At 37.0% G+C, this 128,178-nt stretch overlaps 3 protein-coding genes and 1 pseudogene across 5 annotated transcripts; 2 read left to right on the top strand and 2 right to left on the bottom strand.

The window, feature by feature from the left end:
- Positions 1–4,929: 4,929 nt before the first annotated feature.
- LOC132555891 (uncharacterized) lies at positions 4,930–18,907 on the bottom strand. Its single transcript, XM_060220272.1, has 9 exons — positions 18,843–18,907; positions 17,214–17,392; positions 16,664–16,800; positions 15,899–16,008; positions 15,340–15,461; positions 14,560–14,714; positions 9,507–9,649; positions 9,147–9,268; positions 4,930–7,434 (listed from the first exon to the last, which is right to left on the bottom strand). The coding sequence occupies exons 2-9, from the start codon at positions 17,344–17,346 to the stop codon at positions 6,923–6,925; spliced, it is 1,434 nt and encodes a 477-aa protein (XP_060076255.1). The 5' UTR covers positions 17,347–17,392; positions 18,843–18,907; the 3' UTR covers positions 4,930–6,922.
- A 34,320-nt stretch (positions 18,908–53,227) lies between these two features.
- On the top strand, positions 53,228–85,505 carry LOC132555886 (dual specificity protein phosphatase 14-like). Of its 3 annotated transcripts, none has more exons than XM_060220266.1 (2): positions 53,228–53,332; positions 81,834–85,505. In XM_060220266.1, the coding sequence occupies exon 2, from the start codon at positions 81,862–81,864 to the stop codon at positions 82,405–82,407; it is 546 nt and encodes a 181-aa protein (XP_060076249.1). In that variant the 5' UTR covers positions 53,228–53,332; positions 81,834–81,861; the 3' UTR covers positions 82,408–85,505. The 3 variants fall into 3 exon arrangements, with proteins under 3 accessions (XP_060076249.1, XP_060076248.1, XP_060076250.1); XM_060220265.1 differs by lacking the exon at positions 53,228–53,332 and adding an exon at positions 65,017–65,345; XM_060220267.1 differs by lacking the exon at positions 53,228–53,332 and adding an exon at positions 67,383–67,624.
- A 14,126-nt stretch (positions 85,506–99,631) lies between these two features.
- On the bottom strand, positions 99,632–105,704 carry LOC132555890 (serine protease inhibitor dipetalogastin-like). Its single transcript, XM_060220271.1, has 9 exons — positions 105,700–105,704; positions 105,352–105,425; positions 104,993–105,093; positions 104,592–104,700; positions 104,042–104,129; positions 100,930–101,043; positions 100,319–100,447; positions 99,891–100,010; positions 99,632–99,722 (listed from the first exon to the last, which is right to left on the bottom strand). Exons 1-9 carry the CDS (start codon positions 105,702–105,704, stop codon positions 99,632–99,634), a joined length of 831 nt encoding a protein of 276 aa, XP_060076254.1.
- A 10,370-nt stretch (positions 105,705–116,074) lies between these two features.
- On the top strand, positions 116,075–127,903 carry LOC132555889 (uncharacterized; annotated as a pseudogene).
- The last annotated feature ends 275 nt before the right edge of the window (positions 127,904–128,178 follow it).

The following is a 128,178-nucleotide window of genomic DNA, read 5'->3' as shown; positions in this document are numbered from 1 at the left end:
ACATTGAGAGGAACTCTCAACTTTCATATGATTGAAAGGAGTGAAGAGAAAAAGCGTAAAAGATAAAACTTGTAAGAACAAATGAGGATCAAAGCATGGTAAGCTTCAAGATACCTCTGGGACCTCTTGTTAAGTTCACCTGGTCCAAAGGCCCAGTAAGCTTATGCCATACTGCTGCGTCTATCATCCATCATTCATCAACTGTCCTAAGTAGTGCTACCTGTCTTAAACAACTAAGCAAATTTCTTACCAAATTTGGTCAGAAGCATCTTTGAGGGAAGGGGAATCAATATTTTACAAGGGGTCTGAGGGGCAAGACATGAAAGGGGTAATTAAGCTAATTTTTTTAATTCCTTGTGGTGGGATGAAGTTATCAGAGTTAAAAACATCATTGTTGGAAGGGAAACCAATAGTGTATAAATGATGAATCACAGCAACTGTGGGCAGGGCCAAAAGGCATATGTTTAGCCAACGTTAAAAATTCCTTATTCATCTACAAGAATGACCCAATTCAAACTTGATTTAAAGAATCCTTTAATGAGGAGAATTCAATTTTGTATGAAAAGTAGCTTTTGCTCTCCAGATGGCTAAGGTGCATGACCCAATACACCAAATAAATGAAGTCTTCCTTTGTTGCAGTGAAAGTATTTTGACCAAATTGGTTTCAAAAGTCCTTGGGCAAAAGGGACTGCAGAGGGCCAGGAACTGTAAATGCTGGTGGCTACCTCATTGAACATGCAAAAGGCCAATTGAATGCTATTCATTGTATCAAAGGCAATCAGGATATTGTGTTTCATCCTTGGACTCAAACATGACCACAAAAGGTGATCCATGAAAGCTTCCTGGGAAACAAACTGCCTCAAGTTAGGATCATAAGGCCATACATCTTGGATTTTAACATTAAGTTGTGAAGTTTGCTGCTCTACAGACCAAGTTAAAATGACCCATGGACCGCCAATAAAACATACACAAGAGAAAATTCTCAGAAAAAATCAAAACTTTCATGGGCCATTAAAGGTTATATTATAGTGGGATCTCTCTGGAACAACCTGTATATCAGTTTGTTCAAAGGCATAAACTTAACTCTCTTTCAGACTTAGTCATTTTTGAGGATCGCATGTTAAGTCTGGAGGTTTAAGACTATAACAATCAAAGTATTGGACCATTAAAAGTATGTAAGATTAAACCAGTCTTAAAGATTACATGTCTATATGACAAATGTGATAAACATGGATACCACTACTTATTGGTACAAGGAACATATCTACAAGATTTAAATATAAACAATGATGGAAAACACTTGCTCTTACAAAAAGACAAACTACAAAGTCAGAATTAATGTTTATTTTTTCCTTGAGTAGCATTTAAGTCGACAACAACTTTAAATCAAATGATATAAGCCTCTGGCAAATAAGGAATAATCAAGGCACAAAATAAACTTTAGAAACAGTATGTATTGAAATCAGGAAAACAATATCACAATAATATCTTGTAATGATGGATAACAAGAAACACTGTAAGTGCATGTCACCACTTTGACAGAGGGTCAAGTTTTCCAGCTTACTGTTTATTAAATCATTTGTCATTGGATAAAAACATTCATAATGATATTCTGATAAATATATCAATTAGGTTATAATTAAACTGACATCTGTGTGATATAATAATGATCCTATACTTGGAATGTTTTCTGGAATAAACTTGTTGCAACTTGAGAGACAGCAAAGCAAATGAGAAAAATCTGTTAACATTTATAGATATTTCATGTATATATATATATATATATATAAATATTTTAAGCGTTATATTTAAATTTATAAATATAGTGGCTACTTGAATACATGTGACATGTGTTAAAATGTATTAAAAAAACTAATATCACATAAAATACTACCTATATAGAATGTTGAGAAGAATATAAATATACAGGTATGTGTAGATAGACAAAGCATGTACCTAATTTAAATCCATCTACTGATATTGTAGTTTCAGAAAAAAGCCAACACCTGCAATTTCATTGCCCAGTTATAAGCCCACTATCTCACTTTTAGATCACATGCTGGCCTCCTAGTCTTATTGCGGGATGATACACAATATACAGCTCTGAGAGAACTTCTTTTTAGCTTAATTTGTTAAACTTCAGACTGGTAAGAAAGAAATCCCAGGTTTTAATTCTAATGGAAACTATGAAATATATAATGACCTCTGTTACAATAGTTACTATTGTTCAGTAAAACCACAAAGTCTATTATTGCCTCCTGGGCTTACTGCATGATAATATGCCATTATATTCATCACTGTTCAATAATACTTCAAACATTTATTTATCAATCTGACAATAAACAGAACCCGACTTGGAGAAATTCAAGTGTTGGCCTTCTGTGCCAATTCCTGGCTGTTCATGTTATATCATGTTATATGCTATATTCATGTAAGTATATATACTCTATATAAGAAAAAAAATGAACTTTTATGGTAAAAAATCAGTTAATGAAAATGTTTGGTAGGCTAATTTAGTGATAATCTATACATCTAAAATATCCTTGTTTAATTACACCCTCTATGATAAAGATAAAGAAGTTTGATCTCATGTGATGATAGAGGAGATTTACACCCTATGATGAAGATGTAGAATTTATACTTCCTGTGATGAAGACAGAGAAGTTATAGCTCTGGTGATGAAGATAGTGAAGTTATACTTCTGGTGGTGAAGTGATACCTCTGGTGATGAAGATAGAGAAGTTATACATGTGGTGATGAAGATAGAGAATTTATACCTCTGGTGATGAAAACAGAGAAGTTATACTTCTGGTGATGAAGATAGTGAAGTTATACCATCCTGTGATGAAGACAGAGAAGTTATACATCTGGTGATGAAGATAGTGAAGTTATACCTCTGGTGATGAAGATAGTGAAGTTATACCTCCTGTGATGAAGATAGTGAAGTTATACTTCCTGTGATGAAGACAGAGAAGTTATACCTCCTGTGATGAAGATATAGATTGTAGTCTGCTGTCTGTAGACATAAACTTTGTCTGAGGACTTCAATAGTAATTTTTTTATCTTTGATATTCATCAAACTTAACTGATGGAGTGACTTGACTATGCATCATTAAGTGGTCATTTTCTCCTGTTTTACTAACACAATTGTAACATACCAGCACATAAATATGATATAACATTTATGAGAGGTTATTTTTGTCTCCATTATTGGGGAAAATAACAAACCAACATGCCAAGTTCTTGTATTGTGATAAAACTTGAAAAAATAATTTTAACTTTCTTATTGACACCATTTTGGAAGACATATGTAGTTATTGTTGTAAAAACCTGTTTGACAATCTTGCACCACTAAATACTTTGTTTATCAAAGACATTGTGACAATTTTTTCAGCAGTCAAAGAGAAATGATTTAGCTTTTCAATTTCATTTAATGTGTGTTTGGTTGTGAGGACGAGGGTATTGATAAATCAAATTGACATGAATAAGATGGTTCTGTGTTAAGAGTAACAGATTAACTGTGACTGTAGTACATTTTGACTGTATAATTTGTCTTTAATTTTTGTCGATAACACACTATCAGTACTTTGATTTATAACCACAAAACACTTCATTCTAGGTCATACAATTAACATCTTTTGTCTTGAAATGCTTTCTTACATATAGCAGGAAAGCACAAATAGAAGCACATCTAATTAGCATGTTACAACATCCAAAAATGAAATGGTTTCACAACTCCTGTTAAGCCAGGCAGGAAAGGAAAGAAAAAAGAATTAGAATATTGTTATGAGTTGTCTTTTCTGTAGATTTGAAAAAGAAAACCTTTATCGATGTCTATGGATTAATGAGGTACTTCCTTTTTCGTGATTCACAACATCCTTCATATTATCATCTTAATGAAGTTCATCACACACATAATCAATAATTTTACACTTAATCAATTCAAGATTCTCTTTCCCTTCCACATTTTAACATCAATAGTGCTTTACTGGCTTCAGCTAGAGAAATAAGAAAAATATCTACCAGGTATGGACAATATTTCAAGTTTGATATTGCAATTGGAATTTGTGATATGGCATATATTGGATATATGTATAAACAAGTTATTTGGATTAAAAAAATACATTCAACATCATGCAAAAATGTGCTTCTGCAGCTGTAGATATCTGGAGGATTAATTACATGAAATTCCAGATAATAACAAACAAAATATGTAATAAAGATGTTTCAATAATACAATTTTGCCTGCTACAGATTCTTCCAAACCTCACAACAAGTTTTCATAGCAAAAATATGAATACAAGCTGCTTGGAAAAACACTTTCTGCCAAAATATATTTTGTTACTTGAGTTCCACATCTAAACAACTCTAATACACAAGGAATTAGCATTCAAATCTGAACGCGGCAGACATCTAGGTTTAACAAGGATCTAGGAAGTGTTTTTAAGGCTGTATCCTACAGCGATATGCATCTTCTTTTTCTACAGCAAATCTACAGTAAATTAGATGTAATAAAAGTAGTTTTTTGTCTTGAGAATTTCAAAGGAATGCAAACAATGATTTAGTAAATGAGATACAGTAATGCTATTTACAAAACTCATAATGTACATCTGAGGAAGAACATTGAATTTGAAAGTTAACTGTTAAAAAAATTTATAAATTTAGATGTTGTAACCAGGTACAACAAATAATAGAAGAGATAAACACTCATACACCTCTTAATTAGAAAGAGGAACAAGAAATCGCTTAATCATTCTTTGTTGTAAACATAATATAAGGAACTTTCATTTTAAGATTTTTATATGATTGTAAACATTCAATAAAATAGCATTATAGAATATGACAAGAAGAACTCTGGTAAAGAAAGCATACACAAATATAATGTAATATATGTTATAGAACATGAGTTTAAAAAGATACTGGAGCATATTTATATATATCTACAACATTGAGGAAAATATACACGGAGAGAGTATAATAATTCAAAGAACACATGTATACAAAGTTATCACTACAATATATATATATATCTCTGCAGAAAATACAAATATGGCAAATCATATATAGCAAAAGGTCCAAGTGGCATGTATTGTTATGCTAATTCCTTCACAATATTCTACCTAATTTGTGACAACATTTTCACAATATATAAATGGTGATACATAAAAAGGTCAATTTTTACCAGCTATTAAAATATTTTACTAGCTTTGCCCTTAATGATAAAAGCAATGATTACTCACGAAAAAAAATTCTGCATGAAATTATCAAAAATAATTTATATTTACAACACAACTTCTAACAGATATAACTGCAAGCTCCTTTCTTACTGAATGTTCTGCATTTGAGCAAATTTTGTTAAGCCCATACTTTGTATGGTAAAACAAACAAAAAGTTCCCTGGAATCTTTAAAAACATGTAATCTATATATAAAACAATAGGTTTTGATTGAAAACCACAGAGCCCTTCTCTTTATCTAAGATGTACACTGTAGTATATTCAGTATACATATTTGGTTGTCTGGTTGGTTGGTTATAGGTTTTCTGTCTCGGTGACTCTTCATATCATTGGCAATGTCTCCCCAACAAACGTCAGTGTTATGGTGATGTTTATACACACTACATATAGACACAGTGATATACTTCTACACAGGGTACACACTACAGTGACTATCATACATCTGAAACCATAGAGCTTTACTATTCCGATTACCTAGGTTTTTGATTTGCACATGACATGTTCTAATATGTTCTTCTTTGGTTATAAGTTTCCTGGAGTTAAATCCCTATTTTTCCAGATAATACAAGTTAAGATTATAAAGCAACATAAAAATTATATAGTGAACAATAAGTGGAAGTTTTCTTTATAGAAACAACCTGCTATATCAACTAATCTAACCTACTATAAATGTGGTATTGAAATCTGACTGATAACACAGGTGATGAAACATTTTGAAAACACCATCAGAATAAAAATTGATAAAAACTGACCACTAAATCATCATGATATTGGTTTAGCAGCTAACAATTCTCACAACCAATGAATATTTACAATGTTATAACTAAAACAAATGAAGACCTTGTATCCTGTGACATTAAAACAAACAATAGCTAGATCTCAAGTGTAACAATATTGATATGTATAGCACCAGCTTGAAATAAACAATATGGTGCACTGCTGATATAATAAATCTATCTTCTTCACCTCTGGACAAGAAATCCATACATACAATGGTGATTTATCACCTTCTGTATAACTTTTACAATTTCACCTGTGTAAAGAAATGTATTAAATATAACTGCATTTCAATGACATCTATTTACATACCTATGCTTGATGCACGGTGTGTCAATCTAATTCTTTTGAAAAAAAACACCCATTCAATTCCTATTCTACATCTATATTCATTTCTATTGCATTGCGACTACAGATAGAATTTTTTGAAAGCGCTGGTACAATTTTGGTTTCACTATTACCTGTAAATACATTACAAGAATTTTAATATGTCTTGGAGTGTACAACATTATATGTAGAGTGATCGTCTCGGGCATTTTTGCAAAGAGTGTATTAGCCTGACTAAAAGTTTCAAAGTTAACATTGAACGTTTTAATAAACCCTGAAAAAAATTACTTGCAGGCATCAGAATTAAGGAGTTGTACCGTCCTGAGTAATTTACAAAGTAAGACCAGTCAATGATTGATTCTGTACAACAGAAAGCTGGTATTTCCTTACACATCAAAAGCAGCTGGTGTGTGTATTTGTGATCAGCTTCTTTGGCACTGAACATACAATACAATGAAATTAAGATAAAAACTGATTGTCTCCCAACAAGCTCTTATCACATACCAGGTGCAAGACTGGTACATGCCAAACAGATCAGAGACTTTGATCAATATGGACATTTCAAACATATCAGAGACAAAGATCACCAGTATTCCAAATCAGAGTCACCTTCATCTTGGCTCTCTGAATTACTGTCATTTGAGTTGTCAGTGTCATCACCTCCAAAGATTGTCTCTGGCTGTAACACTTTGTAAGTGGAGAACTTACTTGCCATTCTGTGTAAAAGCAGTTCAATTTTGAAATTCAATTCAGAGTCTTGTGGTAAGTTTAGACGTATAACCAAAGCCCGCAGAACAGCTTGGTTAAGACCCAGAGTCACATACTCATCATAAACATCCCAGTGCTTCAGATCTGCATTAGAATACCTGTTCTTCAGAGTCTCTGCTGGCATCAGTTTTCCAAGGGAAGACGACCCCTCCAGGAAACAGCTGTGAAATATCTTGCGTGCAGCTAATTGTTGTAGAGTTGCTGTTGTCCTCCCAAACATCGAGTTGACAAGTTTATGACTAACTGATTTTAGGTCAGAAAACTCTGGGAATTCATTCTCAATATACAATGTCATTTCCTCCACAATTTCCTTTGTGTTGAAGTAACCTAAAAATGAAGAGAAAACACAACTTCACAACCATGGTACTACATGTAAAACATTCAAACTTTACAACCATGGTACTACATGTAAAACATTCAAACTTTACAACCATGGTACTAAATGTAAAACATTCAAACTTCACAACCATGGTACTAAATGTAAAATATATTCAAACTTCACAACCATGGTACTAAATGTAAAATATATTCAAACTTCACAACCATGGTACTTAAGTAAAATATTCAAACTTCACAACCATGGTACTTAAGTAAAATATTCAAACTTCAAAACTGAAATAGCAGAGAAAAATAATGAAGAAAATACACATTTAACAATTACTTCTGTTACGTAAAAAGAGATTTTGTGGAAACCCCAGAACATTGACCTTCCCCTCCATTAAACTTCACGCCAGATTATATCTATCAGGAAAAGTCAGTCTCTGTTCAGTAATAAGCCCATCTCCTACTTTTTGAACTCCTGTACATTGGGGGATGCTTGGTAGTAGGCAAAAGCCAACATGGACCTGACTTTAGATCCTGGCCCCTGAACTTATTACCAAATAAATACAGTACTGCCGTGAAACTCCTATCTTGAAAATTCATTTTAACAGATAAAAATGAATCCCGGATTACATTTGTATTTAATTAATGAATACTGTTTCATGGCACCTGGTAACAGGAAACATTCCTGTTGTTTTTACATTATGTACAAATTCATAAAGAGGCTCTAGAATGAGAGATTATTATCTATATCACTCAGGTGAGTTAAGTCTCCATTTTTAAGATTTTAAGATATATTAACTAGAAATAAACCAATGGAAACTATGGTATGATACACAATGGTCTTCTTGAGTTACAGAACTCAGACATTAGCAAATGATTGATAGAGTATCTATCTATGGATACCACATGTTAAATGTTTGACTAATAGGTCTGTAAGTCTATTTGTAACACAATGTGACATCTATATAATGGTATAAGGTTTACACAAAGTCCACTTTTAAGTATAATGATGCTGACAAATTCTAAATGATGTCTGTCCCAGTGAAGAGCCAAGAATATCTAAATGATGTCTGTCCCAGTGTACAGCCAAGAAGATCTAAATGATGTCTGTCTCAGTGTACAGCCAAGAAGATCTAAATGATGTCTGTCTCAGTGTACAGCCAAGAAGATCTAAATGATGTCTGTCCCAGTGTACAGCCAAGAAGACCTAAATGATGTCTGTCCCAGTGTACAGCCAAGAAGATCTAAATGATGTCTGTCCCAGTGTACAGCCAAGAAGATCTAAATGATGTCTGTCCCAGTGTACAGCCAAGAAGATCTAAATGATGTCTGTCACAGGGTACAGCCAAGAAGATCTAAATGATGTCTGTCTCAGTGTACAGCCAAGAAGATCTAAATGATGTCTGTCCCAGTGTACAGCCAAGAAGATCTAAATGATGTCTGTCTCAGTGTACAGCCAAGAAGATCTAAATGATGTCTGTCCCAGTGTAGAGCCAAGATCTAAATGATGTCTGTCTCAGGGTACAGCCAAGAAGATCTAAATGATGTCTGTCCCAGTGAAGACACGTAAACTTTAGATTAGCTGACAGTTCAAAAGTGTCTTTATTGTGCTTTTATCCTTCTAAGATTTTAAAAATCAACACTACCATTAAAAAAGTGATGAAACCTTAACCAGGTCCAAGTGATTTTTGTCTGTTAATATGTCAACTACTCACCAAGATCTACCAGATGTCCAAACTGATGAGGGGCTGTAGCCAGCTTGTGATGCATGTTTTGCCAGCTCAACGTCCGCTGTATAGGAATTGACAGGAATGACGCAAATATGGGCGACAACTTCCTATCAGGGAAAAAATGTTTAGTATATAAAGATTTTGCAACTTAAATTGACTTTGAAGAAAAAAGTAAACCAAAGATTTCAAACCATCTTATTTGTTATAGCATCTTAAACAAGATATACATCTATTCTAATTCTCTATCACGAATCTAACAGACTATCCTATGTAGGATTTTCTACAGGATTCCAATCTAATGGAGCTTTATAAAAGATCATCATAGTAAACATTAAGTTTTCTCACCTTTTCTTTTTTCTGGTTTCCCACACTACACCTCTGATGGAAGGACTAGCTCCAGCCTTCAATAGTTTGTAGGAGGCATCAACATCACCCCGTATCACACAATGAAACAACGCTGTCTGACCACGCCGATTAGCTATGTTAAGCTGGAATATGTGGAATGTTATTAGATGTAACATAAAACTTTGATATTCATGCCATGTTTATTTCATTAAAATTAAAGAAAAAACAAGAGGCCCATAGGCCTTAATGGTCATCTAAAAAACAAAAACTTTCATCTGGGAGAAGGGCTATTTTTTCTACTTTGAATGAAATCTAACTAAGAAGCCGTTTTCAATGATACAGATGGTAGTTTTGGTGAGGAGTAGGTAACTGTAACAAGTGTTACCTATTTTTTGGCAGTAATGTTGGAGCTCAATCCAGCTAGTGAAACTTGAAAAGAAGTTTGAAATAGGTGTTGCACAGGAAGACCATGATTGGGCAATCGTGTTACAAAATGGCCTCCCTAGCTGATGTATTGGAGTGTTGACAAAGTAAAAAAGCACATCACTTTGTTGGCTACCTTTCCATAACATTTCCACTAATTTTTTTGGGCTCAATGACACAAGTGAAACTTGAGAAGTTTAAAATATGTTTGTCAAGATGACAGTTGGCCATCTTGGACTTCAGACAAACCAAGAATAACAGGACTTGGTCAAGACCATCTCAGGATCATTTCAGGCAAGATTGAGCTCAATGCCACTGGTGAAACTTCAAATGGTCAGGTGGTGCCATCCAGCCACCCCATCCTTATTCATACCCAATGTACCATCTGACAACCCCATCCTTAACAATACCCAATGTACCATCTAACCACCCCATCCTTATTCATACCCAATGTACCATCTGACCACCCCATCCTTATTCATACCCAATGTACCATCTAACCACCCCATCCTTATTCATACCCAATGTACCATCTAACCACCCCATCCTTATTAATACCCAATGTAAATGTACCCAATGTACTGACCACCCCATCCTTACCCATCCTTATTCATACCCAATGTACCATCTGACCACCCCATCCTTATTAATACTAAACGTACCATCTGACCACCCCATCCTTATCAATACCCAATGTACCATCTAACCACCCCATCCTTATCCATACCCAATGTACCATCTGACCACCCCATCCTTATTCATACCCAATGTACCATCTGACCACCCCATCCTTATTCATACCCAATGTACCATCTAACCACCCCATCCTTATTAATACTAAACGTACCAACTGACCAACCCATCCTTATTCATACCCAATGTACCATCTGACCACCCCATCCTTATTAATACAATACCCAATGTACCATCTAACCACCCCATCCTTATTAATAGTGAATGTACCATCTGACCACCCCATCCTTATTCATACCCAATGTACCATCTGACCACCCCATCCTTATCAATACCCAATGTACCATCTAACCACCCCATCCTTATTCATACCCAATGTACCATCTGACCACCCCATCTTTATTCATACCCAACGTACCAAATGACCACCCCATCCTTATTCATACCCAATGTACCATCTGACCACCCCATCCTTATTCATACCCAATGTACCATCTGACCACCCCATCCTTATCAATACCCAATGTACCATCTGACCAACCCATCCTTATTAATACAAAAAGTACCATCTGACCAACCCATCCTTATTCATACCCAATGTACCATCTAACCACCCCATCCTTATTAATACCCAATGTACCATCTGACCACCCCATCCTTATCAATACCCAATGTACCATCTGACCACCCCATCCTTATCAATACCCAATGTACCATCTGACCACCCCATCCTTATTCATACCCAATGTACCATCTTACCACCCCATCCTTATTCATACCCAATGTACCATCTGACCACCCCATCCTTATTCATACCCAATGTACCATCTGACCACCCCATCCTTATAAATACCCAATGTACCATCTGACCACCCCATCCTTATAAATACCCAATGTACCATCTAACCACCCCATCCTTATTAATACCCAATGTACCATCTAACCACCCCATCCTTATTAATACTAATGTACCATCTGACCACCCCATCCTTATCAATACCCAATGTACCATCTAACCACCCCATCCTTATCCATACCCAATGTACCATCTGACCACCCCATCCTTATTAATACTAAACGTACCAACTGACCAACCCATCCTTATTCATACCCAATGTACCATCTGACCACCCCATCCTTATCAATACCATCTAACCACCCCATCCTTATTCATACCCAATGTACCATCTAACCACCCCATCCTTATCAATACCCAATGTACCATCTAACCACCCCATCCTTATTAATATCTAACCACCCCATCCTTATTAATACTAAACGTACCAACTGACCAACCCATCCTTATTCATACAAAACACACCATCTGACCACCCCATCCTTATCAATACTAAATGTACCAACTGACCAACCCATCCTTATTCATACCCAATGTACCATCTGACCACCCCATCCTTATCAATACCCAATGTACCATCTGACCACCCCATCCTTATTCATACCCAATGTACCATCTAACCACCCCATCCTTATTCATACCCAATGTACCATCTAACCACCCCATCCTTATTCATACCCAATGTACCATCTAACCACCCCATCCTTATCAATACCCAATGTACCATCTAACCACCCCATCCTTATCCTTATTCATACCCAATGTACCAACTGACCACCCCATCCTTATCCTTATTCATACCCAATGTACCATCTGACCACCCCATCCTTATCAATACCCAATGTACCATCTAACCACCCCATCCTTATCAATACCCAATGTACCATCTGACCACCCCATCCTTATCAATACCCAATGTACCATCTAACCACCCCATCCTTATTCATACCCAATGTACCATCTGACCACCCCATCCTTATCAATACCGAATGTACCATCTGACCACCCCATCCTTATTCATACCCAATGTACCATCTGACCACCCCATCCTTATCAATACCCAATGTACCATCTGACCACCCCATCCTTATCAATACCCAATGTACCATCTGATCACCCCATCCTTATTAATAGTGAATGTACCATCTGACCACCCCATCTTTATCAATACCCAATGTACCATCTAACCACCCCATCCTTATTAATACCGAATGTACCATCTGACCACCCCATCCTTATTCATACCCAATGTACCATCTGACCACCCCATCCTTATTCATACCCAATGTACCAACTAACCACCCCATCCTTATCCATACCCAATGTACCATCTAAACCCCATCCTTATTCATACAAAACACACCAACTGACCAACCCATCCTTATTCATACCCAATGTACCATCTGACCACCCCATCCTTATCAATACTAAATGTACCAACTGACCAACCCATCCTTATTCATACCCAATGTACCATTCCTTATTCATACCCAATGTACAACCCCATCCTTATTCATACCCAATGTACCATCTGACCACCACCCCATCCTTATTCAATACCCAATGTACCATCTAACCACCCCATCCTTATTAATACCCAATGTACCAATGTACCAATTCATACCCAATGTACCACCCCATCCTTATCCTTATTCATACCCAATGTACCATCTGACCACCCCATCCTTATTCATACCCAATGTACCATCTAACCACCCCATCCTTATTCATACCCAATGTACCATCTAACCACCCCATCCTTATTCATACCCAATGTACCATCTAACCACCCCATCCTTATCAATACCCAATGTACCATCTGACCACCCCATCCTTATTCATACCCAATGTACCATCTGACCACCCCATCCTTATTCATACCCAATGTACCATCTGACCACCCCATCCTTATCAATACCCAATGTACCATCTAACCACCCCATCCTTATTCATACCCAATGTACCATCTAACCACCCCATCCTTATTCATACCCAATGTACCATCTAACCACCCCATCCTTATCAATACCCAATGTACCATCTAACCACCCCATCCTTATTAATACTAAACGTACCAACTGACCAACCCATCCTTATTCATATCCAATGTACTATCTAACCACCCCATCCTTATTAATACTAAACGTACCAACTGACCAACCCATCCTTATTCATACCCAATGTACCATCTGACCACCCCATCCTTATCAATACCCAATGTACCATCTAACCACCCCATCCTTATTAATACCCAATGTACCATCTGACCACCCCATCCTTATTAATACTAAACGTACCAACTGACCAACCCATCCTTATTCATACCCAATGTACCATCTGACCACCCCATCCTTATTCATACCCAATGTACCATCTGACCAACATACTTAATAAAACACAATGTACCATCTAACCACCCCATCCTTATTCATACCCAATGTACCATCTGACCACCCCATCTTTATTCATACCCAACGTACCAAATGACCACCCCATCCTTATTCATACCCAATGTACCATCTGACCACCCCATCCTTATCAATACCCAATGTACCATCTGACCACCCCATCCTTATCAATACCCAATGTACCATCTAACCACCCCATCCTTATTCATACCCAATGTACCATCTGACCACCCCATCCTTATCAATACCCAATGTACCATCTGACCACCCCATCCTTATTCATACCCAATGTACCATCTAACCACCCCATCCTTATCAATACCCAATGTACCATCTGACCACCCCATCCTTATTCACCATCTGACCACCCCATCCTTATACCCAATGTACCATCTACCCCATCCTTATCACCCAATGTATCCTTATCAATACCCAAAAACCATCTGACCACCCCATCTCCTTATTAAACCCAATGTTTACCCAATACCAACTGACCAACCCATCCTTATTCATACCCAATGTACCATCTGACCACCCCATCCTTATTAATACTAAACGTACCATCTGACCACCCCATCCTTATCAATACCCAATGTACCATCTAGTCGTCGCTGGTCGGTGACAGGTCCTCCAGGTAGTCATACATATCAGACACGGAGATGTCACACATGACCAGGAGAGGAGAACTGCCCTCTGTATCCAGGGCATTCAGGTTACCCCCATTTTCTACCAGGAGTTTCAGCAGGCGATTGTCATAGCTAAATATTGATGTTTTGTGTAGAGGTGTTAACTTGGAAAGATCAGCAACGTTTGCATCTCCACCGTGGGCTGTAAAGACAGAAAGGACAAAACATTGCAGATAAATTTGTAAAATTTAAGAACTGAAGTATTTCAATATATACATGTATTTTACTTCATACTAAAGAACTGCAGCCTTTATATCAATGTCCTTATATACTTAACTGGTGAGTCCTCTAGTTCTCTAAGTTACCCATTGAAACATTTAAATTCAAAACTATAATGTTATAAGATCTTGTCAAAATACAGAATTGAAGACATTTAGAATAATTACAATGGTCCAGATCTGTTTAGATTAAGAAATATATTCTTATATTTTTATATCAAAAGGAATGAGTGTACATGTTATAAAATTATCATATTCTATATCCACAATATTGATTTAAACATTTTTTATGAAAACATTCTGTCATAAATATGAAATTAAATATCTGATCCATCACATATTTTTACTGAAGGTAAATTTTAAATTATCTTATACAGCTTCAAATTTAAGTGTCATTTGGAGAGTGTCATTTTTATCATGCTGTCTTTATACAATATACAGATATGATAACTTATTCTTGTACAGCTTGGTCTCCTGACCTATACAGTATTTGTACCTACAAGCATTGATCTGTAGCCCACTAGCTGTACTGTGTTGAGTCATACTTACTGAGGATTACAAACATGATATCCTCCACATGTTCTATGACCTCCTCCAGTGTGGTAAGGTACTGTTTGTTAAGGCCTACCACCACATCAATGTGAGGATCCCAGCCACAATGATAGGTCGTCCTACATAGCAAGGTCACGATTAGAGGAAATCACAGTGAAATCATCGTCATACTGACTCAAAATCAGATTTAGTTTGTATCACAAATCAAAACATAAATTGAATGGATTGGATGGATAAAAGTTTCTCTTTAATCACAAGTAATGTTGACAGTAGAACTTTGAACATCACGATTAGGTTTCCTAGACACAAAGATTGTTAGAAGATGTATTGGTTACTATTAACTCATCTATTACAACTCCATCATACATTCTATCTAAATATCCTGTAACCATACCATAGTGATTTTTTATACAATGTATAAATGTATATAAACCTAGTATTTATCTATGACTTGGTTTTAAATAGTCCTATTAGTTACCCTAGACAACCAGACCAGTGGAGACTAGGATTAAATGGATTAATGTAAGATAATCTGTATATGTTACTCTCAACTTACCATGGTTCATTTCCATAGTGGTGTCTGTGTTTTGTGAGGTCGTTGTAGAAATCTGTGAGCAGTTCTAATGGACTGAGACCAGGACTTTCAAATTCAGAACCAAAATAAGTCTGAAAAAATAAATTGAATTCCTGTAATATTGTGACCATGAATATTTGTTAAAAGTGTAAGTGCCATCCATTTATACTAAAATTCATTACTAATAATTCATAATGTGACCAGTCATTAGAAATGAAAATAAATGAAGTCATTTATTCTCATTAGAAGCACTGGAGCTATAACAACATTTTTGCACATTGGCATTCAGAATGAATAATAAGATTTTGATCTGACCTTACACCTTAAGAGATTTGACCTCTGTTACTAGTTTTCTTTCAGCCTTAGGGAGTTCACTTTGATAAATTCTAACATGTCTGAAATATTTTGTTTCTGATCATATTCACAAGGTTTTCTAAGATAAAAAGATTGAGAGATTGACGATCCATTCTTTCATTCACTCAATTCATTCATTCAGACAGACAGAAAAGCCATTCTACAACCTGTCAATGAGAGACATACTCGTGATGTTGGGTATGGTAACAAAATACTGCAATAAGTAACAGGATTTACTGACTTAAATTTCAAAATCCTAAACCAAAATTTCATCAAAACAGATGCTACAGTGAAAAATCTTACCCTGAATACTGAAATTATAAATCTTAACATGCCCTTTTGAGATTGGAAAGATTATCAATTCATTCCATTCCTACAACAGTGTGAACTTACAGTGGGAACTCTAAAATTGACATTTGCTCCATGCTCTATCATTAGTTTTGCCAGGTAAAGGTTTCTTGGTCGCACTCTCTTCTCTTCTTCATCCATACCACACAGACAGATAAACAAGGGCGTCCTCTGGTAACAACCTGAAAGATATTAACGTTACTTAAAAGTTGTGATATACAACAGGATATTAACCTTTCTTTATCATCTGGAAAACTTTATGAAACATTCAGTAATTTAAGACAGAAAATAATTGGCCTATCCAAGAGAAAAAGATTGTTTACAATATTTATTGAAGTAAATGAGACTGTCAACTTTAAATGTGGTTATGAAAATATAGTATATATGGGACTAAAAATTCTAAATGGAAAAAGAAAAACTTTTCTTCCAGCATTCAAATAGGTTAATATTACACAATCCACATTTCAAAGAACTATTTTTTCATTTTTCAAAAGCAATCAAATGTTTTAAATCTTGATAAGAATGCAACTATAATTTTGAGACACTCTAGTACTAGAACACTGGTAGCCAGATCCATGTTTATATATAATTTTACCTTCATCTAAAAAAGATGGGTTATTAGTATCTCTGATGAGTTTTTCTGCAGTCACAAAGTTTCCCTGTTCTAATGCTCGTGTCAAGTTGGTCTCATTGATTCCAAACTCCACGTGGAACACTCCTCCCGCCATTGTGTCACTTCACCACTTATATGTTACTCTTTTAGGCCTAGGCACTCTGTAACATAATCATTTTGTATGTCAACATTGGAAATAGAAAGGACCTTTATTGGGCAGGATATAATTCAATGTCTATAAAGTTTACATTGTGAGTGCACAACTGAATGGTAGTCTGGATAAGTGGATTGTAATAACCTTTCCACTTTATTGAGAGAGGTATATATGTAGATCAACTTGCCGGGTAAAAACAATCTGCTTTGTTTTAGTTTCCTTTTGTGGCATGATCTTTTTGTAAGGAAACCTGGCTTACATTTAATTATAAAATGCCTAAAAAATACATGTGTTCCAAACAAATCTGCCAGAAGAAAAAGGGCTGGTCAGAAGGAAGTTCTTTTTATTGTGTAAATAGTTTTTATTAAGGATAGTTAGAAAGATTCTTGACTTTGATAGCCCTTCCTTGAAAATTGTCAAATAACTTATGGGTAGGCCATAATATAACGTCAGTTGTACATGTGTTATTGGAAACCTGAGATATGGTCCAGAAATAGATTGCATTTTACGTCCCTTAGGAAAAATCATTTTAGGCCTAACATTTAATTTGGTTTCAAATGTCAGACAAGAGACAAGGTTCTACACATCTCTGATAAAAACAATTACATATCTACCAAAACTGTGATATCACGAGATAAACTGGACATTAACTGGCACTATCAAATTATCTCCCTTGTTTGCCATATGTATAATGGCCTATGCAGAATATTTGTACTGTTTTTACAAATCCAGCAATAGTGAATAAGTGTGCTTATGATATCATGGTAATCTTTCCTAAAAGTAAGGGAGTTTACCAGAGGACCTTGCTTTGCTGTATACCATTTCTGAAATGAATTTCTGAACAGCTGGCACTTGTTCAATAGATCTGAATCTCATGATGTGAATGATGCACTAAACATGAAATCAAGAAACTGAACTTTTTGACTTCAATATATCCTAGGATATTTAGAGTGCTAATTATTCTGATACACCAAAGAGGTTGGAAAGCAGTGTGGAAGACAAAATTTTTTTGTATTTTCTTAATCTTTTTAGATCTACCTGTACATTAGTAAGAACAAATTTTATTAGTCTTCTTCATTCAGTTATTAATAGTTGGAAGTTTAAGCTAATCAGAAATGTTAATCAAAGACACGAATTTTAGACCCTGTGAAGAAATGTAAAATATATGTTGGTAATTCATAGATAATATAATATACTGAATACGTTCAGATAATAAACGTTAGACCTATGCAAAATAACTAGTTTTAATATGATTAAATCAAAACAAAACAATACCAACGCCAAGCGCAAACATCTACAATGCTTCGCAAATTAGGAATTTTCGTCCTACCGCAGTGTTGTGATAGATCAACAGGCAGTTTGACGAAACCCATCAAAATATCCTAATGATGTGGTATCGATAACCAAATAGTAGATAATATTTTCATGATCAACTTGACCTCATCATAAATACAAACCTCTTTGTGTATGAGACAGATCATCAATAATTCATAGACTGCCCGACCGTTAAAACAGCATGCTATAATGCTCCCACGGTACCTCTACCTGTCATAAACAAAGCTACTGCTTTTCTTGACATGCGCATACCAGATGAAAACAAAAAGTTCGCATTTCCGCTACTTTCGTTTTGCGAGGTTTGTCTCCCTTTGAACACTTGCTCGAATAGTGTAATATTTTTATTCTTTTGGATATTGCGTCTAAAAAAATCTGAAAACTAATCCTGATACCTTTTATATGTTTGAAGATATATAAATAATGCCATTTACCAAAGAAGTTTTACATTATGTCAATTAATAATTTATAAATAAAATTCATTTCCCTTGACAACATGATGACGCCGGAAAGTGCGATGTGTTTTCTATTCGTGATAACCCACAGCATTATTTAGATAATATACTTTACTAAAGCGTTTAATCTCAATCAATTAAGAAAAATATTGAAAGCAGATTTTATAGAGTTTACTAAGTATTTTCACATCTTTTATTTAAAATTGATTTCAAAATCAATTAATATAGTGTTTTACTGTACAATTGGACTCTAGTTTATCAGTATAGCAGTAGACCTGCTGGCTAAACGAAAACAATACATCTAAACCTAAGAGATCACCGGCCATACCGGCACGATGGTAAGTTTTTCACCTTTTCTCTCACTTGACACCTTGGCCAGCTTGTGCTATTAAGATAACTGTGTGGAAATGTCAGTGTAAATGTCATCTCGTTGACAGGAGTAAACGAGAAGATTTCATCCGGTTGTGAACATCCCCCTTTCCCAAGATTATGATTTATTAATAAGGATTCACGTATCATTTTTGCTAGTTGTAACACTGTTAAGTAGTTAATTAAACTATATTTTCAGTAAATTAACCATATAAACATATACATATATGCACAGTATATTTGGGATGGGGGGAAATTAGATAAAACAAATAGATCACCACATTTGGTTAATAGGCTTCAAGTCAAGGGACCACGATAGCTCATTCGTTTAGAGCTAGATGGCATGTAATGGGCCTCCTATATGTTGTTCAGTTAGGTTGTCATCAGCTTCTACAAGGGTTTAAACCATTAGCATATCGTCTATAATGGTCATTATTTGTTGAGTTGCAGTTTCCTGAGTCCTTTTTAACCAGATCATATACTAGGTTTACAACATACAGTAAAACCTTGCTTGGAAACAAATATTGATTTTCATCATAGAAGTAAACTACTAAGCATCAGAGAGATGTTACATCTCTAACTCTTAAGAACTCAATCTTTTCTTCGTCAACACTTGGGATAATGCTTCAAAGTCTTGGAAGATTATCTCATCATGATTAACGAAGCACACAAAAAGTAGTAAATTAATCAATTTCAGTGGGTACTGATTGAAATGTATTATTAATCACCAGGTGAGAAATCACATTTCCAAATCTCATCTTGGCATATTCAACAAATTGGTGTCTTAAAGTTAAAAAGTGACATCACATTGGCTTACTTAGCAAATGAGTATCCAAACCAGGATTTTAAATGTATATTTTGTCTTTCGTTGTCTGTAAGGAAAAGTTTGACTGCAGGAATTGAGTCATATGTATAAAACAGTAATTGCTAGGCAAACCTATTTTACGTATGTATAGCATCCTCCAAATCATTGGTGATTCATATGCTTGTGTGCTACTTGTTTCTTGGGAGTTATATCCCCTCTGATGTTAATTCTGATACTATTGCATCAACATCTCTCACACTGAGATGAATTCAAATTTATTTAGTTTAAATAGTAAAACATGAAGATTTATTATTTTGCTGATAGAAAATGGAAGGAAATATATGTACAAGTGGTTTATGGCTGTGAGTCCCCATTGTCAGCTGTTAACCTAGCAGGCAGAACAGTCCTGATGTGGTTTAAGCTCTTCCCTCCCTTCTATAGCACCTCTCAATGGGTAACCTCTAAAACCACAAAATGATTTCTATTATGTTCATGGAATTTTGTTCCAGTTTCACCAATATAATGGTCCCTAGGTGATTCAAGATCTTCATGGCTTCAGATCTTGTCAGCTTTGCCCAATTCTATAATTTTTGACACTTCAGTCTCTTGATAGTTTGAGATGTTCAGGGTTTCAGATCTCAGCTTTGTCCATGCAATATAAGCCTCATTGACACAAAAGTAATTTGTTGGTTCCAGTCATTCCTTAGATGGTTCTAATTATCTTCAGTATATTTAAGGACTGCATAGTGAATTATACAAGAACATTTTATAACCCTAGTGATTGGAACAACATAAGTGCTCCATTATTCCTTTGCCTGAAAAGGAGAACTGTAGTGATCATTTTGTCAGCAATGTCTAACACTGATCTGTATCATCATCCAACAAGTATGACATTACTTCCTACAGATCCCTTAAACTTTTGATGTTGCTTCCTGATATGCTTATTTATGATTACTTTTACAAGTTAGAAGATCAAGGGTCAAGGTGACCATTGGTCTAGATTAAGAAAAAAAAATGCATGTTAAGGTGGAAATTTGTATTTTTCTTTACCAAATGTCATTGCTCTTCAGGTTTGAAGATGTGAAACCATAACATTATTAATAGAAGATGTTTTCTAAGACGGTCTCGTTATCATGCCTCAGCTTTTGTCAACACAGACAACATGTCTGCTTCTTTGGAATGCTAGGTTTTGATGCTGTGCTGTCTGTAAAGGAATCAAAAGAATCAGACAATGACCCTTGGATAAGGTACTTCTGCCATTTTATATCAAATGGTATCAAATTGTCATAATCATTTAGATTGAAATGTATATGTGATATTTTTCTGAGACCAATAAGGGAGATAATTGATTACTTTAAAGAGATTTTGGCCTCCAGTAAAGGAGATTTGCCCCATCAATGTTCATTTGTGATCAGTATGGGTAAACACTGATGATCAACACCAACAAGAAAATAAGATACAGTGAGACAACAGGCAAGGAACACAAGACTGTCATTCATGCTAGACAAAATATGTTGGTCTGAATTATAATAAAAATTACTGATAAATAGACCAGATATACTCATCATTGCTGAAACTCATGACGTAAATGGTTGGTCTTCTATATCATTGCCTATTGCTATGGTAGTATAAAGAAATTTTTCATTGAGTTAAAATGCCAGTATGATTGCCAGATTTCAGGATTTACACAAGATGTAAACTTCCGGAAATCCACAAAACATTAAGGAATGATGTTCATGATTTCTCTTTAAATAGTGTATATCTCAGACAACGCTTGTTAGTAGTATTGTCATTGATTTTTATTCAAGATATATGGACAACACCACAACAAATTGATAACATTGTTCATTTTCTGTTGTACTAAGTTATCTGTAGACTAAAATTGTATTATAGAGATTATCATTGCAGTGTTGTTTTGAATATTTGAGCCTAATTGCATGGAAGATTTAAAATTGAGTGTGAGATACATTGTAACAGGAGATAATGTTTGGGACCTGTGTAGGAGGACAATGTATTGAAGAAGGATTGATGGGGTTCACTTGAGTTTGTTGATGAATTTGGTTAAGATCAATTGAATCTTAAACGGATTGGTCTGTGGACAGAGATATCACAACCTCAAGCAGAAGAACTAAGAGTTGGTTGGTCAGTACGAGACCAGCCATTAACACTTATCTTGAGATATTCCAATCCACAGAACAACCCATGTTAGTACAAAAAGTACTGAATTGTAAGTTGAGAACTTATTCATCACTGCATCATTAACATTCCATGAAATGTGGATCAAACTATTGATGATGCTATTTATTTGTATGGTTACATGATCTAAAATAATGATGCTACCCCATTGTGTATAGCATTATAGCATTTGCCACCTGTTTTTTCCCTACCTAGGGAAAAGACAATACCTGCAAAAAGTTGGGATGCACCTATGCAGTTTGGGAGGATAGTGGAATATTTTCTATTTTAAATTGAAGAGAAGTGAAAAAAAGGATAACAGAATGAAAATTATTCTTAACAATAATTCCAAAATGAAAAGTTGAAGATCCAGTTTGGTAATGACCCATGTATATACATGTATTCATGTCCCATAGGAAATGACAGTTTGTATAATATGAAGAAAATGAGGTCCAATGTCTGGTGGAAATTTTTCAAAAAGTGTTCTGTCTCCTGGAGATGGATTCCTAATGGAATAAAGTGTTTGTATGATGTTTTTATTTAATGTTAGTAGATCATTTATGTGGATTTCTTCCTAGGTTATTTCTGGATCTGTAGTTTTTCTGTTCAAAGGATCAATAACTGCTGTGCAATCTTCTCCTTAATCTTCTCTATCAGTCTTTGATATAAATACAGCATAGTACAAAGTTGGATGAGTACCTTGTATAGGAGTTCAATGTTTTTTTGTTTTTGTTTTAGTTTTGACACAAAGGTAGAGATTTTACAGTAGAATCCTTTTAGTTTTGACACAAAGGTAGAGATTTTACAGTAGAATCCTTTTAGTTTTGACACTTTGATATAAAGGTAGATATTTCACAGTAGAATCCCTTCAGTTTTGACACTTTGACACAAAGGTAGAGATTTTACAGTAGAATCCCTTCAGTTTTGACACTTTGACACAAAGGTAGAGATTTTACAGTAGAATCCCTTCAGTTTTGACACTTTGACACAAAGGTAGAGATTTTACAGTAGAATCCTTTTAGTTTTGACACTTTGACACAAAGGTAGAGATTTTACAGTAGAATCCCTTCAGTTTTGACACTTTGACACAAAGGTAGAGATTTTACAGTAGAATCCCTTCAGTTTTGACACTTTGACACAAAGGTAGAGATTTTACAGTAGAATCCTTTTAGTTTTGACACAAAGGTAGAGATTTTACAGTAGAATCCTTTTAGTTTTGACACTAAGGTAGAGATTTTACAGTAGAATCCTTTTAGTTTTGACACTTTGACACAAAGGTTGAGATTACACAGTAGAATCCCTGTAGTTTCCACACTTTGATATAAAGGTAAAGTTTTCACAGTAGAATCTAATTAATCTGTTGATATCTGTTCAGTGATGAAGCCTCGAGATTGTGATATAGAACAACAGATTTATGTGTGAGGTTTAGTCAGTCAATGTTGTTATCTTCCTTACTTCACTTTTAATCAAAATCTGTCAATTTTATTTATGCATCCAGAAAGTTAACCTTTCTAGTTATTCCTAAAAAGCCGACACCATCAACATTCATCTGATGGAACGATGAGTTCTAGAAAACTATTTATAACATGAAAGTAAATAAGATACAAGTCTGTGTAGTGAATACATTTTATTAACATTTTCTGCTTTGTATAGCTTAGCTCTGTTAGAATTGAAGTTATTCTGTGAAAGGTTTAACACAATCGATCACCAGTGTTAATGATTATTTTGGTTTTTGCCTCATCAGCAGTTTCTCTCTTGCCCTATATTGTATAACTAAAATGGCTGTTGCACTTCAAGTTAAATCCATTTAACCCACCGTCACGGTGGTAGAATGTCCTAAACCAGAGCCTGCATCATTATAATCCCTGTCTGATTCTACCAAGATCAATCTATAATGAGAACTCCTGTAGCTATCAACAACATTAACATTGTCTTAAAAGAAACCATTAAATATCGTAAATTTTGGTAACTCAGCTGTAAATCTAGATTCTATTCCAGATTTAATGGCCTGAAATTCTGATAGTCTGTAGTTCAGTATTTACATTCAGATGTGGTTTTGATTGTGTTTAGATGTGATTGTGTTATATTCAGATGTGGTTATGTTTAAATGTGGTTATATTCAGATGTGGTTATGTTTAAATGTGGTTATATTCAGATGTGGTTATGTTTAAATGTGGTTATATTCAGATGTGGTTATGTTTAAATGTGGTTATATTCAGATGTGGTTATGTTTAAATGTGGTTATATTCAGATGTGGTTATATTCGGATGTGGTTATGTTTAAATGTGGTTATATTCAGGGTGGTTATGTTTAAATGTGGTTATAATCAGATGTGGTTATGTTTAAATGTGGTTATATTCAGGGTGGTTATGTTTAAATGTGGTTATAATCAGATGTGGTTATGTTTAAATGTGGTTATATTCGGATGTGGGTATGTTTAAATGTGGTTATATTCAGGGTGGTTATGTTTAAATGTGGTTATATTCAGATGTGGTTATGTTCAGACTAAGTTATGTTTAGATGTGTTTATGTTTAGAAATGGTTATATTCAGATGTTCACATGTGGTTCATGATGATATGTGCCTACTGTAGGTCATGTTCAAATGTCCAGATTAGGAAAATCATGTATTGATTTATTTATTTGACAGTTGTACTAGGTATTGAACATGTGTCTGATGTTGTTTCCATTCATCCACTAGAATGACCCTAATTAACTTTCTGTGTTCTGTGTTCTGGTCATAAATTAATTGGTTTTTCTAATTCTACCCCAACACCATTTAATGTCATGTGGTTTTTCATGACCTTGACCTTCTGCTAATTTGCCAATGTATCATGACTAAATGCATACATAAAAAGACTTAAACATCTATGACACATAGAATATGGCGCATGCATTTCTGGGTTAGCCTGGAATCAGACACTCTTAGACTTACATAATCACCACTGCCCTCTTAGACATTATACGTAAATCAAACAACTGAGATGTTTTCCTCCTGGAAATATAATGTAAATAACAGATCAGTAATGTAAAAGTACTGAGAGCTAAAAGTATTTATCTTACAGAATATTATGCACAATAGTTTGTAGTCCATTTTCATGCTTTATGCCAAAACTTTAGACTTTCCTATACAAATTAATGTTCTTGTATATGTTTTAGAGCCAGTTTTGTCTTGGTTTAGTGTTAACCAACATTCTTCAAGATATGCTTTGACAAGACATTGCCTTGATACAAAGTATGTTTTCATATGTCAATGAATGCCAGTTTGGTAAAGGGAATGCTGAAGTTACATAAAACTGTCTGTCATCCTCCGACAAATGATGGAGGATGGCGACAGCAGTGCATGAGCACTGTTGATTGATAAACCTCTGGGGCAAAATAACCTTTATAGGGCTACAAAATCTGTCTTCAAGATAAATTTGTCCTTTGCTTGTATGGATCTCTGTCAGTCTGCATAGTCTTAACCTGAATTGATCCCTACGGCATCAGCTTGAGATATTTTAAGTCTTTTCAGTTTTGCAGTTTTGCCATTGTTTGGGGAAAAAAAATAGATTTTTTTTGCTCTCATGATAGTCCTGAAATGCTGATACTTAAGAAATTTACAGATCAGAAATGATAACTAAAGAATTCTGGAACATATAAGGATAACATTACTTAGAAAAAATTATCTTCAGCATGTTATGAAGCTGACAATTGAGAATTGTCCAGGTAAAACCACCAATAATTGGGGAGAAGTGGTGCAGTTTTTGACTGAACTTTTCATCATTTCTGACTTTTCAGTGCTTTCTATTAAGGGACACATTTATCAATGTGTCACCATACACATTAAAGACTATACCAGAACACTTTGATAATGTTGAAGTCTTCATTTACAAAAACGAGACTTTGTTGTAAGTTGACCATTGTATGTATGCCAAGTATGATTTGATATTGGTGGTAGGATATTTAAAAAAACCTAAATTGAGTGAATAAGAAAGCAACCAAAAAGGTGTCCATTTTGTATTTTGATGCTAAAATTGTACCAGACATTCTCAGATAGTTTGGAAATTAATTGGAAGAATGAAATAGCTAACGTTGATCTGCCACTGATGTGGACAACAACAGATTTTTTGTTGCTTTTTCTTTATATGTTGATGAGACTTTCCTAAAATTCCATTTCTGGGATTCCCTAGGTTGATCAATCTTGCATATTTGATCTCTGAATTTTAATGATCTGAAAAAAGAATGGCTGCCACACAACTTACAGTGAAAAAAAATCAGAAGTGAAAAATATGGGAAGCAAATCCAAGAGTTCTCCTTTTTTATCTGGCATTGTGTTTGATAGATTGGTTGACAATCTTGTTTTGAAAGGACAGTTTCAAACACAGCTATATTTGTATTAACAAAATTGCCCATGTAGACGATATGAGAAGAGTGTTAAGTGTAGTTGCGAACAGTACACACATCAGATTCTCTGTAACATTATTTTGTGTTTTCATCCCATCAATAACTGATGCTGTCGTAATGTCTGTTTTTCTGTGATGTCACTGTTGAGATAACATTGACAGACATGAATAAAGAATTGTTATATAGAAGATGTGAGTTTGTCCTCTTCTTTATGATAATGGTGTTATGAATAATGGAAGCAAAGATAGAAAGAGGGCAAGTGGAGTTAACCTTTTTACATTAGACATCAAAACCAAAGATTAAATTTTTTTTCCTTGATTAAATTTGTTTTCCTTTTATTTACCTTTGTCTCGCCTTCTTGGGTCATATCTTCATTACAAATCAGTCCACTGAGATTTAACACACCTTTCCTCAATTTTGCAGAAACACTCGGCAGGCCAGATAGCAGAAATCACTGACCATTTGTGTTTAAGTGGCCGTGGTGCCATCACATCCGAGCGTCTTGCATTGTTTGGAATCACACATATTTTAAATGTTGCCGAGGAAATACATAATATGAGCTACCCCTCTGACTCCCCCATTGTCTGTCACCTTGTTGCCATGAAAGACAACTCAGATGAAAATATTCTCAATTTTGTGGAGAAGTGCTTTGATTTTATTTGTGATGCAAAAAAGGAGAATGGGAAAATTTTGGTTCACTGTGTTGCAGGTGTGAGTAGATCTGCCAGTATCTGTATCATGTATCTGATGAAATATAACAATCTATCGCTAATGGACGCCTACCACCATGTGCTGAGCCGTCGGGATTATATCTATCCAAATACAGGCTTCTGGCGCTCAATGATTGAGTTTGAAATCAATCTTAGGGGAGAAAACTCTGTGGAGATGCGACCCTATATTTTTGGTTGGCGCCCCAATGTTTTTCCGTCAGATTTACCATTTTTGTTACGAGGATGGATGGATTACATTACTGCTTTTTATACAAGACACTTATTGATTCTCCTCCTACAGATAATATGGCTGTGTTTTACATGAAACTGTTGAATCTTCCTCAGCAAGATGTTTTGTTGGCATGTGATCGCTTTGATATATGATCAATTCCAATATTTAGGATTTCATTTCAAAAACTCAGGGAAACTCTTTACTTCTACCAATATATAATGGTACCAATATGATTTCTGTTAGAGGTTGACTGTATACACTAAGTATAGCATGATACAGGGACATGGTATGTGCACAGTTTACACTGAGTTTTCCTGTAATAGATAGAGGTGATATGTAGACAGGTTCATGGATATATTAACAAATCTTAGCTTTGACAAAAGAAACTATGATAACTAATGTAGAATTGGGAATGAAAGCAACACAAATGATTGTAAATACAAAATATACTGTAAATAGTCATCACTGTGCCCAGGAGGTGTGAGGTTGGTCTTGGAGGGGCTAGATGCTGTAAATAGTCTTCACTGTGCCCAGGAGGTGTGAGGTTGGTCTGTGAGGGGCTAGATGCTGTAAATAGTCTTCACTGTGCCCAGGAGGTGTGAGGTTGGTCTTGGAGGGGCTAGATGTTGTAAATAGTCTTCACTGTGCCCAGGAGGTGTGAGGTTGGTCTTGGAGGGGCTAGATGCTGTAAATAGTCTTCACTGTGCCCAGGAGGTGTGAGGTTGGTCTTGGAGGGGCTAGATGCTGTAAATAGTCTTCACTCTGCCCAGGAGGTGTGAGGTTGGTCTGGGAGGGGCTAGATGTTGTAAATAGTCTTCACTGTGTCCAGGAGGTGAAAGGTTGGTCTGTGAGGGGTTAGATGTTGTAAATAGTCTTCACTGTGCCCAGGAGGTGAGAGGTTGGTCTGGGAGGGGCTAGATGTTGTAAATAGTCTTCACTGTGCCCAGGAGGTGTGAGGTTGGTCTGGGAGGGGCTAGATGTTGTAAATAGTCTTCACTGTGCCCAGGAAGTGAGAGGTTGGTCTGTGAGAGGTGAGAGGCTAGATGTTGTAAATAGTCTTCACTGTGCCCAGCAGAAAAAGTCTTCACTGTGCCCAGGAGGTGAGAGGTTGGTCTGGGAGAGGCTAGATGTTGTAAAAAGTCTTCACTGTGCCCAGGAAGTGAGAGGTTGGTCTGTGAGGGGTTGATGCTGTAAATAGTCTTCACTGTGCCCAGGAGGTGAGAGGTTGGTCTGGGAGGGGCTAAATATTGTAAATAGTCTTCACTGTGCCAAGGAGGTGAGAGGTTGGTCTGGGAGAGGCTAGATGTTGTAAATAGTCTTCACTGTGCCCAGGAGGTGAGAGGTTGGTCTGTGAGGGGTTGATGCTGTGAATAGTCTTCACTGTGCCCAGGAAGTGAGAGGTTGGTCTGGGAGGGGCATATGTTGTAAATAGTCTTCACTGTATCCAGGAAGTGAAAGGTTGGTCTGTGAGGGGCTAGATGTTGTAAATAGTCCTCACTGTGCCCAGGAGGTGAGAAGTTGGTCTGTGAGGGGCTAGATGTTGTAAATAGTCTTCACTGTGCCCAGGAAATGAGAGGTTGGTCTGGGAGGGGCTAGATGTTGTAAATAGTCTTCACTGTGCCCAGGAGGTGAGAGGTTGGTCTGTGAGAGGCTAGATGTTGTAAATAGTCTTCACTGTGCCCAGGAGAGAAAGTCTTCACTGTGCCAAGGAGGTGAGAGGTTGGCCTGGGAGAGGCTAGATGTTGTAAAAAGTTTCACTGTGCCCAGGAAGTGAGAGGTTGGTCTGTGAGGGGTTGATGCTGTAAATAGTCTTCACTGTGCCCAGGAGGTGAGAGGTTGGTCTGGGGGGATAGATGTTGTAAATAGTCTTCACTGTGCCCAGGAGGCGAGAGGTTGGTCTGGGAGAGTGGGGGTGCTGTAAATAGTCTTCACTGTGCCCAGGAGGTGAGAGGTTGGTCTGGGAGGGGCTAGATGCTGTAAATAGTCTTAACTGTGCCCAGGTGGTGAGAGGTTGGTCTGGTGAGATAGATGTTGTAAATAGTCTTCACTGTGACCAGGAGGTGAGAGGTTGGTCTGGGAGAGGCTAGACGTTGTAAATAGTCTTCACTGTGCCCAGGAGGTGAGAGGTTGGTCTGGGAGGGGCTAGATGTTGTAAATAGTCTTCACTGTTCCCATGACTCCTTACACTGAATTCTCACACAAAAGTGTATTTGGTTATTCAAGTCTCTGTTTGTTCACTTTGATACAATAATTCAGAGAATAGGAAAATCTTTAACTATTGTCCCAATCAGTCTGGAAAGTGAAATTGGCTTATTTTTTTTCTCAAACATTGATACAAATGTCTTCACACAAATTAATATCCCAAGATTCGGATTCCAAAAATATCACTAAAGGTGAAGCTAGTAATTAGTTCAATTCTCAGTTTTATTGAAAGATGGTTGTTCTGTTCATTAGAACAGGAACGCTGGTATAAACATTATGGGATAGACACAGAGCTAATTTCACTACAGTGTGGCAATCCTATCATTATGCAATATAAGATGGCTCAATGACTGTGAAAGAGATTTATATTGAATAATTATTGACTTTTCGTGAGTAAATTACCATGCATTTGAAAATTCTAGCAGTTCTTGTGCGCAGATTATTATGTGGTATAAAAGATTTATTTTTCTGCTGAATCCAATTATACAAACCCATCAGTGTCTGAAATTCTTAATTGTTATCATCTGTCAAGGAACCATGCAAATGTAAAACAGTGTTTTTTTAAAGTATGGGTCATGATTTTGTTGATTTAAACATAATAAAACCCATTTCATGTCTTAATTAATTATTAAGCACCTATTCCTTCTTAGGGCTCTTTTTCTTGAGCTCCATTGGGCCAAGACCCACCATTTATGTTAATCTGATTTTCCATGACCCAAGGTTACACCTAACTACATTTTGACAAAAACATAACCTTAGGTACAGAGGAAGGCATTAAAGAATTTTGTTTATTCTCTCCCATTGGGCCCTGCCAGTTCTGGCTCCATGAAATCCAGAGGCAATATTTCTATATGATAGCTTTCATTTCACCTAAACTTTCTCATGACCAAAAAGAATTTAATTTTAACAGGTTTAATGTCTATTTCTCATTTTGGGCCCCACCCCTCTGCCCCATGTTGATGGAGTCTTGGTTTATACATAACTAGATGTTTATATGGAAAAATATTATTATCTTAACAGAAGAACGATTTTAAAACTTGACCTCCAGGATGACCATACTATTGTTTTATACAAAACTGAGTTCCTTCACCCAAAGATGCCGAGTCTTGACCAAAACATGGTCAAAAACGCTTTTATATCCAAACAGAGGATTACTCTCAATGTCCTAAGGAATGCAAGTTCGTTGTTTTATTTTTTTCTCTACGTACCACTTTTGTGTCAGTGACATGCAATATACATTGTAAATATTGATCATTTAAATACTATTTTACTTAATAAAATACAAAAAAAAAACTTATTTCTTTGATTCGATCGTTATTTACCGATCTACCATCTGTTGCACCCATTCCATAAACTACTTCCGGTTTTTCCTTTTTGTCGATCGGACGAATTCGCGAAGTAATCACTTTGGCATCCATATGAGCGCGTGCCTATGGCGTCTATAAAATTTTCATACTTGTGTAATGTAATTTTATTTGTCCGACAGACTCCATGTAACACTCTATACGACGTCTGGGCGAAACTTTACAGGGCTTTCCTCTATATCTACTCGTCTAATTGTCTGTCAGAACGTATTGCTGGTATTTCTCTTCACATCAAGTATACTTTTTCTATCAATAACGAAAACATGTTCATTCCTATTTGTAATGTATTTCTCATCACTAAAGATACCGTTTGATATATCTTTTATGATTTTTAATTGCTTAGAAAGTTTGGATGTTATCCAAGAAGGTATAAAATCTAGTACTATCCTATTTTAAGTCATGATTTGGATCGTCTATTGATGCATTCGTACATCTGCAGCTTCTAATAAGTCAGTCAACTTCTTCAAGGGCTTTCTCACCCGATTATCAGTTGTCATGACATCACGAGTCGTCTAAGGTCTCATTAGTACTTTTAATTGTCTTGAGAAATATTTGGATGTAGATGTGTAAATATTACATTTTTGAGTTGATTTAAATGTGACTTTGAAAAGTGGTGCCGTCATCGTCATGACAAGTCCATCGATGGAATAATTTGTTTTAATAGCAAATACGTTTAATAGGCTAGACAATTGCCTGTACATGTTAGCAACTGACCAAATTACGTTACTTACACATTGAAGTTTTGTTTCATATAAACTTAAGCGTTTAATAATATAACAGGCTTCGTCAATGTCACGAGAAGAAGTTAACAAAATACAAAATATCGATATTTGGGAAGTTTATTGAAACTGGTATCGTCTTCCTTTAGATTGATAATGCATCACTATCGGCGATAATACCAGTCAATATCTATAACGGCTTTAGAAACTTCTCTTCCAACCAAACTGAAATTCTGAACTCGAGGGAATATTTTCATTTAGGACGCTTCAAATAGAGAACGATGTTTCCAGAAAACGATGTTCGACTCGGATAGTCTACCACAATTTTTCTATTATGATGGATTCTAGAGTTTACTTTGGGGTTATCTTTGTAATGTTATTTGTTAGGGATATCAACCTATTGATTACTTTATATCAACGGATGTTAAATACATTGCTAGTATGTAAGTTGTTACAAATAAAAGCTTTGGACATGATACAGCTGGCGTCATTCTCTGGGGTCTCCGGTGCGGGGATAATCAACGACACGACACGTCCATTATAAGTAGCTCTACATCGTATGTCTACTTTTACAAGTGTAAAATCTAATATACCATCGATTTTGAATGTAATATGACACGGTACGATGTATACCATTTAGCCGAACATTCAGCATGTGTTATGTTCTACTTCTATACCAATTCTCCCAACACAGAAGCACGTGCAGACTCGAACACGCTGCATGTTTTACGGAAGACAAAGACGACAGATAATTTACTTAATAAGGCGTTGATTATTTCTTGTTTATTGAACAAACTTAACTTTTCTTTAAAAGATATGGTTTTTATCATTCCTGATGACAGATTCCATTACAATGTGTTGATGTTCGCACTCGTTGAATTATTCAGTAGTAAGTCGTTCTCGGGAGGGTACTGTTGTACAGGCTGGTAATTCCATTTTACTTAAGCATCTTTGAAAATAGGTTACTCCCTGGGCAAATTAACCTAGATGATCATATTATTTACTACTAATATGTAAAAATAGCCATTATATTCTGTTGTTCATGTGATGGTGAATTGCTTAACTGTTTTTTAAATAAGGTAATGGCTATTGAGATGTATCCAAAACAGATATGCATTTCGTTGACGTCATTTCCGTAATCTTCTAACACCATACAACACAGTTAGCTTAAACTATAATTCAACTTAAGGTATAGTAATAGGGGAGCTCACTAAACGTTTTCAGACCTGTCGAGGATTTTGACTCATTGTTTTGACCCCGATGGTGGAATACCTTTACTTTTATTTAAAAAAAAACAGGCCTTAAGTCACCGCTGGGGTCAGAAAGACCCCACTTTCTCAATAATAACCTTTCCTGTTTGTATTGAATTTAAAAATCACAACAAAATTTGATTCTCCACGCACAAAGTAAGCAAACAGTTTGCCGCTCAAGAAAAATGGTAAAAAGATGTTCTATATATTGAGAACGAAATAAACCCGTTTATCTTATAAGTCCCAACGCTGATATATATAGAGAATATATATAGATGTTACAGTATGTAATTTCTAATATGTTTTCAACCTATGCCTATGTGTTTATCGGTAACGTGTTATAAATTCATTGATTTTTTATGGTTCAGAGTCGACCTTCATGTATGTATGGAACTTATCACTGCTCCTTGACTGGTTTATAAATGTAAAACTACGTAAACCCTGACATGACGTAACGTCTGTGGCATACAACCGATAGGCTGTAGTTATTTAACATTTCCTATTCGAACGTCGCACTCTCCTGGGATTTGGGATCTGACCATGAATACTGACATCAGTAAGAACAGAATACAGGCCTGGCAGCTATTGAAGGAGTCTTTCCGGGGGCTTTATAAAAAAAACGATGCATTACACTGGGATGTAGAAAGTATAATTTCCATATGAACGGTCCTGGGACATGAACGCATATTGTAACATCTTAAATAATTCCGCCAGCTTGTTGATATAGGAGATTTGATGAGATTTACAACACCTGCACGATGGTTTCCCTCGCATTTGATTGATCTTTTATAGGGAAATAGTATACATCATATTTTATTTACTTACAAAGGCCATAGTATTACCATGATGTGCTTTAATTGAAACGATAGCGAATATCAAGGAAACTGATCATGTTGACTCTACGTTATACAGGCTTATATCCGTAGTCTTTCAATGTAGGGTTTGATTTTTTTTCATATCTAGCCAGTATAGAATGAAACGTCTAATATAAGACTTTCTGTAGAGCATACTGATTAAAACTTTCTTCCTTAGATACACGAGAAAATCTAGTTCCATCGCGAAAATTTCGTTTGAGTCTAGCTCGTTATCAAAACTATATGACCGAAATGACCGGAACGGTGAGGTGTACAGGTCTGCATTTCAATTTTCAAAGACACTTCACAGATCCGTCATCTGTTAACATACTTCATGTGAAATCAATTAAGGTTATTTTGACACAATTTGCAAACATCTTGCCTCCTGTAGTTTTATCTACTCTCTCAAATTGCTTGCAGACATACAAAGGACACATCTTTATTCGGACGAGTCACCAGATGTCAACGATATGACTGGCCACAGACACGTTAGTCGTTCATCAACGAAAAGTTGCGTGATACAAGTATACTTGTACGAACCATTTCAAATAGCCAACCTCTACATGGGAATCTTTAAAAGATACCCATCAAATCGAAGAAATAATTGATGTGAATTTACATAAAGTAATTTTCCTTTATGAATTATTCATATCGTGTGTGTGGATTGTAAGTTACGGAGAAAACTCATTACTGATCCACGAACATGAAATTATTCCATCAAATTATTGTAAAGCTTAACAAAGCCGTTAATTGTATGGATATTCTCACAGAATATATAACTGAAACGTCGTAATTTGGAATTAATGTCATTAACCTACCGACAAAGACACATCCCAAAGAGAAATACATCTACTGAATATGTATGGGGAATTTTCAGTGTAGGACAAAGTAAATATATAATAAAATATTTTATACTTTTTAAGCAAATTTGGTAATGCAAATGAGGCTCCTGAAGCATTGAATCAGCATGAATCCCAAACTGTCATGAGGAGACGTTGATTTGTTGCCGGATTGCTTCCTTTACTTCTGCTGGAATACCTCATATTATCAGGGGGTTTCCCTTGTTGAAGGGAACAGCTTGTGTAAAATCTGTGTTCTCAGCAGTGTGTTTTCCGTTCGAATGACAAATTTGATCATTAAGAAAAGTGCTATGTTAACGTGTTCACCGAACACAAAATTACCACCCATATTCTAGAACGTTCCGGCACCGAACACAAAACCACCACCCATATTCTAGAACGTTCCAGCACCGAACACAAAACCTCCACCCATATTCTAGAACGTTCCAGCACCGAACACAAAACCTCCACCCATATTCTAGAACGTTCCAGCACCGAACACAAAACCTCCACCCATATTCTAGAACGTTCCAGCACCGAACACAAAACCTCCACCCATATTCTAGAACGTTCCAGCACCGATCACTAAACCACTACCCTTATCCTAGAACGTTTCATCGCCGAAAAAAAAACCCACCAATATCTTAGAACTTTTCTGCACCGAACACAAACTACTATTTATGTGAGACTTGTGAAAGATTCTCGCATTTGGAAATAAAGCCCCATAACATGTTTTATTACATTTTTCATTTTAATCTGCATATTTATTTGTTGAAACACGGTCACGTGTTCTAAGAGTTTTACTGATATTGCACTGTAAACCGGACAATTTATCATATTGCACCGCTTCGTTCAATTTTTAAATAAAAGATAATTTCTATTCACGTAACGCATCATTTTTTTAACAAAAAGAAAGTATTCCTTCAGCGCCCATCAATTTGTGATTGTAAACATGGAGACAGAAGGCCGATTGTCTGTAATGCTTGTTAAAGAAGAGATGGATGATTAAAACAATTCAAATGAAATGTAATAAAACAATTACTTCACTATGATTGGTTCAATATGAGAATTTAAGGAGTACAAAAAGAATCAATTGAACCAATGATAGTACAATTATTGTAAAAAAAAATCACGTTTTCTACTTAATGTATACCACTATGATATCACAAATGATCGAATAAACACACTTTCAGTATACGGTATCAGAAATCTTAAAAATAAGGCTACGTAAACATTAGTATGGGCGTTTAAGCAGCTATCTCTGACAGTGCTGTAAAATGGTAAACGTTTGGATAGGGTTGGTGTCTGAAGCAGCTATCTCTGACAGTGCTGTAAAATGGTAAACGTTTGGATAGTGTAAGGTATGTTGGTTTATGTTTTAAGCAGCTATCTCTGACAGTGCTGTAAAATGGTAAACGTTTGGATAGTGTAATGTATGTTGGTTTATGTTTTAAGCAGCTATCTCTGACAGTGCTGTAAAATGGTAAACGTTTGGATAGTGTAAGGTATGTAGGGTTTTTGTTTTAAGCAGCTATCTCTGACAGTGCTGTATAAATTATACAGTATAATGGTAAACGTTTGGATAGTGTAAGGTATGTAGAGTTTATGTTTTAAGCAGCTATCTCTGACAGTGCTGTAAAATGGTAAACGTTTGGATAGTGTAATGTATGTTGGTTTATGTTTTAAGCAGCTATCTCTGACAGTGCTGTAAAAAGTAAACGTTTGAATAGTGTAAGGTATGTTGGTTTATGTTTTAAGCAGCTATCTCTGACAGTGCTGTAAAATGGTAAACGTTTGGATAGTGTAATGTATGTTGGTTTATGTTTTAAGCAGCTATCTCTGACAGTGCTGTAAAATGGTAAACGTTTGGATAGTGTAAGGTATGTAGGTTTATGTTTTAACACGGAAAGGAAATGTAAGAAAAGAGAACAAACACCGATTTTTCAAAGCTCTCAGTTTTTTTTCTCCAAATACATGAATCGTAGATCAAAACTCAGCATCATATGTGTATATCATTAAAGGGGATAACGTACATGATAGGCCCTATTTTTTAGATGGAAAGTGAGATCTAATCTACCGGAAGTACGATAATAACGTTCAATTTTACTTATCCGGGTTGCAGATAGCACTCGCTCTATTGGCATTTTGATTGAACAGAGCGATATTTTTCTCTCTTTAATTGTATTTTAGACAAATCAAAACATTGAAATTGTGTTTTTTTACAAATGTCATCGGTTGGGTGTCTAAACGGGTTACATTCAAATTGATAGAAAATTTAAATGAAAAGCGAGTTAAATTAGATATCATTTTAAAATAGAATGATATCACCTGATATTAGAATTGAAAGCGCATGCGTCTGCACTCGTCAAAATTGACTTTTATCTGTTTCATTTATTAGAAACTAATACGGCATCAAATATTGAAATAATCATTTCGTCTAAACGATCAGTATTATATTTGTGAATTTCAACAGTTGTGTGTCCTTTTTTTTCATCAGCCCCGAACAACGAGTGATGAAATATTCTGTATTGATTTTGGAACCTGGCTTTCCGGAATGAAGATAGTGTGATACAGATACTGTATTTGTTAACTTTGTTATCGATAAAGCTTTAATGTTTTATATCACGGAGATCCATTAAAACTAATATGCCACCTTATGTGTAAAAATCGTAGAAATATTATCGAATGCTATAATTTTTTGTGTGTGTTACTACCCCGTCAAATATTTCATATAAATATAAATATCATATACGTATCTTATCTGCAGTAGACCCTACTTTTCATCCTAACCAGCTATTTTGTATACCTGTCTGGTGTAGCAGAAAGTCATACGTACATGATTTAATATGATATATGTATCCCAGTGTAATTATTGACATTTGTGAACAACATCATTTCAGTCCTACAAGGCCCTCTGTGGAACAACTGTTGAACACTACTATAACCAGCCGGCTGCTGGTTTCAATTAGTTTTATTGATTTCGATTTGTACAATAAAAACAAAAGTAAACGTGCTCAAAATAATAAAAATTCTCTAAGGACCTTCTCTTGTCCAATAGATCCGTGATCAAAACAAACAAACAAACCACAAATTACACCAGTGGTCGGAACGGTACATCCTCTGTAAAAAACTATCAAAGAATCAAAGATAACTAACAGTCAGCAGGGTGACTTATCTTCCCACTTTGTCTCCATCGCTTTCCCAGAAAATCTTATTTCGTAATGGGGACTACTTACCGTGTCGTTTTAATTAAATCCTCTTTTGGATTTTTTTTATGCCTCTGGTTGGAAAGGTCGAGGTGATATTGTTGTAGTGCTGTATGATTGTTTGTCTGTTGTCAACTTTAACCTTGCTCATTACTATTTCACCGTAAGAGGTAGGGCTTTCATATTTGGCAAGTGTGATCCGTGTGACAAGACCTTTCCAGTGGTACCAAGTTTTACCATGAGGTTTTGACCGTGACTTTTGACCTACATTTGGAAAGCTTTAACATTTGCCTGAACTATTGCACAATGAAGATATTCTAAGTGTTTCACAAAGTGTGCATGCCATTAGCACATGCCTAACACAGTACGGTTTTAATGTCCCACTTCAGATTTGTGTTGCAACTGTGGCATGGTGTTTCATTAACACATCTTGCTTTGACTTGGGTTTTTTTGTCTTGGTTCAGACGTACATAAAGACGAACGAAAAAAGAATGAGTAATATCGATAAGAAGTTTGTTTTTAGTTGCATGTAAATTCCAACTGGTTCATATAAAAATGGACGTAAAATCATCAGCCTGCGTCGTCTGTAGGGACGTAGTAACAGCCACTAGGTCGACCACTTTTATGCGGAATACGTTCGATTCGTACTTTTATGAAATCTTTATCATAACTTACTTGTAGATCTGTACTGAACTCCATCAATTACGGTTAGACCTGCTTCCGATTGGTGGTCAGGTCACGTCTGGGTGTTTTGAGAATTCCATTTGCACACAGAATAACGACATAAAATTGGATGGAGTCATCATTTGTCGCGACAAAACTGCTGCGTGTGATCAAACAAAAGTGTATATGATCGAGTAGATTGACGATAAAAAGGTTGACCAATATTTACGGGAACTGTTCGATGAAGTTAAAGTCTATTCTTGTACTTTTATAATGAGTCTGACTTTTATCTCGTTAATTTTGAGCTGGAAGTACGGTTTGTTTTGCACGTTGTTTCTTTCTTTTTGTTTACGAAAAAATATTTCCCAACTTGTTTTTAGTTTTATCTGAAGAAACAAGAGAAAACCAAAGTGTGAATAAAACCAAGCTCTGTTGTGATATGTATCGTTTCAGCAACATATATCAGTAATATATTATCATAGTTGTTTTGAGTTGAAGCTTAATTCAAAAGACGCTACGCTGAATTCTTTATCTACCAGTTGCCCATTGCGTTGGTAGATGTGAAGAGGAAGAAAGATACGTCCGCGATCTCTTCATGTGATACAATGGGTTAGTACCGAAAGTTAAATGAAAAAAGATTGTTTCATTACTCGTGACGTGAGGAATTTCAGAAGTAGAACAGTCATAAAACACCGTTTATGTCGAGATGGCCGCCATGATGGTGATTACGTTGGACCTTCATTTACTGTACGTTTTGCAGACCTAGTATCGAAACTACAGCTACAAAATGTTACGCCATAATTGCCATTGGTACATTATCTGCTACTTCTCTTGGTGATTAAATATGTTTAAAAGATAAACTCGAAAAATATATATTGACGACGCCTGTACAGAATAAACAGTAACAAGGATGTCTCAGAGCTTTCGAATAAGTTGTTACTGATAAGTAAACTCCCTGTAACATTAATTATCGGAGACTTTTTGTCTACTTTATCTCCTGGGTCTGTGGTGGCTACGTGGTAAATTCCGATTCTGCAGCTCCACTCATACAAAATAAGCCGGTGTCCCGGAACCTTTAGTGTATTACATATACGTACAAGCTTTACTTCGCGTCATAGATAGATAGCACACGACTTCTGTGCAAATCTAAAATTCATATGGGATCATAGGTTCCTGCGTTTATTACTGAAAAGATTACTGATGGTTTATGTTTGGTCGGATCTGAAGCCTGTATCGCATTGTATAACGTCAATATTTCTGTATTGCTTTATTAGTGGAAAGGAAATGAGGATGGGATTCGTTGCAGCCTGCTGATATTCAGAACTCTGTTATTCGTGGATTTAGCAAAATTGAAAAAAAAAAAACAAAAATAAAACAAAAAAACAAACCAACAACCTCTATAGTACCAACATTTCACGTTAATTGCTGTTCACAACGGTGACAAATTGAGCATCGATTCGTTAGAATAGATCCGGAAGTAGCCATGTTCTTGTTTGTTGACACGCGATAACTTTTATCAACAACCAGTGCGTACTCGAGAATTCTCTTCAGGCAGATCTAAAATGGAATTATCAGACAGATTCGTGCTCTCGGAATAGTCGAGTGTGGTGGTGCCTTTATTGCAACACCGTTCTTTCCATAAGGATTCACATATATCCACTATCGTATAAATTATGCTCTTAAATCTAATGAATTGTCAAAGTAGTAAACGATGGCGTTTTAAAAACCATATATAATTAAATACATTATTCACATGCGTTTTTGATTTTTTAGTTTTTTTTTTCCGGGAAAGAAATGCTATTTGTATCAGGGCGGACGAAGGAACTAATAAATACAGTCGCTTAGAGGCAGACATACTACAATAGAGTTTGGAAAAAAACAATAATTAGGCTTACTGTACCAATGCTCTTTTCTTGGTGACTTATGTAACAGTAGGGTTGATAAATAAGATATGTCGACAGCAGGTAATGAGGTTTAGTAAATTACACAAAAAAAAACTTAAATCACTCTGGCAGACTTCAGATGTATACTACACATGTACTATTTTTACCGTTGACGATACATTACCCTTGCCTCCAATACGTGGACGGTCACTTGTACGTATTGCCTTTAATGTCAACGATTACGAGTTCGCGATTTTGTCAATATGTACAAAATAGTATTTCCTGGCTGATGAACAGTTGAATGATTTGCTTTCACATGGATTGTCTTGATAGGTTGCAAGTCATCACGATTACCATGGAATGGGATTATCAACATTCTCTCTGAGCCAGGATAGGATATTAATGTCATATTGTCATGGATATGTTACACTGACATTAAATGGGTATTTTTATCGTCATAGTGTTTTTGTTTATTTTCTTACCTTAGTCCATATTTTTATTATTCCTCGCTGCAAATGTCGAGGAGGTGATATATAGGTTTTACGTCCTTACATACGTAACGTAACACTTGTACTTGTCTGCACTCTAGTGACGTCATTCCTTAAGGGTTCTTAAACTTTACACACCAATAAAGGTTCATTATATCTCGGACGATTTCGAATTCTGGGTTCAAGGGTCACGCTCAAACTCACCACTTTTAGAGAAATCCGCACCAGTGGCTTTATTTCTTAAAGATTTTCATGAAACTTCACACAATAAGTTACCACAATAAACCAAATATCACTAATAAGTTCGGAGAGAATGATTGTAAAGTCAAAGTCAAGGTCATTGCTACTATTTCAGAATATCATTGTCAGGGCCCTCGCAACTTCATTCCTTTGGGGATTTTGATAACAAAAATTCATTCATATCAAGGACCATAATATCACAGACATGTACATGTACGAGTTTCAAAGTTGTAGGATTACAGGCAAGGCCACCGTGACTATTTTTAGAAAATCTTTGTCAACACTCTTGTGACTTCATCCCTAGAGTGTTTTTGTTCAAACTACATAGATATGGCCATATTAATTTGAGCTTCAGTCGAGATAGAACCTCAAGGGAGTTTATACTTTATTCATTTTGTTGTGATTTGAGACTTTTATCTGATGCTGTGAAAGCCCTGCGCGATTTCATAAAGTGAGAGAAAAGCTGTCCCTTGACGCACAATCAGCCGACGATGCGATACATCAGGAATTCGTAATACTAGTATTTCTTTACAGATAGCTTTAGCTGGAGAAAGACAGGACGGATAGATGTGATTACTACAATGCCTTGATACATGTCGGGCTTTCATGTTTTATCTATATACCGACTGACATTGCTGCACCAGTCCTATCGATTGTTGGCTAGGATAGACGGTAGGATTTTATATGGTGGTAAGACACAGACATTAAAACAAAGCATGGTCATTATGTCATGTTTATTTATTATTTACATATGTGAATTGGTGAAATGATTACACTACAGATAATACCAATGTGTAACTTCCATTAGGAACAACTATTACAAAGGCCCTTACTGGATCATTTTAGAACTTCTATATGTTAAGGTATTCTGTCAATACATATGTCCATTACGGTTATACTGGGGCCTTCCTAAATCTGGGTTGAGGTCACAATGAATGTATAGGGGGCTTAATTACATTTATAACTTGGTTGGTTGGTTTTTTAATTTATTTTTAGATTTCTTGTGTGTGTTAGCGTTCAAGCCATCGTAACGAAAACATTTATACAGGTTAAACATATATCATAGAAAATTTCCCAAACGGATTTTTTCTATAGACACTGTCACACGTACAATGTATTACTTTTTGTGTGGTTAGAAATTTCAACTAGGCAACAGCGAAACATCACCCAAGCGTTTCTGTGAACTCATGCGATTCCGCGAGTTTGATCAATACAAAAGATGGCGGCGTAGAAGTATACATATATATTGTTTAGAGATGTCTCATTCATTCCTCGTTTGTGACATACATTGGCTTACTTGGGATTGTACCGTGACACTCTGCTTTAGTTCATTCTGGCCACAGGCACATCGGCATGAGTCCAAGCGAGGTAGGGTATTAATTACTTTGCGGATTCAACAAGTAGTTACGACTGCTTGCTATAATATTAGAATGTCGCTATGAAGCGCCGTAGGTTTGTCAGGATACAGACCTTGTAGTCATTTTCTTGAAGTTTTGTTATCTCAACTCTTTGGGTCGTTTGAGTTTTTATATGTTAAATTCGCTGTAAGGAATGAAGTAATGCGTGTTTTCCGCTATACAATATGTATATGAAATATAGATGTTTCCCTGAAATGAGACGCGGTTTATAAATCGCATGGCAGACCTAGTCGCGCACTCCCATGATTAATTATTTTTAATATAAAGTGCTGAAGTAGGCAATTCAATGCATGATTTCGTTTAATACATTTCTGTGAATCAATTTCTTATTTCTTAGCTTCGAAGCTAAATCCCGTGTGGGCTTTACTAAGCCATCAGATGTGTGTACGCCTGTCAGCAACAGCAATTTTGTATCAAGAAGAAATATTGACTTGAATGTCGTTAACATTTAAACTAAGTATCCACAATTCTCTCTTTTCCCAGCACACGATTGTAAAACGTTCTAAATTTCAGCTGAACCCATCAAAATCATAACCTTGTCTTATTTCAAATAAATTTGTGGACAGTTTTCCTTCCTACCTGTCTGTAAATAAATGCATTATATAAATACTTTGCTGTATAATTCATTCGATCAACATAGAAGGTTAAGGTGGTATTCCATGAGTGATGCTCGATTGAGGCGTTTGATGGGTTTGACATTAGAAATGTTTGATGGGTTTGACATTAGAAATGTTTGATGGGTTTGACAATAGAAATGTTTGATGGGTTTGACATTAGTAATGTTTGATAGGTTTGACATTAGAAATGTTTGATGGGTTTGACATAAGCAATGTTTGATGGGTTTGACATAAGTAATGTTTGATGGGTTTGACATAAGTAATGTTTGATGGGTTTGACATTAGAAATGTTTGACGGGTTTGACATTGGTATTGACATTGGTAATGTTTGATGGGTTTGACATAAGTAATGTTTGATGGGTTTGACATAAGTAATGTTTGATGGGTTTGACATTAGAAATGTTTGATGGGTTTGACAATAGAAATGTTTGATGGGTTTGACATTAGTAATGTTTGATAGGTTTGACATTAGAAATGTTTGATGGGTTTGACATAAGCAATGTTTGATGGGTTTGACATAAGTAATGTTTGATGGGTTTGACATAAGTAATGTTTGATGGGTTTGACATAAGCAATGTTTGATGGGTTTGACATAAGTAATGTTTGATGGGTTTGACATAAGTAATGTTTGATGGGTTTGACATTAGAAATGTTTGATGGGTTTGACATTAGAAATGTTTGATGGGTTTGACAATAGAAATGTTTGATGGGTTTGACATTAGTAATGTTTGATAGGTTTGACATTAGAAATGTTTGATGGGTTTGACATAAGCAATGTTTGATGGGTTTGACATAAGTAATGTTTGATGGGTTTGACATAAGTAATGTTTGATGGGTTTGACATTAGAAATGTTTGACGGGTTTGACATTGGTATTGACATTGGTAATGTTTGATGGGTTTGACATAAGTAATGTTTGATGGGTTTGACATAAGTAATGTTTGATGGGTTTGACATTAGAAATGTTTGATGGGTTTGACAATAGAAATGTTTGATGGGTTTGACATTAGTAATGTTTGATAGGTTTGACATTAGAAATGTTTGATGGGTTTGACATAAGCAATGTTTGATGGGTTTGACATAAGTAATGTTTGATGGGTTTGACATAAGTAATGTTTGATGGGTTTGACATAAGCAATGTTTGATGGGTTTGACATAAGTAACGTTTGATGGGTTTGACATAAGTAATGTTTGATGGGTTTGACATTAGAAATGTTTGACGGGTTTGACATTGGTATTGACATTGGTAATGTTTAATGGATTTGACAATGATGAAGGTTGTTGGATTTGTTGTTTATGATATTTGATGGGTTTGACTTTTGCGATAGTTGTTTTGTTTGACATTCGTGGTGTTTGATAGCTTGGCAATGGTGATGGTTGTTTTGTTTGACATTCGTGGTGTTTGATGGCTTGAAAATGGTGATGGTTGATGGGTTAGACATTGGTGATGTTTGATGTCTTGACATTGGTGGTGTTTGATGGGTTAGACATTGGTGGTGGTTGATGGGTTAGACATTGGTGGTGTTTGATCGCTTGGCAATAGTGATGGTTGATGACTTGACATTGGTGATGGTTGATGAAATATGACAATGCTGATAGTTGATAGTTGTTTTGTTTGACATTCGTGGTGTTTGATAGCTTGGCAATGGTGATGGTTGTTTTGTTGGCATTCGTGGTGTTTGATGGCTTGACAATGGGGATGGTTGATGGGTTAGACATTGGTGATGTTTGATGGCTTGACAATGGGGATGGTTGATGGGTTAGACATTGGTGATGGTTGATGAAATATGACAATGCTGATGGTTGATGGGTTTGACAATGCTGATGGTTGATGGGTAAGACATTGGTGGTGTTTGATCGCTTGGCAATAGTGATGTTTGATGGCTTGACAATGTGGATGGTTGATGGGTTAGACATTGGTGGTGTTTGATGGCTTGACAATGGGGATGGTTGATGGGTTAGACATTAGTGATGTTTGATGAAATATGACAATGGGGATGGTTGATGGGTAAGACATTGGTGGTGTTTGATGGCTTGACAATGCTGATAGTTGATGGATATTTTGTTGATGGTATTAACCTTAACCACATCTTTGTATCATGATCAGACGGTCATTCATCACCTGTTCTATATTTTATCAATCTGAATCGACTGTGTCGTGCTTCGGAACTCATTTAGGCAAATAACAGGTAATAAGGATTACGTCAAGGCGCTGGCCATTTACAGTATGGTTTGTTTTTTTACCCTAATTACTTTTACATCCAGCGGATTAGATTCGTACCAGAAAACGCGAACAGGTAAAATTAGAAGGCTTTATACGTAAAGCATATCAGTTGATGATAGAGATTTATTCTGAAGTTACTGCTCTTGTGGCTTACTAACCGAACCGGAAGTAACACGGTCGCGGAGAATTGATTAAGTGCGTCTAAAAATCGATAGATGTACTAAGCAGGCAATTCTTTTCTTCAACTTTTGCTTTGTTGCAAACTTTCTTAAAAGAATGTCATTTGTATGATATCCATGTGAATGGTTTCCTACTAGTAATGATTGAACTTGTTTGACGTAGCTGGGGTCTCTTTTAGCGAAAAATGTTCAATAAAAATATGTTGAAGGCCTGTAATAACATGTTTATAGACATGATTGGGTCATAATGCTTTTTTACGGTTGCCTGTCATTGAAAGTTATTATAACAAAACTGTATAAAGAGATAAGTAATTGTATACTATTCTCTGCTCTCAATGATGAAGGGAGCTGAACGCAGCTTCGCCGTCGTTAAGTCTAAACACTATTTAGGGCATTGTGACAGGGCGTGATATATCAGAGCGTGCAGGTGACACTGATGATTGAGCTCGCTAATCCGCCTAAAGAATCTTGGATGCTGTACTTACGTATGAGACTCGGTCTGGTTACTCCCACATATCCAGTAATCTGTTCAGCTTCGTGATCAGGTGTTTTGGACATACAACGGTCTGTATGGTAGTCGTTATATGACCTTTGTTAATGAGGGAAGCAGAATACGCGTTTTATATTGAAATCTGAATCGAGGAGCTAAACATCCACATTAAGGTGAAACAGAAAGAAGTAGGTTTTTTCGCTTTTTGCTGTTTACAGTTGCTAATTTTGTTTTTTAAATCTACGTTATTTTGATAGTACAATGTATAAATATCCTGGTAGTTTTGCTATCCATTAACCTATTAGCTTTGCTTAGAACGATTGACCACTTTTAGTGACGTCATATGTCTGCAGTTGGCTCGGCATTTGCATCCGTTCCAGGCTATTAAACCCTGTTAGGATGTGCCCCAATATACACTTAATATCTTTACCTTAATGGAAATCAATAGAGAGAACAGATAAAACGTTTTGTGACAGGGACAGGTGAAACAATCGGACCCGGACACGTAACAATCCATACCTTAAAGACATCGCTCATCAGCCAAAGTAAAGTGGTTGTTTGTAAGTGGAACTGCAATTACCGATTAAAACGTTTTGCCGATATTGTTGGCGACTTGTTTGTATCAGTGTGCTGATGGTTGATCTTCTGTCAATGGAAGATATATTGGGTTATTATTGCGACATCTGTAGTTAGGGCAATGTCCGCTGGTGGGGACAACCAGTGTTTTAAGGACAGTAGCCTCCAATAATGGCTAGACATGTTGATGAGAGAGTCAGTTTGATAAGTGCAGAAGAGGACAATAGCAATTTGTGGATAGTGATAGGTTCCGACTCTCGGTATTCTCGCCAACATTGGAATATATAACAAACTCAAAGGCTTCTTATATAAATATTATACGTAGATATTTTTCTGGTTAAGACCAATCACAAGTACATTTAATGAATAAATGAACACTACCAAATAGAACACTACAGAAACTTTGTGCTTTAATTCAACTCGTAACAATATTTGTCCTCGTAAACACTGATCACTTTGGATTTCCACAGTCGGTTCTTAGGCTTCAAAATTTAGGTCCTTGGCATCTTAGTCTTAGAAGGACGAAACAGGTGTATGATACAGTTTAATTTATTGTTTGGCACTACATTAACAAACTCTAAATTATTAAAAGGTGCTATTCACGTGTGTGTCCTGTGTACAATCTTCTAATGTATTAATTTTGTATTTCTGGCTTTGAACTCTCTATAATCAATTTGTAAATATCTACCTCTGTACACTGACAGAGAAATAAATTGAATTGCACAAGCCACATAACGTATGACGTCATGTGATGTCTTGACAACATAACAGCAAAACGACTGCATTTCATGCCACTGTAGCAGTTGGAGGAAAGGCATACTCATAAGCCACACCTTTGGTCACTTCTTTGTTTGGTCTGGAACATTTATCATTATTGCATTTTGGTCTTGACTTCTTCTAAGGTCTCTGTCGAGGTAAGAACCTTAATGCATAAGCACTTATTTTCACTTTTTTTAGCCCTGATTCACTCGAAAAAAAGACTTTTATTCGATATGCTTTTATCTTCGGTTGGTTGGTTTGTTGTTAGGGTTAGGGTCTCCGCGACTCCTCCCGTGTTCGGGTATCGTCTCACCGACGGACGCCAGTGTTCTTGTGCCGTGCGGTTTGATATTGCCATTGGTATGTATTGTATAAAAGACGTTCGCGCCGGGGCACAAAGATTTCACAGTCCGCTGGTCGGAACTTGTCTATGGATCGCTCAGATGAGGCCGATTTTCTGTAGTTATTTTCAGTATATTTTAAAATAATTTAGTATTTTCGGACACAAAACAAGTTCGTTTTGCAGAATTGAGAGGGTAACGGGAAACTCTTCACTATAATAAAGAGGTTATCATCTCGTACATCGCCATTTCCTTCGGTTTCAAGAGGTGATCGGTTTTGAGAAGGATCGGTTTGGGGAAGTTGCACCGTAGTAGAATATAAAGGTATTAGTCTGAAACCAAGTTTATATTTACTAAAAGGAAGCAAATGATTCGGTCTCATTTCTCGTGAAGTAATAAAAGAAAGAAATTGTAAAATGTTTATCGACTACAATTGCAACTTTCAAAATGCCCAGATGAAACCAGTAGATCAAGCAAAGTATCATGCAGAAAGACACATTGCCTGTTGATTTGTGACTTAATTGTTAGATTCACTTGTACAACTTTTATCCTTAGTATGGGGATATGAAAATTTGAATATTTTGAAAGGCATTTACTTTTGTAACAAGTTTTGATTTCAATAACTGGTGCAGTCAATTTGAAGGACTAATTCTGAATTTAAGAACTAGTACTGTCAATTTGATGGTATATTGTGTGTCTGGGGAGTTGGGTAGAATCCGTCTCGTCATGGAATCAAAAGTTGAGGTTTCAAGGTTACATTCAAAGTTAAACTTGCATAACACAAGGTCACATTCATATATATGACGTGTTATGATGAGTACAAAAGTACATTTTCTGCTAATGGTAATAATATTGCATTAAAACATAGAGAGGGAGCACAAATTTGTACAGAAATTAATTCAGTAGTTTTATAAATCTACTCTTTTTTGACATAAGATATGTTGGATTTTTTTTTTTTTTTTTTTTTTACGTTTCTCTCTTTCAAATTTTACTGATTCATTTTGGCGTTTGAATGAATAGTGAAATTCATCTCCAAAGTCGGAGTTACATTATGAACAGATTCTGTTTTGTGGAGTAATACATAACCACATTCCAGTTTCTACAGATAAATTCATATTTGTAAGTAGGAAACTTGCTATCAATTTTCCTATTTTTAGTATTAAACTTAATTGAATATCAATACAATGTTTGTCTATTATTCAAGACAAGCTACATTTTTCTCATCACGGACTAAGTTTCTAAATTATTTTTAACAGATATTGGTTAAAATTATTTATGGAATTTTCAGAACACTTGAAAATTGAAAAATACTGTGAAACAAGTATCAATGGACCCTTTTATACAAAAATTGTTTAAAAATTCTCTGATGTATGAATATAACGAAATTCATTTAATTATGATGCCGTTGCGCCTCCCCGTCTGTATTTTTACGTTTCTTTCAATCACTTTGGATTTTCCTCTGGAGCCTCCAAGACTTTGGGGCCCTTAATTTCACTGACGAGAAGGAAGAAACAGCTGCAAAAATATGCAAAAAATGCAGTTGAATTCATTGCTGGACTCTACTGTGTTTGACTTTTAATTTGTATTATAAGGTGCTATTCACTTGTATGCCTTGTGCACAAATGTCAATGATATTGATCAAGAGTCCAAGCTTATTCAATTATTAAAATGAAGTTTCAGATGGAAGAATACCTTTCAAAATCGAATTTAAAAGAAAGAAAATCCATTGCCAGATTGAATTTTCTAGATTTTTACAGGTAACTTCAATGTACCCATAGAAACTGGACGATGGATTGTTGTTCTTCGTCATGATAATGTTTGTATTTGATGTTAAGAAAGTATTGTTGATGAATATCACTATTTTTAACGATAAACATGAATCAGTGAGACAAATTTAGAAATACCCCATTATTACTGTATATAACAAGATCTGTATGCACTTGACACTGCTATATCTCATGTTAACAAGTTTTCTGAAAATAAAATTGAAAAATATGTATGTGTATTATTGTAGCCCGACATGGCTATTGTATGAACATATATGACCTCTTGTTCCACACTTAGGTGTGACTGAGCGTAGTAAAGAATGTTTCATCTTGATTTGATGGTTAATAAGTATAAACCCGCCCATGGAAAGAATCAGTGTTAGACATCATGATATAAAGCAATTCATTCTATCTTTATAAGGCGATTTAATACTTCCCGTCCTCACATTAGTTGTCCGTTTAGGACAATAAAGATGACAGAGATCAGGTAAATACTGGAAACGACTAGCCCACCTACACATGAACGTCTACCGCAGCTGAAGACGATACAAGGTATCTTTCTCAAAACAGGAATTTCGGTTTTATTGATACTGCACATCATAACGCTATCCTGTTGACTCGTCAGTGTCATAATTAGGTCAAAGGTCGTGTAAACTTGTTGTCATTATTACGTTTAAATTGAACTTCTGAAGTCTGAAGTCTTATTGCATCATATCAATAGTTACATTTTAGAATGTACAATGGAATATGATAAAAAATATAAAACGATGTTATCGTATTATAGAATGAAACAAGTTGACACTAGACGTTTTACATAGGAACATCACTTTAGTATCTTTTCAGCTATAAATCATACTAATTCACTACGAGAATATTTTATCAACATCTAATACTACCTAATGACAGATTTCATGTTTGTACATGATTTAGGTTTGACAATATTAAATGTTAGCCGTTTAAAATAAAACCTTCTTGTCCATGTATATCGGTAAGATGTCAATGTATACGCTTTACGTTACATTTCACTGCAATTGTATATGTTTAATTTAATGACAATTATGGGAAAATTGCAGTACATTTTCTTCCTCATAAGGTCGATGGCATACGCGCCTCTCCGTAGCTCTGCCATTTCTGCCTATCTTTCTAAACGCTGTGGGAAATGCTTGTTTGTTTTGTCTGTCAGGTATAGTGTCAGGGGATCTGGTAATCAAGGTTTGTCCCATATCTCTAGTTAATTAAATTACTGTATAATGTACACACGAGATCGTTCTCTCTCGAGTCTCCTAGCGAAGAGCAGTTTGGTAAGCTACGTGAGTAGATCCTAACACGGACTTCTGAATATTTTTCCGCGTTCCTTCTAACGACGTTATTGATTGAAGTACGTTCCCTGTAAGTACAGTTTATTACGTGTCCTTGTAAGTATTCCTTATATCGTGTCCACTAGTCGAGCTATTAAGTTTGGTAATAACACTATTTTGGTAGATATTTATATCTAAACTAAATGATGCTCTGGAAGGAACTAATGAATCAGAAGACTCTAACCTTTCTTGAACACATAGACTTGCCAATATTGTCATTTCTTTTACTTTTTCAATGGTAACCATTAAAGTCGTTCTTCCCTTTGTTTTGCTTTCGTTTTGTCGACTTTGAATAAAGGATCTGTTGACATGTTGTTTTCTCTTGATAGGCCGCCCCAAGAAAATGCTGTCCTTCAAAACAACACCACTCTTAATTTAAAACAACTTTTCATCTAAAATTGAAATATATGTGAAACTCTCCCAGAGGATTGCGACAGTTGACTATAAAATACTTCAAGTCAGGCAAATTCCTGTTTGAGATTAAATGGATTTGAAATTTATGACAGGTTTATTTAAAATGGTTTCCTTCACTGTATTTGTCGAGGAGAAAGTATAAAAATGTGATTCTGACTCCTAATGTTTAGTGAATAAGTGCATCGTTTGTCATTGTAAAAAAGAATTCATTTGACGCACTGAGTTCAATTTCGACGCATTCGATTTATAATTTATATGACATGTTATGGCGTACCCAGGGAAATCGACTCAAAGCGTGCTTTCAGGCGAGAAATACTCGCTCCATGGTGTCACTGCCCTCTTTCAGACTTTCATCACGCCTTGTGTTAATGCTAAAGGAGTCTCCTTTTCATTCATTTTGGCGATAATAAAGGTACATGATATCAAAACCAGGCCATGTTTAAATCTTATAATGAGATAAGAAACCGGCTTGATTTGCTCCGTGGCTCTATCATTTTGCTGTTCACAATAGTTTCTTGTACACTATGAATTTTCATACACACCTGTTATTAAATACTTAGTCTACCTCTTATGAAACTCTACAATGGAATGTAATATAAGTATTCAGTGATGTGTTGCTGTTTTATTTATGGAACCCATTCTGGTAGCGAATGTCTAAAACATTTGTCTGAAATGTCAAGCCTTAACTCAGTAATACATGGTTATTCTAAGTACCGAGGATGTTTATCAAACTAATTTAATTTTTGTCGTTTCGGTACAAGTTTCTTGCCATCGAAATTATTATATGCTTGCTTATCAATCAAGTTATTTAATAAACACTGTGACATGTAATTCTGCCACAAGTATCATCACTATTATTATCATAGTGTGAAATATGACAGTAGAATGACCAAGTTTTAGATTTCCCTTTGACAAACGAGAATCCAACAATATGGTATGACAGAAATAATTGCTTTTCCAATCTCAGCTAAGGAGTGAGAATTACACACCTCCCAGTAAAACTCTCACTATAACAGACAGAACTATATGGATTTGACAACAAAACCGGAGACGGAATTTCTTTTTAATGGATAGTGCTGGTAATGACGGCTTGTCTGGGGGAGGTGTTGGGCTGTTCTGGCATCTGCCTTAGAACGATCGGGGAAAACATCACGTGATTTTTCCCGAATTGTTTTACACCAGTAAAATGAATACATATTTCAAGGCTCAGCCCAGTATTGAACGAAAAAACGTGTTTGCTCGGGAATTCATCACATTTCCTGAAAATCCAGAAGTTGGGAAGGTTTAACATCAGATACTATAGATGACGTGATATGAAATAATAATTATCACATTGGCAAGCAATTTCCGAGACATATTAAGCCATTAGAGATATTTGATAAGCGATTATGGTTAAGCATTCCTGAGGTACGCTGACGACATGATCATACTGTACACTTGCACAGAAATAAACAGTGATGTTAACACCCTGTAACGGATGTATACAACAGCATACACACGTGTTTTTAATCTCTATTGGGATGTGACGTAGGTTCCTGTATAACATTCCAAGCCGGCGTACTCTTAGTGTAGTCATCCCGTGCCTGCTTAAATATAAGAGAATCCTGTAAGACGTGACCACCTCGCTGCAATAATGGTAAGCACGCTCATTGCATTCTTTCCCATGGTGCACTTAGTGATATCTATGATGATCGCCTATGACTTCCTTCCACCGCGCACTGTCGCCTGTCTCTAAGTAGAAACAGGTGGTATCAAGATTGCTACGAAACTCCTACCATTAATCACACAACGATAGGAATTATCTCCCTTGATAAAGAACGTATTGTACGTAAAACAAACGTTTGGCTGTCAGTACTTGAAATTCGAAACATGAATAAATTATGAGTGCGTTGTACTGTGGTCGAATTTAGATCGACATCAATCAAACTCTTCTCAACCCACTTCATTCAGTGTAATATCATGGCAAGAATCAAGCATTGAGATGACGCCGTTCTGTTCCAGATCTCTTAGCACTGATGCGTATTGCATGATTTTTTGTGAACCTGGATCGAAAGAACAGGGGCATCTTATTTGTGCTGCCTGTTTTTAGGTCGCCTGAGCCGAAGGCTCATGATGACCTATTGCCATCATGATTTGTCTGTCGTCGTGCGTCGTGCATCGTTAACTTTTCACATATTCGACTTCTTCTCAAGAACCACTGAATGGATTTTGACCAAACTTGGCACAAAGCATCCCCATGGGAAGCCGCTTCAAGTTTGCGAAGAAAAAAGGCATGACCCCAATAGGGGCCCCAGGAGGGGGAAAAGGGGGGGGGGGTAAAATTAGGTAAATCTTTAAAAATCTTCTTCTCATGAACCAACAGTCAGATTAAATTCATATTTGATATTTAGGGTCCTTATGGCAAGGTCTACAAAGTTTGTGAATGAAAAAAAAAATCGGGTCAAAAACGGCCCCACTAGGGGGCGCTCAAAAGGGTCAAAAATTCAACTTTGACCGATTTCAACCAAATTTGGTAGACAGCATCCCTTAGTGAAGGACATATGAAATTATGTTGAAAAAAAGTTATTATGTCCCCTTTGGGGCCCATAAGGGATGTAAAAGGGGCCATATGTAAAAACCTTCATTAAATGACTGCTTCTCAAGAATTATTGGATGGATTTTGACCAAACTTGGCACAAAGCATCCCCATGGGAAGCCGCTTCAAGTTTGCGAAGAAAAAGAGCGTGGCCCCAATAGGGGCCCCAGGAGGAGGGAAAAGGGGGAAACTTGATACGAATGTTCTACACAAGGTCCTGGCAAGTGTTTTAATTTTTTGGGGCGATTTAAAATCCAAGATGGCCACCCTGGCCTCTGTTTGGCTAAGACATTATGGATTTCCTCTCAAGAACCATTGGATGGGTCATGTTCAAACTTGGTACATATGTTTTACACTTGGTCCTGCACAAGTGTTGTTACATTTTTTCAACATTTTGAAATCCCCAGATTATTTACATATATTCCTCAGGTGACCGTTAAGGCCCCTTGGGCCTCTTGTTCTGTATGTTCCTAGTGACAAGCAAGACCTTTCCGGTGGTGCCATTTTTTTCCTTTTACATTTACCATGACCTTTGACCTTTAAATTATTGCTTTCATTTTTAGCATGTGTGTTCCTTGTGACAAGATCGTTCTGGTGGTACCAAATATTTTTACCATATGACATTGACCGTGACCCTTAACCTACATTTGAAAGTAAAATATATAACACAACGAAGACATAAGTGTTTCACAATTTATGCATGCAATCAGCATATGCCTTACACAGTGCAGTATTAATGCCCCACTTCAGAATTTTGTTGCATCTTCGGACATAGTGTTAAATTAACACATCTTGCTTTGACTTTGAAAGTCTTTTTATTACTTGAAATTCGCTTTAGATAATAATGTTTCAAGTATTTGAATTAATGTGTATACTACCTCAACGGAAGATTAATTTACGCCTAAATTTAATATAACATATAGTCTTAGAAGATATTGTGTCCAGTCAGATCATCATTCTCACGGACTGGACGCTGATGTCCGTGCTTAGGCATTTCTGACCTCAGATTATGTACAAAGAATATTGTTTTCTGAACAAATAAGACTATTAACTTATGTTGTTTCTAACACCGGAATACGCCGCCAATTTGTGGCGAAGTAATTTACCGTTCACATCGATTTGCTGGAGCACTAGGGGGAAATCGCGATGTTTAGTCTCATCTCGTGTCTGTCTGTTTGAGAGGTTGTAGTACCTGTAAGTGTTTTTGGTGATATTTGTAGGCGTGGTGCCTAATGACCGATGGTCAATGGGTCAGTGCAATGTCTGCCAGAAAAAGATACCTTACGAATACGTGATGTTGTCCATCTGTATTGTAGATTGCATAATATTTTTGCATGAGTAGTCTGGCATTACGTGACGGGATGTTTTCTTATATACAAACGTCCACAACATTTCCCTGTGGCGTTTTTATCACGTGATAAATGAAAGGCTTGTAATGTATATGTTGTATTCTTATCTTGACTTTCCATTTCCTCCCCAAACAATTTTGTATCAACTCGTGCAAATTAAACGCATGAAGGTATTATTATCCTTTGAGATCAAGGCAAAAACTGTTGACATAGCCTTAAGTCAACATCGTTTTAGTAGGCCTACTGATCTCAGCTACTGCTGTTTAGCATTGTTAGAAACTGTACAAACCGCTTTATAATGTTGATCTACTGTCACTTTCTAATTTCATCTTTTGTTGTCGTCTCACGGCTTCATAGTCTAGTTACTGGCCTTAGTTTCGATATTGTCCACCAGGGCAGCGAATGATACGTGAAGAAATAGTGAGTGCTGTAAACAATCATTGGACAATGGTCAGGACAGTAATGTTTCTTGCTAACAGAATTTGCATAGTATAACATATTCCTGGTTTGAGAAAAGAGAAACGAAGTCCAATTACTGTTAGGCCAGTGGCCGGTTATGTGTTTTTGCCCGGGTGGAGTCCTGTTAATAGCCTATTTCAATGATGCTATCTAGCGGTTCCTCCGTGTTTGACATTGATGACTGCCCAAATCCGAGGGCTTGGTCCCAATGTCAAATCTCTGATTGTCTATCGTCTGACCATGCAACACATCAACCCCACCTCTGTTTGATGTGTCCATCGCTACGACGTTTATTCCCGTTTTGTACTCTATCTTATACATCTGTAGTTAGATACTATGAAAGTGTCATGGTTAAGATTACACGGCACAGTACACAGAGATTCCATGTTTGTCCAATACGAAATGTGTCACCTAAATCTTATTAACTATAGCAACAGACGATGAAAGAACCGAACAAAACGACGATGAAGTGTGGATTTGTGGGTAAAATTTGCAGTGATCGTTAGCTGGGAACTGGTGACAATAATCTTCACTTCTAAAACTGTTGAGTGAATCATGGGGTATGTTTTTTTTTCAAAAATTACTATGACTTTGAGTATTGTCTCAAATTTAGATTCTGTGTTTCATCAACATTCATTTACAGATTCCAGCTGTGAGTAAAATAGGTAAGGTGTTATACATAGCGGATGGAGAATTTTAATATAGTGATATACATAGCAGTTGGGAAACAATGATACAGTGTTAAACATAGCAGTTGGGAAACGATGATATAGTGCTAAACATAGCCGTTGGGAAACTGTGATATATCGATATGCATTGCGGATGGAGATATATGATATATAAATGGCGGATGGGGAACTGTTCATCATCTTTGTCAGTATTTCAATTCTGTTCCGCTCATTTGACAGTCCGCGTTAATAAACTTTATCAAAAATAATGAGATCAATAAAGAAAAACAACAACGGAATTTGTTTCCTGGGGTTGTTGTTCCATTAAAATGTAACAGTTACGTCACACTACTTCTGTCGGGATGTACAGTATTGATCCCCACGTCTAAACACGGTGGACTAAAAACAGCTTGCTTGTACCACTCAATTCGTTAACCCTAAACTTTATCTTACAACGATTGCGAAACAAGTTATGCCAGCTTAATCATTCCTGTTGTTCTGGAAGACACGCCCGCGGACTAAATTAGTCATTTATTATATCAGTCCTGGTCAGTACAACGTTTTTAAAATATGTGACTTACTTCATAGGAATTTACTTAAAGTCGAATTTTCCGGATATAGGACGAAAATATGGGGGTTCATTGGGTGACATCTTGGCTTTTGATTTAAGGAACGTGGATTCTGGGTGAGAGCGACATATATTGAATATTGGTTGCCGCAAGCGACAAACTGTAAGATTGCCGTCAGGGCAAACCACAAGTGATCCCTGCCTTTTATACCATGTATTTCTATGTGATAATCATTTCTCCGTAGCTTCTCTTCTCGTTCCAAATCACTTTTCCGTTCCACCTGTACAGTCCCAGGATTTCCATAGCTCGATGTTCCTTACGCCGTTCTATAGATAATGTAAATACTCATGGAACAACTTATCGCCGAAACCCAAACCAGTATTTTGAGATTTTGATAAATTGATACTACGCACCGAAAAGTTTTTTCGTGACATCAATCACGTTTTCATGAAATTTTGAAGCATAACTAATACGATGACATTGCATTGATTATACTTGAACAAGAAACTCCCTACGTAACTTTTACGTAACGTTATTGGTGCTTGATATCATATCTGCCGAGTTGTCCAAATACCGATAATCTGTACATAAAAAGCCGACTAGATTTAAATATGTATCTTGAAGAAAGAGAAATACAAAAATGTAGATTTCTCAGAGATTGAATGTAAGATAACAATTTGAAATTTTCTGACGTCTCTCAAAGGAAACAAATTTTGAAGTATGCGTGAAGGTGGCCATTCTTTAAGAAAAACTGGTAATCTAGATACTTGAAAATGGTAACACCAAGTGTTTGCCTGGTGATGTGAACACAAAAAGTTTCCGCCACGGATGTCTGGTGATGCGAACACGAAAAGTTTCGCCATGATTGACTGGTGATGTAAACACAAAACGTTTCCGCCACGATTGACTGGTGATGTAACCACGAACAGTGGTCGCCACGATTGACTGGTGATGTAAACACGAACAGTTTCCGCCACGGGCGTCTGGTGATGTAATAACGAACAGTTGTCGCCACGATTGACTGGCAATGTAAACACGAACAGTTTCCGCCACGGGTGTCTGGTGGTGTAAACACGAACAGTTGTCGCCACGATTGACTGGTGATGTAGACACGAACAGCTGTAAACACGATTGACTGGTGATGTAACCACGAACAGTTGTCGCCACGATTGACTGGTGATGTAACCACGAACAGTTTCCGCCACGGGTGTCTGGTGATGTAACCACGAACAGTTGTCGCCACGATTGACTGGTGATGTAACCACGAACAGTTTCCGCCACGGGTGTCTGGTGATGTAACCACGAACAGTTGTCGCTACGATTGACTGGTGATGTAACCACGAACAGTTTCCGCCACGATTGACTGGTGATGTAGACACGAACAGTTCCCGCCACGGATGTCTTGTGGAATCCAGGTTGATAGTGTCACCCTATACTTACCTATTATTGTCGACATTTAAGTGTCAGGTCATAATGCTTCATTCTTTACGCTTTATACAATGTCAATACAGCGGCCTTATTTTCACTGACCTTTCAGGTACCCACCATTTTCTTGAGACACTCCTCTGGGGACACATTTCTTAAGTTAAGGAAAGACGAGTGTATGGGTTCCTTTCATCACTGTCATTGTCAGGGAGACACTCCAATAACATCGGCTTGTAGGCACATTGCCCTATAATATTCACAAAAACGAAGGAAAGCAATCCTGTTTACGTTTCGAACAGGTCCTCAGAAATATATAGGAACTTTGGATATTATAGGGCGATGTGCATAAATAATAATATATCGCTTAAAAGCGGATGTCATTGAAGTGTCTCCTTGACAATGAAATAAACCTTAGACTGCTTAAATACTTCGATCTGAGCAAAACAGCAATGCCCGCCCTGATGCCGAAGTCAACAGTTTGCTCGACTTTGCAAATGGCTCACAATTATTTATGACCATAACAGCCCCACACAAATAGTGTAATGCAAATCTCGAGTATTTCTGAGTTTCGCGTGGTACTTGTCTACGTCTGGCATCTTGAAAAGACCATTCCTTAACGGGTACACGACAGTGTTCATGCTTTTGCTTATTTGGGATCAACTATCACAGGAAAGCAGTTATCTTAGCCCCTGTGGAAAACAGCATATTTCGTTGCGCCGTAGTTTAACAACTCTCCGAATGTCTGTTGTCTGTATCCCCCTTCTTCTGGTATCCCCCTCCCCCGAGTAAAAGTCTAATACCATATGACAGTGTTCTGGTCGCAATATCAATTAACATTTATCACAATACACCTAATAAAAATTTTAGTTTTAAAGATATATTATTAAAATGTATCGAATGGAGTTTTGTCCATTCAGGCATTTTGGCACCCCATATGTAAAACAATAGTTATAACACTATTAAGTAATTAGCTATTATGGTCAAGTTTCAGTACAGCGTTCCTATACTTGCTATTTGTAAACACACAACACTCCGCCATGAAAAGTGGAGCATCGACAAATTTAAAGTTTCCCGTCTGCAGTTGGAGTGGTTCGCTTCAATTTCATACAATTTGTTGGATAGAAAATTTAGGCTATGTATATTTGATTCATGGAGACTATACTAATTGTTCCCGGTAGGGAGTAGTGTGTCTCTGGACTCGATCTAATTTCTCAATACCACAGTCATTATATAACCTCTCTCCGCTTGATGACAAATGGGCTGCTTGTCTTGCCATATCCGATATCGATGTTCTGTGCCAAGTCTGCAGTATTGTGTTGCGTGAATCAGCGATTTAGAAAATTGCTGAGTGACTACCTGATCATTCTCTTATTTTTCCCTATCAGATCGTTTTCATTTACATTGTTTTAAAAAGATAGTTTTCAATCTCCTGAACTGGTACGTGTTAATAAATTCTAACATTATTATACCAGCTAATCGGTACATAATTTTACATAGTGATCAGCGTTAGAACATTTGATTATATTAATATATTATCTTTATAAAAAAAAACATAATGGCACTTGGTAGTTCATTGCATAGCAATCACTATTCCGGAACATTCATGGGCATGTCGTAAACTCTTCCAGTCCTCTCATTGCTATTACATGCATAGAAACGAAGGGAAGTAATTCTGATTGATCAGCAGCTTATGGGAATCACTCGTATGTCATTAGAAGCACGTGTAAAACATAGGTGTCATTTGCAGTTACTCGTAGATGTTGAAAGACTACAAGAAAAGCAGGTGTATTACAAGTTTAATCTCGTTCTGTATACTAACTGAATTTGTGAAGTTTGAGATAACGGCAACTAGTCGTGTCCATGTCAGTAGTTGTAATTCTATCGATAGACTAGTTCATACGGTAAGCACAAAGAATGAATACATGACATAAGGAAATGAATATAAACGGGCTTTGTACCTGTTGTTTAGATTATAGATTTCTAAGAGTTAAGTTCTAACTGTATAAAATAAACATCATAATGTAGCACAGTGTATATGGTACAAAAATTCTTTCTTTAAATGGATTGAAAAAAATAGCAATACTTTACATGAAATCTGATCAAAAAAACTCCTTTCGTAATGTTAAAACGATTGTTACTATTTTTAGAGTCTCGGGCGTTACAGGAACTCTTTAATATGAAAACAAAGAAATGTCAATTAGATTAGATTTAGTGATATTTACGAATTCTGTAGAAAAAAAACAACAAAAAACAAAAGTATATTTTCGTGAAAGTTCAACTGTAAAATGAACAAATTGTGCATAGGGAAAATGCCTGTGAAATAAAAGTCTGGCACATTGTGTTTGATTAGGACTCTGTTTGATTATCAACATATTTTTGCTAGATTTATTACGTTTCCTATAAATACTCAAATAGCGATCGTACATACTTATTTGTCCGGCAAGTTGTTATCCGCCATAGACGCCAAGCATTACTGGGACTTCTACTTTCGTGTCTCGACTTTATAGTATCGATGATTTTTTCCGACATTTTTGTTAGCCTGTATTATCTTTGAGGCTTAACTCGAAAGCGTCCACTCGCTATAAAAATGTGCGACCTGATTGTTAATGGTCAACTTAAGCCTCTTTCTCCTTTTCCAAAACGATGTCGGATGTTTACTTGATGCCTACATTACCCTATTTTTTCCTGATCTATCCATTCTAGTCATCCTTAGTGTTACACACAGTGATCATCTGCTTACGGACAGTATGCCAACAAAGCTTGTCGTTGTCAGACTTTCGCCGGTAACTGCTATCTCTTTCTCTGCATCTCACACGTTTCAGATAACCTGTCCTGTCATTGCACTTTCCATTCCGCAAATTTGTTCGGCTTAGACTTCTGGAAGCTCTAGTGGAGTGGGATATAAATAACCTTTCCTCTGTTTTCTCTGCTGAATTTTGAAACTGATGGTTGGAATATGTGGTCAACAGGCATTCGTGATTGATTTTGACATATGAGGATTGTCATTGCTTTTTATCTGGAAGTTCGAGATGGCTTCTTTTCCAATGTTATATATAGGTTTCTCTATGATGGTGCTGAATATTTATTAAGCTGTCAATGCAACAAATAGTTACAGTCTAAAAGCAAAGAATAGACAAACAGAAGAAAAGAGAAAACATATGAACCTTGTATAAAACCATGAAAGATCACACGATGGTGGGTGCTTAGATCTCACTGGGATCTCTTATTTGGGCTGACAGTGAGAGTTGCACCTTTCGTTCATCCTTCTCGAAGTTGCAGTTAAAATATCAACCATTTCTACATTCATATACTGATGGTTTTAAAGATAATGATGAGGTTGCCGCGGCCATGGTTTCACAAGATGAAGCCTATAGATGCCGGCTATCGAACGACGCCTCAATATTCTCGGCGGAAGCGCGAGATATCTACCTCGCCCTTGAATATATTCAAACAAAGTAATGAGAACTGTTATCTATTCAGATTCTCTTTCTATACTACAAAGTCTTGGCGATAGAAAATCGAAAACATTGTTATTCGTTATACATTAATACTATATCATGAACTTGCCTTTAACTTTCGTATTGCTTTTTGCTGGGTTCCTAGGCACATGGGAATACCAGGCAAGGAAAAAGCAGATCGTGCCGCAAAGGAAGCTTTATCGCTACCACCTGTTGTTTTTAAACTTCATTTCACTGATTTTAAACCATTTATCAAACAATCTATAACAGTTCAGTGGCAGGGGGGATGGAATCAATATACCAATAATAAATTACACTCCGTTAAACTTATCATTGGTGAATGGTCTCCATGCTATAGAGACAACCACCGAGATGAAGTTGTCTTTGCCGTCTTCGGATGGGCCCTACATACCTTACGCATTCAAATATGTTGAAAGGCGAAGATAACCCTCGGTGCATAGGATGTGATGAGCCGTTCACCGTAAAAACATTTTTATTGGACTGCATTGACGTTCTGTCTACTCGAGAATCTTTTTATCGTAACGTTACAAGTATAAATACCCTTTTTAAAACTGTTGAGATTGATAAAATTTTAGGTTATCTGATGTTGGTCTATATTATAGACTATGACTTACCATTTTTATCTTTTGTGATAATATAACCATTTATAATTTCTAGCTTTTGTCTTTTTAACTTTTAGTTTGTTTGATGTTATTTCTTTATTTGATCGCTGTGTGTTTCACCGGTCGATGGCCCTAATGACCTTTTATGGGTTGAAGGGTCGTTAAGACTGAAATAATAATTAGAAATTATTATTGTTATGATTTAGGTAACATTCAGCATACCTATCAACACCAGACCAGTTGTTTTCGTAAAACATTTAAAACTAAAACAATACGTCTGTAATGCAGACGACGTCACTTATTAGCCGAGCTGCATAATAAAATGGCTGAAATATGAAATTAAACGATTTAACAAAGATTCGTCTTTGGTCATGCTAGTGAATTTACATTTGTAATGACACATCGTTGTTGTCAAAACCAACTTTGTGACGCAGGTTAAGTGAATATACATGCCCACTGCCTGTGGTAGACGAGTTTGTTAACTTTAATCCACGGCATGCCACGCACTTGGAATAAGATGAGAGTCCCTTTATGAGTAATGAAAAGTGCCTTGATCATCTGGGACAGTGGAAAGACTGGCCAACAGTTTGTAATGAATTGTTCCTAAGTCAAACCTTAACAGCATAAACATACTTATTTTTCTTATCCACTTTATTACGTTCAATTGGTGTTTTAAGTAAAACCGACATTTGTTTTAACTTGAGTAAAAAGCAATTCTACCGAGTTACGGTCCCTACCAACCGCAGACATCAGATTAGTGTGTTCATTTGTCTACGGCTGTAGGGGAAGTTAGTCTTCACTTACTATATGACTAAGGTCACCTTGTGACAGGATAAATTGTACTCAAATATCGTCGGATCTCTATTAAAGGTATACCAAAGTGTCCAGCAGTATAGTTACACAGTGGAGACTGACGTAAAAATTGTAGAGATCTCTACTAATTGTAGGTGGTACTGTAAACAGCCATATTGTGTAACACTGTGAAACTTATTTATGCTGACGAGATCGTTTTCAGTTCAAACGTTTCTCGTGTTAAATATCGTAACAACACAAACATTGTTTGATTTCATCTGGTCACAGGAAAAGTGACACTTGTCCGTGTTTATCTCGCTGATCCAGTAAGCAGCCCCTCCGCAACTGTTGGCCTTGATCTTACATGTTATTTATATAATACTAGTGAATGTCACAGTCAATATATACGGGAACGCCAGTTTAAGTGCATCAGAAAGTGAATCTACTGTGGTCCTGAATTAGATTCCATTTGTTGTATTCTGATCAAATGTTAATTACCATACATTATTTTTTACTAATACAGTTACACCTATCATTAATATAGTTAAATTTATCATTGATGCAGTTACATTTATCACCAATACAGTTAATTTTAACACTAATATAGTTACGTTTATCGCGCATAGTTAACTTTTTCACCGACACTTACATTTATCACCGATACAATCACATCTATCACTAATAATGTTACATTTATCAATACTACAGTTACATTTAACACTAATAAGTTAAATTTATGACTGATACAATTATATGTATCACTTATACATTTACATTTGTCCAACTGTTAATTTACGTTAAATATCGCCGTCTGGAAATGTCTGTTACAACAGTGTTCCAGTTATCACTTCCGCCTGGTATTAGATGGAAAACAATCTCCAATAATATGGTCTACTAAGTCTTTGATATGTCTATAACACGACATTTTGTAAATGAAGTTAAAGAGACGGGAGTTTCGTTCTAACTTTGTGTATCGCTGTGAGTTTGCAACCCTGGGCAGTATTCACTAAGGTCATCAATTTGTCTCCACAATCCTTCCCCGCACTCATGTGAAGCTTTTGTCCAGGTCGTTCTGCTTGGATCGTCCAGTTTAAAGGCCCTTCCCTCTGTGTATGTCACAGACTCTGACACTGTCAATGATGACACGGTATGAATAATTTCAAGGATCACCTGTAATTTTTCATCATGCTAGTATGGGCTTTGAAAACTATCAACAGATCCTGAAGCAATGAAAGTTTGGGGCTGCCCAGGAATGCTGCTCATTCAAACTATATGGACCAAAGACCTAGAATACATGTGTGTGAGGGAAGCGTCTAAATATACCTCCCTGTCCGCCTTTAGTAACCCTCCAGGTTGAGTGGGCTGTACCGCTGAATTTTTACCCTTTCCGTCTGCTGTGTGTTGTACGGAAGAAAATCTATTGACTATTGTATATAAAGACTGGACTGAACCATTGGCTATCGGCAGTGCTGGGTACCCGCGGCAGGAATACACACATACCCATGCGGTTTCATATACGGAATACCTTAGCCAACTGGCTAACTAGAGATCGAGAATTATATACCTACCTATGTTTACAAATAGTTTAAAGCAGGGAACTGTACTTCGGACCTTCATAAGTTATGTAATATCACACTTGGACTACGGAATATTACAAGTTTATATATTATAGTGTTGTCGTGCTTCATAAGTCACTCTCACTCGGATTTCTTATCCTAATATTTTCACAAGGTAAGTATTATTGCTTTAGTTGGCTCGAGATTTTCTGATTACCTGTCTTAGTTTTAATGATATCGGTGAGGTCTAGATTCATGTGTGTCTTTACTAGTTACTGGTGTAACGATAATATGTGCTACAATATAATGTCTAGTGTTTGTCGTACTTGTATTGTTTTTAACATAACAGATAATTAAATGTAATCGACGTGCTATTGGGATTATTATGTATTATATTGTATTAAACCTGCTGTGTCGTGCAGAAGGTATTCTATAATTATACCTGTGTGTACCATACCTATTCAACAACTATATACGTCAGTTAGCAATAATAGAAATATAGGGCAATCGGCCAACTTTAACTTCACGATGTAAAATGCTTAACTTTTAACCTGGGATTAAAGGACATTGACTTGGCATTACAAACCCCTAAGTAATAGGCACTGTTTATATAACAAACATGGACTTATGTACCAGTACTGAAAATAAACTTTAAATCATACTAATCACTTAAAAGTTAATTAATATGGGATGTAACTATAACGAGTGTACCGATAATGATGGCCATATCAAGCCTGCCTATCTTGGTATTAATTATTACACTGTTTAAAACTCATTTAACTTGTCGTTAAAGTGATCTTTGTGTTGATGCCCTGAAAAGTCCCGAGTAAGCCCTATCTTTCTGTACATCACTTCCTCGGTAATCCACGCCGGATAATACCGCTCTGAGGTCGTGCCAATGTTTCTACGTCATGCGGCGATGTATGTCAAATTCAGTGTGTGTATTCCGTCGGTAGATTCTCACTTATCAGTGAAAGCGATATGTGCTGAAATAGACGTACATGTAGCTGTTTACGTTTTATTTGCTGAGTGAGTTGGCATACCTGTTAAAATCATCAAGTAATTACTCATTTTAAGGTGAAGGGTTGCTATGAATATTTATTGACTTAAAATCAGTGTTGTTTTATCAAACATAAGAATGTTGTTTATATACATGTATAGGTTTACATAAGATAAGGTGTTTGTATGTACGGAGTTCATGGATTGACATCCTATAAACATATGAAGTTATGAGATTGGTTGGAAAGAAAGAGTGTTCAGCGAAAAGTAAAGGTGCGGATTGTTTAGCAGAGGGGAGGGATGAATGTTACCAGTGTCAACGGGAAACTTAGCAGAATATAATCATTTTTTCAGGGCCCGCACCTTAGTCGCCTCATACATAGTAGATTCATATTAGTTATAAACGGATAAAAAATGTAGCAGTATCGGGTTTCTTTATGATAAGTCGGGAAAAACGAGAGTTAAAGGGAAATAAATTCTGCATAGGAAAAATATCGTCTTATGATGCAGCCGATTCGTTTCCCCAAAATTACGTGTTATAGAAAATGATTAACAGATTATATCAGAAAAACAAACTTTACTATTACGTGTATAGCTATATGGAACGAGTTGATCGGGTGCACGTGCCTGCACTGTGGTTAGGTAGACAACGTCCCGGGAAGTACAATAGTTAATCCAGCTATTGTACGAGATTCCGAGTAAAAATTCGTTTATCGACAATTTCGTATCTATACCTGAAATTTCTACACTAGATTGATTACAAAGAACCACATTCTTAACAAACAATACCTAGGGAATATAATAAATGATGTTTATACATGTAACACAGTTGTGTACTTCTCATCGGACACGCCTTGGCAGCCGTTCTACTCCGCCTGAGGGTTGATAACCTGGGACGGTGTACTATGGTTATCGCGTGTATATCTACAAAAACGATAAATGCTTGAGACTAAACAAGCGTAATGCACGTGTAATACAGGTGCTGATGATGACAGGAAGAGCTGTCAGTTCCCAATTCGTAGTGATATCCTGGTTACATACCGGAGGAAAATGCCGACGGAATTAATTACATAAGTATGTCTTGTATACCTAACGAAAGACAGTAACGTATCTTAGAATGATTATCTGTTATCCATAATTAATTTTTCTGTTGGAAATATTCTTCCAAAAACCGACAACTTTATGTATTGCTGAACTAATTGTAGAATATCACAGACAGGTAGATAAAATACTCGACTAGAGGACAGTAGGATAGCATTGTTAAACATCCGTCAGATGAAATGACCTTTTGACAGAAGGCTTTTCTGGCGGACCGGAAGTCACCGAGGAAACAGGAAGCTGCTTGAAAAGAAAGTTATGAAGTCTCGTAATGTTGCCATGGTGATAGGAAAGCCTCCTGATGGGCGCATTAAACCCATGATGTATCAACACAAGATACTTCTACGCCAGTCTAAAGTAATGTATTGTAGAATTCAGTTCTGAGATTTTACCCATTGACCTCGATAACTCCAGTTTCCGTAGACACCAGATGGTTCCATTACATGGTAATCAACACCAAATAACAATACTTTAGAAATCAAATATAACTCCATGTCCTTGCATGGTTTCTCTATCCCACTATCGTCTCTATTAGACATTATACACGGAATACCTCCAGTGGGATATAAATAAATTTTATTGGAATTTCTTTAATTTGAAAACGGTCTTTCCCGCTAGCTTCATTTCGTGTGTGTCAGATTCTGCGTTTTCTAATGTCGCGAATAAAATAGAATTTGAGATGTTATGTGAGTCTGAATAATTTAGCGGGGATGGGCAGGCCAATCTTATACCGATCATTAGGTACTATTGTCTCCCTCGATAAAACAATGAGTCAGACGATTGCTACCTCAATTACAACAATCAGCAACATCAATTAAAATAAATAAGTAACGACAATGTAAAGTTTATGTGAGTTTAGAATTACATTTAACCATCGGCTGTACTACAACGATCGATTAACGCCGAGAAAAACCTTCTTAAAGAGGAGAGTCTCATGGCGTCATGTTGTAAAAAAAGAAAAAAAAAAGAAAACAAAAAATGCGATGATTCTGTATCTGCTTCCATTGATTGATTGATGAGAAAATATTCAAAAGTTTCATTTCCTAGTAGTATTACTTTTCTAAAAGGTATGTTAATATTCCCTCCCCTACATTATTGTTGATAGAGGCTATGCTTGAATTACCATGTTTGACTATCTGTCAATTGAAAAGAAAATGTCCGGACAACTCTTAGACTTGTGACCCGATTTCAATTCATTACACAGTTACGGATGAAGTGTAGATGTGTATTTAGTTTAATTCAGCAGAAAGTTTGGCTGCCATGGTAACCAGGTTGCTACACACGTGTACTTCGATTTAAATGAAAATTGGCCAAATGGTGTAACTTCCTAATGCCACTATAATTTGACGCATAAGTTGTTTCCAGAACCGTTACTATAGAAACATAATGAAGGTTTCTGATTGGTCGAAATTTAGATATTCTCCGATTATGCTGAAAATTGATATATAATGGCATCCTATTTCCTTATGCAATATAAAGTTGTACATGTTTGATTGTTGACAGAGTGCTTGTTGATTCCGTCGTTCTCTACCGCCCTACTTTATCTGATAGGTGTCGTTGAAGTCGATGAAGAGGAAAATGCTTATACTTCCGGAAATTGTCTCTTTTCCTTTTCAGTTGTCTTTCTTTTGTTCATAGTTAACCCCCCGTTTTATCGAATATGAGTTTGAATAATGTCGATATTTTATTTGTTGTTTTGCCTGATGATTAACATTTGGCTGAAAACGTCTCTGTTCTGTTGGCCATTTGTCTATTCGCTGAGATTTTGCCGAACTTCACTGTTCCATGTCGCTTTTTTCTATCATTGAAATTTTGATCGGAACGTAAGTAGATCTGTTCCATTTGTCTATTCGTTAACATTCTGTTGAGAACGTCGCTGTTCTGTGAGCCTATATCTATTCGTTAACATTTTGTGAGCATTTGTCTATTCGTTAACATTTTGTGAGCATTTGTCTATTCGTTAACATTTTGTGAGCATTTATCTATTCGTTAACATTTTGTGAGCCTATGTCTATTCGTTAACATTTTGTGAGCATTTGTCTATTCGTTAACATTCTGTTGAGAACGTCGCTGTTCTGTGAGCCTTTGTCTATTCGTTAACATTTTGCTGAGAACGTCGCTGTTCAGTGAACCTTCTTGTCTGTGAAGTCGTTCCCTTTTTTTTAACTTTACTGTTCTTTACATCGACATTTGTCTGTTTGTGGTTTCATTTGAAAACTTCACATGTATATCAACTGTCCTTTTTTATTGATCTATGATAGAAACTATTGCTGTGTGTACAGTTTATTATGACGTGCTTCTGACCACCTTCATACTTGATTGCTGTCTGTATCACTTGTTGCTGCAGCTGTCGGTGAACATTACGTTTGACGCCTGCTTCCTCCAATGCATGTGTTTATTACCTTTATCTAAGTGGAAAATCAGAAATTACCAACTTGAAAAATCTATCACTTTTACAATATATATCGTACCAATTCGTGTATCGATTTTATATGTATCAGTGAAAACAGCATTTGGTTGACTGCTGTCGTTTATTTCCCTTCTGCTGCAGATAACGCGGCAGTAGAAGTTGTTTTTATCTTACTGAACTGCAAAATATTGACAGGATGCTGGTAATATTTCAATCTTTGCATTTGAAAATGAAAGAACATCAGTTTTCACATTGCAGTAGTATGGAGTAGTATCCTACTGATAATTTACAATTATGTTAGCATATAAAACCGATATTTTCGCTCCTGATTCACTTGCAACATTTAGCAGAGCAGCCCACTGAATGTAAAGTATTATGTAATACTAATATCACATCTTATCATACCTCTATCACTATCATGCTGTTTCACACGTGTAAAAATAAAACACAAATATTTCTGTATGAACATGCATTTAAGATGATTCTGTAGGAAGTAATTTCCCATCATGTGGCTTCAGTTGTCTATAGGGAATATGTATTACCTTTTAAACTTCACAAAATTCTATATAGAGAGTTCCATACTCCGGAAAGACAATATATAATTATATTACTTGTATCAGAACACACCTGTTGTTTTTGGCCCTTGGAACCTAAACTGAGTTAGCGGGATGATTCCATGGGAAATATCGTAATATGTTGGAGATATTGACGTATTCTGGTCATTGATATGGAGGCAATAAAAGCACACACAACATTTAAACTAGCGAGAACCCGGCCGTTCTGCTGGATGATATAATCGGTTTTGTCGACTACCAGTCAGACAAGTAACATGTAATTTATCATTTTAGACTGCAGGACTTGTGCAGCAGTGATGATCTTAGTAGTTTACGCTTGTTGTATGGATCACGGGGAAAGTGTGTCGGTCCGATTGATCATGTCTGTTTTACTTCTCGTTTATCACTAACGGTGAGTGATGGGCGTATATAATGAGATTATACGTTGAACTTGACCAGCAGGCTGTTGGCAGAAACATTACCGACATGAGTTCGAATACTGACTTGTTACATTCATAGGTCAGATGTAATATGACAGCATACCTAAGAATTTCAATCAAGGCAGGCATTGATATTGACACACCGTTAATTGTCTAGACATGTGAGCTAGCTTATATATCATAGCAACGCCCTTCTAGATCAGCCTCACCAGGAAGTATAGGTTGTATATTATTGTTATATTGACATTAATGGTGTTGTGTTATATTGACAATGTGTGATATTGACATTAATGGTGTTGTGTTATATTGACAATGTGTTATATTGACATTAACAGTGTTGTGTTATATTGACAATGTGTTATATTGACATTAATGGTGTTGTGTTGTATTGACAATGTGTGATATTGACATTAATGGTGTTGTGTTATATAGACAATGTGTGATATTGACATTAATGGTGTTGTGTTATATTGACAATGTGTGATAGTGACATTAATGGTGTTGTGTTATATAGACAATGTGTGATATTGACATTGATGGTGTTGTGTTATATTGACAATGTGTGATAGTGACATTAATGGTGTTGTGTTTTATTGACAATGTGTGATAGTGACATTAATGGTGTTGTGTTTTATTGACAATTGTGGTATTGACATTAATGGTGTTGTGTTTTATTGACAATGTGTGACATTGACCTTAATGGTGTTGTGTTTTATTGACAATGTGTGATATTGACATTAATGGTGTTGTGTTTTATTGACAATTGTGACATTGACATTAATGGTGTTGTGTTTTATTGACAATGTGTGATATTGACATTAATGGTGTTGTGTTTTATTGACAATGTGTAATATTGACATTAATGGTGTTGTGTTATATTGACAATGTTCTATATTGACATTATTTGTGTTGTGTTATATTTAACTTAATGGTGTAATGGTGACATGTTTTAATGGTAGATTATGAAGTGTTAAGGCCTGTTTTAGCATGTTCGTATTGATTACGTATTAGTATTTGGGTACCGTCAGAATCCTTGGTCAGTTAAACTTTCACCCAAAACCACCTTCAGTCCATCCTGATAACTGCAGCCTGATCGAAACACCTCACAGCTTTTAAGACCTGTACAGGAGCTTTCCGACATATTACGGGGTAACATGCGGAACGAATTGTGGAAAGAACTAACTTGAAAATTTCAATATGTAACCATAGTAACAAGTATCGGTATGTTTTGCCACGAAGCGTCACGAGTCTGTTCATTTGATCGGAGACAATCACGCGAAACTACTCCGTTTCATAAAATGTTCTATTAATGCACTCGAGAATATTAATGCAATTTCATTCCATATACCTTATTCGAATGTCACCTATATGATACCAGGAAGTATGGCCAATGTTTTATTTCTTAAATCTTTAGCATAAACATCTTTCATTAACGGCAGGTATTTATGTTTTTATAGACAATGAAATAGACAATGAAATAGCGTTCCACCAAATCGATCAAATCCATATGAATTTATTATTCAAGCCTGTTATAGACATTACAAATGGGTTGTTGACCTCGGATTGTGTGGAGTCTTCTAAAATTGAATGTATGAAATATAAAAGATGGCGTATTATCATTGAAAGTGACTCTTACGATTATTTGAAAATATTCATTTCGAATCGGTTGTATTTCGTGTACAACAATAGAGAAATGAAAGTTATACCATGAAAGAGAAGAAGGATGACATGGGTTAAAGTTATCGATATCCATAAATCTTTCTGTTCTCTTACTGGAGTATGTTTATCATATAAAATCAATCACAAACACAGCCGCTATTATCACCGACCAATAACAGCCGACATTAAGGTGAGACGTTTTAGTGCAATACATTAAAAAGTCATGCCAATCGTCACCTTTCAAACAACACACAGCAGAACTGGCCCGGAGCCCGAGTTTCTCCCGGATGGTTGGAAGGGCGTTTTGATCAAACTATCTAGGTTGCAAAATCAGCATTTTGTTGTATGTATATCTAGATAACCCGGTCTGATAGCGATCACCTCTCCCATCAAACGTATATTGATGCTAAATAATGCATGACATACATGGTTCACACCTTTTGTTCACGGGAGACAAGGTGAATGGTCACAATTGCCTGCCAACTTTTGTCGCCAGTGAGTAACATTTGCCATTCACGTGTACTGAGAGAAGAATTGTCAGCTTACAGATAATTAGAATAGAGTGGGGATGGAATAAGAATCAAATGGAGGATCCTTTAGTCAGTATACAAAATTGTACAACTACTGATGTAAGAAAAGAACATTCTAAAACATTTAAACATGCAGTTTGAAAAACGTATAATCAACATGACATGAAGATTTTTTTTAAATAATATTATGATAAAAAAACACGTTTACAGACGGAACAAAACTTTATATACTGTTTTGCTTCTATGATTTATCCATTTTGAAGTTAAAAGCACGAATTATTTGTGGAAAGTTAGATGTTGAAAGTCGTATTAGGTTGACAATGGTGACAAGGTGATCGGGTATAATGGGCGGTGATGACAACCAGACATGTATATAATCTATATAATTTTTATCGACGTAAAAACACCAATGGTTAGTGACGGAGTGCTTTGTCTACACAGTATATAAACAATCTATAATACAACGATACCCATAACGTCAATCACTCGTGTTAACGATGGGCCTTAAAATACAAAGCACTCCCATAATCAGGGTGCAATGGTGACTATCGCAAAAGACTGTTTAACCAAAACGAGTCTTAGTTGGCCTTTATGGGGGGAGGGAGGGGGTAACTATTTCATCAACCTGATTGAAATTATATAAAAAGTTTCGGCCGTGCTTCTTTGATGCTTGATATAGATATTAGTGGCCCAAACTATGACAATCAGGATATTTTTAATTTGTTCTTAATAAATCTTATTTGTCCACCTTTTCGTTCATTGTTTTCCAACAAATTCACGTTCATCAATACATTATCCGAAAGGAAATTCATCTGTCCTCGATCACATACTCTTTGATTAGAAATACACTGGATGATTACCTGTGTTTTGTTACCTGTGATTTTGTTACCTGAAGCTTTAGTAGTTTTAGGTAATATTTAGATGGTACCTCGTATAACTTACATCTTATTTAATACGCACAGGACATTACTGATTTACATGAATAACGATAGAGCTAAGTACAGGAATCTGAGCTTCAGATGACGAGAGCCGCTACAAAGAAAACGAAAGTACTTCACCGATAATAACATTGTGGTGTACAAGTTAGGATTTTGAAAACTTCACTTTTGACTTTGTTTTTTGACACCAATGAAATGGAATATACATATTAAAATAAATAAAATGGAGAATGATATATCTGGTGTTTGTCAGAGAATATAAAGCAATAATTGTTTGAAACAATTTTGAAATATTGTATCATTCACGTGTGAACACTGAGTTCCCAGATTGAATACTGTTGAAATAAAGATTAGTACCTAAAATACGGGTTTTTACATCAGCCGGTACAGAATCAATTCCCCGCGTATATGGTTGATTAAGACCATGGTAAGATCAGAGAGAAGTATAAAGTACCAAATATACACGACGTAAGGCACTAGTTCCGTCCATCGCGTATGTCGACGTCGAGATCGAAATGCTTATTAATTGTCAGTGTCCACTTCATTCAAGTCTGTAATCAATAAGCAATGTTGCCTTGACTGAAAATTAGACTAGTGGTATGTCAGTACTCAGACTTGTATGTCCACTTTCAGATCCGATTGATATGGCTTTGATGATGTTTTGGATTCTTCTCATGACATGTCTTAAGTCTTACATCTCCTTATGGCTGGTAGCTGGGTTGTCCTCACTGTCAATGCTGAGTTCATCCTTGCGTGTAGTTTGTATTTCTGATACCATTTGAGCTCGATTTTGGGTCAAGACCTTTGTGACGTCTAGAGGAAATGGGTTACAAGAGATTGTAATCAAACTAAGCTCAATGTGTGAATGTTAGATATCATAAAGCAAACTAAGCTCGATATGTGAAGGTAGGGTTTATATGGTCCATAAAACAAGCTAAGCTCGATATGTGAAGGTAGGGTTCATAAAGCAAGCTAAGCTTAATATGTGAAGGTAGGGTTCATAAAGCAAGCTAAGCTCGATATGTGAAGGTAGGGTTCATAAAGCAAGCTAAGCTCGATATGTGAAGGTAGGGTTCATAAAGCAAGCTAAGCTCGATATGTGAAGGTAGGGTTCATAAAGCAAGCTAAGCTCGATATGTGAAGGTAGGGTTCATAAAGCAAGCTAAGCTAAATATGTGAAGGTAGGGTTCATAAAGCAAGCTAAGCTAAATATGTGAAGGTAGGGTTTATATGGTCCATAAAACAAGCTAAGCTCGATATGTGAAGGTAGGGTTCATAAAGCAAGCTAAGCTCGATATGTGAAGGTAGGGTTCATAGGGTCCATAAAGCAAGCTAAGCTCGATATGTGAAGATAGGGTTCATAAAGCAAGCTAAGCTAGGTATGTGAAGGTAGGGTTCATAAAGCAAGCTAAGCTAAATATGTGAAGGTAGGGTTCATAAAGCAAACTAAGCTCGATATGTGAAGGTAGGGTTTATAAAGCAAGCTAAGCTCGATATGAGAAGGTAGGGTTCATAGGGTTCATAAAGCAAGCTAAGCTCGATATGAGAAGGTAGGGTTCATAAAGCAAGCTAAGCTCGATATGAGAAGGTAGGGTTCATAAAGCAAGCTAAGCTCGGTATGTGAAGGTAGGGTTTATATGGTCCATAAAACAAGCTTAACTCGATATGTGAAGGTAGGGTTCATAGGGTTCATAAAGCAAACTAAACTCGATATGAGAAGGTAGGGTTCATAAAGCAAGCTAAACTCGATATGAGAAGGTAGGGTTCATAGGGTTCATAAAGCAAGCTAAGCTCGATATGAGAAGGTAGGGTTCATAAAGCAAGCTAAGCTCGATATGTGAAGGTAGGGTTCATAAAGCAAGCTAAGCTCGGTATGTGAAGGTAGGGTTTATATTGTCCATAAAACAAGCTTAACTCGATATATGAAGGTAGGGTTCATAGGGTTCATAAAGCCAACTAAACTCGATATGAGAAGGTAGGATTCATAAAGCAAGCTAAGCTCAATATGAGAAGGTAGGGTTCATAGGGTTCATAAAGCAAGCTAAGCTCGATATGAGAAGGTAGGGTTCATAAAGCAAGCTAAGCTCGATATGAGAAGGTAGGGTTCATAAAGCAAGCTAAGCTCGGTATGTAAAGGTAGGGTTTATAGGGTTCATAAAGCAAACTAAGCTCGATATGTGAAGGTAGGGTTCATAGGGTTCATAAAGCAAGCTAAGCTCGATATGTGAAGGTAGGGTTTATAGGGTTCATAAAGCAAACTAAGCTCGATATGAGAAGGTAGGGTTCATAAGCAAGCTAAGCTCGGTATGTGAAGGTAGGGTTCATAGGGTCCGTAAAGCAAGCTAAGCTCGATATGTGAAGGTAGGGTTCATAAAGCAAGCTTAGCTCGATATGTGAAGGTAGGGTTCATAGGGTTCATAAAGGAAACTAAGCTAGATATGTGAAGGTAGGGTCCATAAAGCAAACTAAGCTCGATATGTGAAAGTGTGTTATCAAGAACTATCACATTCATTTTTCATACTGCCTTTCTTTGCCATTCGATTCATATCTCCCTAAAGTACACGTCAGCGAAGTCAGGGGATACTAGCGATCACCAACACGTGCTTGCTAGACGATACAGAATTCATACATACAAATGTCGATGGTTATTCAGTTAAAGCATTCCACATTCCATGCAAGAATGAATCAGTTTGGGAATTCTTTTCCGGGTGTTACAATCACCAAATATTCTACGTTAACAGTGCATTGTGCACGGAACGGCGACGCTGATGTGCGGACCACAAATTCCGTACATTAATGTGTGGCTGAGCTGTTTGGGATCTGACTTTGCATTTCGCTTAACATTTTAATTGCACGTGCTATGTGAAGAGTCTAAAAAATCTCGATCAAATAGAGTTTATATTCCCACAGCGAAGGGAGACAACTCTTACCTTTTTATGATACTTGTAATTATACAAATAAGACAAGAAGTTGATCAATACTTCTGATGTCTCAGACTTTTTTCTCTGTTATATATAACTCTCTGTCCTTGAAGCTATTTGTTTAAACTATCAGTGACGGTGTGCTAGAATTTGATGTATCCCGCTGTATGATGCAAGCCACGTGGCCTAGCGTGTCTCTGGAATACAATGCAGTCAATCCTTACATTCCGATCTCATCCAGACGAATCAGACTTGTTAAAATATCCCCATCTTCGGTATAGAATTTATAAAAAAAGTCCTTCGAACATTGAACTGTTTCAAGAAGGAAAATTAATTAAAGCCGTATCGCCGACGAATCGCGAATTGATTTATCGTATTTTCAGACGTTTTAACATCACGATGCTTCCTTATTTGGCAGTGGTTTCGAGGCCGATTTAACATCTGTTTGAATATTTCCATCTCCTGCAAGAAGCTTGTTATGTAATGAATGATTGATGATCTAGAAAATTTTATGAGATTAGTTCTTTGATTTTTTCCAGTGGTAGCTCCTTTGATTTTTCTGGTGGGAGTTTCCTTCATGAGCTTTAGACAATACGCCAAATGGGCCAGCATAGTTAAACCAGACCAATATAACAAATATCCTCAAAACAAATCATAGTGTTGTCATCAGCAGGAAGTGATTTTGTTACACAGTAAATATCGTGTAGGTTGAATGTCTGTTTCATCAAATATTGGAGGATTTTGTAGACAAGTTGTAATGAACATTCAAAGTATCGTATGGAAAGAAATCAGTGTTTGTTGAACACTTTTGTCAAGTTTGCGAATTTTTGCCATGTACAGTGTACATCATCATCTCCAGAATATTTTGTATTTTGGCATCATTAAATCTGGATGAAAGCCCATATCGTAGATTGAAGCATCTCGGGTGAGTACTTCTGGCTACGTTCCAGTGACGACATAGTTTATCAGCTTAATTGGCAAAAACATTTTGTGACCTCTGTGGCCATATTTGTGTTGATATACTAGTGGCACTGTCCATATCATGGAACACCTCAGGATTACCATTCATTATTGAAATCTTAGACAAATTGAAATCTGTTTTAGGACAGGGATTTAATAAATTAACCAAAAGTGACAAACAAAAGAGGTCTATAGCTTTGCTAGTTGACACCGGAAGTGGTTAATGGGTTGCTTTGTTATCATTTGCTAGTTTCCTGAACTTCATTTTCGTATGCAAGCTCTGTTAAAATATATCTGAACGAGTTAATATTATATGTGTGTTTTAAGTTTTTTATGATTAAGAGACGTTCATTTATGAAACAAGCCAGATTATATGGAAATGTATTGGGAAATTATGTCGAGAAAATCCCAGGCGTGTTCGATCGATACTTCATAATGCATCGATAGTGACAATATTCATGAGGGGATCTCCACGGCAAAAAAATGGTCAGCGCATGCTAAGTAGATTTTAGAACACTAAACAGAGTAGACGCAGACGACAGTGAACAGTTTTGTGTACAGTTCCGGATGTTTATTGTGTTACGTTGGTGTTCTCTGAACAGAACTATAACGAAATTGTAAAGGAGAATTGTGGAGTTGATACCGAAAAGATTAAAGTCTTTGTTACCAGAGAACTCTGTGATGTAGCAGCAAGACTCCCACACATGTGTTACAGTGTAAAGGAAAAGTGTGTTGTATGTGCACGGCATTGCATAGAGACACGATTCGTAAATCCATGATGGGTATGTCAGATTTTGACGTATACAATCGATTTTATGTATCTGAATTCTAGGAAATATCGTCAGCCCTATCGAATTACTAAGCGAAATATAACGCCGCTGACACGCAACATTCATATTTCGACGTCGTTCGCTTGGTTATATTTTAACAACGTTAGACCTTACCGTTGGTCCGTTGTTCGTCTGTGGTCAGTTGTTTTCCAGTTGATCAACCTAGTTCGAAATCTGACACATCGTACTTCGGGTATCTCCGTTCGTAAAGTATACTCCATCTCTGTACAGGTTGATACTATTTTTCGAGAATTTCCCCGGCACGTGTATCAATGACTATCATCGTAAATAGTCTTGGCCATGTCACCCATGCTAAGTGTGAACTTATTTCAATAGTTCAAAACATGTTCTTGGCGTACTGTCGAAATGAATTATTTATATTTATCAATATTGTAGGCCCTTTAGCATCACTGACGAGTCCTAGAAGGACGAAACAGCTATATGATGCAGTTTCATTCATTATAATACACTGTATTGTATTTTTTGCATTGCAAGTTACTATTGTATTTTTGCTGTTTGGAATCCATCATATCAGTTTGATTTTGATGTTCATTGTTCTGAGGACTCAAAGGAATAACGATTCCTCATGATACTCGATTTATCAGTCCCGTGCCGGTGGAACTGGAGGGAACTATAGTGTTTGTCTCCGCCTATCTGTTCGTCCGTCCGTCCGTTTGTTCGTCTGTCACTCCGGATGTCGGTTTCCAGATTTGAGAAAAGATGGATGGATTTGGTTGGAACTTCATACATTGTTAGCTTATAAGGTAATACAGAATGGGATCGAGTTTGGTGTCGAAAGGTCAACTACGAAGGTCACTTTTACTAAAAATAGGCTTTTATCGTCATTTTTTTATTTCCAGATGATAACTTATAATAGGATTGACTGAATGTATTGAAACTTCATGTAATATTATTAGAAAATATATAGGATGCGATTTAGTTAGGGGTCAAAAGGTCAACTGTGAAGGTCACTTACCACAATAGACATCATCACCATTTTTAGTTCCTTCGCAACCCCGCATCAAAGATGCAGGAAGCAATTTTTAGTTGTTGAAATGAGACATCTGTTCATTGCTATCAGAGTCATTTGCTTTATGCAACATTAACTGTAAGCTTGTTTTCTTCACGATGATCGATTTATTTGGGTATTTACACAAACATTTATCCTAGTGATTAAATTTTGTTGTCATTATCTGTCGAATAGATGAAAGTTCATTCAGTTATGTCATTTGTTGAATATGACCAGAATTGACCGCATCGACTAGACCCTGACTAGTTACGTATTTTTGTCAGATATTTACTGGGTTAATAAGTTTTATTCAGCTTAATGATAGTGAAGAGGCTGTGTAACTAAATGCCGCCGTGGAAGAGGCGAACCAACAATTCCCATCTCAATAGGCGTTAATTGATAGGCGGTTTATCTTTGGAACCACTAGCACAGCAGAAGGTGATGGACAGAGACAAGAAGTCCAAGTGTGATCTTCTAGAGCGCTCATCTTCACCCGATCTAACTCTAATCATACTCTTTTCACGTATTAGTTGGTTAGATTGTAATCAGAATGGGGGAGATATGGGCTATAAAGGAAGCATTGAGCTTAATTAAACCACTAGAGTGGTTTGTATTGTAATGAGAAGCCATTTAACAACAACCATCTCTCCTTGGCCATTAACGCCGGGACGTGCTCTAATATCTCCACCAACAACCAGACATTAAACCGGCAATGCTTTTACTAATTACTCTATTTATTAAAAATTTCATCGCAAGATTTTAATTACTTTGGTTATTTTGTAGTCAATGAGAACATTCGGAACGAGGCTAAATACAGAAGGTTTGTAACCACCACGTCTTACCAGTAATGGTCGTGCCATCTGTTGGGTTTCCTGGAAAGGGAGAGGGGTTAACATTAATTATTATTATACAATTATTCGCAACACAGTGTAAATATGTTATTGAACTTTTTAAATAAAACATGCACATCCTGAAACTGTATTTGAACACTGTCCAGGTCAGTACTCATCATTTCGGTGCTTATTTCTGTTGTGGCGACAAAAAAACACGCAACGATTTGTAAATAGCCAGTTGCTAATCCATATATTCATGGTGTCCTTTAGGTTGTTTCTGAATCTCTTTCCTAACAGTAATCACCAGTAATGTCCGCACTGTTGAGCAGGGTCCGCCGGCAGTCGTGGCTGTGTCGAGATGTATTGGCGTGATAAGTGACATTTATCAGGGTGAATGACCGATGGTTGGTTTTCTTATTAAGCTGAATACATAGCGATAACTAATGCCATGTCCGTACAGATCGGTCAATATGGTGTTTTTCATGACACTGAATGGGATGTGAGGAACTCTCACAACGTCTTGGTGCCATATTTCATGGATTCGTTTTTTTATTTTAATATATCACTTTATAAAAAAAACAACTCGGCCAAGTGTTGTAGTGATGCATTGGTTTGTTGTGTGTGTGTGTTTGTGTGTGTGTGTGTGTTTGGGGGGGTTTGGGGGTGTGGAAGGGTGGAGGTGGGTGGGTGGATGGGTGTGTAGGTGGGGGTTTTTGTGCTTGAAAAAGGCGGAAGTTAGTTCCTGGATCTCGCGTCACTTTCGTTTAATGGTGCTTCCAGACCTCGTCTGTCCCCCTGTCTTCTAGCAGTCTGTTGAATGTAGTTTGCGGAGTGAGATCTTTGTCTTATTGGTTTCCCCAATGGGCTTTCACAACGAGAGGTGAAGTGGGAATTCTAACCAATGGGATCCTGTTTATTACACGTATGTGGTGTCTGGAGCTACATAAAGGATGTATATGTTGTCATATATGTAATCGTATGTCACTACACACAATATTACTGTCCTCTCTATAACCTTACTTACTTGACAGGGATAATTTACAGATAAACAGACCAGGTGATATAAAAAAAGAAAATATCTGCATCTTTGTGTCGCTATCGACGCTTTGGTAGTTAAGAATCTTACCTCTAGATTCGAGATTTGCTAACTGTTGCTGTCTTGGTTCGGGCTGTCGATTTGAAATACATCACGGCATCTGTGTCAATGTTGAGATTGATAACGGTAACATACCGCACTTTGCTTTCTCTATTGTTGTTTAGAATAACTGTATTTTGAATGACTTTGAATAATTCCATACGGGAAGTTTTGTTTTCTTGTGTCTTGGTTCGTGACGTCATTATTCCATGAATAACCAGATATCCGTGTCGGACCTACACTATCATTACATTTTCTATTTTAGGATCGTATCCGAACGTATTGTGTGTAATCGATTCTTTAAGATCACCTGATTTCTAATCTGTATGATCTTTTGTATTTTTCAGATCTGCCTTCCATTATAACCGTGTCACCATGAATCTAGAAATGTTCAATCAAATCGCTTCGATCACAGACTCTCTGTACTTAAGTAGTGCAGCGGCGGTCAAGCCGGACAGAATTCGGACCGTGGGAATTACTCACATTATAAACTGTACGTTGGAGATTCCCAACCTGAACCTGCCTACCATTGAATCCATCCAGATACACGTGGAGGATGCGCCCCACGCTCGACTCTGCGTTTATTTCGATAGGTGCGCAGATAAAATTAATCAAGTCCGTCATCGTGGCGGAAGGACATTAGTACACTGTGTTGCAGGTGTGAGTCGGTCAGCTAGTCTTTGTATCGCATACCTCATGAAATACCATAGGATGAAATTGTCAGATGCTTACCATCATGTGAAGAAACGACGTCCTGTAATTCGTCCAAATGCAGGATTCTGGAGACAGTTGATTGACTATGAGCAAAGGCTCTTTGGAAGAAACTCTGTCAGAATGATACAGTCTGGCATCGGATGGATTCCGGACGTGTACAAGGATGAAGCGAAGAATATGGTTTGGTTTCAATCCCGTCGTTCCTAATCTCGTCCCCTGGTTATATTTATTGACCAAAACGAACTGTTTTAGTTTTTTGTTTTATTTTTGTTGTGTTATATTGAGTTATATGTTTTATGTAGTTAGTAAACACAAAAAAAAACTTATGAGGAAACAAAATCATTTATTGTCCAGCAAAACTCTTGGTTAACGTTCAGGGCAAGCAGTATCACCACTATATACATATCATAACAAAACACGATAAGGTCTGGTGGATTTTCCATTTGATATTTAATATAATAAATTGCCAAAATTGTGCAATTCAATATTTTTTCTTCATTTTTTTTGCAAACTGAATTTGTCATCGTACAGTTAAGTTATTTAAAGATATCGGTTTCTTTAATTTCTATCACGCAATTCACGCTATGTTTATCACTCTGGCGTAAACAGGAATCAAAACTGTTCTGATTTCGAAATACGAAGAATGTTATTTTATATGATACACAGATCACATTTTTAGATTTATATTTCCTGACATTTTTTTTACAATAAACTACAGATTGTATTTCAACAAGTTGATTTTTTTATACTAAAATATTTATTTTGTTACACATGGTTGGATTTATCCTAGATCCGTGCTCTCGCAGTACTCGTTTGTTACTGATGGGGTTTTCCCTATATCTATAAATATGTAACGATATGGCTATTCGTTTGGCTGTTAGCTTTTTGATATGTTTCTTACTATCTTTTTTTTCAAAGAAACTTAACAGGGCGAAGGACAGGAACTAGAATGAAATGTGTAAGAATATAGGAAATTATACATGCAATATGCATCAAGATTTACTGTTAGTTCAAAGGTTAAAGTTAGGTTAGAGTAACTATCATCGTTCGTTGTGAAATGAAAGGCTGGGTCTGTCAATATCATTTCACGTAATATGCACGTTTTAAATGTGATATTAGGCAATCGTTCGATCTTCTTGAGATATTTTAAGTTTTTTTTTGCGGGAAGTAGTCATTCTTTCTAAAGAAGTTTAGTGTGAGTATGAAATATATATAAACTTTACGTCACATCGTTCAGCTACCTGCTGCTTCTGCTATTTATATCTATCTATAGAAACTTGTTTTCCCTTTGTTTGGCTGGTTTAGTATGTCACTATTAAAATAGTAACGACATTAACATTAAAACCTAATTTCTGAGAATATTGAATCTTTTTGTTTAACAGTTTAAATCTTGTTCTCATGTGTTGTGTTAAGAGATTGGCACACTTTTAGATAAATGTTACAATGCATGCGCCTCCTACTTTCAATCTTGCTTTTTGTTTGGTATGCTAAGTGCTGTTCTCTAGAAGACATCAAATTGTTGGTATGATGTGTGGTCAAACCTGTTTATTCTCGTTGTAATGATGTACATATGATGTTCTCTTTGTAATTATGTATATAACCATAAACGAGTTTATACTTGTATGTTAATATACATATTCTTTTAAGCATGTTTTTTGTTTTTTTATCAAGTGTATTCTAATCTTTATCAGCTGTTCAAATACAAAATCAAAATGAAATATCACAACAGTTATATAGATGTCAGTAATCTTACCAAACAGAACAAATTGCATTGCTAGCTAATTCTACACCACACCTATTCTGTGTAAATCCTCATGATTGTCGTCAAAAATGACCAGTGTTTGTACTTTCAGGAGCCTGAAAAGAAGGAACCATGTATACGAAAACAGATACCTTTAACAAAAAAGGGGAAACGAAAGTAGTAGGTAGCTGTTTCTACTCTCTTGTACAAAGTCATGGGGCATTCAGCTTCGAAACAGTGGCGATAAATAGTCAACTTTACTTACGATTCTGGATGGGTGACCCTTCCAGCTGCATCTGTTTTTCGAATTTATTGATTTTTTCCAAACAGAAGTGAAAAGATATTTGTAAATGAAAAAATAGTTGACGTTCGCCATTGTTTGGGCCGACTTTCCATACATTTCTTTTTGCCTGTGCATTTTTACAATCTTTGCAGTCCCTGGTCAGCAAGAGAAATGTGGACCAGATTTACATGATATTCTGGCCAGTTTGGCAACCGCTAGACATGCTGACAATTCTGAATATAATACATTATAATTTCATTTTTTTAACTATAGAAGTTGTTGTGCGATCGATAAGGATAGTCTCCAGACGTCACATTCGTGTTATATTATTATTATTATGTTCAGTAGGTATGTCCGACTGTGCAGTTAGATCCCTACTACTTACAGGTGTATTTACAAGACCAACAGAAATTATCTACAGTCATTTTGTACGTAATAACAGCATGCTACCCAGCTACCCCGTGCTGCTTTGAGAGTCCCTGTCCCGCTTTGACAGTCCCCGTGCTGTTTTGACAGTCCTCGTGCTGTTTTTACAGTCCCCGTGCTGTTTTGAAAGTCCTCGTGCTGTTTTGACAGTCCTCGTGCTGTTTTGACAGTCCCCGTGCTGTTTTGACTGTGTTTGTCTGCTCATTTGTCTTGCTCTTGTATTCTTTATTTTTCATTTTATTATTATTTTCTTTTTTTTTTTTTTTTGCTTTGCTTACTTCATTGTTTTCAACAAGAGTGTTCAGTGTCCCATCTGTGCTTCCTTTTTCATTCAAAAGAAAAGCCTTACCTTCAAGCAGATGTTTACAAACAGCAGTTAGGAATTTGAAAATTGAGATAAATTCGGAATGTGCTCACTGTGCTGATATACGATAAGAGTGCGATGCCAAACTACGACTCTGAAAAGATGTTGACTTTACTTAGATATATATAGAACGGCTTTAGGTTTGTGTGTTGTAATATAGATTTTTATGCTTGCCTCTTGCTTATATGTCGTGGAAAGATACCTTTGTACCACAACATAGTTATCTATTCTTTATGCTCTTCCCCCATGGTGCCATCATGAAGAGACATCTAGTGTCGAAATCGAAAATTGACAAGATAGATAACTCTAGTCATGTAACTGTGCCGGGATTAAAATCAGTATTTTAGTGATGTACATTGTTTATTTTTGCATGATTAGAACAACATTACTGATTTATCTACCACAATAGCATTGTTATGTTGTGTTTATATATGTTTAGTTCCATATATTATAGAAACTTTTTGAACAAAATAAAACATGTTTCAAGAGTTTCCATTCAGTTTCTCGTTGTTCCTTGAAACTAACGTCTTTCAGTATTTTCCCTACTTCTTGATATACGTTTTCCTGTCGACCATCAACATAGTTAACGCCTCATACAGTTCTATTTAAAACTCCCTAATTTTCGGTAAATCTTTTAAAGCACACTTTCTTAGAAGTAACCTCTCTTTGTTCATATATACCCGGCATGTCATACCTTCACATTCACGTGATCTAACCATCACAGAGAGTCCTGCAGAAATGACAGGGAATTCCTTCTGGTCTGTAAATCTACATTTCCTGTAGCTGGGTAAATGGACAAAACACATTCAGTACCTGACCGGGGAGTCTGTATTTTGTTGTAATGTTGTACAACTATCGCACGACACCAATACTACCTTTCACGGACGTCAGGCACGTGGAGCTTACAGTTTTTTTTGCTAATTCTCTCGTTTTTGATTTATTTCATGTATCTGTAGTGATGAATACTTTCGAAAAGACTCTAAGCAACAGACTCGAAGAATACCATAAGTTTGAGTATTATAAAACCTGACATATAACTATATCAATGTAATATTATGTTAATATTTGACCTTGGGGGTTAACAGCTAAGGCGATGTCCATGAGTGATAAGGCCATTTTTATAGTGTTATCATACGGAAATGTTACCCACAAGCTGAGCGGTATAAGCATAAAATAAAAGAACAGTATGTTATATTGATACCATATTGATAATGTACATTAAAACCATCTTATAGTACAAATACGGTATGTTAATGTAATATACTTGTTTAGAATATCTCAAACGTTTGTATTGAGAAAGTTTTCTCGTAAAAGATGTAATAAGAATATAAAATAATGCATATTATTTAAAATAGATGAATAAGAAAATTAGTTATATCAAACTTCGGTTGTATGTGAAGTTTTTGTCGGAAGAAACTGTGAGAGGAAAAGCCAGCATTCACTTCTCAAGACTAAACATTATGGTCAAATTTTAGTATGTGTATCCCTTAGACTTGTGATCGTACGAGAACGTTTCCCAACTTTTTAAACGAAGGTTAATGATTTCCCAACTTGTTTCTTTTATTCCAACTTATCCCTCTAGGTAATTATGGCCTCCCTCTAGGTAATTCTGGCCTCCCTCTAGGTAATTGTGGCCTCCCTCGAGGTAATTGTTGTCTCTCTCTAGGTAATTGTGTTCTCCCTTTAGGTAATTGTGGTCTCCTTCCAGGTAATTGTGGTCTCCTTCCAGGTGATTGTGGTCTCCCTCTAGGTAATTATGGTCTCCCTCTATGTTATTGTGGTCTCTCTCTAGGTAATTACGGTCTCCCTGTAGGTAATTATGGTCACCCTTTAGGTAATTGTGGTCTCCCTGTAGGTAATTCTAGTCTCCCTCTATTTAATTGTGGTCTCCCCCTAGGTAATTGTGGTCTCCCTCTAGGTAATTGTGTTCTCCCTCTATGTAATTGTGGTCTCCCTCTAGGTAATTGTGGTCTCCCTCTAGGTAAATATGGTCTCCCTCTAGGTAACTGTGGTCTCCTTTTAGCTAATTATGGTCTCCTTCTAGGTAATTATGGTCTCCCTCTAGGTAATTATAATTGTGGTCTCCCTCAAAGTAATTGTGGTCTCCCTCTAGGTAATTGTGGTCTCCCTCTAGGTTATTGTGGTCTCCCTCTAGGTAATTTTGGTCTCCCTCTAGGTAATTGTGGTCTCCCTCTAGGTAATTGTGGTCTCCCTCTAGGTAATTGTGTTCTCCCTCTAGGTAATTGTGGTCTCCCTCTAAATAATTGTGGTCTCCCTCTAGGTAATTGTGGTCTCCTTCCAGGTGATTGTGGTCTCCCTCTAGGTAATTATGGTCTCCCTCTAAGTAATTATGGTCTCCCTCTAGGTAATTGTGTTCTCCCTTTAGGTAATTGTGGTCTCCGTCCAGGTAATTGTGGTCTCCTTCCAGGTGATTGTGGTCTCCCTCTAGGTAATTATGGTCTCCCTCTAAGTAATTATGGTCTCCCTCTAGTAATTGTGGTCTCTCTCTAGGTAATTGTGGTCTCCCTCTAGGTAATTATGGTCTCCCTCTAGGTAATTATGGTCTCCCTCTAGGTAATTGTGGTCTCCATCTAGGTAATTATTGTCTCCCTCTAGGTAATTGTGGTCTCCCTCTAGGTAATTGTGGTCTACCTCTAGGTAATTATGGTCTCCCTCTAGGTAATTATGGTCACCCTCTAGGTAATTGTGGTCACCCTCTAGGTAATTCTGGTCTCCCTCTAGGTAATTCTGATCTCCATCTAGGTAATTATGGTCTCCCTCTAGGTAATTTTGGTCTCCTTCTATGTAATTGTGGTCTCCCTCTAGGTAATTGTGGTCTCCCTCTAGGTAATTATGGTCTCCCTCTAGGTAATTGTGGTCTCCCTCTAGGTAATTATGGTCTCCCTCTAGGTCTTTATGGTCACCCTCTAGGTAATTATGGTCTCCATCTAGGTAATTATGGTCTCCCTCATGGTAATTGTGGTCTCCCTCTAGGTAATTATGGTCTCTATTTATGTTATTATGGTCTCTCTCTAGGTAGTTATTGTCTCCCTCTAGGTAATTGTGGTCTCCCTTTAGGTAATTATGGTCTCCCTCTAGGTAATTGTGGTCTCCCTCTAGGTAATTGTGGTCTACCTCTAGGTAATTGTGGTCTCCCTCTAGGTAATTGTGGTCTCCCTCTAGGTAATTGTGGTCTCCCTCTAGGTAATTATGGTCTCCCTCTAGGTAATTATGGTCTCCCTCTAGGTAGTTATTGTCTCCCTCTAGGTAATTGTGGTCTCCCTTTAGGTAATTATGGTCTCCCTCTAGGTAATTATGGTCTCCCTCTAGGTAATTCTGGTCTCCATCTAGGTAATTATAGTCACCCTCTAGGTAATTGTGGTCTCCCTCTAGGTAATTGTGGTCTACCTCTAGGTAATTATGGTCTCCCTCTAGGTAATTATGGTCTCCCTCTAGGTAATTGTGGTCTCCCTCTAGGTAATTGTTGTCTCCCTCTCTCCCTCTAGGTAATTATGATCTCCCTCTAGGTAATTATGGTCTCCCTCTAGGTAATTATGGTCTCCCTCTAGGTAATTATGGTCTCCCTCCAGGTAATTATGGTCTCCCTCTAGGTAATTTTGGTCTCCTTCTATGTAATTGTGGTCTCCCTCTAGGTAATTATGGTCTCCCTCTAGGTAATTATGGTCTCCCTCTAGGTAATTGTGGTCTCCCTCTAGGTAATTGTGGTCTCCCTCTAGGTAATTGTGGTCTCCCTCTAGGTAATTGTGGTCTCCCTCTAGGTAATTATGGTCTCCCTCTAGGTAATTATGGTCTCCCTCTAGGTAATTATGGTCTCCCTCTAGGTAATTATGGTCTCCCTCTAGGTAATTATGGTCTCCCTCTAGGTAATTGTGGTCTCCCTCTAGGTAATTGTGGTCTCCCTCTAGGTAATTATGGTCTCCCTCTAGGTAATTGTGGTCTCCCTCTAGGTAATTATGGTCTCCCTCTAGGTAATTATGGTCTCCCTCTAGGTAATTATGGTCTCCCTCTAGGTAATTATGGTCTCCCTCTAGGTAATTGTGGTCTCCCTCTAGGTAATTATGGTCTCCCTCTAGGTAATTATGGTCTCCCTCTAGGTAATTATGGTCTCCCTCTAGGTAATTATGGTCTCCCTCTAGGTAATTGTGGTCTCCCTCTAGGTAATTATGGTCTCCCTCTAGGTAATTATGGTCTCCCTCTAGGTAATTATGGTCTCCCTCTAGGTAATTGTGGTCTCCCTCTAGGTAATTATGGTCTCCCTCTAGGTAATTGTGGTCTCCCTCTAGGTAATTATGGTCTCCCTTTAGGTAATTGTGGTCTCCCTCCAGGTAATTATGGTCTCCCTCTAGGTAATTATGGTCTCCCTCTAGGTAATTATAGTCTCCCTCTAGGTAATTATGGTCTCCCTCTAGGTAATTATGGTCTCCCTCTAGGTAATTGTGGTCTCCCTCTAGGTAATTGTGGTCTCCCTCTAGGTAATTGTGGTCTCCCTCTAGGTTGTTGTGGTCTCCCTCTAGGTAATTTTGGTCTCCCTCTAGGTAATTTTGGTCTCCTATGTAATTGTGGTCTCCCTCTAGGTAATTATAGTCACCCTCTAGGTAATTGTGGTCTCCCTCTAGGTAATTGTGGTCTCCCTCTAGGTAATTATGGTCTCCCTCTAGGTAATTGTGGTCTCCCTCTAGGTAATTGTGGTCTCCTCTAGGTAATTGTGGTCTCCCTCTAGGTAATTGTGGTCTCCCTCTAGGTAATTATGGTCTCCCTCTAAGTAATTATGGTCTCCCTCTAGGTAATTGTGTTCTCCCTCTAGGTAATTGTGGTCTCCCTCTAGGTAATTTTGGTCTCCCTCTAGGTAATTGTGGTCTCCCTCTAGGTAATTTTGGTCTCCCTCTAGGTAATTGTGGTCTCCCTCTAGGTATTTTTGGTCTCCCTCCAGCTCATTGTGGTCTCCCTCAAAGTAATTGTGGTCTCCCTCTAGGTAATTATAATTATGGTCTCTCCTAAGGTAATTATGGTCTCCCCTAGGTAATTGTGGTCTCCCTCTAGGTAATTGTGGTCTCCCTCTAGGTTATTGTGGTTTCCCTCTAGGTAATTTTGGTCTCCCTCTAGGTAATTGTGGTCTCCCTCTAGGTAATTATGGTCTCTCCCCAAGTAATTATGGTTTCCCTCTAGGTAATTGTGGTCTCCCTCTAGGTAATTATGGTCTCCCTCTAGGTAATTGTGGTCTCCCTCTAGGTAATTGTGGTCTACCTCTAGGTAATTATGGTTTCCCTCTAGGTAATTATGGTCACCCTCTAGGTAATTGTGGTCTCCCTGTAGGTAATTGTGGTCTCCCTCTAGGTAATTGTGGTCTCCCTCTAGGTAATTGTGGTCTCCCTCTAGGTAATTGTGTTCTCCCTCTAGGTAATTGTGGTCTCCCTCAAGGTAATTATGGTCTCCCTCTAGGTAATTATGGTCACCCTCTAGGTAATTATGGTCTCCCTCTAGGTAATTGTGGTCTCCCTCTAGGTAATTTTGATCTCCCTCTAGGTAATTGTGGTCTCCCTCTAGGTAATTTTGGTCTCCCTCCAGCTCATTGTGGTCTCCCTCAAGGTGATTGTGGTCTCCCTCCAGGTAATTGTGGTCTCCCTCCAGGTAATTGTGGTCTCCCTCTAGGTAATTGTGGTCTCCCTCTAGGTAATTGTGGTCTCCCTCTAGGTAATTGTGGTCTCCCTCTAGGTAATTATGGTCTCCCTCCAGCTAATTGTGGTCTCCCTCTAGGTAATTGTGGTCTTCCTCTAGATAATTATGGTCACCCTCTAGGTAATTATGGTCTTCCTCTAGGTAATTCTGGTCTCCCTCCAGGTAATTATGGTCTCCCTCTAGGTAATTTAGGTCTCTCTCTAGGTAATTGTGGTCTCCCTCTAGGTAATTTTGGTCTTCCTCTAGGTAATTCTGGTCTCCCTCCAGGTAATTATGGTCTCCCTCTAGGTAATTATGGTCTCCCTCTAGGTAATTATAGTCTCCCTCTAGGTAATTATGGTCTCCCTCCAGCTAATTGTGGTCTCCCTCTAGGTAATTATGGTCTCCCTCTAGGTAATTATGGTCTCCCTCTAGGTAATTGTGGTCTCCCTCTAGGTAATTATGGTCTATCTTTCTGTTATTGTGGTCTCTCTCTAGGTAATTATTGTCTCCCTCTATGTAATTATGGTCTCCCTCTAGGTAATTGTGGTCTCCCTCTAGGTAATTGTGTTCTCCCTCTAGGTAAATATGGTCTCCCTCTAGGTAATTATGGTCTCTTCCCACGTAATTATGGTTTCCCTCTAGGTAATTGTGGTCTCCCTCTAGGTAATTGTGGTCTCCCTCTAGGTAATTATGGTCTCCCTCTAGGTAATTGTGGTCTCCCTCTAGGTAATTGTGGTCTCCCTCTAGGTAATTGTGGTCTCCCTCTAGGTAATTGTGGTCTCCCTCTAGGTAATTGTGGTCTCCGTCCCTCTAGGTAATTGTGGTCTCCCTCTAGGTAATTATGGTCTCCCTCTAGGTAATTGTGGTCTCCCTCTAGGTAATTATAGTCACCCTCTAGGTAATTGTGGTCTCCCTCTAGGTAATTGTGGTCTACCTCTAGGTAATTATGGTTTCCCTCTAGGTAATTATGGTCTCCCTCTAGGTAATTGTGGTCTCCCTCTAGGTAATTGTGGTCTCCCTCTAGGTAATTGTGGTCTCCCTCTAGGTAATTGTGGTCTCCCTCCAGGTAATTGTGGTCTCCCTCTAGGTAATTGTGGTCTCCCTCTAGGTAATTGTGGTCTCCCTCTAGGTAATTATGGTCTCCCTCTAGGTAATTGTGGTCTCCCTCTAGGTAATTGTGGTCTCCCTCTAGGTAATTGTGGTCTCCCTCTAGGTAATTGTGGTCTCCCTCTAGGTAATTTTGGTCTCCCTCTAGGTAATTGTGGTCTCCCTTTAGGTAATAATGGTATCTCCCTATGTAATTATGGTTTCCCTCTAAGTAATTGTGTTCTCCCTCTAGGTAATTGTGGTCTCCCTCTAGGTAATTGTGGTCTCCCTCTAGGTAATTATGGTCTCCCTCTAGGTAATTATGGTCTCCCTCTAGGTAATTGTGGTCTCCCTCCAGGTAATTATAGTCTCCCTCTAGGTAATTCTGGTCTCCCTCCAGGTAATTGTGGTCTCCCTCTAGGTAATTGTGGTCTCCCTCTAAATAATTGTGGTCTCCCTCTAGGTAATTGTGTTCTCCCTTTAGGTAATTGTGGTCTCCTTCCAGGTAATTGTGGTCTCCTTCCAGGTGATTGTGGTCTTCCTCTAGATAATTATGGTCACCCTCTAGGTAATTCTGGTCTTCCTCTAGGTAATTCTGCTCTCCCTCCAGGTAATTATGGTCTCCCTCTAGGTAATTCTGGTCTCCCTCTAGGTAATTTTGGTCTCCCTCTAGGTAATTGTGGTCTCCCTCTAGGTAATTATGGTCTCCCTCCATGTAATTATGGTCTCCCTCTAGGTAATTGTGGTCTCTCTCTAGGTAATTAAGATCTTCCTCTAGGTAATTATGGTCTCTCCCCAAGTAATTGTGGTCTCCCTCTAGGTAATTGTGGTCTCCCTCTAGGTAATTGTGGTCTCCCTCAAAGTAATTGTGGTCTCCCTCTAGGTAATTGTGGTCTGTAATTGTGGTCTCCCTCTAGGTAATTCTGATCTCCATCTAGGTAATTATGGTTTCCCTCTAGGTAATTATGGTCTCCCTCTAGGTAATTGTGGTCTCCCTCTAGCTAATTGTGGTCTCCCTCCAGGTAATTGTGGTCTTCCTCTAGGTAATTGTGGTCTCTCTCTAGTTAATTGTGGTCTCCCTCTAGGTAATTGTGGTCTCCCTCTAATTGTGGTCTCCCTCTAGCTAATTTTGGTCTCTCTCTAAGTAATTATGGTCTCCCTCTATGTTATTGTGGTCTCCCTCTAGGTAATTATGGTCTCCCTCTAGGAAATTGTGGCCTCCCTCTAGCTAATTGTGGTCTTCCTCAAAGTAATTGCAGTTTCCCTTTAGGTAATTTTGGTCTCCCTCTAGGTAATTGTGGTCTCCCTCTAGGTAATTATGGTCTCCCTCTAGGTAATTATGGTCTCCCTCCAGCTAATTGTGGTCTCCCTCTAGGTAATTATGGTCTCCCTCTAGGTCTTTATGGTCACCCTCTAGGTAATTATGGTCTCCATCTAGGTAATTGTGGTGTCCGTCTAGGTAATTTTGGTCAGTGCTATTTACGTGTTTCCATGGGAACCCCTAAGTAAAATGTTTCATTTCTTACTGAATTCTGCATATCTTATTTTCAGAAGGAAATAAAATGAATGTATCGCGGTCATAGAGGAATTTAACATTAACTTTTCTCAGAAAAAAAAGAATTTCTCTAGATTTGTATTCTTGTGTTATCTATGTCCTGTTGTTTGCATGTTATTTTCTCATGCTGATCTGAAGACAAGAAAGGGCCACAGCTTATTTTATGTTATCAACATTTCCCATGAATGAGGTAGCGACCACATATGTGAACATTTAAATACGTTAGCGATATTTTTCAGTGACTATTTATAGGTCTTTCTAAGATTTGATATGTTGATTCATGTTTCGTAATTTTGAAGCTGATGGTAAGAGGGAAAATGGTTGCTACATAATTTTTGTACTGGCTAAAACTCTCCTACACGTTATTCTTCCGGTCAACAGGTCGAACGCTAGCCTCATGTCGACATTTTAAAAAATTGTAACACGAGATTTGATTTTTTACAAAAGAAATCATTCCCTTAATTTTGACAGACAACAGAATAGGTCTTTTAGGGAGAATAACAAGATAACATCAAACTAAGATCTAACACCGTACTTTGGAGGATATTAAGATCTTCCTGGGATCTTTTAGTGAGGGTCTCTAGCTTTTTTATTTATTTGTATATATAACATTTAATATAGATAAAATTATTTCCGGTGTTTTAGTTGAGCTCGCGCAAATGGACTTAATTTTTAACTTAATTTGGTTGAAAGTTAATAAAAATTGATGTGAGGCGTGCGAGTAGAACGTAGATATTGCTGTGTATTGATATTAAATCTGACTCGTATTACTGGTCTGCCTGTCGTAAGTTTTACTCTGGATTTTCCTCCGTCGCCTCTTAAGTTGTTAAAATTCAGACCCTTAGCATCTTAGACGAGCTCTAGAAGGACGAAAAAGCTGTATGATGCAATTTAATTCATTATTTTGTTCTGCTATATCTAATTCGTAATGTGTGTCTTTTGTACAATACACTGCGCTCATTATTAGTAGCGTATTAGAGTTACTTCCCTTCATTGCAATTGTTATAGTTTGCAATGATACAAACACAAAGACGAAAATAGAACTGAAAAAATAAAAAGAGCTGTTTTATCAGAATTCTCTTGACTGTCTAATATAGTCGTTTTGATTTGTTTGGCAGGTAATGGATAGAACGGGATCACGTGCTACCATGTCAGATTGTCACATGGCATGAATGACGCCAGGTGTCATCAAAGAAACTATTCATACTCACGCTTGAAGGGAGATCACCATTTCATTTCTGATTAGGACGTGTGCTGATGACCTGGAAGTGACGGCACAAGGAGTAAGAAGATGTTACATGTTTACACCCACGTTTGCTCAGTAACGTAGTAATTTAACGCCATTTTGCTCATCTACCAAAGAAACTTCTGTGATATTCCACAGTAATTACTAGAGTAGAGTTGCCAGCTCCACCCGTCATACTTGTTGCGTGCCAGTTTGTCGACTGTGTCACGATATATTAGTCGCGTGTGTATGTCATTTGTGTGTGTCGCGTGTAAGTTGGTCGCATGTGAGGTTTTCGACTGTGTCACAGAACCTTTCGTTTGTAACTTTGCCTGCAGCGAAACATAACCTTCGTTCTATTTGTTTGTCAGTTGTGTACAGTATGTCTTCACTGAGTCAGTACTATATTTAACACAATAGAATAACTGACAAAACATCAAATGGAAATGTAAGCAAACCTAACAACAGAACTGATTGGTAATCTAGGTAGAATTTTGGAGAGTCCAATCATTCATTGTTAAATACTCTGAAAATAATGCCGCCTCAGATAGCCCGATAACATTATTTCAATGTGATCGCCATTTTTAAAAAAAAAACATCCAACCACTGTTTGGAAATTTGGAACAGAGCAAATTTGGCGTCGGGCGGAAATACACCATGGTGATTAATATATGAAATACAGTGTTTTATGAAAGGGTACCTAATTTCTTAATCGTACGTTAATGCAGGATTGCATCTACTGGAACCAGATAATTTCGTTTTTGAAATTTCTAGAGGTTCCAATGTGTTTTTAAAACACATTAAGAAATAACGAAAGTTGAATGTACTGGTTGTGTGAAATAAAAACAATATGTAAGTGAATTGTCCAACAAAATATACGTGTGTAACGATTCTTCAAACACTAAAATGTTTTATACAAATATCTTGTAAATCCCTCAACCGAAGGCTAACGAAGATGACTTGTAAATCGTGTTATTGGTGATATTTGGTTGCTTAACTGTTTTTTAATCCGACGTCACGACGAGATGTTCTATATTACACTCGGGCGAGATCTTACGTGTAGTATTGTCCAAAGTACAAGCCATTGTCAACCAAAATAAGTGTCATATACTCTGAAACGTTTTTAATTGGCCGATCCAATCAGAAATCGTTTGTGACGTCATAATATGGAAAATGGTGTTACGTCATGAATCGAAAATGCCACAACAAAATGGCTGCCTCCATTTGATTTTGTTCTCCACATTGTTGCTTTAAACCGGTCAAATAGAATTTTTCTGAATAATATGATAAACATTATCTTCATTTTTTAAAGTTTCATATCAGATTTTTAATTCGTCTCGGAGTTTTAATTTTTGCTCGCCATGCATAGTCGCTCCAATATTTATATATAGATATATTTAAGTCAAACCACTACTCTTGGAATTTAAAGGATTGCGTGCTAGATTGGTTTAGAAAAAGTAATATCATAATACTAACCTGAATCAGTATCATAATGGAAAGGTACCACTACGAATGAATTCCCCTAGGTAAATATCAGTTTTGTAGATTTTCATATTCTTAGTTATGTAAGTTGAAATCTATAGGTGTCGTGCATCTCTGCTGAGCTAAAACATCGTCATAATCATCAATATATATTTAGATAGATGAATATACTACTGTTGACAAAGTGGCCTTGGTACATCATTGTGTTGTTCACTCAGAATATATATATATATTAATTGTTATGACAATATCCATCATGTTCAGACTTAGCGGGATCAACAGTTTATATATAGATCATCAGTATCCGATATGCTCAGACTTAACGGAATCAACAGTTTATAAATAGATCATCTGTATCCGACATGTTCAGACTTAACGGAATCAACAGTTTATAAATAGATCATCGGTATCCGACATGCTAAGACTTAACGGAATCAACAGTTTATAAATAGACCATCGGTATCCGACATGCTAAGACTTAACGGAATCAACAGTTTATAAATAGATCATCGGTATCCGACATGCTAAGACTTAACGGAATCAACAGTTTATAAATAGATCATCGGTATCCGACATGCTAAGACTTAACGGAATCAACAGTTTATAAATAGATCATCGGTATCCGACATGCTAAGACTTAACGGAATCAACAGTTTATAAATAGATCATCGGTATCCGACATGCTAAGACTTAACGGAATCAACAGTTTATAAATAGATCATCGGTATCCGACATGCTAAGACTTAACGGAATCAACAGTTTATAAATAGACCATGCCGACATGCTAAGACTTAACGGAATCAACAGTTTATAAATAGATCATCTGTATCCGACATGTTCAGACTTAACGGAATCAACATTTTATAAATAGATCATCGGTATCCGACATGCTAAGACTTAACGGAATCAACAGTTTATAAATAGATCATCTGTATCCGACATGCTAAGACTTAACGGAATCAACAGTTTATAAATAGATCATCTGTATCCGACATGCTAAGACTTAACGGAATCAACAGTTTATAAATAGATCATCTGTATCCGACATGTTCAGACTTAACGGAATCAACAGTTTATAAATAGATCATCGGTATCCAACATGCTCAGACTTAACGGAATCAACAGTTTATTAATAGATCATCGGTATCCGACATGCTCAGACTTAACGGAATCAACAGTTTATAAATAGATCATCAGTATCCGACATGCTAAGACTTAACGGAATCAACAGTTTATAAATAGATCATCGGTATCCAACATGCTCAGACTTAACGGAATCAACAGTTTATTAATAGATCATCGGTATCCGACATGCTCAGACTTAACGGAATCAACAGTTTATAAATAGATCATCAGTATCCGACATGCTAAGACTTAACGGAATCAACAGTTTATAAATAGATCATCTGTATCCGACATGTTCAGACTTAACGGAATCAACAGTTTATAAATAGATCATCGGTATCCGACATGTTCAGACTTAACGGAATCAACAGTTTATAAATAGATCATCGGTACCCGACATGCTAAGTAAGACCAGGCTGATTCAGCATTTTATCTATAGATTATGATGATGTTTTACAGCACGTTGTATATTTCATTTTAAAATGATACTACTTATTTGATTTTATTCTGATAATTCTAAGCTTTGAACAGATTCGTGTTAAGTTTGAATGTACTTTAGTACAGGATCAGCGGCGAATGTCTTGCAGGATATTAATTATCAACAAGATTACATCCAGTAGGAACAGAAATATGTGTAACTAGATTTTAATGGTATGCTTCAATTTTACATTTTATTCTTAATTGTACATATTATATTCTAAATGAATCATTGTTTTTACCGTAATATGTTGTGAAGCTAGTGAACCAAATTTGTATACAGCAGTACGACTGAGTGACAATCACCTTTCTAGTTATACTTAGTACAACCCGAGTGAGGATAGATAGGTATTTGGTAATTTGTAGTTATCCAAAAATCACCAAACTGTTCGAGCTGTTTACGTTTCTCCGGCAGGATACATACTTACGTGTAGCCACGTCCGTTTGTTGAGCAATATTTCATTAAAATTGTTATAAATGTTTATAAATTGTTGATGATGATTGCCTTCTTGCCAAAGTACAGATCGTTTTTACACATCTTCTCTTCGTTGGTATTGTAACAAGACACGTCCAGAATGTAAGAAAGAAATATTTACTACACTTCTTCCAAAAATGTGTGCGCGGAATGAATGTATATGGTGGAACTTTGTTACTCCGAACACTTAACATTATAACACAACGGAACCTTGTTACTCCGGACATTTAACATTATAACACAACGGAACCTTGTTACTCCGGACATTTAACATTATAACACAACGGAACCTTGTTACTCCGGATACTTTGTTTTATGTTACCCTGGGACCTTGTTAATCCGGATACTTTGCTTTATAATACAACAGAATCTTGTTTGTGTGGAACCTTTGCTTTATAATACTGCGAAAAAGTGTTCGTCCTAACACTAACCTTTATTACACAATGCAATGGTGATAATCCGGACACTTTGCATGCTTTATATTACATCAGAACTTTGTTAGTCCGGACACTTTGCTTTCGGACGCATTTGGTTAAAGCACTATTTTTATTCTTACAATTCCGTTTGGTTAATTGGATATTGAAGTAATGTTTGTACGGGCAGAATATTGTTAATAGTATCACTTTGTGTTCATCTAAACATCTGGCTCAGCGAATTTAGTTTCACAAATGCAAAGGCTACTCCGATATTGTTTGAGTCATTATGATCAAAATCTGTCCCGCACAAAAGAGATCGTCCTCTAGCAGTCCGGAATAGACTATACAAGTCCGGATTTCAAAGCCATCTGACAGTCTACAGGCCGTCCAGAACGATTTTTGACCACAGGAATATTTTGTTGAGTATCTATATACCTCGGCAATTCAAATATCACAATAATAAGACATATTTAATTATTAGGTTATGAATTATTTGCCTGTCAATCTAAATTGTTTATGGGTTTAGAATCCTGTATATGAGATATTTGCCTGTTTACGCTGACGGGCTTTCTTTGTACTGCAATATACATATACTTTTATACAGATTTATTTGGCTCTCGATTTCTATGTTTGCAACGAATGATTTGTTATTTATAATGAAATATGCGTGCTGAATAAACATAATGTTAAATAACTATTTTCTTTGTTATTAATAGAAAGGTTTTCGTGTATATGGGAGGTGCTTACCTGACAAAGGTGTATGAGTTAGTACATGTGTAGCTTTTACCTGGGCGTCGGACGACGTTAACAAAACTCAGTGGCACTTTCATAACACCATGAACGCGTCTTTTCTTGAAATGTCAAAAGTATCGTTTCGATCGGGACACTTGAACGGATGATCAACATATGAATATAAGTATGGTGTCTGTGTGTTCCATCCGACACACTGATCCATTTCTCTAATTTCTAGTTCAACATTAAATGTACAAATTCACTAATAGTCTTATCTCATTAACCAAAAACTAGTTTAAATTCAAATTCTATATCAAATTTGAGTTTTATTTCTTATTCTTTTCAATTCTTCCAGGGTATAATCCTTAGTCCAAAGAGCTCTTTAAAGCAGAGCTCGTGGCAGATCGCTTGCGGCGGTTCCAAGGGCAAGCCATGTTGGAAAGCAGTCCCACACCTCTACAAACATATTATAAAATCCTATTTTATTGCTTAGGCATTTTATCAATAGATTCAAAATATTGATTAATTGTTTTCTTCCTAAAAGATAGCACGCGAATGGTCAAATATTTGAACGTATAAATTGATATAACTACAGAAGAAGGGAGATAACCAAATGTTACTTACGAGCACTGTCGGAAACAGTCGTTGGTATAAGTCAGCCCGTCCGTTCCACACACCGGTGAATACATTGGGCCACACTTATTCACACAATCACACGAACCAGAGGAACTTTTAGGGACTCCGCTACGTGGGAAACAACATGACAAAATTCCACGTGTTAAATTCTAAGAGGTATATTCATGTATCAATTTCATAAGAATAACTTAATGAATCACTGTTTCTAATTAGTGTGTCAAAAGAATGTTGGTAAACGCAATGTTAAATTAATGATGCATTGACTTTTATGTTTAAAATGTCTTTTTTCGAGGATTTGTAAAAGTTATATATACAAAGACAAAATAATGATTATCAAGAGAAAATGGATGGATAGACGACTGAAGGATCTTAATAAATAAAAAAAAAAGTTTGGATTCATGTGTAAATATACGTACGCGCATGCCCGGACACAATCATTGAGATACGTCTTTCCGTCTTGTCCACAGACAGGGGTCTCTGTAGGAGGACAGACACACTCGCACACTCCTTCATGTTGCTTTAGGATACTTCCGTCATAAATGGACCTATGGATAGTAACAGGTATATGTGACAGAATTCGTTATATGATAATTCCCCGTAGCCAGGGATACCACCGTCCAAAGTCCACATTTCAACAACCACTCTCGTATTTTGTAATAAAAGTACATTATTAAATAGTTACATGTCACAGAAATAACAAACTAGATCAATCAAAACGATGATCCCATTTCGTCACAATAATGACACAGTTAAATGAGGAATATTGTTCCTGTACTTCTGTACAGATCCTCCAGCTTAGAGACAATAAAATACTTGTTATAACAATGGCACCATGTCGTTACATACAAGGTAGTTTTCTTTCATTCAAATTCAAACAACACCAAATCATCACAGATATTCACAGATGTGCGCCATAGTGATTTCTGATCGGTCACTTTTTAAGTAGGAAGTACTTATTGATTCGGAAATATGATTAGAACTTTATTTTTCTTGAAGCATCGACCTTTTTATATTGTGGTGGACTTACTGACAATCTCTAAAGCAGTCGTTCTCGTAGGTTACGTTGTTGGTACCACAAACCGGGGTGTACATCCGAGGACAGTTACAGCGACAGAACCCGTCCGACACTTTCAGCATTCCTCTACACAAAAGTATCAAATCATTCAAATGTTTTACATAATTGTATTAATTTGAAGTCGTAAATATGAAAATATTTTTTTTATACAAAGTGAATAAGACCATGTGTTGCTGAAGGGTAAGTGTCGTGTTCTCAAAACGAACAAGTTGTTAACAAAACCACCTCTCGTATCAGCGAGCATCAATCACAAATGTACGCTAAAAGTCTACAAATACAAAATTTTCGAAATCATTCGTTTGGCTAGCATTACAAAAATCAATCCCGCCTATAATTTAAATACGAGCACGCGCAGTTGACTTGATTACTAACACAAAACAACCGACCGAAGCTGGAGGTACCCAAAGAATCGCCAAATCCCAGGTAAGCTTAGTTAAGGAATAAAAAAGAACAAGGAAGTGAGCTACAGAAAAGCTGAAGCAATACTGGTGAAGGAGGAAGGTAGCAAACGAAGGCGTCGGTTCAAAAGTCAACGAAGGGGATTTAAAGACATCATGTTAGAATTTATAAACACTTCCTCTCTACCACTAATAAGTCAATTTTCTCGTAGTGACGAAGTAGACATAATCCTCATTTTCACAAAATCAACTTTTATCAGCTACAGCGGGTTGCTTCTTTTCAAATATTACATATTTATAAGGGTCGAGTAGTTGTAGAATTCATTATCCCTGCGAAATTAATATAACATCGTCTACACCTCGTCAAAATAAGGAAATTAACATTTTAACCATGTTCCTCCTCAGTATCATAAAATTCCTGTTGAATCCTTGATAATCATGACCCCATTACCTGTAGAACCTTGACCACTTACAATTACGCCCACTGTCTCTAGTACAACTATTGCAATGTCTACTTTAACCCCGTGAGATCACGACAGCTACTGGACAACTGTACAAGATCCTCCCACAGGGATTGCAATCCATACTTCAATTCTGAATTATTAATACAGTATGACGTCATCAAAACCAATTAATGATAACACCAGTAAAAGTGATTTCTGGACTTCATTTCCGCAGGTACATAGCTAAAGGACGAAATCAATGACAGTCAACCCGAGAGAAATTAATCTTCAATACAGTGATGTAACAAACTACAGAGAAAAAAATCAACTACGACCAGGCCTCGCTTGCTCAGGGGTTGGTTACAGTCTACCATTCGTTAGAAAAAAAATCAAATTGTTGCTACTGAAAAATACCCAAAGAGTGTTAAAGGCAATATTAATACTCTTAACAAACCTATATGGCCTTTCTTAATAAAATTACAGGTATGAAATAAAAAAAGAACGTTTTTGTTTAATTCGTTTATGAAAAAATTCACAAACCACTGGTTATCTCTAATTAGGATTTGAACAACCAAGGTAAGGGGTTAGACAATGTAAGTCATTATAAAAGGCGAATATCATTTATGACAAAGTTGGCGGGTTTACCGATTAGGAAATGTTTGGGACACTTAATTGATGACGGAACGTAATTTCAAAGATACGTGAAATGATGGACAGGTACGTCCAGTAGGCCACGTCCTTACTTCACCAACTGAACAATGTGATCCCGTTTTATGTCTTGGAAAAGATCGTTCTGATTTTAGCAGTCTGTCATATTAACTGCTGTCACCTGTGATTTTCCTTAGGCCATAACTAGGACGTCACATCAACGATGTAAAACATAACAACACATATAAGAATGCTAGACGGGTAAGGGAAAATTTACCACCTTCCCCATCTTCACACCTGTGGTTAGCCTTGCGTTAGGCTGCCCTGTGTACAAAGAAAAGGCACATGTAAGCTTCTTTAAATGCTACTCTAGGATTGAAACGGTCGGATTCCCAATCCAGCAGGCCGCGAGCAAATTAAACCTGGAATATTAAAGGGCTCTTAAGGCCTATCGACATCATTACTGACGACAGTTAATATGACAGACTGCTAAAAGCTATTTTAAACCGCATGTTTGCAAAAATCGCCAAGATACCCGTTAGAGCTCCCTACCCGTTTTTCAGGAAGCTGAGAAACGCATCAGTCTGCGATGTCGTGATGGTGTCCGTGAGAAAGAAACATTATCCTTATTACTCTGAATTTTAAATGAAATGCGTCGTACCTCCTGTATTTTGTTCAGTATTTTAGCCGCGAGCCACTAGAAAAGGGCCACGACTCAAAATGAACCTGGTCATTCACAGAGAGATAAACCCGACAAACAAACAAATTATTGCAAAAGAAAAATACTTTTATCGTAAAATTATCAAAATGAAACATGAAGGGCAGAGAGTCAATCCACAATAGAATGTAATACCAGTCATGGAGACACAGACAATGTCAATACACAATAGAATGTAACATCAGTCATGGAGACAGAGACAATGTCAATACACAATAGAATGTAACACCAGTCATGGAGACAGGGACAATGTCAATACACTATAGAATGTAACACCAGTCATGGATACAGAGACAATGTCATTACACAATAGAATGTAACACCAGTCATGGAGACAGAGACAATGTCAATACACAATAGAATGTAACACCAGTCATGGAGACAGAGACAATGTCAATACACAATAGAATGTAACACCAGTCATGGAGACAGAGACAATGTCAATACACAATAGAATGTAACACCAGTCATGGAGACAGAGACAATGTCAATACACAATAGAATGTAACACCAGTCATGGAGACAGGGACAATGTCAATACACTATAGAATGTAACACCAGTCATGGATACAGAAATAATGTCATTACACAATAGAATGTAACACCAGTCATGGAGACAGAGACAATGTCAATACACAATAGAATGTAACACCAGTCATGGAGACAGAGACAATGTCAATACACAATAGAATGTAACACCAGTCATGGAGACAGAGACAATGTCAATACACAGTAGAATGTAACATCAGTCATGGAGACAGAGACAATGTCAATACACAGTAGAATGTAACATCAGTCATGGAGACAGGGACAATCTCTAACATCATTATGTGACGTGGATGGCTTGCAGTACTTACGAACATAACATGATGCACGTGTTCGGGTAGTTGAGACCGTCCATTCCGCATACAGGCGAGAATTCCTCCCGACATGCGCACGGTTGTTCTGAAAAATAAGAAGTGTAAAGTTAATACTGTAAAGCTACAAATAATGTCATCAGATGCCCCATGAGTTAAGTGATGATTAGCTATCTTATAACAAGTCCCAACTTGTTAACCTTCAGTGGACCACATCTTCACCTATGATATATATAATTCAATTGTGACGTTATACGATGTCATTTTGAATTACAAATGACGTGTTATCTGGATATATGACAGTTCTTACCTCCATTAGAGGTCAGTCGCGATCTGCGGAAACAGTAGACCGCTGGGAATGGTCGTCCTAACAGAAGAAAGTACTTATCTCCGTCAGAGCGGTCAGTCGCCAGATTGCCTGAATGGACGGTTGTACTTATCTCCGTCAGAGCGGTCAGTCGCCAGATTGCCTGAATGGACGGTTGTACTCACGTCCGTTGCAAGGGACTCAGGAGGCCGCAAGGGCAAGTTGTTTGGGCTAATAACTTACCTCCGTTGTAAGGGTCAGCCACACATCTTGCAACCTTGGGACACAGGAGGCCGTTAGGACAGGTTGTTTGAACAGCCTCACAACGGAAACCTTGGGGGCACGTTGTGAACTAGAAATAGGTGTAAATGTTTAATATTATATCCAGTGTAACATTGTGGACACAAACGATATACTATGACTGGCACAATATGGTAATTTTCTGGTAAGGTCAGCCCGTGAGTGTTTCAGGGTCACATTTACAATTGATTTATTGACATTTTTGTTTGCTGTTGGTCAAGCAACAGCTTATCATTTTTAAGTTACAAATACTGACGATGGCTAGTTTGCTGGCTGTCCGTGTTTTAGAGTGTTAATAAAAAGGTATGGTATGTGATATATATGTATCTAGGGTTATTACCTACCAAACACGGATCTGGAGCACATTGGCAACGAGGACATCCGAACGGAAGGTATCCGAACGTACAGTTTTTCTCTAGGCATGTAAACATACACGGATCAGCATCTGAAACACAACAAATGTCATCAAGTACACGAATGTGTTTCTTGCATCTCATTTCATTACTTAATTTATGCATAATAGAAGAGACTTTACAATGTTGTTTGTGTGTATCACAAAACGCCGATAGATGGCGCCGTCATTGTAACATGGCCCGGATGTACTGCCCTTCCTTACATTCACTCATTTTCAATCGTAGCATTATCATGATTGGTGTTGGTTTGTTAAGGAGGGACAACTCTTGATCAGTATAAATCAACTTACCTGTTTGTGTTACCAAAAGTGACGTTACCAAGAAAATGGCCAACGGGAGCAGTCTGCACTTTTCAAATTGACCTCTGTAAATAAATGCATGTAAATGCAAATTAAATGCGAAAAGATTGGTTATGCAGATAGAAGATGACATGATGATGCTAAAGAGGAAAAGAAAAAAGGAGGGAATGTAAGCTCAAAGTCAACTGCTTGACTTTTGGCAAAGTATCCCTACAGTCTTATACTGAAAACAGAGTACAAAGAAAATTTAGTTATTCTCAGAAATGAATGAATGAGTTTAACTGTATTTTTCCTCTAATGCTAAATCATCCCTAAGTAAAGTATATGCGGGATACTCACTCCATGTTGGTAACAGACTAGGTTTCAGCGAGCAGACGGACAGGTAACCAACTGATGGGCATTTATTACACTTGTTTATATACGTGATAAATTACCAACATCTGTCGTTTTGTGTCCTGGCCGGAGGGCTGGTCAGCATCCATTACCCAGGTTCAATTGTAGATAAAATTTCGATCGGCATTGTTTGACGAAAATGTCAAATAGATTACCGACAGTAATGTACTGATAAATTAAAATCGAGGAAACGAAGGTTGACAACATCTGACACGCATGATGTGGTATTAGTACATAACCGTTGCTTGTGTTATACAAGTATTCGTTTGTTGTCAAAAATCGCCATTTTACTTTTCCTATTCCAAAACATGTTATCGATAAACAGAAATGATTTCATTACCATTTTTGTCTTCCCATTGTATTGTACAGGTATATGAAGACAATCATGTTGTCGTTTTCTGTAAGTTTTGATTCCATGTGACGAACACGTGATTATATACACTCCGGCGGACATGTTGAAGGACAGTGCTGATTGATCATTTAAGCATTAAAACATTGTTGATAGTCCGGATTCTTGTGACAATTTACCAGGGTTGTCCCGCAGATATAGAAAGGTCATACAAGTAAACCGAACAAGAATAGTAACTAATTTTATTTAAACTGCTGACCTTTCCTAGCACTTATCGATTTTCATCAACAGCCTAAAACAAGAGTGTCAGAACCTTTTGCACTGTTCCATCCGGGCCTGTAAGTGTGATCACAAACCAGTTATATAAACTATTTAGTAATAGTATCAAAAGAATATAATTACCGAAATAGCGGAATTGGACTGTAACCAGAGAAAATATCATCTAACACATATAAAAAGTAAAAGTCATCCCGCGCTGATTAAAATCTTCAGTAATGAGTGGTTGATTTTATACTCGTCTAAATGACTGATTTCACTGATTGATAGTCTAATAGGCTTATGTCCTTGTTAAATGTGGTTCTGAAGGGAAATTATAAACAAAAGTGTTCTCTTGGTACCAGAATATTTGCAAAGTCAGATATTTAATTCCACATTTATGTATATTTTGCAAAGGATTTTAGTTCGAATGTTAAACTGTTCTTTAAATGAATGATATGAAATAAGTCGTTACTTATCGTATTCAAGTAAAAACAGATACAGTGTGCAAAAAAAACCAACTCGTTCCTGTAGGGGGATGGTAACTCTATTCGGTCGTCCAACCCTTCATCTCTTATTAAATGTTTTTTTCTACAAATGGATGCTAGGACTTTTATCCACTGGAGTACTGTTTCCTGTTTAAAGACCATAGGATTTTCGTTGATAGCACATACAGGAAGGGAGGAAACTCAAATGGTCCATTCTCTAGTTTTTAAAGAGCTAAACTTAAACGCCTGCGATGCCGAGAGTTGAGCTTACTTAGATAAATGAAGCTATGAGCTTTGCCATAGTCTAATTATAGAATTCAATGATATGATAACGTCACCATTTGTCGGAAAGTAAACAATGCCTTTCATAACCTTGATGGAGAAAAACATCCTTTTTATGTGATTGTAGCGTATTATATAATTAAAAAAGGTTGAAACAAGGAACACCTAACATTTCTTAATCAAATCAACGTTCCTCCTCACTAAGACACGTGCTGTTGTTTTGTCTATGTAAATCATCAACATGTTGTTTAGTAGTCAGTAACATTCGTATTTATTATCGTTTTCATAAATGTCTGTAATGTAAATAGCGTGTTTGATACGATAAGACTCTCGTTTATTTTCTGTATGGATATGCTTACACATATAAGAGTATATGACTCGGCAATAAAGTGTTTTACCGTTATATACACGGTATTTACGTTGGCGATGTTCAACTGAAGGCATAACTTGCGTGTTTGTCACACCGTATGTAGTACGTGCTTTTCATTTCTCGTTATCAACTTTGTGTCAGTACTTGCGATTGGCTCACCAGGGACATGTAGATATCTAGTTTTTGATATATAGAATGTTGTTAAAGTGAACGGTTTACAATAGGGTAGACATGTATGAAAGTATTCATCACTAGCACCTTACCAACAAATAATCACAAACAATGTCCGTCGGATGGGACTTAAAATGGTGGCCCGTGTGGAAATGTTCAACTAGCACATTAAAGACCCTTCTGAGATTCTTCGAGAAAAGGAAGACGTGGTAACGCCGGCCCAGATGTTAGTATTAGCTTGGCATTAAAGACAATTAAGATGTTCATAAGAAATTCATGAAAAAGTAGAATCCTCAACCGGCCATCGTGCCGAGTCAGATTTAGGTAAGGATTGTATTAGTCAAAGGGGTCATCGTCAAAATTATACTTCAACAACAGGTCTGAGAGAAGAAACGACCCCTCTCTACCTCATCTCTCATCTCCCACTATCTTCCACCAGTTATCATTACTATCCTATCTTTTCTCGTCCCCTGTCTACCTCATATCTATATCCTACTCTCCCATCACTTCATGGGCTGCACTGATGTGAACTAATGACTGCAGATTTGTTTTCAGAAACCTTGTAACCTCTGTCGTGAGAACTTCGAAATTTTCAAAATCTATAGATTCCTCTGGGACTTTGTCTGAAGATTTAATCACTTGATGTATGAAAATAACCACAGGTTAAATATATTAAAAACTAAAATGTCAATTTATGTTTCTGCAAATTCTTCAATGAAAAACCTAATGGCCATTTAAATACAATATCGACGTGGGGTGGTTCAATATCACAGCGATGTGGATCATGGATAGTGATCTGTCTGGGTTAGCTCCCAAATTAAGTTTATTTTAATTTCGTATTTCATTGTAAAAGTGGAATCAGCTAAAACTGCAGAGTAGATTAGCATTTTAGATGTAATTGAGTCTGTCGTATTCATTGAGTGGGGGATACGCATCTCTTGTGTTAGACTGGAATAAAGCATTAATCTCCATGATACGTGTATATTACTGGTGATAAGTTCGGCTGGCCTTGGAATGTCATGCCTCTACGACTAACCTTTTACAATAAGTCTTGTGCTGCTGTGAATCCGGCGTAGGTGGTTGAGGTAAGTTAAGCATGAAATGTCCATTCTCTTTATTGGTTTACTTAACAATTAAAATCATGCGCTTGGCGGAAGTTGTAAAATCCTCTCCGATAAGTCAGTCATAGAAATGAAATCGACATTGGCTAGAACGAATCCATCAACCGTAACAACGGAACTTTTGACGTTAATGTAGACAAATAGGAACCTTTTGTCAACTTCGAGCAGTGCTGTTTATGTGGTGGCAATCATGAGTGAATCAATCCGTTTTTCATACCTCCGAAATCCATTAAATATGCCGTTTGCGTCAGTTCTATGCTATGTTTCAACAATTTGTTTTTTACGTTGTCTACACTCTGATGGGATAGTCTGGAAATCCTACGGATTTTGTGTAAGAGGGAGCACGGAGTAAGCTTACAGTTCCTGAACTCCAACATTACAGTCTTCATAAAAACGGCTATTGTCATGTTTAAGTTGATGAAATTGCATGTGTATTTTTGACTAAGCATGAGGGTGGGTGGGGTGGTTTGTGTGTGAGAAAGAAAAACATCAGACATAATTACAGTATATCGCCATATTAACATTAAAGGTTGAAATCTTCACTGTTTCAAAGTAAGGATATTTTGTTACTACTGTAATAATAAAAAGCATCAATTGTTACGATATTGAATTTCGTGGCTCCTTTTCTGTTAAGATATCATTTGATCATGATAATGTGTTATGTCTTCATAAGCTACACTCAATTCAAAAATAGTTGGTAGAATACTTGGATGAGAAATGTGTTAATGAGGTGACATGTGAGCTACTGTGAATCCCTTCCTGATAAAGAGATCTGAATGGTTCGTTTCACCAGCTTTGAGACCATGGTTGTTGGACAATGAACGACTAACTGACCAACCTCCCAAGGGAAAACGTCCCGGTAACTGTATGACGGTATAACCATAAATACAACTTAGTATTAAAAGTACATTCTTAATATATCCTCGTGACCATTAATGAAGAGTACACACGGTGAAGGTCATCTTATAGACATGGATGTGATTCAATACTCAGACATACAAACATTAATTAATATTAAGTTAACATCACTTCAAAAAGCTATGATTTTGCTTATCACTTGACTAATGAAGATATTCGACAACTCTCACATACTGACAACCAGGTTCTAAAACCTAGCTTTAGTGACGTAACATTACAAACAGAAGTCTGTGACGATATGATGTTCTCAGGTGGCTGCGACAGCACATCGGAAATTTAATTTGATTGGTTAAACCATCAAATCTCCCTGCGGGGAAATACAAAATAGAAACTACGTGAAATATGACATTTTCAGGTAAATAAAACATTTATTTTACTGTGCAACCAGGACAATACATGCTTAGTAATTGGTAATGAAGGACTTCGTGTTTGAAACTCTTGCGTTGAAAATGCACTTGTCTCACATCTGCATGGATACGTCACACTGTTTATCTAATGTTTTCACAACCAGAATCACGATAATTTAAATCAATTTTAAAAACCGAACAAAAAAATCAAGTAAACCTCATAAAATCGTAGATCATACTTTTACAGATAAAGTAAACTCTCTATATACACTTGTACAGCATGTTTTTCCGTTCCCTGATCCCTGTTTCACGAGTCTTAACCTAAAAAATTTCTTTAACTTAAAATCGCCCAGAGGAAAACATTACATAAGTTAAGGAAATTTACATAAATTTTAGCTTTATCTTAACTCATGTAATGTTCTCCATGGTAGTTAAGATTTTCTTAAGTTAAGGAAAATTAATGAAAGTGGGTCCTGTTGTTATCGGATACAACATGCTAAAATGTCGCATACTACTGAGAGTAATTTGTGTATAGAGTTTTGCCCACGGACATAACACAGCAGCTCAAGACGATCCGTGATCTTCGCTTCATGAGAAAAACACCAGGTTTATTACACTTTTGTCAATGAAATAAAAGAATGATAAATTTTAAAAAAATGTGTCAAACATAAAAGACTGTCTTCCTCGAAGTCAGATAGTTTGACGTTCTGTTTGACTTGTACAATTTTTCTTTCCTACAAAAATGTAAGAAAGGAAAAATATATGTTTTCATGTTAAATATCAAACGTGTATATATTTCACGAGTAAAACAGAATACATTTTCAAACTCGTAAAATGTATGCATATTAAACGGGAACTGTTAAATATCCATTTTATGTTAAATGTCTAATTGTTATACAGCCCGTGGGTGGGTGTGATTGAATGAATGGTTCTCGCCACTGTGTTACTGTATGGTAATATTGATAATATCATCGGAATGACAGATGGAGTTAAATATAGGCCTTGGTACTAGGGATTGTTAGATCGCATAGATAATAAATACATTATTTAGAACAGTCACGTTCCAGGGTAACCGGTACACGCTCATATCGCTGGTGTTACATGGCAAAAATTATTACAAAGGTTTCGAAATAAGGTGCTTTCGCACCCGCTCTTTTCGTCAACTACTTGAAAAATACAGCTTGTATTTTATTTTGACTTAAGTTGAGCTTTAGAAAATAACTTTTCGAAATTTTGTGATCATATACTCGTTGTTTGACTATTTACCTGTTAACACGTGCTTAGGACATAAAGTTATTCAAAACAATACAATTCCTCTTTTATAACCGTAGTGTAATTTCAAGGCAAATTAAGAACAGATTCAAATAACAACCTTTGATATTATTATAGGGATATATTAAGATAATACTTTAGTGAACCAGCGATCCTTTATCTTCTAAGCATAAAGGTACATTATTTCTGATCAAGATATGCTATACTGCAGACAAAACAATACATTTGAGTATGAACTTGTTGAGCAACACTGAGTACACAATATGATCACTTAATTGATATACTCTATAATTTATAGACTTATTATATTTTTCCACGGAAAACATCTTCAGGTCACAGTAGACAACTACTTTAGCAGTCTGTCCCTGTGCGATGCGATCATCTATTTGAACAAGACATATTTCACATCCACAGTTCCGGATGCATTTGCGCGTGTCAATGGCTCTTGTCAGACAGTACGGGGCTAGCTCCTTATTCAACACTTATATATGTAGATAAATTTTTGAAAAAAATGTAAATGCATTTCCGTTACAGAATTCAAAACACATGCATATCATTTGTTTTGGACAATGTATATCAACTCCAGCGACAAAGAGTTGTTTGTGATTTTAATCTTATTTTAGGAAAGGTATGATCAAGTCCTTCAGATGTACAACGGTCCTTACCAACTCCACGGTTGTGACACAGAGTAGGTCATCTATGGCACTGAAATACGGAGACAAGAGAGAAAACATCGCTATGCTATTTCTCCGTTAGGTTAGCCGGATTCTCGACCATACTCCTATACATTTTGTGAGAGTGCGTAATGATGGATGATGGTGTAAGAGGCAGGATGAGGGTGTGAGGGTGTGTTATGACGATGATGGAGGTGGTGTGTGCGAGTGTATGTTGTGGTGTGGCATAAAATTTACTTCGTAATTATTCCCTGTATACATATTCTTAGGTCCGTGTGATTGAATAAAATACTAATCTGAAGACACTACAAATCACATCTAAATCTTTATCAATTGAATAGCAATAATATCAAATCACCAGTCTTTGATTCAGAGGTGTTTCGTTGCCTTTGTGGTGTGGTATATTCTAGTATTGAGATGGCGTCAAATACTTGTGATATCCATGACATCATGGTAAAACCTTGGCAATTCCCTGCTACAATCTTAGGATCCCCGACATTAGGTCCCTGGAATTATGGAAGAAGATTTCTGTCAACCACCTGCTCGGAGTTGTTGGTATATATTTGTTACCAATATGCTACCACGTAAATTACATGTTGTAAGAAACGATTTTTTCGTCGCAACTTTGAACAAGATAGCTCCAATTAATATTGAATAAGAACCAAGTTATATCATTACCTCCACGTCAAACTAGATATGTCGGCGTTCAGTTATTTGTAAAGAGATGGTTGGTGCCGAAAATGAGTAATTTTCACTTCTGTGTGAAGAGTTTATATCAGCCACTCCACGACGGGTCGAACGGAGCCATTTCGAGTAAAATGGGAAATAATATTTTTTGTAGCGATAAACTCATTGTTATAATCATACACACGTTAGTTCATTCATTAACTAAATAAGCACACGCTTTTTGAACAAGAAGGGGAGCGCCACGGGAACTTTTCTAACCCACATCGATATATATGCATTATAGTGAAAGGGGCTATAACTCCCGAAAAGGGAATATTGCACATATTTTTTTATAAATAAATGTTTGATATTCTCAGGGCTAGATAAAATAGTTATGACATACAACAATCGGAGAGTGCTAGTTTCTGTGTAACAACCATGAGTCCCAACTGGGACGGGAATGAACCAAACACAAAAACAAACAAATATCAATGCATCCTATTTCAGACGTTGCTTTACAACGAACACTCTCACAATCAAACATAAGTTAAAAAATCGCTGAAATTATATAAAGTAGTGAAATGTTTACATGACATATTTAATTTACCACTTTTAGACAATTAATTTTTCGTTTTTAACGGATTTATCGTAAGCTAATAAGCCTATTTGGCCTCTAATATGTATTTTATACTATATTTTAAATGTTGAGACCGTGGTATTGTTCTGAATTGACTCGAGTGAAAGACATCAGAACATGTTCCAATAAAAGGAACGGTATGGGGATGCAGGGTCCTAACCCATAATATGTATGGTTTACTTATCTATAAAATGTCTATTTGTATCCTTAATGCCTTATATAACCTGACATCTGTTCCGCCGCCAAAACGTCTTCTCGTCATTGACATTGAACTGAGGTGTCTTTTTAGGGCGAAATTGGTATACCCATCAGACGGGCGGTAAGTAAGTAAGTAGTGCACGAGCTTTTTTATCACTTCTGGTTTCCACTCCAAAGCTGTCAGGCACTCTGTGAACAGTTCTCCTTATAAATAAAGTCCTTTAAATAAAGACACACACACTGAATTCATGAAACTTTCCATAGTACGGTGGGTTTTTTTTTCTTTTATAAATAAGCATTGCAAAGTGTGTTTTATTTTTATTCTGAGGGGATGGGTTAACAATGAGTAGTTATATTTGTTCAAAGGGAGAGACGTAACCGTGGTTTGTGTTGATTAAGTAAAATCAAGTAGCTGACAGACATCCCGCTTCACTCTTCATCATCAAATGCCATCGGAAGAGTTGATTCCACGCGGAAACATATCTAAATCAGACAGGGAGCACTTTTCATCCGTATTTAACACTGTGTTGATAAACGTATTTCAAATTAATGGTAACGCACTCACCAACTAGACGCCCCCGTTTCGATTCCCCGAACGGACCTGAAAAGGTAAAGATCACCTGCTCGACCACGCGGGTTTTCCTCAGGTACTGCGGTTTCCTTCAACAGTAAGACTATGTTTTAGAGTTAAAACCTCGGACTTTCTGGTATTCCAGATATGCAAAATCGCTCAATGGTAAAACCTTGGACTTTTTTTTGTTTTTTTTTTGTTAATCTCTCAGAGCTAAAACCTTGGACTTGTTAATCTCTCAGAGCTAAAACCTTGGACTTGTTAGTCTCTCAGAGCTAAAACCTTGGACTTGTTAGTCTCTCAGAGTTAAAATCTTGGACTTGTTAATCTCTCAGAGCTAAAACCTTGGACTTGTTGGTCTCTCAGAGCTAAAACCTTGGACTTGTTAATCTCTCAGAGCTAAAACCTTGGACTTGTTAGTCTCTCAGAGCTAAAACCTTGGACTTGTTAGTCTCTCAGAGCTAAAACCTTGGACTTGTTAGTCTCTCAGAGTTAAAACCTTGGACTTGTTAATCTCTCAGAGCTAAAACCTTGGACTTGTTAGTCACTCAGAGCTAAAACCTTGGACTTGTTAGTCTCTCAGAGCTAAAACCTTGGACTTGTTGGTCTCTCAGAGCTAAAACCTTGGACTTGTTGGTCTCTCAGAGCTAAAACCTTGGACTTGTTAATCTCTCAGAGCTAAAACCTTGGACTTGTTGGTCTCTCAGAGCTAAAACCTTGGACTTGTTAATCTCTCAGAGCTAAAACCTTGGACTTGTTGGTCTCTCAGAGTTAAAACCTTGGACTTGTTAATTTCTCAGAACTAAAACCTCGGACATATCGGTTTTCTTCTTCCTAAGTTTAAATCTTGGACTAGTGGTCTCCATGAGATAAAACCAATTTGTTTCCTGAACCTTGGACTCGTTGGCCTCCCTATGTTAAAGGCATGGAACTGTTGGCATTGTAGCCCTAATTGTTTGAAGTTGTTGACTTTCCAAATCAACGTCATATCGTTTGATGTTTGCAGTGATATATAGAAATTAGATATGTTTTCCCTTTGATGGGAAAATTAGATGGTAACCATAATATGATATCAACCATTTAATATTAACTTGATAATAATTAATGTTTAAGACAGTATACATGTTAGGTATAGGATAGCAAAACCTATAACAGGTCATGAGTTGTTGTAGCATATGTCAATCAACAAGCTATTGGGCTGTAATACATGTTAAGAGCATGCGCACCAGGTGTAATCTCTGGGATCGTACTAACGAGGGCTCCATATTCCCACTGAGGATAAAAGCGAGGGTGAAATTGCAATGTCATGTATGTATTAAAATGTCATCTACTCTCGTCCATTAATTATGTCAATCTTCATTCTGGTATCGCGAAAAGTTCCATACCTGGCAACTCCTGTCTGGGAGAACCATTTCTACAACCAGTGTTTACAAGGAAATAAGGGTTCACCGTAGAGATCTTTGAGTTAATACGTGCGAGTGCCAGACTGATTTACTTAATATCACAGTCGAGTGGTTTGTTTTAGGTAGAGATACATAGATCAACTTCGTTTTAGGAGTTGTCACATATAGAAACAGCCATGATCGCATTTCAAACGAACACACGGAACAGTTTATTCAGGTGCGTGTTTCTATTTCCGACGTTTTGGGAGCTAACGACAGGTAAGAATATATTTCTTTTCGTCTGTTTAATTGAAATAGATATGATTGAACTAAAAGCCAAGGACTAGACTGCTAATTTTGGATTAAAAACAATACTTGAGCTGTTGAAGGCATTGAATGTTCAGACGGTATTAACAGAATTAGGAAGTGTTTTACATCTTTTATAATATGTACTCCTCTCACTGAAGTGTTAGAGTGAAAAAAATTACAGACTAGTTAGACAATTTGCGATATTCCTCAATTTACAGAGAAAAAGAAATACTGAGCATAGCTTTTGTCCAAAGATAGAAGAGCTGTTGTATTTTTGTTTTATAATTATGTACATTTACAGTTTTCAAAGTATGAAAATAATCACCAGTGAAAGGAAACTCAATGCTTTTTTCATGAGGTAAGTTTCGATCAATTTTTGACCCGGAAATACATTTCTTCAGTCAGTCTTTTTAAAACTGTCTTCGTAGATTTAATTAAGGCGACTAGTTAAGCAAAATTGTATTCGTGAATGTCCGATAAATATTTCAATCATTTACTTTTACGATTTGTGACAGGGAAATAAATGGTTCTTAGAAATAAATTTCTAAAATAAAATATCATATTCTCATTACATCGTCTACATCATGGAAAAGTTTCTACACAGTTATCCGCGTCACTATCACTATTTACTGCTAGTTATGAGACCTTTCAAAGTAACCCAATACCTCTGGGTACATTAAAGGGTTCTACACTTGATAACAACACTAACAGATCGTGTGGTTACTTTTCCTGAAAATCCTATCAGAAAAGTTTTGGCGAAGAGATACTTGATTGTTCTGATAACAGGAAGTTTATTCTGCTAGATACTACAGTGGTTCCGTCTTTGAAAATCACACGTTCTACATATTGAAAATCGCAGCCTTAATTTGTGTAAGGTGTACGGTGTAACGGAAAGGATTAGCTCTGTAGATTATAACAACTGCAATATTTTATCCTACGTTACCATAGAGGCCACCAATTCTGTTCAACGGTGTTTTTATCTTTTAACTTTTAATTCCCGAAATACAAATAAAATTGAACATTCTACACCTGCTGTTTATAGTATGGTCAGATATTAGCCAACACTTTGTCTCGGACCAATTAATTTCGGACATGAAATATCTAAATCATTAATGAATCCATTTATTATCACCAATCTATAATCAACACAACAGGGCACGCGACAATAATTACGAAGTAATATTTAATTACACACCATTCGTTTAGTATGAGAGAACCGAGTCGTGCTTTATTCTTGAAAAACCTCGAAAACATGTCTTTATTGTTACAGTGACACGTGTATGATGTGTCGTTACAATATTTTTACGTTTGTATAATTCTCATTAGAGACTCAAGTATCAGTAATGTATATATCTGTTATAGCTTCGGGGAGTTTCAGGCAATGAAATCCAATCAGGAAGATTTTGGCCTCAGGTCAGTTACACACCATTCTTGGTCCTCAGTTAGAGGTTACGATCAGGGACTCTAGGGAACCATTACATCATGGAAGCCTTACAGGGTGACCTTGATTTATGTAGCAACCAGTAAATAACAGCGTGCCTTACACCAGGTTAAATAACAGCCTTAATGTGTATCCCGAACTTTGACGAATCTCCACCCCCGCAACAGACAACGCGAAACATCGTTAATGGAGATCAGGGACAGACTCTCACTAATGTCTTTGATGCGGTCCACTGTGTCGTGTGCGCCGTCAGAAAAACAAATAAAACAAACGAAAATTTCAACTTACTTACTTCAAGGTTCAACCAAATATAGGACTAGAAATTATTGTAGGGCAAACTCAAAACAAGTGGCGCACTGCGGGGCAAACTCAAGACCAGTGGCGCACTGCGGGGCAAATTCAAGACCAGTGGCGCACTGCGGGGCAAACTCAAGACCAGTGGCGCACTGCGGGGCAAACTCAAGACCAGTGGCGCACTGCGGGGCAAACTCAAGACCAGTGGCGCACTGTGGGGCAAAAGTCATTACAGGTCAAGACCGTACTGTCAAATTCAATAAATGGGTCGACTCATATCTCCAGTGTCAAGGTCAAGAAAAGTACATAATTTTAGGAAGTTATAGGTCAGTAAATGGGTCATCGCCAAGGCCAAGTCAGTAAACGTAATACTGTCTCCCCCCCCCCCCCCCCCCCCCCCATCCCGCCCACTAAGCAAAGGTTATTAACAATATAAAAACCTTATTTCACGGTCCAAGTAAATACAAGGTCAACCGTATCGCGAGTCATTATCTATAAAAGGAGACAGTGTGTATCGTAGGTCACAATTGGTTATAAGCATTATATAAAGAAATCACAGTTTGAGGTTTTAATAACATCTACTCGTTCTCAATATATCTTACGTTTTATTCATAGGTATTCATTTCAACTCTATGATCCTCATCAGGAAAAATAGTAACGTGTTCAACAACCATACTTAGTTGTATCGTTTTTCGTAAAAACTTTGAAAGCACCATAAAAATACAGCAGAATAAAGAAATTTTAGTTAAAATGATATTTCAGAAATGGTTTATGTACCAATGTATAGCCCATGTGGATTGTTTGATCACTTATCAAAGAGGAGGATGTCATTTTAATAGTAGTTACATGGTCATTGAACTTTCTTAGAAGTAGACATTTAAAGTCTGACATTTAAAGGACAATTCATGCCGGTTCTTGATTTTTCTGTAACTTTCACCAGTAACTCCCTACATAATGCGCCAACACTTAAAACGTTTGGTGTACGACAGCCGGAAATAGTGCTTCGCTTCCGTGCAAAGTTGTCGCATATAAAATGTGACAAAGATTTCAGCATTATTCATATTTCAAAAATGTAATAATACACATTTTTTTTCATTTTGCATTATTTTGATAAATGTTTGAGATCGTAATTTGCAGCTGTTTCTTCTTATTAAAAAACATCACTTTATAGTGTTAAATATCGATTTGATAGTTTTTCACGAAATGGTGAACCCTGTCATATACCCATCGTTCGCGGCAGGAAATATGTCATTTAACAGTTCTCAGGAACAATTTTAAACGTATTTTATGGATCTTCTCTCACGATGGCACCCATAACATTCCGTTATGTTTAAATTGGTTTGTGGGAAAAATTCTATCGTTGCTGAAAAAGGTCCTTCACGTGTACTAAAGCAACAAAAAGCATCTGCATAGGTTGGTTACAAGATAGCTCCAACGGTTTTAGTTGATACCCATATCGTATTGCTTGGTAGTACTAGGAATCAATTCATGCAATATTTTTTACAACAACTGTGAGAATGTCATACCAACTGATATCTATAACTCTCGTTGGCACTGCGCGAGAAAATTGGAGTTCCGAAGTAAAACCCACGTGGTCGGGCTGAACTTTTCATATCCGGTAGGGAAATCGAACCCTGGTCGCCCTGCGCCATTCAACCAAAAGAACAATGGCTTGGTATTCAGTTTCCTTAAAGAAGTTGGAAACAGATTAAAGTAAGACACGCACGTTTAGTTGGTGGTATCAGTGCCGTGATTCAAACTAAAATCTATAAAATAAGTACATGTATGACAACCGCTAGCAAATCGAACCTAGTGTTCAATTCGTTTTCAATAACTTACAAAAAACATTTTCAGCGTGGGTAGCAATGTAACCTGAATCGGAAGTCTAGATCAGAGATTTTATTATTTGAATTGTTCGGAAACTGATAAGTTACCTTTCCGATTCTTCTACCTCTAAAAGTCAAAACATTTTTGCAAAGTATAGTAATCCAGCGTTAAGAATATTAATGGCGCAAAGGCTAATAATTAACATCTTGTAGTCACACCTCTGGGGGAAAATAAATTGTGACTAGTCAGGATGAATGGCCGTACTTTTGTGATTGATGATTTCAGTATTTTGATAATCGCTGAAAGTTGGCGTCATTGACTATATGCTATCAAAAATACATATCAATAAGCTTAACGCCATTAAAGCCATTATTGAAAAGGTCAGTGTAAACAGAATTCTTTGAGGCAAGTTTGATAAGGAAAATACAATAATGGATTTATTCAAATACTTACAAAGAAAATAAAACATGTTAGTTATATTCGTTACTTCGTACATTGGCCGTCATAGGGGCCGGCATTATCTCATAATAAATGGTTGTCACGGATGAGTGAATAACATTGGTCATGGCACGAACCATTATAAAACAAACATTAAGCCGAGTCCACTAGCCATCATGGTGGCTGAATTTAGATTCAGCTGCTGAAAGCATGACGTCACACGCTTTGTCGCGTCGTCGGACAATTTAACTTACTCGATATATGGGACGAAGTTCGGCACTTTCTAGCATCATAAATCACCTCGGGTCGGTAAAACGCTTGTAAAATGGTCTGTATTCCTACAGCTATATAACGACACAGATGGTGGCGCGCGGGGTTGAGGAACCGCCATAACGCGTCATGTACAGTGTCTGTTCTTGTGTCATCTTAATTTTTACCTTAATTTCAGGAATAGTCGCAGAAAAACTGAAAAAGGACACAACAGTTTCAAACAGTCTTATTATGAATGGTAAGTTAGCACTCTTGGTGTTGCGAGTTTGATTTTTATCTTTAATATCCGAAAGTTTTTGAAGTGTTCCAATCACCGACAAATATAGATATATTTTTCTGCTTATCAATTCTTTATTTGTTCTTATCTATTCATTTATTTGTGTTGCCGTTTCTGATTATTTCTGCTACTTAATTTTAAATATTAAGAAAAACAAATAAGGTGTAATCGGTCAGAGTATACCCATATTTCTTATGGAGCACCGTGTCTTTGCTATGTTCGTAAATTATAAAATACTTTGCATTGTTTCACTAAGATAAGATAAGATTCAATCGCGGTTAAACATTTGAGAGTTCCGTGTTACAAGGAAATTACAATGATTTTCGTGTGACTAATATCTGATACTGACGTCATTCAGGCGTAGAATAAAACCATCGGACGGTGCAATGATAGTGTCAAAATACAGATTTCGGAAACATGCATTTAGTGCTAATTCTGATTTTACTATATAAATAATATTCTCGCGAGGTAGTAAATCTACATGCTAAACATAACGCATTTCAGCGACTTTAGGATGGCGACATTTCATAGAGCTCAAATTTTCTATATCACCAAATTTCGGATACCTTATCACGTATAGTAAAACAAATGTATTGTCATCAGATCGTCCTGTTTTTATTTGTAGAAAAAAAGGTATCGGGACGTTAAAATGTCAATCATTTTTCTACCATGAAAAGGACGATTTTTCCCGCCGAAATTTGTCATATTTTTTATATTTCTTATAACTGAAATTATATTCGTCAATTTATGTATTAACTGTTCTTTTAGAGCAGCATATGATAAAACTATCAAACAAATTAGTTGATAAATCATGAAAATCGGAACATGAAATACTATGTTTCACTGATTATAATTTTACTACATGTCAACCGATAAAGCTAAGCTTTGTAGTGAATACGATTTGTGTTGGTTTAATCGTTACACTGTCAATCAGTCAATCAGCAGATCGATTTCACCAATGTACATACATGACCACGTGATATATATAATAAATGCTACTTTTGGTTTCTTCTGAACAATGTGTAAAAGGAACGTCTTTTTGCATTGAACTTTGCCGTAGTTTTCATAATCTTCACAACTGATGTTTCTTTTTTAATCATTTATCATGTGTTGTTTTCGTGCAGCATATGATAAAATAAAAATAAATAACATCAGCTGATGAATGATAAAAACCGGACAAGAGAATGCTCCAGTGACTGTTCTGTTTTCTGTCTGACAAATGATGTATCGTTTTTACTGTATAGAGAATGTGACTTTTTACCTGTGGGGCCTATTGATGAAAACAGTACAGGCTATAGTTGTGATGTTGTATTGTTAGCGTATCGACAGTGACAGAAGTGAGCCAGAGGTCATTCATATCATGTATCACGTGATGATGTATGTACTTTAGTAATATCGACCCGTTCAAGTTTACTGATTGACAGAGTAACTATTTTATCAGTACAGATCGCATCCATTACACAGCATAACTTAATCGTTTGATATGAGCAAAATCATAACAATGGTCCATGCGATATTTAATTCCATGAATTCTTAGACGTTGATTTCGAATTTCAGCCCAGATAAAATTTTTCCCGATTTTGCATTAATTCAATTTGATAATCCAACGCAAAAGTTTGTGTTAATACAATCACCAGATTTCGAGAATGAACTGTTTCTGAATATAGAATGTCACAAGATGATTAAACATTGCGAATTTTACATGCCTTTTCCCTGGTTAAAGCTGTTATTATATGAATGACTTGAATTATTGCTATTTTCTGTGATTTTTTTCTTTTCTCAGCACTTGCAGACATTATGCGCAATCCTCTTTACTACATACAACCAGAAAGTCGAAGTGAGAGATTGCGCGGGATTTACACACATCTCAAATACCATCCTGTACTCATGGAACGGAGGCTACACGTGGGTTCACATCCTCCTCAGATGTACTCAAATACAGAGGTAACACATTATCTGGAACCTCCCAATAAACGGCTGTTCACAACACACTTAGTCACACTGCCGTCTATATCATACCTGTACACAACACTCTCCACCATACTATACCGTCTACATCACACCTGTACACACCACTCTACATCATACCTGTACACAACACTCTTCACCATACTATACCGTCTACATCACACCTGTACACACCACTCTACATCATACCTGTACACAACACTCTTCACCATGCTATACCGTCTACATCACACCTGTACACACCACTCTACATCATACCTGTACACAACACTCTTCACCATACTATACCGTCTGCATCACACCTGTACACACCACTCTACATCATACCTGTACACAACACTCTTCACCATACTATACCGTCTACATCACACCTGTACACAACACTCTACATCATACCTGTACACAACACTCTTCACCATACTATACCGTCTACATCACACCTGTACACACCACTCTACATCATACCTGTACACAACACTCTTCACCATACTATACCGTCTGCATCACACCTCACACCACTGTACACGTACACAACACTCTACATCATACCTGTACACAACACTCTTCACCATACTATACCGTCTACATCACACCTGTACACAACACTCTACGTCACAACTGTACACAACACTCTACATCATACTATACCGTCTACATCACACCTGTACACGACACTCTACGTCATAATATACCGTCTACGTCACATCTGTACACAACACTCTACGTCATACTGTACCGTCTACATCACACCTGTACACAACACTCTACATCATAATATGCCGTCTACATCACACCTGTACACAACACTCCACGTCATACTATACCGTCTACATCACACCTGTACACAACACTCTACATCATAATATACCGTCTACGTCACACCTGTACACAACACTCTACATCACACCTGTACATAACACTCTACGTCATACTATACTGCTACATCACACCTGTACACAACACTCTACATCATAATATACCGTCTACGTCACACCTGTACACAACACTCTACGTCATACTGTACCGTCTACATCACACCTGTACACAACACTCTACGTCATACTATTCTGTCTACACCACACCTGTACATAACACTCTACGACATGTTTCTGTCCATACATTTATTTAATATTTTTAGCATGATTCATCTTATACATGTTCCCTCTTCCATTTGTTGTTGTAGAAACGTGACGGATCTTTCGTGCCCGGCATGGCCCAACCCGCGTGTCCCTATAACACGGACTGGCGCCTTATATACCAAGCAAAGGATATTAACGATTCCGACGTTGAAGTTTTTCAACCAACAGGTTCTGATATTTCTGGTCGTCAATGGTTCTACACTGTTACATGTGACACAGATATCCTAAAACTAGAAAACCCCGGCTGTAACAACTGCTGTCGAGGGGTGAATAACCGCAGGTATGTACATTATTTAAGTTCTACCATCGAAATAACCCCCATCACCTTTCATATGTACGTTATAACTTCTAACAAAACGTTAATAACCCCTCTTTTCCGTGATAGCCGCTCTCTCCTTTAATTCATAGATCACGGCGCATGACGATGGACGAAGCACGATGACAATAGGTCATTTCGGGTCAGATGACCTATAAACCCTCCCTCTCGTGATAACTAATTACAAAGACCTTCCCCGATAGCCCCTCCCTACCCCCTACCCTACCGAATTCGTAAACATAACCCATCCTCAAATCAAAGCCCTTAGTTCTGAAGCGGATAGATCATAAAATAAAACCTTTAATTCTAAAGGGGATGGGACACGAACTGAACCCCTAAATTCTGTAGGGGATAGGGCTCGATATCAAACCCTTTATTCTGAAGGGTGTGGGGCATGAAATCAATCTGTTAATTCTGAAGGGGATGGAACACGATATCAAACCCTAAATTCTGAAGGGTTGGACACGAACTGAACCCCTAAATTCTGAAGGGGGTGGGGCATGAAATGAAGCCCTTAATTCTATAGGGGATGGGTCAGAAAATCAAACCTTTACTTCTGTACGGGATAGTGCAAGAAATGAAGCCCTTAATTCTGGAGGGGATGGGTCAGAAAATCAAACCTTTACTTCAGTACGAGATAGGGCACGAAATCAAGCCCTTAATTCTGGAGGGGATGGGTCAGAAAATCAAACCTTTACTTCTGTACGGGATAGGGCACGAAATCAAGCCCTTAATTCTGAAGGGATGGATCATGAAATCAAGCCCTTAATTCTGGAGGGGATGGGTCAGAAAATCAAACCTTTACTTCTGTACGGGATAGGGCACGAAATCAAGCCCTTAATTCTTCAGGGGTGGGGCACGAAATCAAGCTTTTAATTCTGGAGGGGATGGGTCAGAAAATTAAACCTTTACTTCTGTACGAGATAGGGTACGAAATGAAGCCCTTAATTCTGAAGGGATGGATCATGAAATCAAACCCTTAATTCTGGAGGGGATGGGTCAGAAAATCAAACCTTTACTTCTGTACGGGATAGGGCACGAAATCAAGCCCTTAATTCTTCAGGGGTGGGGCACGAAATCAAGCTTTTAATTCTGGAGGGGATGGGTCAGAAAATCAAACCTTCACTTCTGTACGGGATAGGGCACGAAATGAAGCCCTTAATTGTGCAGGGGATGGGACACGATATCAAACCCAAAAATTTGAAGCTGTTGCTGCATAATATCAAGCCCTTAATTCTGCAGGGGCACGAAATCAAGCCCTTAATTCTTCAGGGGTGGGGCTCGAAATCAAGCCCTCAATTCTGAAGGGGTGGGACAGGAAATAAACCCCTTAACTCTGAAGGGGCATGAAATAAAAACCCTTTATTATGGAGGGGGTATGACACAGAACCAATTGTTTAATCTATAGGGGGTAGGACACGAAATAAAACCCCTTGATTCTGGAGGGGGTAGGACACGGAACCAATTGTTTAATTCTATAGGGGATGGGACACGGAGCCAATTGTTTAATTCTATAGGGGATGGGACACGGAACCAATTGTTTAATTCTATAGGGGATGGGACACGGAACCAATTGTTTAATTCTATAGGGGATGGGACACGGAACCAATTGTTTAATTTTATAGGGGATGGGACACGGAACCAATTATTTAATTCTATAGGGGATGGGACACGGAACCAATTGTTTAATTCTATAGGGGATGGGACACGGAACCAATTGTTTAATTCTATAGGGGATGGGACACGGAACCAATTGTTTAATTCTGTAGGGGATGGGACACGGAACCAATTGTTTAATTCTATAGGGGATGGGACACGGAGCCAATTGTTTAATTCTGTAGGGGATGGGACACGGAACCAATTGTTTAATTTTATAGGGGATGGGACACGGAACCAATTATTTAATTCTATAGGGGATGGGACACGGAACCAATTATTTAATTTCTATAGGGGATATATTACGAAATCATCATAAAATGAGTAGCGTACGGATTCAGACAAATGGGTCCAATGCTGCTTCTGACGCGCAGGTCAAGTGGTATCACTTCAAAATTGATGATTATCAATAATGAGTTTTTAGAATGATATTTGATTTATTATCATACGTTAGCCCTGAGATGAGATATCACGACAACCTAACAGTTCATCAAAAGACCGGACGTCCCGATTGAAATATGAATTGTACAACGCTTGTCAAAAGAGAATAAATAAATATATTTCATATTTTAAAATATGCGTCAGCGTTTTGTAATAAACGAATCTTCGCGACGGTATATTAATGATTTTCTATGCAAAGTTAGGACCACATGTTTACTTTATCAAACGTGATTTTCCACGACAAAGAACGGAATTGACCTATTATGACGTGTTCAGGTCATTGACGTCATAAACTTCCGTCATTCGGGCTTCATATGCAAACGAGCAGTGTGCGCCCATTGTGATGATACTGTCATGAATTCTTTTGATTGGCCAATCGAATGAAGTGTTATATCTGAAACTATTAAGGCTGATACTAGCTGAAGATTGATTGTTGGAAGTCAGCATTGGGTTTATTTTACTTGAAATTATTTATGACCTGGACCAAAAAATGTTAAGGCTTTTGTTTATTTAGACCTCTCCGACATTTCTGAACAGATGAGAACCAGTGTCACCACGTTGTCGTTGTGGTAATGGTAGCCATCTTTCATCCACCCACGCCCTACTTTGTCACAGTAACCTGTGTGATCGTAACAAGCCATGGCCTTTCAAATATATTCCTTTCTTTGCAAATTTTGATTAAAGCATTCAAACTGTACAGTGCATCATTCATTGTTACCCAACACACCACGGTCAAACAAATGCCAAACCATGGTCTTCAGGGTCAATTTGAGCTTCCTGTTTGATGTATTTCTTCCCGAAGTTGCACAGCAAAGCTTGTTCGTGACAAATGTAGCAGCCAACTCGTTGTTGTTATTAAACCCAACACTTTATCTCGCCGAGCCTAAAATGGACTTGTTAACGCTGACGTCATGTGCTGAGACATACTGAGGAACTTGTCGAATGATGACGAGCGCTCTCGTCATTGACTTGTCGGTGCTGGACCCAACTGCTCATAAGTCACAGGACGTGGACACTCCGCCACTACTAGCTTTTCACTTCCACTTTCGTAAACAAGAACTTTGATAATAAAGTCTACTTTTTCAGTATCATACATTACATAACAGCTTCAGGTTTTACGGAGATTCATGTCTAAAAACAGTTTTACGGGTCTGCTAAGCAAGTCGGCAAAATACTTTTTATTACACCATGTGCTGAAAACAGTACTATTTTTGTAGAAATGCGCAATCGTGACTCTAAAATAGAAAGTTTATATATTCTCCACGTCAAACATAGCGATCTTGATTATAATAGAAACTAAAAGTAATTCTAAAAATAGTTTCAATCAAGTGCACGTGAGCTTGTTTAGGAATTATGTCCACGTAAGGTCAAAAGAAGACTGTTTCCACGTAAGTTTCTCCGGGGTTTGGGCACCTGAAAGGTCGTATGAAGACAGTGTCCACGTAAGTGGTGACTGGGTGTGTTTCACGTCCTCAGTAAGGTCATATGAAGGCGTGTTCACGTGAGCGGTAACGTCGTCTGTTTCGTCATGATTTCCGTTCCCCGTAAGATCTTATGGAGACGGTGTTCACGTGAGCGGTAACGTCGTCTGTTTCGTCATGATTTCCGTTCCCCGTAAGATCTTATGGAGACGGTGTTCACGTGACCGGTAACGCAGTGTGTTTGTTCATGATTTACGTACCGCCTGTAAGATCCTATGAAGACGGTAGTCATTTGAATGATGTTTGCTTCCTTTACGTAACCGTAAAGTAATTATTTCTTAACATTTCACGTGCTGTTTGTCCGAACTGATCCACGTCAATGTGTCCGCTTTTATCCGGCGAATGACCTTAACTTGAAGCCAAATCTGAAACTGTACCTTATGCTCAACATTAAAGAGTCGTTGTCCTTTGTTCATATTGTCCGAGGATTTTAATAGCTATTTTTTTCTGCAGGTACGCTTCCCGTTGCCTGCCTAAGAAGTCATTTGTAATGGCCCTGGTACGACTCTCACCTACGGCGGAATTCGATTGGAACTGGATTCAACTGACCACAAGCTGCAGCTGCGCTGTATCTCCGCTGTCGGGCACATAGTCCGTCCAAATCGGTTGCCCATTTCAATTAAGATTGGACTAATAGTGACTTTTGCCAAGGATTATTTCGAATCTTTACGTAAGATGTAGGAAACAAGATGTAAATTTTGAAAAAAGTCAAGCGCACAGTATATTTTCAAACACGTCAATGGCCTTTTCACTCACGTGGTATATGACGCTTAGTAAAACAAGATGTAAATTTTGAAAAAAGTCAAGCGCACAGTATATTTTCAAACACGTCAATGGCCTTTTCACTCACGTGGTATATGACGCTTA

Source organism: Ylistrum balloti, unplaced genomic scaffold (assembly GCF_031769215.1).
Source record: "Ylistrum balloti isolate Yb309-2 unplaced genomic scaffold, AGI_CSIRO_Ybal_v1 Utg370522, whole genome shotgun sequence".
Taxonomy (NCBI): Eukaryota; Metazoa; Mollusca; class Bivalvia; order Pectinida; family Pectinidae; genus Ylistrum; species Ylistrum balloti.
The sequence above is the reverse complement of the archived record's forward strand: the minus strand, read 5'-3'. Positions and strand labels throughout refer to the sequence as shown.

Excerpts from the sequence above, each read along its gene's own strand:
- LOC132555891 (XM_060220272.1), bottom strand. The coding sequence starts at position 17,346 with ATGGCGGGAGGAGTGTTCCACGTGGAGTTTGGAATCAATGAGACCAAC. Across the intron at positions 16,801-17,213 it reads CCCATCTTTTTTAGATGAAG|GTTGTTACCAGAGGACGCCC; the intron begins GTAAAATTATAT and ends AATATCTTTCAG. Across the intron at positions 16,009-16,663 it reads TCAATTTTAGAGTTCCCACT|ACTTATTTTGGTTCTGAATT; the intron begins GTAAGTTCACAC and ends TTATTTTTTCAG.
- LOC132555886 (XM_060220266.1), top strand. The coding sequence starts at position 81,862 with ATGAATCTAGAAATGTTCAATCAAATCGCTTCGATCACAGACTCTCTG.
- LOC132555890 (XM_060220271.1), bottom strand. Across the intron at positions 100,448-100,929 it reads GACTGCTTTAGAGATTGTCA|GTCCATTTATGACGGAAGTA; the intron begins GTAAGTCCACCA and ends TACTATCCATAG. Across the intron at positions 99,723-99,890 it reads GACTGTTTCCGACAGTGCTC|AGGTGTGGGACTGCTTTCCA; the intron begins GTAAGTAACATT and ends ATATGTTTGTAG.